The sequence below is a fragment of the Lagopus muta genome, chromosome 15 (assembly GCF_023343835.1).
Source record: "Lagopus muta isolate bLagMut1 chromosome 15, bLagMut1 primary, whole genome shotgun sequence".
Lineage (NCBI taxonomy): Eukaryota > Metazoa > Chordata > Aves > Galliformes > Phasianidae > Lagopus > Lagopus muta.
This window is the reverse complement of record NC_064447.1, coordinates 2,039,477-2,161,372: the sequence shown is the minus strand read 5'-3', so window position 1 is coordinate 2,161,372 and position 121,896 is coordinate 2,039,477. Positions and strand designations below refer to the sequence as shown.

The 121,896-nt window shown below is 53.4% G+C and overlaps 10 protein-coding genes across 23 annotated transcripts; 6 read left to right on the top strand and 4 right to left on the bottom strand.

The window, feature by feature from the left end:
- The first annotated feature begins 3,663 nt into the window (after positions 1-3,663).
- METRN (meteorin, glial cell differentiation regulator) lies at positions 3,664-6,898 on the top strand. Its single transcript, XM_048962055.1, has 4 exons — positions 3,664-3,816; positions 4,711-5,123; positions 5,233-5,292; positions 5,935-6,898. The coding sequence occupies exons 1-4, from the start codon at positions 3,731-3,733 to the stop codon at positions 6,249-6,251; spliced, it is 876 nt and encodes a 291-aa protein (XP_048818012.1). The 5' UTR covers positions 3,664-3,730; the 3' UTR covers positions 6,252-6,898.
- A 3,398-nt stretch (positions 6,899-10,296) lies between these two features.
- On the top strand, positions 10,297-12,200 carry ANTKMT (adenine nucleotide translocase lysine methyltransferase). Of its 2 annotated transcripts, XM_048962062.1 has the most exons (5): positions 10,298-10,485; positions 10,575-10,679; positions 11,072-11,212; positions 11,416-11,466; positions 11,769-12,200. In XM_048962062.1, exons 1-5 carry the CDS (start codon positions 10,324-10,326, stop codon positions 11,955-11,957), a joined length of 648 nt encoding a protein of 215 aa, XP_048818019.1. In that variant the 5' UTR covers positions 10,298-10,323; the 3' UTR covers positions 11,958-12,200. The 2 variants fall into 2 exon arrangements, with proteins under 2 accessions (XP_048818020.1, XP_048818019.1); XM_048962063.1 differs by lacking the exon at positions 10,575-10,679 and having other exon boundaries at positions 10,297-10,485.
- Positions 12,201-12,321: 121 nt separating this feature from the next.
- CCDC78 (coiled-coil domain containing 78) lies at positions 12,322-26,559 on the bottom strand. The gene is made up of 15 exons (XM_048962065.1): positions 26,434-26,559; positions 26,082-26,213; positions 25,084-25,170; positions 24,642-24,821; positions 21,197-21,352; positions 21,058-21,108; positions 20,398-20,486; positions 19,758-19,836; positions 19,186-19,311; positions 17,631-17,842; positions 16,863-17,034; positions 16,378-16,421; positions 14,666-14,732; positions 13,741-13,841; positions 12,322-13,047 (listed from the first exon to the last, which is right to left on the bottom strand). The coding sequence occupies exons 1-15, from the start codon at positions 26,509-26,511 to the stop codon at positions 12,921-12,923; spliced, it is 1,701 nt and encodes a 566-aa protein (XP_048818022.1). The 5' UTR covers positions 26,512-26,559; the 3' UTR covers positions 12,322-12,920.
- Positions 26,560-29,931: 3,372 nt separating this feature from the next.
- Positions 29,932-34,326, top strand: IGFALS (insulin like growth factor binding protein acid labile subunit). Of its 3 annotated transcripts, XM_048962028.1 has the most exons (3): positions 29,932-30,843; positions 30,958-31,472; positions 31,949-34,326. In XM_048962028.1, exons 2-3 carry the CDS (start codon positions 31,376-31,378, stop codon positions 33,763-33,765), a joined length of 1,914 nt encoding a protein of 637 aa, XP_048817985.1. In that variant the 5' UTR covers positions 29,932-30,843; positions 30,958-31,375; the 3' UTR covers positions 33,766-34,326. The 3 variants fall into 3 exon arrangements, with proteins under 3 accessions (XP_048817985.1, XP_048817987.1, XP_048817986.1); XM_048962030.1 differs by having other exon boundaries at positions 29,934-31,391; positions 31,952-34,324; XM_048962029.1 differs by having other exon boundaries at positions 29,934-31,391; positions 31,949-34,323.
- Positions 34,327-34,851: 525 nt separating this feature from the next.
- Positions 34,852-40,137, bottom strand: NUBP2 (NUBP iron-sulfur cluster assembly factor 2, cytosolic). The gene is made up of 8 exons (XM_048962060.1): positions 40,040-40,137; positions 38,842-38,960; positions 38,005-38,203; positions 37,683-37,837; positions 37,298-37,408; positions 36,892-36,961; positions 35,073-36,340; positions 34,852-34,946 (listed from the first exon to the last, which is right to left on the bottom strand). The coding sequence occupies exons 1-7, from the start codon at positions 40,056-40,058 to the stop codon at positions 36,195-36,197; spliced, it is 819 nt and encodes a 272-aa protein (XP_048818017.1). The 5' UTR covers positions 40,059-40,137; the 3' UTR covers positions 34,852-34,946; positions 35,073-36,194.
- Positions 40,138-40,408: 271 nt separating this feature from the next.
- SPSB3 (splA/ryanodine receptor domain and SOCS box containing 3) lies at positions 40,409-47,631 on the top strand. 4 transcript variants are annotated; one of them, XM_048962049.1, is made up of 7 exons: positions 40,409-40,510; positions 41,483-41,631; positions 43,721-43,898; positions 44,663-44,850; positions 45,538-45,640; positions 46,181-46,306; positions 46,595-47,627. In XM_048962049.1, exons 2-7 carry the CDS (start codon positions 41,503-41,505, stop codon positions 46,936-46,938), a joined length of 1,068 nt encoding a protein of 355 aa, XP_048818006.1. In that variant the 5' UTR covers positions 40,409-40,510; positions 41,483-41,502; the 3' UTR covers positions 46,939-47,627. The 4 variants fall into 4 exon arrangements, with proteins under 4 accessions (XP_048818006.1, XP_048818007.1, XP_048818005.1 ...); XM_048962050.1 differs by having other exon boundaries at positions 40,422-40,456; positions 46,595-47,630; XM_048962048.1 differs by having other exon boundaries at positions 40,434-40,490; positions 46,595-47,631.
- A 152-nt stretch (positions 47,632-47,783) lies between these two features.
- Positions 47,784-56,270, bottom strand: EME2 (essential meiotic structure-specific endonuclease subunit 2). 2 transcript variants are annotated; one of them, XM_048962046.1, is made up of 8 exons: positions 55,923-56,270; positions 55,561-55,697; positions 54,039-54,131; positions 53,182-53,303; positions 52,076-52,181; positions 51,262-51,377; positions 50,697-50,886; positions 47,784-50,269 (listed from the first exon to the last, which is right to left on the bottom strand). In XM_048962046.1, the coding sequence occupies exons 1-8, from the start codon at positions 56,155-56,157 to the stop codon at positions 50,099-50,101; spliced, it is 1,170 nt and encodes a 389-aa protein (XP_048818003.1). In that variant the 5' UTR covers positions 56,158-56,270; the 3' UTR covers positions 47,784-50,098. The 2 variants fall into 2 exon arrangements, with proteins under 2 accessions (XP_048818003.1, XP_048818004.1); XM_048962047.1 differs by having other exon boundaries at positions 55,907-56,035.
- A 40-nt stretch (positions 56,271-56,310) lies between these two features.
- Positions 56,311-59,898, top strand: NME3 (NME/NM23 nucleoside diphosphate kinase 3). Its single transcript, XM_048962064.1, has 5 exons — positions 56,311-56,445; positions 56,709-56,839; positions 56,934-57,035; positions 57,162-57,274; positions 58,113-59,898. Exons 1-5 carry the CDS (start codon positions 56,358-56,360, stop codon positions 58,228-58,230), a joined length of 552 nt encoding a protein of 183 aa, XP_048818021.1. The 5' UTR covers positions 56,311-56,357; the 3' UTR covers positions 58,231-59,898.
- A 1,400-nt stretch (positions 59,899-61,298) lies between these two features.
- On the top strand, positions 61,299-86,732 carry UBN1 (ubinuclein 1). Of its 6 annotated transcripts, none has more exons than XM_048962016.1 (18): positions 61,299-61,430; positions 61,777-62,214; positions 63,757-63,840; positions 64,819-64,914; positions 65,225-65,359; positions 66,040-66,143; positions 67,437-67,875; positions 70,494-70,564; positions 72,156-72,285; positions 72,505-72,623; positions 73,103-73,231; positions 74,158-74,301; positions 77,202-77,252; positions 78,397-78,439; positions 78,745-79,974; positions 81,326-81,440; positions 81,898-81,987; positions 84,204-86,732. In XM_048962016.1, exons 2-18 carry the CDS (start codon positions 61,978-61,980, stop codon positions 84,254-84,256), a joined length of 3,270 nt encoding a protein of 1,089 aa, XP_048817973.1. In that variant the 5' UTR covers positions 61,299-61,430; positions 61,777-61,977; the 3' UTR covers positions 84,257-86,732. The 6 variants fall into 6 exon arrangements, with proteins under 6 accessions (XP_048817973.1, XP_048817972.1, XP_048817970.1 ...); XM_048962012.1 differs by having other exon boundaries at positions 61,300-61,430; positions 81,326-81,578; XM_048962015.1 differs by lacking the exon at positions 73,103-73,231 and having other exon boundaries at positions 81,326-81,578.
- Positions 86,733-88,084: 1,352 nt separating this feature from the next.
- On the bottom strand, positions 88,085-108,929 carry PPL (periplakin). 2 transcript variants are annotated; one of them, XM_048962109.1, is made up of 22 exons: positions 108,733-108,929; positions 102,756-102,855; positions 102,394-102,548; positions 101,897-102,017; positions 101,223-101,348; positions 100,937-100,978; positions 100,695-100,856; positions 99,977-100,084; positions 99,661-99,756; positions 98,334-98,456; positions 97,471-97,617; positions 96,968-97,119; positions 96,598-96,695; positions 95,845-96,002; positions 94,940-95,118; positions 94,653-94,791; positions 94,177-94,370; positions 93,418-93,568; positions 93,040-93,123; positions 92,519-92,635; positions 91,751-91,843; positions 88,085-91,115 (listed from the first exon to the last, which is right to left on the bottom strand). In XM_048962109.1, exons 1-22 carry the CDS (start codon positions 108,792-108,794, stop codon positions 88,431-88,433), a joined length of 5,292 nt encoding a protein of 1,763 aa, XP_048818066.1. In that variant the 5' UTR covers positions 108,795-108,929; the 3' UTR covers positions 88,085-88,430. The 2 variants fall into 2 exon arrangements, with proteins under 2 accessions (XP_048818066.1, XP_048818067.1); XM_048962110.1 differs by having other exon boundaries at positions 88,085-91,112.
- Positions 108,930-121,896: the final 12,967 nt, after the last annotated feature.

Below are 121,896 nucleotides of genomic sequence, written 5' to 3'. Positions count from 1 at the left end.
GGAGGGAGGGATGAATGGACAGATGAAGGGATAGAAGGCTAGGTGGACAAAAGAATGGATGGATTTAGGGGTGCTTGCTCTGTCTCTCTCCCCAGCAGGACACTGGCAAAAGGCAATCCCTGTTCTGAACCCTCTTGGCTGGTAGCCTTGGTTCCACTGGCACCCCCAACACAGTGGGGATGATCCAAACCCTGGCAAGCTGCAGGAGCCTGCACTGAGGGAAGAGCAGATGCCTTCACTTCCTCACTTATTCTTGTCTTGCCCAGCTCTGCACCCACTCAGCAACTCCAACGTGGGGCCCAGCTCCCCAAACTGGAAGGAATGGGCTTAGGCACAGTGCTTAACCCCTTCCCATTACACAGTACTGTAGTGGGGTAAGCTAGACTGGCTGCCACCCGGCCAGGCCCTGGGGACGCTGATGTAACTGCCAGGATCTGGCTGCCTCCATTATTTATAAGGCAGGTCGGGTTTCTTGCTGGCAATGGGAGAGTGTTTGGGGGGAGGATGTACACACATACACACACATAATCCCACCCCACAGCTGGAAGTGTTGCGTTGTTGTGTCCCCACAGTGTGCAACTGCCTCTGCCCCATGTGTAAAGGGAGGACAGCAGCCACGGGGGTGATGGTGTGAGGAGCTGCTGGGGCTGGGGGCTGCTGGCACTCAGATGCATCCCTCGTGCAGGGACAGAGCAGCCTCTGCCACCCCCATCCCGCCCAGCAGGTGACAGCTGCAGAGGAAGGGGCCGGAAGAATCAGTGACCAGGCACATGTTGGTTTGTGGCCTTTTCCACGTCACACATCTGTCCCTCCCTCAATGACCACAGTGAAAGGCCTGGGGGTCCTTCCCCCCCGCGACGCCTTGTCCCCACAGGGACGTCCCCAACGGGAACAGCCACCCAGCAGCAGCCCCTGAATGTGTGGGTAGTGGGTGAGAACTCACTCAGCTCCCACCCCTGCTATCCACACGGGGCTCTTGGAGGCCTCTGGGTTTGGTTCCCATGCTACAGGCCAAGCATCCTCAGGCCAGCCGGACTGTGGGTACCAAAGCTGGACCGCAGTGCGCAGGGTGCCGTCACCGCGGCAACGGCGGTCGCCTAGCGATGGCTGTCTCCCGGTAACCCGTCGCCTAGCGATGGGGGATTTTTCACAGCTCTGGATGAAGAGATGAGGGTTATTTTTAGCCCGCCTGCAAATCAATAGGCAGCTCCATTCGCCGCCGGAGAGGATGCACGTGCCAGGGCAGCCTTGCCGGGTTCTGCTTTGGAGGCTGACGATGGTGGGGACAGCCTGGGGACGCCGCCCTCGGTGCAGCCCTACTGCCCCCGGTGGGGCTCAGCACACCCCTGTGGTCCCCAAATGGAGGGCAATATCTCCAGGTCTTGAAGCTGGGTGAGGGCAGAACCTAGAGGTGGGGACCCTCATCTTGCCATGGGTACAATCACCTGGTCGTGAGGACCCTCACCCAGCCAGGGGGACACTTGTCCTGCCATGGGGACCCCCCTCTGGCCACAGGGACCCTCATCCTGCTGCTGAGAGCCTCACCCACTTCTGAAATCCTCATTCTGCCATGGGAACCTTCTCTCACTTGCGGACAAAACGAGGTCCCTCACCTGGCCATGTGAACCCTCACCCACCTAATGGGGAATCTTGTCCCTACATGAGAACCCTCACTTAGCCGTGGGATCCACCACCGTGCTGCAAGGACCTTCGCTCAGGGATCCTGCCCCAACGTGGGGACCCTTAGCATGCAGTTTCCCTCCTGACATCCCTCAGGACACTGTGAGAGGACATGGATACACATAGGGCCGGGGACCAGGACCCTCAGTCTTGGGATCTTGGGATCCAGCGAGGCTGGGAGCCAATGTGAGGCCTCTCAAGCTATTTTTTGGGGATGATGTGGGTGCCTGACGCAGCTGCAGTTCCCACGGGCTCTCTTGGCTCAGTAGGAGCAGCTCCCCACGCAGCCACAGCTTCAGGAGGGGATGGGGAGCCCCAAACTCTGAGCAGCCCTTTAGGGTCAGGCCCCAGCCCCTTCCCCTCCGAGAAGCCCCTGCAGCCCCCTGCCCACCTCACAGCCCCTCTGCCCCCCCCCAGGAGGGTTTCTGCCCACCCTGCTCCACTGTGACCTATGCCGGTATATGGGAGAGCTGAGGCGGGATCAGGCCCAGACCTGCAGATCACAAATCCCTGCTGGGGGGGGGGGTGGGTCGGGGTTGGGGGGATGCAGAGCCGTGTCCGCAGTCACAAGAGGGCACTGCGAGCCCGCAGCATCCCGGCCCCGGGGCTCCGAGAAGCTCGGGGACCCCAAGCGACCCGGGAGCAGGGAGCCGGGCAGCCGACGCCACGGGGGTGACAGTGGCAGGATGTCCCCAGCATGGTGACATGTGGCCCCGCATGGTGATGATGGAGGTGGCTGCGTGGTGGCCCCTGCAGCAGGTGGGTGGCTGGGGTGGAGGGGACTGCAGCACAGTGTCATGGGGGACAGGGGGAGCACTGGAGGTGTATTGGGGTGATGGTTCATAGACACGGCCTGGGGACGCTGCCAGGGGACGTTGGCCACGGAGCCAAAACATTTCAGTTGGTGGCATCTCTGGCTGCCCCAGGGATGCTTCACCCCACTCGGGCTCACTGAGTGATGATGGCCTGGGGCTGCGCGTGCTGTGCTGCACAGGGCTTTGCATCTTCCCAGTTCAGTCCAGTATGGACCCATTTCAACTCATTTCGGCCCAGTTCAGGCCCAGTTCAACTCATTTCAGCCCGGTTCAGCCCACTTCAGGCCCGGCTCTGGGAGGTCGGTGGGCAGTGATGCTGACCCTGCTGCCTTTGTCCATCTCCCACGGCATCCACCCTCTCCCGGCCTTAATTTTCCACGGATTCCATCAGATTGACTTCTTTCAGTGTCATTTCATGGCCGGAGGGCTCTGAATCCCTCTCCCCCCTCCTCGTGCCCGGCCCCCTCCTCTTCCCCTCCTTTCTCTTTCTTTCTGCCATCCAAATTTACAATCCCTCATTTCCATTCGGCTCCACCCTCTCTCCGGGGACTTTGTTCTCCGCCTGTATCATCGCATCGCAATTGTTCCGTGTTTATTTCAAACATTTTGGCGGGCTGTCACTCGATGGAAACTTAATTAATTGCAGGGTTTGTGAGCCCGGCACAATGGTGTCTGAAGGGAAAATAAAATAAAAATGCCATAATGGGGAACAGCTCGCGGAAGAAGGGGAGAGGGAGGAGATGCAGATGCGTGGCTGGCGGCCAGATGCTGATAGCGGCTGTCCAAATTGGGGGGAAATCCTTCCAAAGGGCGATTTGGGGATGGGATTGGGGGTCCCAGGGTGGGACTAGCTTCACACGCTGCGGCCCCTTCTCGAGAAAATCCCCTCCGTGGGGAGGCAATCCCCGGCTTATGGGGGGATGTGGGGATGGGATGACCGGTGCCACCCCCCCATGCCCTGGGGTCCCCCGGAGGTGGTGAACCGATCCCCGCTCCCCGCGTGGGATGCTCGGAGTGGAGGTTTGGGGGGGGGGAAGTTGAGGGGGGGGGACAACCCCGCCCCTCCGCCCCTATTGGCTCAAAGTTTGGGGGCGCGGCGCTGATTGGCCCCCCCCGGTTCCCACCCCCCCCAAAATTCCCCAGCGCACTGCGATCCGCGGCCACGGCCGGGGCCGCCGCCGCCTCCGCCGCCCCCGGGGCCGCCGCTGCCGGGAGCCCGGAGCCCCGGAGCGGCCATGCGGGCTCTGTGGGCGCTGTGCTTAGCCGGGCTGGCCGCTGCCCTCGGCAGCTTCTCGGCGGATCAGTGCAGCTGGAGGGGGAGGTAAGCTCCGGGATGCGTGAGGCAGGGCTCAGCCCGATCCCAATCTCCACTCTGATCCCGACCTCAGTCCCCATCCCAATCCCGGTCCCGGTGGCGAAGAGAGCTCCGTGCATCTCCTAAGGCTGAGTCCTCGGATTTCTCCCTGCCTCAGTTTCCTCGCTCGAACCGAAGCCCCGAAAAGCTGCCCTCAGCCTGGGGGGGTTTCGAGCTGCCTTTCCACATCTGCCCCCCACTCACCCGTGCGTTCCTCCATCCTCCTCTCCACGCGGTGTCCCCGCTCCCTACAGCCCCACGATTGGTTGGTCGGAATGGATGCTGAGGCGCTAAAATTCTCCCCGAGACCCCAAAAACTCTCCTCGGGGCCTTTTCCCACCCCGGAAAGGCGCCGAACTCGGGAACAAAGAGCGGGGGCCCGGCAGGAGGGGCTGCGGCGGGGCCACGGGGCCGCGCAGCCGCCAGCGCCTCGGCCCCGACAAAGCGGCCGCCCCAGCTCCCCCCGACCCTAAAGGCGGCCCCGCTTCCCCCGGCTCGCTGCTTGGCCCTGGCGCCAGGAGCGGCAAAACGCTGAGCTGGGAACGTGAGAACCCGAATCCCACAAGAGCAGAGAACGAGGTGATCCCCCCTCCATCTCCCCAACCCAGAGATCCCAGCACCTGAAAGTCCGCCCAGAAAGGGCAAAAGGAATGGGGTGGATCTGGGGGCAAGGAGGGCAAAAACAGGCAGGAAACATCTCCAGATGGGGATAAATCACCGAACCGCACCCCAAAGCCGAGGCGTCAAGGTCTGGCATTTCTCTTTGGGGTTTCCACGCTCCCACATGCGGGCACCTCGGGTGGGTCAGGGATCGGGGTCTGCTCTCGGGGTCCTGCTGACCCCGTACCCGGTGCCTTGCAGTGGCTTGTCACAGGAGGTCGGCAGCGTGGAGCAGCTCACCCTGCGCTGCGCCGAGGGCTCCCTGGAGTGGCTGTACCCCACAGGGGCTCTCCGCCTCCGCCTGGCCCCTCGCCTGCCCCCCGCCACCACCTCCGATGGCCGCGACCCCCGACACGTCACCGCCTGCCTTCAGCCGGCCGGCACCTTCCGGGGTGCTCAGCTCTACCTGGAACGGGACGGGGAGCTGGAGCTGCTGCTGCCCGAGGCAGAGGTGGCCCCGCGGCCCCGTGTGAGGTGTTTCAGCTGGCCACCCCATGAGCAGGTGGCCTTGTTCCTGCAGGCCACCCCGCAGCGTGACATCAGCCGCCGCATCGCTGCCTTCCGCTATGAGCTGCGGGGGGATTGGCTCGCCCGGCCCGCTTTGCCTGCTGAAGGTGAGAACGTCTTCGGGTGCTCCAAGTGGGAAAACCACTTGAAAAGGGGGATTTCTCTCCCCTCGTGGTGTGGGCACACTGCGGTGACAACGGTGTTTGGTTATTGCAGGGCTGTGCCGGCCGTGCAACGACACCGAGCTCCTGATGGCCATTTGCACTAGTGACTTTGGTGAGTGCATCCTTGGGCTCAAGAGGAGGGAGGGAAATACAAAGTGGGATGCTGTAAGGATGGGGTGATGGGGCAGCGCTGCTTCGAGAGCCTTGTGTTGTCCTCATCCAGCCCGTGGCATGGCTGTGGTGCCCCATGCTGCTCTCATATGTCATGGCCCCATTCTGCATCCACGTGGGGCCGTGTGTTCCCCTTCACTCTGCTGCTGCACCAGCCTGCAGAGGGTCCCTGAGGCAGGTGGGGGATGGGGACGAGGATGGGAATGGGGAAAAGGAACAAGAATGGGGAACAGGAATGGGGACAGGAATAAGGGTAGTGATGGAGATGGGGATGGGTACAGGGATGAGGTCAGGAATGGGGAAGGGAATGGGGAAAAGGAATAGAAATGGGAATGGGGACAGGGATGGTGATGGGAACAGGAATGGGGAATGGGAATAAGGAATGGGGATGGAAGTGGGAATGGCGATCAGGACAGAGAAGGGGAAGAGGATAGGGATAAGAATGGGGAAGGGGATGGAGCTGGGGAAGGAAAAAAGGATGAGGATGTGAGGATGGGGATAAGAAAGAGGAAGGGCATGGAGACAGGGATGGGATGGGGATGGGGGCAGGTGCACACTCATCCCTCTCTGCCTTCCCCCTCAGTGGTCCGCGGTTCCATCCACAGCGTCTCCAACGACGCAGAGCTGCAGGAATCCGTCATCGGGGTGAGCGCCGTCCGCATCCACCGCCAGAAATTCCCCCTCTTCCAAACCGGAGGGCGGCCGGGGCGGGCGGCAGGCAGCATCCGCACCCCTCTGCGCTGCGGTGTGCGGCCGGGGCCCGGCACCTTCCTCTTCACGGGGTGGCTGCACTTTGGTGAGGCATGGCTCAGCTGCGCTCCCCGCTACAAGGACTTCCAGCGCATCTACGAGGGCGCCCGGCGCAGGAGGCAAAACCCCTGCGAGTTCCCTGTGGACTGAGCGGCTCGGGGTGGGCAGCCCCCAGCTTGGGAGCATCCCTGCTCGAGAGACACTGGAAAATGTGTTTATCTCAGCCACCTCCCGCTGCCCTGGGATGCTGGGGGCATCGCCACGAGGAAGGGGCTGCATGCTGTCTGCAGGGACAGGCACGTAGGGACGTGGGAGCACGGTGGGTGGGGACAGCCCTGTGAAAATCCTGCAGGATAGGATGGGATTTTCCCAGTGTGTGACCCTGGGGGGTTGCAGAAGGGTGCTCTGGGCTGGGGGTCCTGGGGGCTGAGGGGTCATTGCAGGTGTGGGGACACTGCAGGGCGTGAGGAGAGCGGTGGCACAGCGCAGTGGTGACAGCAGGGAGAGGAGGTGGATCGGCAGTGTTGAGGGTGGAAGGGGGACTGCGGAGATGGAGAGCCGTGCCCCGATCCTAAGGGTGACAGGGGACACGGGTGGAGGGGAGAGCAGGAGGAGCGAGGCTGAAGGAGAGAGGCTGAGGAGGGAGCAGAGGTGGCACGGAGGGTCCCCAAAAGAACCAAAGTGCTGAGTGCAGAAAGGGGATGGGAGCAGGGAGACGTGGGGCTGTGCCACCGCCTGCATGGGGACACCATGGGGCCGTGGCTCCACAGTGGCTTCCCGATGCCACCACACCTGGGCAGGGGGGGGATTTCGAAGCGTTGAGGGGGGGGGGGGGGCATCGTATGTGCACTAAAGTTATAACGATACCAAATTCGTGATTATTTTTTTTTCCTTTTTATATATATATATATATATATATAAACTAAGCTGTATTTGTCACGTTTGTGGCCTTCTTTAACCGAGTGGTGACAGATGGGCACTGAGCACTGTGGTGCACGGCCCAGCATCCCGCACCCTGCAGGGCTGCAGGCACCTCTAGGAACACATAGATGTGTGTAGATACATACTGCTATTTCCAAATTGCTCTTCCCTTGGTCGGCCCCCCCCTGTTGCTGCTGTCAGCACCGATCTCATCAGAGCCCACAGCCACAAGGCCCCATTGTGCCCGGCCCAGCCCCACAGCTCCTCTTCCCCATCCACAAACCGCTCCTGATGGATTTGGAGCTTAATTAAAATATGGGCGTGCGGATGAAACGATGGGAGAAACGAGAGCGCAGCTGCGCGGATGGCGCAGGACACGATATGGTTTTCCTCGATGATTTTATGCTGCTGTTTGGGGCCATGCAGGGATCGGGGGGTTGGGACAGAGCCCCAAAATGGGGGGCAGATTGGGAAGGAGTGGGAAATCTGGAGGAGGGAGGTAGAAAAGCAATAAAGGAGCGCACACAAAGGGCCCCGCGCTGCCCACGCAATCCCGGCTCCTGTGACCCCAGCACATTCCTGTCGCTGAAATTATTGCACGTAATGCTCCGAGCATCCGGCGGCTTTCTGTCCGGCGACCGAATCCCTTGTTTTTCTCCCTCTCTGTTTATTTGGCCAAATCAGATCGTTCCGCTGCAGCGGAAAAGGCTGCGGCTCTGCTTTCTCTCCAACACGGATTTTCGGTGGTGTTTTTGGTGCCCTCTGCCCCGGGTCGGGGCCGCCCACTCCTGCTTCCCTGCGGCGCCGGGCCGGGGCTTCCTACAGGAGGTGTCACGGTGTCACCACCATGTGGGTTGGGGATGGTGATGGTGAGTTGGGTCTTGGGGGTGGCACCGTGGTCCTGGCATCCCTGTCCTCTCAGCGTCCCCCCCCTCAAAGCCCACCTTCAGCCAAACGGCCCCTTGGCACCAAGCAGCGGGCAGAGCTGCAGTGAGCAGGCTCCATTCCGTTCGTGTTTCCTCCGCAGGGTGGAAAACAAGGTGAGAGGCGCTGTGATGGTGAGGATGGCGATGTGGCAAGGGGCTTTGTGCCAGCCGGACACAGGATGGGGGTCTGGAGGTGATTGCTGTCCCCATTGTCTCAATGGTTGTGCCAAATGGGGGGGCCTGGGGACAACCCACAAGCTGACCCCCCCTACACAACTCAGTGTTCCAGCACAGGGGACCTCACAGCCACCACAATCGAGGAGCCCCTTGGGCAAAATGCAGTGTGACAGTGTCCCCAGAGCCCCTGTCGCCATCCCCACGGCACAAAGGGAGCGGCAGTTTCGCGCCACTTTCTCCCCCCCAGCCCTTTTCTACCCTCCCGCTCTCCCCCCCCCCCCCAACCCCCCGTTCCTCCCCCCCTTCCAGACCGCCAGATAAAAGCCGGGACGCGCGAATCCCGGGGCACAAAGGAACGCACAAAGGCGGCCGGCTGTGCGCAGCCCGCCCCGAGCAGGAGGATGGACAGGGGGACGGACGGCCCATCTCGTGTCTGCTTCCCCCTTCCCTTCTGTCCCCATGTCCTCACTGCACAAAGCGCTCTGGGACCTGGGGATGCCGTGGGGCTGGGAGATGTGCCGCGGGGTTGGATGGTGTCCCCGGGGTTAGGGGATGCCCTACAGGATTGGATAACCTTGCTGGGAACAGGGATGCCCCATAGGGGCAGGATGATGACCTCAGGGTTAGGGGATGTCCTGTAGAACTGGATAATGTTCATGGGGTTATGGGTAATCCATTGGGTTAGGATGATGCCTCTGCAGTCAGGAGTGCCCCATAGGGTCAGGATGAGCCCCCCCAGAGCCAGAGGCTGCCCAGCATCAGGCAGGATGGGGCATTTTGGGTACCTATGTGCAGCACCAGTGGAGGATGCCCATCCCAAGCCCTGGGCTCTGCCTCACAGCTCCCCTCCAGCTTTAACCACACCAAATCCGACCCCTGGGACCCCCGGCGATGCTGACAGCTGGTGGGAAGGAGCTTTCCCAGCGCATAGTGACAAATTCCCAGCTCTTGGAGCTGCTTTGCAGCCGCCGTGGCTTCGGTGGGGGGAGCAACCAGGGATGAGAGGCACTGGAGCTCCAACGCTCCCCACGCATGGCCACCTGCTCAACCCTGCACCATGCCACAACCCCCAGCACCCTGTGTGTGGGAATGGCTTCGTTCATTACCCTCTCTCTGGCATCCCGGGGAGCTCAAGCTGCACCCTGAGGTTTTCCCCCCTCCTTCTGCCCTCTCTATGCTGCCCAAAGCCCCAGCCCTGAGCCCCTGGATCCTATTTCCCCGATTTTCTGCTCACTCTCAGCCTAATTGGCTCCACCTGCCAGCAAGCTGCAGAAAATTGGAGTGATCCCCATGTCCCATTTGGCTGCAGCCATGCTGGGGCTGTCTCACAGCACTGAGGGGGAGGGAAGGGCAGCTCCCACCGCCCCTCTGCCATTGAGCCCCATGCCATGCAGTGGTGCTGTGCAAGGACACGGCCGTGGGCGACTTCTTGCATATAAACAGCAAGGAGGTTTTCAAGAATGTTTATCCACGTGGCGAGAGGTGCTTCATCTATGCAAATATAAATAGATATCAATATTAAAAACGGCCTTTTGTCCCCATGGTGCGCCCTGTTCCCATCACTGCTCTGGGACATGTGCTTAACGGGGGCTGAATGACACCGAGCAGCGCCTGGGAGCACAGCAATGTGACCCCATCCCCGGGACGTGGGGCTCCCCTTAGGATTCTGGGTTGGCCTTGGGTTCTCGGGGTCAGGGTGCTGGAAACCACCCCAAAATTCCTACTATAGGCATAGGGGATACAGGGAGGAGTCTGTAAGATGTGCAGCGCGATGATGCATCAACAACTGCCAGCACAGGGCTGGGAAGCTGCCCGCCCTTTGTGCACCGCTCCCCTAATTGATGTGGTATTGTTCCTGGGTTTGGGTTTTAATTGAGGGTGGGCACGGGCCCCCCGCTGTGACCCACAGGCTGGAATTTTCCCACAGCCTCACGGGGCCAGCGGCAGCAGGGAGCGAACCGAGCTCCAAGTTTGGTCGCACATCCATGCACAAGCACGAGCTGCTGTGTGTGAGCACACAGAAGTGCATACAAGCTTGCGAAGCGCTCACAGCCACACCGGGAGCTGCCACCTTCAGCAGCCGCAGCCAGAGCCTTGGAGCCGGCAGCTGAGCAGCAGATGAAAGGCACCCAGCGGGCGCGTGGCCACGCAGGCAACGGAAGGCCCGGGTGTTGTGGGGGCCGCCCCTTCCGGCAGCAATGGACGCAGAGGCGCTGGACGAGCTGGCGGGGCAGCTGCATGGGGAGGCCCTGGGGGGCCGGGGGCTGCTGCAGCTGGTGGCCACCACCGGCCTGGCTGCCTACGCCGTGTGGGCTGCCGTGCTCATGCCTGGTTTCCGCCGGGTGCCGCTGCGCCTGCAGGTACCCCCTAAAGCCCCCCCAGGTGGGATCCCCTCTGCTCGGCGGGCTGGGTGCAGGGTGGATCTCCCCGCCCTGCCGTTTGCCTCCAGGTGCCATACGTGCCATCCAGCGCCCAGCAAGTGGCCAACGTGATGGGGCTGCTGCGAGGCCGCACGGGGAAGACGGCGGATCTGGGTTCTGGGGACGGCCGACTCGTAAGGGGGGAGAAGGGGGACCCCGGTGAGGGAGGAACCTCAAGGGCTTCCCCGGTGCAGAGATCCCTAGGGCCGCAGTGCTGCACCCAGCAAGCTCCCACTAGGGCTGGTGCTGGAAGGCTGCCCCAGGGTGCCCCCCCAGTACACGCCTATATACACCAACACACCCATATACCCCTCTGTGCCCCCTACGTGCAACCCCTGTGCACCCACACAGGGTACACAGGGAGGGGAGGCACCCACCTGCACTCCCCTCTATCCATCCATGATCCCTATATACACCCCGATACACATCTGTGTCCCCAGTGCCCAGGGCAGGAGGGAGCAGTGGGGAGGTCTCTGGGCCCCAAACCCAACAGCTTCATTTCAGCCCCTGTTCTCTCACCCCCCAGGTGGTTGAAGCTTACAAGCAAGGACTCCGGCCGGCTGTTGGCTATGAGCTCAACCCCTGGCTGCTGTGGCTTGCCAGGTACCGGGCCCGCAAGGCTGGATATGAGGGGAAGGTTTCCTTCCTGAAGCAGGATCTGTGGAAGGTAACAGCTGCATGGGACAGTGGCTGTGCAGGGCATCAGCCAGGAGCTTTGACTCAATGATCCTTAAGGTCCCTTCCAGCTTGGAATATTCAATTCCATGGCATCTTTGCTTGCCTTAAGGCTCACAGCACTCAGCAGTGCTCCCATACTTATCCTCCAAAAGCCTTTTGCTTCTTTCATTCCCCTTTTCCTTCTTTTTAAAGGTGAATCTTTCCGATTGCTACAACGTGATTGTGTTCCTGGCTCCCAGTGTGGTAAGTCTGTGTGCTGAGATGCTGCTGTCCTCAGCAAGCCTAGCAGGGAGGTTGTCCTTAGAAAAGAGAGAAGATCTGGAATATGAGCAAAGAGTCTTTACAAAATAAGGCCCAAAAGAGGAGACTGGAGGTGAAGAAAATCACAGAGCCAGCTCATCCTGTGCTATGGAAGGGCCATTGGACACTGCTGCTTTTGGGGACCACTTGGGAACCATTTTGCTATGGGACAGCAAGTGGGTCACTGCAGCACGGTGACGCTTCCCTAAGGCCACCCAGCCTCGGCTGTCTCTCTCTCTCCCCAGAAGCCCCCCCTGGCTGCCAAACTCCTGGCAGAACTCCCTGATGAGGCACGCGTGGTGGCTGGCCGCTTCCCCTTCCCCTGCTGGACCCCAAGCAGCACCATTGGGCAGGGGCTGGAACAAGCCTGGGCCTACGACATGAAGGAGGTTCGGCGCGCGGCACGGAGCCGCACAGAGGGATGTGCACTCTGACAGCAGCTCCTCCAGCCTGCTACAAAGGGTCAGCAGTGTGGCATCAGCAGCAGCTCTGCCACCAGTGCTTGAGCAGTGCTTAGCTGGGCTCTTCCGCCAGGACTTTGCCTCTGAGTGCCTTCCAAAGCGATCAGCAAGGGAGAAGGAAAATCGGATTGAGTTAGCACACAGTGTAAGGGCTACACCTCCAGTGCCTCTTTTTAGTCCATTGTTTCTGAGAATAAATGTTTGTACAGATCTTTCTCAGAGTTTTGTGCTTTGCCTTTGAGCCAGAGGGTCTGAGCAGCCCCTGCTGGCTGCCCCAGGGTTCTGCTCCAATGTTCTCTTGAGGAGGGGGCAGGAAGTCTGTCTCACCTGCTGCTGAAGAATTCAGTTTGGTCCTGCTCACATCACATAGCATTTCTTTTTCTAGTTCCAACACAGAGGAAAAAAAGTTATCTCACCATGACAGAGCAGCTCATCTTCTTTCTGTAACCTCTTAGAGGCAGAGTCCAGCTTGAACCACTCCTGCCCTTCTCTTTTAAAAACTCAGATAGGAGCAAAGGCAGGAGCAGAGCCAGCCCTTAAACCAAGAGCACCTCGCTCCAGGTCTGACCTAGGAAAAGCACTGCAGCATCCTTGAGGGCAGGAGCAGGAACTTGTCACTGCAATCACACAGCAAACAGTTGCCCAGGGGTGGCCCTGTGTCCCAGTCACAGTGTGCTCAGGGAAGGAGAACTGCCACAGCAGAGTGGTCAGAGGACAAACACAGCACCACCGTCTGTTCCATTTCAGTACAGTTAATTTGACACTGAGGACACCCATATGGTTCCCTGCATTGTGCATCCCAGCTCTTGGCCAGGGAACGATGCCTTGGCCAGGGAATGATTCTTGCCTCGGCCAGTCTCGGGACAGAAAGTCCTTTTCTTTTAAACTCTGTTTTTTCCTTACAACTGTGCTGCTTCTTGGAGTTGCAGGGCAGAGCTAGAGCTCACGGCTGATGGCCCTCCTTGATCTGGGCAGTGAGTGAGCATCAGCTGCCCCAGCACTGCGTGCACGTGGTTCCTCACCACCGGCGAGCTTCCTCACCCACAGCACCTCCTGCCTGTACCTGCAAGAGGGAGACAACAGTGATTCCCAGCACGGTCCTGGCCCTGCTGGCAGTTCACTCACAGAGGTGATCAATTGAAGTGCCTGCTTCACTGTCTTTGCTGCATGCTCAGAACAATGTGTCGTCAAGTATTGCTTGCCAGCCAGCACAGGTGCTGAGCCACGTTGGTATCTCAGCCCCAACAGACAGAAAACTCTGTCCTTTCCCTTGGGAAGAGCTGTTCATCACCTCTGCCATGTGCTAGAAGCAGCAACCAGCCCATGAGCATGAGTCAAGCTCCCAGTGACTGCTGCCTTGTGCCTGGCACAGGGGTGGACACTGCTCCAACAGATGTGCTCTAGTTGTTCTCACCCTTCCGTGCCCCAGCAGCTGTTCTGCCTGCTGCGGGGCACAGTGAGCCCATGAGGAAGGCTTTGGATTTTAGGCAACCCTCCCTTAGCCACCTCCAAAGGATGGGTTAATGCTGATGGAAGGGAGATGCATGGCAGGACAGCAGATGTGCCTTCTGATACAGAACAGGGAATGGTGCCAGCTGTCCACACAACAACATGTATGACAACAGCTGCACTGAGCAGTGCTGAGGGAACGTAGCAGTGAGGTTGGGCACTGACACAGCAGTGGGCACCACCATGTCTTAGGCAGTCACAAACCTCTGGCAGAGAACCTCTGGAAAGTGGGATCCTACTATCTCACCTTGCTAGGTGCTTCTCTATGTAATCCTGCAGCTCCAACACCTGTTCCTCTGCCACAATTGCCCGTGTCAGCAGCTGACTCCTCTCCTTCTCCAGATCCTCCTGGAGTGGCAAGGAAAGCATGGAGAAAGGAGGGAGCTCAGAGAGATGAGAATGAAGGTGCTCAGCCCCGCTCTGCCAGGTGGGACCAAACACTTTGGCTCTGGCACCACCTGGAATGAAGCTGCAGAGGCAGCCAGGAGACCAACGTGCTCAGAGAAAGAAGCCTGGTGACAGTGGCCCAGCTTTCCTCCTGGCCATCGGCCATACAGACAAGGTAACTGGGACATCCCAGTAATGCAGTACCCTGGTTCAATCACCTACAGTGTACCCACCAGAGCCTCCATTCTGTTTCCAGAGCCTTTCCCCAGTTGTCCCACAAGGCACTGTTTTGTCAGCACCCCTCTTTCTCCCCAGCAGCCCTATTGCTGCCATTGCTGCTGGACAGCAAACCCCATTTCTGCTAAGCCCTCTCACACCCCCCCAGTTTCATGGTTGCTGCAGGACAATGTTGTGGATGGAAAGAACTCCAAAGCACAACATTCCTGCCTTCAGCGCAAATGTCTTCGCACCCAGAGGGAACCAGACCAGAATAATCACACTGCAACCAGATTTCTATAACTTGAACCAAGTTTGAGAACTTGTTTCACAGCTACCTCAATATTTGATCTGAAACAAGAGATGGAGAGATACCAGCAATGTGCAGCTGTAAAGGCTGGTCTACTCCTTTCAGCAGCAAACCCTGCGTACACCACTGGTCACTGAGCACAGTCACTCAGTGCTCACAGCCAAAGCTTTGGCCAGAGGAGGGCCCACCTGGAGCACCGTGCCCTCAGCATGGGAGTCAATGCTGGACTTGTGTCAGATAGGCTGTTCCAGACCTTTACCTGGGTGGTGTGTGTGAACTCCTGGAGCTGCTTCCTGACCTCTGCCCAGCCCTCTTCATCCTGCTTCCTAGGAGAGAGAAGACTGTGATCGTGCACAGGCATTCAAACCAGCCCACATACAAGTGACACCGCTCTGTTTGGGGGCTGGATGCACTCAAGTCCATCAGAGCATAAAGCACAGAGCTTGGAACCTTTCCTATCCTGATGCCCCCAACCTCTTCAGGGCACGCAGTGCTGTCCCCATGCCCAGGCATGAGAGTCACAGCCCTTCTGCCAACCTGGGATTCCCGCTGGGATGGCTGGATTTGTTCCAAGCTCACATCAACACTCATACATCAGAGGACACCAAGCAGAAAGAGTCATTAACCTGACACTGCAAGGCTGAACTTTATGGAAATAGAGAGCTGGGTATGATCAATGCCAAATGCTGGCACTTTTCATGTCTGTGAGCATAGAGCCGCTCGCTCGGAGCGCTGAGTGCGATAGGTGAGCTGTCTGTGCAGCCCAGCCGTGGGAAAGTTCTTCCTATTCTGTCCCAGTCTGAATAAGCAAAACACAGGTCACATCTGATGCTCAGGGAATTTTGGTTGTATGAACTGAGGAATGCATTGTGTTCGAGCACTGCAGCCTGCAGAGCGGCTCCGCTGCAGCCGTGCGAGTTCCCTCTGGTGGCTGCAACTCAGGCCAGGCACATGAAAAGCATGGCTGAAGTTTCACGGGAGCAGAAGTTAAGAGAACAACAAACAGGGAACCCGCACTGATAAGGATGAGAAGCCCAGCTGTAGTCACAGCTGCAGTGCTGTGTGACACCAGGCTTCGTGTCTCTGCCGAGAGCAGCAAGGTGACCTCGAGGGTAAAAACTACAGCTACAAAAACCTTAACAAGATACATCACCATGCCCTAGCACTTCTCTGTCTTGCTCCTGCATCTAAATTAGCACATCTGTTCAAGGATTAGTATCATCTTTTCAGTGTGGAAGACACGGCAGAGTCTGTAAGGCTCAAGTTCTTCTGCAAGGCACTCCTGTGGAGCCCAATGGCTCCGGCATTGGCCAGCTCTTCTGTGCCAGAATCCAGTTAATGAAATACCTGGCACGTTCTCTAGGCCACCACATTTTAAAAAGCAAAAAAATCCCAGCTCAGATTTTTCTGATGCTTCATTCTACCTCTGCATGGCTGCAGCTGGTAGAATTTCAATAGAAGAACGGAGCAGGGGGAAGAGACTGATCAAAACGAGCCCAAAAACAGCCTGTCAGCAAGCCAGGGTAATGCCAGCACAGGGCTACCTGAGTGCTCCTGCCCAGCTTCTGTGTTGGGAGGGAGGAGAAACAAGGCCATTCCAGGCTGGTGTTGTTTCACTGGCCTTTCTCAGGTTGTGGGCCACCAACGCACTCAGCTTAACTCCAGCTTCTGAAGAGATCAGTGGGACTGAAAACATGATTAAATCAAACATGTGCTTAAGAGCTTTCTTGGATCAAAGCCCAAATGACCAACTCATTTCACCACAGGAAGTGCTGCGCTGAGACGACAGCTGGCTTTTCTTCTCACAAGAGCTCCTATCAGCTCTCCTTCTCCCTGTTTATTACTGTCTTCAAGTAATGCAAAAAAAGAAAAAAAAAAAAAAAAACAAAAAAAGCCCCAAAGTACTCCTCAATCCATACAACAAGGAGAATTCAGAATTACAGTTTATCCCAGGAAAAGACGACGACTTACTGGTCAGGAGACAGCTGAAAACCAGAGGTTTCTTTCAGTCTTTTCTGAAGGCAAAGGAAAAAGAATATTTCTGTAAGCATGAAACCGCTGCAATCTCACCACAGTCCTTCCCACTGCCTTCAAAGTGATAAAAGTATCCTAGCACCCCAGCAACTCCCAGTGCTCTGCCAAGGAAGGGATGTGCAGGAGAGTCTTAAGGAGCCTTCCATTCTGCTCATATTTAAATCAACGTATCTCACACAACTCAAGGAAGACCTCACTCTGCCCAGACAGAATCAGTGGCAGGCTGCAGAGCTAATAGTGTGCTTCTGTATGTGCTGCTCCTGCTTGGACATCCCAAACTGAGCAAGCACTGCCATTGCCCGTGCCACAGAGACACAGCAAACCCCTGGGGAGGAGAGACCAATTCCGTTGCTCTATCTATTGCTTGTGAGAGCTTCCCAACCCAGCTGCACTGCTGCAGTAAGCCAGCAGCCCAGCAATACCTTCTGCAATTCATGTAACTGCAGCTCCAGTTTGGCTTTGCTCTCCCGCAGCCGGTTCAGCTCCTGGGTTGTGTTTGTCAGCAGCTCTGGGTCTGTGATGGCAAAGTGGAGCTCAGCAGGGCCGGAATCCATCTCGCTGCTGCCCAGGGAGCGGATCTTCTCTCGCTGCACACTGTACCAACATGGCAGAGGCATTAGTCTCTGGTAGCCTTGGTGAAGTAATGCACTGAGGGTTGCTGCTGCAGCTGCAGGAGGTACCATTGGGTCCTGCTAACTTAGCCAGGCCAGCTGCAAAGGGTGAGTGGCAGAGCCCAGCAGCAGCACGTGCAGTATTCCTGGGAACGCTTCTGAGGGGAGCTCATCCTATACAGCTATTTGTGGCTTTTATGCTTCCCACAGCCCAAGCTGCTGAGAGCTTTGGAGTAGAGCTGATAGCACTTGCAGGAAGGGTTGGGAAGCAGAGGTACCACAAATAACTCCTGCATTTCCACACCATTCAACGGAGATTCAGTTTCTCACCCTAAATTTGGCACAGGAGGAACCTGTGTAACAAGCAGCTCTGGTGTGCCCAAGCACTGCGGTGTGCAGCTGCAGACATATTTCTCTTGCCTTGTCAAGAGCATGGGGACAAACACGCCCTCCACACCTCTGTGCACCTAAGAGCCCTGCTTGCCTTCCTTGCAGCAAGGGGCCTGGTGCTGTGGGGCACCTCCACTTTGTCCTCAGTGATGACCTGAAGAGACAGAGGGAGCCCAGGTTTAACCCTACCTGTATGCAATCAGCAGGTTCTCATGCTTCTTGGCCAAGTTTTTCATGCGCTTCTTGTAGCTGCGTGCTGCTCCAGCCAGCTGCTCCTCCCGAGCCTTGTAGGAAGCTCTGATGTCCTTCAGCATGTTGTCCACAAAGCGCTTCATGTCTGCATGCTCAGCTGGGGCCTTGCTAGGCCCGCTTCGGGTGCTGGGTTTGCCAACCATGTACTCCTTTAAACATACAGAAGAGAAAATGGAGAAGGCAAGTCATTCCCTAGATGCAAGTAACCCACCCCCCTAATGGAAGTTCCAGGAATATTTGTGATAACAGCACTCAGGATAGCACATACCTTCTCATTTTAAAGAGACATTAATTTGCTTAAAAGAACTTCCACCCCACCCCTTCAAGGCAGAGGTGCACTGTTCAGTGTCCCTGTATTAATGACCCATTGATGGAATGCAGTCAGCACCATCTCTGTTCTTGCATTCTTTCCACCATGCCCCACTCCCTATGAGACACCCTGATACAAGTTAAACTGTTCTCCATAGTAAACATCGCTCTGCACGGTCTCCTGATCTATCATCCCACCACATTCTTCACTGCTAACTTTCCAGGACAGCAATTACTGCTGTGATGTTATAATGTGATGGAAAGCAATAGTGGCAGAGGAGCACAGTTCTAGACTACAGCAAATGAGAACAAGCCCAAATACAGCAGCTGTGGACAAAGAAACAAAGAAAGAAAAACTGCTTAGCTTTGGAAGGCATCAGGTAGGGAGATCCCCTCACCTCTGCTGCCAACTCTTAATGAGGGCTGGGAAGAGGTGGGTCCTGGCTTCAGCCTCCTGGTTCATTGCATGCACCTGAGCTCCCCTGGGTTGGCCCTGCCTTCCCTCTAGGTGTTCAATCGCTGGCTCAGGCTGTGACTTAGCATTTCCACTACAATTGCCAACAACTATGGAGGTAAAAAAAATATTTCTTCCCATTCCCTGCTGAATGCAAGCAGGTCTCCATGCCTGAACCTGCCAGAAACGCCTGCTCTCTTCTGGGTCTCACTGTGCTCTGTGGGCCTTACTCTACCAAAGGCTCTTGTTCCCAGAGCAGGTCCCAGGCACTCGCATTACATGGCTCTGTGCCGACCACGGGGCTGGCAGAGCTTCCGCTGCGGACAGCAGCAGGGGCACCGTGGAGGCAGCAAAGCGAGGCGGCAACAAAGCAGCAGTGGCATCGCCTGGCCTGCCGAGGGGAGTTGTCAGGGCAATGGGGACTGGAAGCCAACTGGAAGGCAGCCATAGTAAATAAGAGGATCTTTCAATCCAAGTAATCTGACCAAGAAAGAAAGTCCCAGCAGAAACTTGCTGATGGTTCAATGTAGCCATACAGGAAATCTGCGCCAGGAGGGGGCTGGCACCTCCTCCCCAGGCCATGCCAAGGACTCAGCCAAGCATCCCAGCAAGGGCTGGGGAGATGTTCCAGCCTCAAGAACAGCCACCGTCTCCCTAAGCCCAGCGAGGAGGGGAACAGCAGCAGCCTGCAAGAAGGATGCAGCCTCCTTCAGGCCTGGGGGTACCCACCGCCACGTCCCTGATGTACTGCGTGAGCCGGCAGCGGTACTCCTCGCTCAGCTCCTTTAGCTTCAGCTGCAGCTGGGAGTTCTCTGCCTCCACCTCCTGGAGTTGGCTCTGAGAGGCGAGCAGCACCTAGGCACAGCAAGCACACACTGCTGCCCTCACCCTCCGCCTGGGCAAGGGGAACTACAGAGCTGGCAAAGAAATGGGGGCTTCATTCTCAGATATTCTGTTTCCCCCGAGCAGAGATGTTGGGAAGGGCTTTTTGTACAGAATATTTCTCAAAATGTTTATAGTCCATATTCCTCTGCCACCTTTTGTCGTTTGCAATCCCCCGCAAGTGACTTCAACCCTTTCAAAAATAACAGTTCCTCCCACCCCAAGCAAGCAGCACATCCCACCACATGCACTGCACACCTGAAGAAGGAAACCATGCAGGGAGAAGCACCTCAGTGCCACAAGCTCCCTGGACAGTTGGAGCACCTCGATGCAAGGCCACCCGCCACACTGCCAGCCCTCACTTCTGCTCTTTGCACCCATCTGAACCACAGGAGAGGGTGGGAGGGAGCTCGCCTTACTGCTGATTGCTCTGCCAGCTTCTGCTGGGGGTCATGGACTGCTTTCTTCGCCTTCTGCAGCTCCTTCCCCATTGCGATCCTGAGCACAGAGGAGGAAAGCACATTTTTTTGCAGACCCCAAACATCTTCTTAGGCCCAGTATTGCCAGCTTTGAGAAGGAAATCGCAGGTAATGACAGAAACCTTTCAGCAGCTGTTGCTGGACACCACCAGCTGAGTGCTGAGCAGAGGCTGCAGAGCTCTCACAACCAAAGATACATGTCCTGCCTGGCATGAGGCTTTGGTTTGGCCAGCTCCCTACTGGGACAGCCTCTGTGGGGACTCAGGGCCCGCTGCAGCCTGCTGACTGCTGGGGGGTATGGCTGAGGCTCTCCATGCTGCCACACATTGCCACATGTGTCACTGAAAGTGGATTTTCAAGGGTGCACGAGTCAGTCAGGGATCTAAACAGACTCTTAAGGAGACATTCAACCCTCTTCAGATCCTTGCAAACATCAGCTTTTGCTTCCAGCCCTCACTTCTAAGAGTGAACACACCAAAGGGAGGCTGCTTCTGCTCCTCTTTGTAGGGATCACATTCAGCTGCAATGGGCTCCATCAGTGCCCAAGAAGGGAAGGACATGTGTACTCCCAAACACTCACATTTTCTCTTCCAGCTTCTGCTGCTGTGAATCGTAGGTTTGCTTCAGTTTTTCAATCTCCTCTTTTATGTGATCCTGGTTTCCAAGCAACTGAGGGACAAGCGAATGGGAAGATGAGAAGGAGAGCTGACAGAAACAGAAGGATTCTTGAAGAGAGAAAAAGTGAGGAGAGCCTCCAGCCAGCCCAAATCCTGCTGGTAGAGAAACACAGGGAAATGGCAGGATTGGCCGGCAGTGCCCTGCAGCACCTGGTGGAATGATGTTTGGATATGCTCTCCTAAATGAGATGCCGACCCTGACAATCAGGATCCTATCAGGAGCTGCTGGTGGAGCTCAAGCTGGTGTCACTGGGCTGAGGATGGAAATGAGGCAGGAAATAGCTCTGTGCTCCATTTTTGGGTGTTTTACCACCTCCATCTTTTCAAGTATTGACAATAAGCAAGTCTTTCCTGCACCTGTTGGTTGTTAAACTCCTGCCTCTGTTCCTCAGTGGGCAGCTGCCCTCTCTCAGCTTTTGCTGCACAGGAGCTGGAGTTATTCTGGTCTCAGCTTCACAGCTTAAGGCAAATAAACTAAATCCAGGCATCAGCTCACCCACAGAACCCAAGTACCAGCCACTCGGAGTAAATCCCCCCTCTGCTTCCCAAGGACCCACACTCACATTTCTTCCCAGGTTTTGCCACTCATGTTCAGGGGCAGCCACGTCTTCTGGCTGTTTTTGGAAGAGACAGAAGCAGGTACATGTCGGACCCCTGTTCTCCAAAGAGCTCAGACTGGGAGAAAGGCAGAGAGGCCCTTACCTTCACCTTCTGAGCAGGGGGACGATGCATCGTTACTCTGCCTGGCTCAGCAGTGGGCTCGGTGGCCAAGGCACGGAAGTGGTGGTGATTGCTGTCTGTGCTCCTTGCATTGGTCAGGCTGAGCAGCTCTAGGCTGAGCTCTTCATTCTTTAAGACCTGCCGGGCCAAACAAGAAGGACAGAGCTCCTGAAATGCTGCCTCTCCAGCTCTGCACGCTGTTTGTTCAGCACACACTCACTGCTCTTGCTGTGCACACAGAGCCGGCGCTTGCATCCCCTCCTGAAAGCAAGTTTTAGTTTTAGTTCTCTCTCATACATCCAACGATATCAGTGGTTTTCTAATTCTCGTGGAAATGCAGGGCATCACCGTCAGGCAGAAGGCAAAGCCTGCAGGGTTACCCTCGTGTAACCTTACTGCCCTGCCCATCTCACTCTCAGATAGGAATCAGGCTCAGCCCTGGGCACTGCTCCTCCAGCACCTCTCCATCCCGCCCTCCAGCCTCCCTCCTCACCCCAATTCTGTACTCCCCACACAGCTTCCCAACATTTAGACGGGTCTTTTCCCAAACAATGGTTCTGAACAGTGCTGGACTACATAATGTAAGGGAGAATGGCCAAATATCCATCCATCTCGGCTGATGCCACTCAGCTAATTCCAGTTTTGTTTGAATGCATACCTCCAGAAGCAGACAGCCCACAGCACCGTGTAGGCAGTGAGATTCAAAGCAGTGCTGGTGTGAAGTGACACATTTCCAAAAGATAAAGAGTATCTGAATGAGAAAAGCTCTGTTACAGGTGATCTGGAAGGAACACTGAGGGAATTCATGTCTCACGGGAGGGTTTCTATGTAGATAACAAAGCTTTGATGGGGTTTATGACTGGGGACAAGCTTGAGTAAGAGGTCATCTGAGTCATCCATGTAGAGAATAGCTTATCAAAAGATAGCACAGGGTGGGCTGAGGGAGAGAGGAGAGGAGAAAAGAGGCTGACAAAGAGGTGAGATATACAGCTGTGAAAACTGACAGCTACGCAGAGACAGGCGGCTCGTTCCCCAACCGAAATCCATCCATCTGCAGCTGTCAGCCCCGACAGTTTGATCAGAGGGGGTCACATCAGCACACCAGAACCGTGTTTTTTTGGCCAGGAAAAGAAAAAAAGAAAAAAAAACAGGGAGGCAGTCCCAGGTTTGAGGACGGGCTTCTGTGCCTCCTATGTACCCTAAATCCTGGCCCCGCTCCAGGGAAAACCCCGCATGGAACTGGTGCACATTTGGGTTCCCTGAGCCGGCCTCGCTTTGTAGCACCGCTGCGGCCTGTGCGAGCCCCTGAACAAAAGAGGAGGAGGAAATAGGGAGTTGAGAAAAGGTCAGAGTGTTGAAAAGGAAGAATTTACAGCGCGTTAGAAAACAGGCACAAAGTGTCGGACTGGCATCTTCTGGAAGGCACTTCCCCAGGGACAGGAAAGGGCAGCGCGGCCGCTCTCCTCGGCGGGGACAGACACAGGGCGATTTGTGAATCAAGGCGTACAATGGGGGTGGCAACAATTCAGAGACTCTAACTGTTCCCTACAAGGGACCATGAATGAGCCCGCGGAGCCGCTTCTGCGCCAAGCAGCCATGACAACATATTGGCAAGGTCACAAGTAGCACTTGTAATTGGGAATGTGTAAAAGGTTCATTGTCTCCCGCGAAGGGCTCTGGGGAAGGGGAGGGGGCAGAACCGCAGGCTGCTTTTGCCATTTCCTTTGGGAAAGTCCACACTGGGAAAATAATGAGCGAGAGGCCCATGCCATGACAAGCTCCTGCCTGCCAAGTTGGAGCCTCTTTCGCTTCAGGCAGGGATATTCAACAGCCAGAGCCAAAACACCGGGGCAAAATCCTCACCCTACCGATTACAAGCCAGGGTTTCACCCACGGCTTCTGCTCCTTGCTCCACTGCTTCTTCAGGGCGCTACCCAGCCACGTCACTTAATGCATGTGCTTTTCTCCCCTTGAAACGTTCCACGTGAAAACAGTGTATGATTACTGCTAACCTGTTAAAGCCATCACTCTGAGATGTCAGCAACCTGAACATCCAATTTTTGACTAACGTTCTGCACCCCCTTGGGGACAAGAAGCCACTGAGATGGCTGAACGCTGTAGTTGTCTCAGCAGAGTGCTGACAGTCAGCTGCACACACTGCCTCGTGCTCCCCAGGACAAGGGCTGCAGGGGGGGCTCTCACCCTGAGAGCAGTCAAGTTTGCCTCCTCGTGGGAAGTTTTCACTCTTCAGCTTCTGGGAGACAAATGGCAGCACGTGTGTGTGTGTGCTGTGCATGCATCCCTGCTGCAAGGTGTTCAATTGGCTTTTCATGTTCAATTCATGTTCAATTGGCTTTTCACTTACAGGCTGGGAGCACATACCCCACTCACTGCCACGTCCATACAAACAGGGATAACTTCACAAGTCATTAAGTGATTTATTTGGAATAGGACAGTCTCGCATACCCCCCTCTACTTGAGTTCTGCAGATAGATGCTCATCATGAAGAGAGAAGGGACAGACAAGGACTAATGCTCCGGGTGGAGCTTTGTTGCTTGTAGGATGATGTTGCATTCCAGCACTGCTTAGAGCTGTGTGCAGCCAATGACCCTTGCAGGCTCCTTCCACTTCAGAATATTCTAAGATTCTATGATTCTAAACTAGCATGCCCCACATCTTCCCATCACAGGTCAGCACTAAACTAGCATGCCCCACATCTTCCCATCACAGGTCAGCACTAAACTAGCATGCCCCACATCTTCCCATCACAGGTCAGCACGAGGCCAGCACAGTAAACTAGGTCATTTGGCTGCACCAGCTGAAATATCTGCTGGGGTGGAGGCAGGAGCGTGTCAGTCATCCGACCCAATTCAAAGAGAAGAAGTGGGAGGGGGAGGGAAGAGAGGAAGGCCTATTAACGTAGCTATTCTTGCCAAAGAAATGCACAGATCCGAGATCCAAAATACTTCACTTAATCATCACTAATTTAACAGTCACCAGAAGATTCGCTGTGTTTTAAGGGAGAATCAGAAACGTGCTTGTATTTCATATTTTTATAAACTTGTCAACTTCAAAAACTTTGAGGCCCCTTCCCGCCACCAAATGAAGTGAGAGAGACTACAAATGCGTTCCCATGCAGCCTGTGCAAGCCATGCAGAAAAAAGGGAAACAAAGCGTGCTGGCAGTCCGAGGGATCTGAAACGTGCACTCAGAGCAGACCTGCAATGACCTCTTCTTTTGCATTGCTAGGGGTGGGGAGCTGGGACAGCGTGAAACAGGGAGCCTGATGGCAGAAAAGCGCAGTCACACGCAGGTCAGTGTGGGTGCAGGACTGATCCCGGCTTGGATAAACAACCCAAAGACAGCCAGGTTGTCCATAGGTCAGATCATCGTGTTATGGAGTAGAGAAAACCAAATGCCATCTCACCTCCTGGTCGAGTTCTTTGCCTAGCGCCAGGTAATTACTCTTCAGAATGATGTATTCGTCTGCCAGCTCCCTCCTGCTGGTCTCCACAGTGAGCAGGTGATCCCGTAAGGCATCACGTTCCTCACTGACTTTCTCACTGCGGAGCTCCAGTTCCAGCACACGGCTCTCCAGGGCCAGGATCTGCAGGGGAGGAAAGGGGGGGGCAAAAGAATTAGGCTGTGGCAGAGACCAGCAGTAATTACACGGTATTTATTTGGCCAGACTCGGTGTTCTAGCACCAAGGGAGATGAGTTTCACATGAATTTTGTAGTATCTGGGGAAACAGGGGAAATCCTCTGCTCTAGATAAAGAAAAGAGAATACGCCTAGCAAGCAAACATGGGTATGCAACAAATGTGCATCCTGTATAAGGATATCTGGCAGAGCTGAAATCTTTCACATACCATATTTTTCAATTCAAATTTCTCTGTTTCATACTGCTCCTTCATTTTGTTTGTCTCAATTTGGAGATCAACGAGTTCTTTGGAAATCTAGGAGAGAGAAAGGACAGTATAAAAAGTCCATGGACCATTCTGAGGCCAGTAAAGATTTTCAACTGGCTGCACCAGGGAATCAGAGCTCAGAGACAGAGGTCTTGAAAGGATCAGGTCGGGCGTTAGAAAAGATTTCTTCTGAGAAGGAAAAGAGTGGTGGGGATTGGCACAGGCTGCCCAGGGAGGTGGTAGAGTCACCATCCATGGTGGTGTTCAAGAACTGTGGGGATATGGCACTGAGGGACGTGGTCAGTGGGCATGGTGGGACAGGTTGGGGTTGGACTCGGCGACCTCAGTGGTCTTTTCCAACCTGGATGATTCTATAATTCCATGATTCTATGACCAGCAGCTGCCCCTTTTACCTGAGCAATAGTGGGAAGAGGAACCGCAATCAGCTCCCAGCTTTTTGGGCTCTGAAGCACGCTGCCCCTCAGACACACCAACAGAAAGGCAAAGACAGAACCCTCAAAGAGGAAAAGCTGAAGAGAATCAGCCTCAAGGTCTTGTCTATTCCAGAAGGAGGAGGCCATAGAATCACAGCACAGTTGGGTTGGAAGGGACCTCAAAGCCCATCTAGTTCCAACCCCTGCCATGTGCTGGCTGCCCCCCACCAGCCCAGGCAGCCCAGGGCTCCATCCATGGGGCACCTCCAGGGTTGGGGCTCCCACAGCTGTGTGCAGCAGGGCCAGCCCTACATCTCCCTCTGAAGGTGTGTGAAGCTGGTGGGATCACACTCAGTCTTAGCTTGTTCCAGCCTACACATTTACAAGGAGCAAATGGCAAAGCCTAGATTTTGGGAACACGTTGAGGGGAGGTCCCAACATTTCTCATGAGATTTTCCACTGCTGATCTTGGCTCGCAGGGCTTCACAGCTCAGTTCTCTCTGACTCTCCAGGAATCTGTTTTACCTTCAGTTTTTCCTCTTCACTGAAGACCGTTCTGGGTGACAAATCTGGTTTGGAGCCAGCCAGCCTCGTCATCCTCTCCTGCACGTCTCCAAACCCCGCATGGAGCCTCTCATTCCTATCCTGCAGCTGCACCTAGAGACACAAAGCAGCTCTGACAGCCAGTGTCAGTGAGCAGAGCTCTCCTCTCCCATTACCGTGCTGATGGAAGGGAAGAGTGGAGGATACCCAGAGAGGAAATGCAGCTTTCAGAGCTTTAACAGATTGCAGATGGGGTTTTTCCTCTTGCCATTTCCCTCGTGGGATTTGCAGAGCACTGGTTCAATGACAAGGCTGCAAACCTTCATATACTCACATTTTTGTTAGCAAGATGCTGTGCTTGCTCCGTCAGAGCATTTACATTCTCCTTATCTGCAACACTTCCAAAATCCATGTGTGTGAGGCTCAGTGCTCGCTGGCTGGGATCTTTGCACTGTACTAGAGCAACAGGGACTGAGAGTGAAGGCAGGACCAAGGGATCTCTGTGGCAGCAACTTTCCTCTCTGGGGAAACCACAAGCAGTGTTGCTATCAACTTTGGTTGCTAGAGGCTAAGCTGTCCACCTCGATTTTGAGGTGGAGCCAAGTACTGCAGCCACCTCAGGAGCTGCTGGAGGGAAAGAAATGACACTGCACAGAGCAGAAATTCCAACAAGAAGCTTAGCATACACTCCTAGTGAAGAACTGCTGCCAGTGAGGAAATGCTGTTCCAAACCCAGAACCATGCTGAAGGAACGGCCTCTGTCTCTACTGTGGGGAGCCTGACAGAATTTCAAGTCTGGATTTCAGTCTCACAGTTCAAGCCTTTAATCCGACCCTCTGCTCCGGGACAGTTATCAGCTTGCTTCCCTGCACTTTTTTCACTGATCTCTACAGTGCTTGTATCTCCTGTGCCATTTAGAAAGGACAGCAATACGGATATGAAAGGCCAGTGACCTCTCCAAAGGGATCTTTCAGCTCTGACCAAGCTACAGCCAGTAACAGGGAAGACCTTCCCAAATGTATCACTTAGCATCAGGGATGCAATGTGGAAAAATGTGAATTCTAAAGCAAAACACACACTGCAAAACACTGCTACAAAAGCCAGTTGTGTGCTGAGAATGAGACAGGGAGAAGTTCCCTATGCTGAGAGTTGCTAGCAGCTCTCCAAGCAGGAGCTGCTTCCCTCACAGCCACGGCTGAACTTTGACTTGCTGCAGCCTCAGAGGAATTTGTCCCAGCTCGTTTGTCAATGTTCACTCACAGTTAGAGGCGCACTGAACTCTGATGAGCCCGGGCAGCTAAATCTGGACTGTGCCGGCCCATGCAGCGTCACTGAATCCAACTGGCCATCTTCCAGAATGACCAGGATGGGTCCCAAGCATGCACAGGGCTACAAGTGCTTGAACAGAGCCTCTGCCATAGGAGCGAGGGCCACAGAGTGCCAAGGAGCAGAGGATAACGCTGGAAAAACTGGGTGAATAGCAGTCATGGGGTAAAACAAATGCTGGCTTTTATCTTATTTGAGACTGGTTATCTCTGCTACTTCCGTAGGGCAGGTGAGTTTAGGTAAGAATTTCTCTCTTAAGAAAAGTGTTGATGATGCAACGTTCGAAAGGACCAGAGCTCTGAGAAGCTTCGTATAGCTAAGCTCAGACTGTAACCGAGGAAGAGGGCCTGGGCTGACACAAGCGCTGTGCTGAGCACCATTCTCCAGCTCCCCACCAGCAGCATCTAGCCCAAAGGCCTGCAAGCACCTAGATGTGAAAAACAACGAACTACAGATGTGCAATCCAGCAGCAGAGCTTCTTTTGGGGCTCGGGGGAAGGAGATGCTAATGAAAGATGCAGTTACATCTTATTTTTCTGCAAAAGAACTTAATAGCCCCGAAGTGATTTTATTAAGGTAATGAAAGCGCTGAGGAGAATTCACAGTTTCTTCACACCCACAGCTGAGCAGAAAGCCAAATTCACACAACGCCCACAGCGCTGGGGTGCTTGGAAGCCTGCAGCAGGTGCTGCAGCACGGAGGGGAGAGGAGCAGAGCCACGTGTTCCTGGTGCAGATAGGTGGCCACAGCCAACGCTGGCTCCCAAGGGGCACCTGCTTCACCTGCTGGTCTTCACGATGCTCACCGTGGCAGTACAAGGCTAATGGACACACGCAGTGTTATTTATGGAACCACAGTGCCTCGAAGGCCTGGCTTGGAGCAAACCCTTCATGCAGGGTGCTGCACTGGCACCTGGCAGATGCAGCAGCTGCTGCTGCTCCCCTGGTTTGTGTATACAGAGCAAACGTCCCCGCTCACAGCACAAACAGCAAAGTGGGCAGGCAGGAATGGCTTGCTAGTTTGTCATTGCAACCAAAGAGGAAGAAAGAAAAACCACATAAACACCAAATTTATGTTTCATAAACCCCACAAAGGGCCAGCTTCGCGCCGAGCCTTCCTTTCCTCTTGCTTTTTCATGGCCAAGGCATTCAGATGACGTGGTGGCTGTCATCAGCAAGCCACCCTTTGCAAGCAGCTCCAAATGTGCAAAGAGCTCAAAGGGAACCTTGGTGAAGTCCTGGAGCCTACAGAACCGCCAGCAATGCTCACAGCTTGCAGCCCGCACCAGCACTGCCCCATGTGGCTCCAGCCAGGCTTAGTGCAGCACTGGCTTTGCTACCAGCCTGCCAGGCTTCCTGCGCAGGCAAAGGGGTTTTGGTGCTGGAGGCAAAGCCCCGCTCCTCACTCTTCCCTGGCGGAGGGTGGGAGGCATCGCGGCCATCGCCCTGCACAAACACCTGCTGCAGGGCTGAATTCATGCCTGCCGTGCAGCTGCAGGCCTAGGGAACAGAATGTAGGGCTGTGGGGCCCTCAGCCCAGTATCCCCACGCTCTGCGGGGCGCACTGGGAGGGCACCAGGCCTCCTGGGGCCAAACGGGGCCTCCTCTCGTCGGGCTAGGCCTGGTCGCCTCTCCCCGTCTCCATAGCAACGGATGCGGCAGCTTCCGGGTGGAGGTGGAGACGGCAGTCCGCCCCCTGCCGGCGGGAGGACCCGGCCCGCTCCTGTATGGCGGTGGTCGCCGTGGCTCGGACGGGGCGCTGAGCTGCCGCGGCACCTCCCGCTCCTTGCCCCGCACACAGCACAGCGTCGGGAGCATCCAGCCCCGCGTCAGCTCCTCTCCTCAGAGCTGCTGGGAACGGAGCGAGGGACGCCTCGCCCGGCTGGTGTCACACTCATTCTCTGGGAATGGGGCCGGGGTGAGGCAGGCAGGAGTCACAGGATGGCACGAGGAAGGTGACGGTCACGCTGCGCCTGCTGTGCGGCTGTGTCACCATCACGGTGCCACCGCTGCCCCCGGGAGGGATGAGCACACCCACATCCCAGCCCGGACCCCGAGCCGAGCTGAGCAGGGGAAGCCTTGTTGAGAAGCATGGGCTCCAAACGGCTTTTTTGGATGGTTTTGCTCTCTCCTTTAATATCATTACAGCCTTTTCCATAGCAACGGTGTAGACTTTGGTCCTGGCTGGGCACACTGAGAGCCACAAGGGCTGCGGTGACACTGCACTGCTCTGCTTCTGGGGTCCCAGACATCATAGAGTGCAATGGGAGACGGCAGTTTCACAGGGCCTGGAAGAAGGGCTGCTGCTTCCCCTTAGCAGCCTGCTCGCTGTTTCCACAAGAGAGGCTTTTAGCACACAGCTTTACCCACCTGCAGCTCTCTCTCTTCACATTTTTTGGCGATGGGGCCGTGCTGGTTCAGCTCTTTGCAGCTCCCCATTGATTACGCACTGTGTCAATATGTGCTTAGCGCCCGTGCTGGGTGCGCTGCTCTCCGTCGCCCATTTCTGCCTTTGGATCTATAATTTCCCAGAATAGAAGATTAAAATAGAGGGGGAGGAGAGCACTGCTCCAAGCCAAAAAGAAACTAGGAAAACATTTCTTATGGAGCTGAGCTGCAGCATTCGATTGCGTGGATCAAAGAACTGCTGGCATCCCCTCCTCGCCCTTGTTGACACTTGTTCCCATAGGCATGTGCCTGTGTTTTCTATTGATTGAAACTTCTGCCAAAATTCAAGAAGGAAGACCTGAGAATTCCCCTGCGAGTCAAGGGATTACGGGCTGTGATCCACGGAGACGGAGAGGATGTGGGGAACTGAGCCTCTCCACCAACATGGCCATGGAACATCACCATCCCCTCCTCATTCCCTGGGGACTGGGACGGGGTAAGGAAAACCCTCAGTGCTGTTGATGCCAGTTCCCAGGCTGGGCAGTTGGAATCCCAACCACAAGCATTGCCAGTCCCACCCTGGTGCATCCCCCAGGAGGAACAGGTTTGTAGAGGAGTCAGGAAGGGCGCACAGAAGCTTTTCCACTTGTTCATCTGACCCCAGAGAGCCAACGGGGCAACTCCACCTTGGGCATCAGCGACCTTTTTGCCCTTTTTTTTTCCTGGAAACTGATAAAAAAATTCTTCAGAAGCCACATCGGACACAGGGGGGTGGGGAAATGATCCGGGACACAGGATGGGGTCAAAGCTTTCCTGGGGATTTGGGGTCAGGCAGCTCTGGCCAGAGAGAGCAGCATCCATGGGATCTGCTGGGCTCTGGGCAAACTGTGCCACACAGAGCTGAGGAGTTTGAGCAGTGCGGGTGCAAACCGGGACTGTGAAAGGAAGAAAAGTTCACATCGGAGCATCTTCCATCTCTGTGGGAAAGAGAGGTTGATGGGAAGCCCCCAGCATGAAAACCCTCATGTTTAGGTGAGAGTGAGCCCTTCTGCCTGCCCCCACGCTCCTGGTATCTCACAGCAGTGCCTCAGCTGCTGGAACAGCCCAGGCTGACTGCCCCTTTTTGTTCCCATCACCCTGGCACAGCCACTGTGAGGCACAAGGAGACGAGTTTGGTACCACACTCACTCCGTATGCATCCTCAGCAGAGCACCAGGCTTGTCACCATTCAGGGACACAACCGTGGGACAATCCATCTGTCTGTCCTCACTGCTCACCCAAACCCCACTTCCAGCAGTAACATCGCCCCCAGCACCAAGTCCCAGCACATAACCTGCGCTCCACAGCTCAGCTCTCCTGCAGATTATCTCCTCGCACCCCCAAGGCTGGGAGAAAGGCTGGCACGGAGCTGGGGAAGAAGCCCGGAGCCTGTCCACGCTCAAACTGATCGCAGCCGAGCCCAGCAGCTGCAGGGTTAAGGCCGGCGGCTGGCGCTGGACGGCCGTCAAGGTGGTTGCTCCATCCCTGCGCGGGGCCGGGAGCGCGCACGGAGCCGCCCGCCACCATGAGCGCAGACAGAGGTAAGGCAGAGAGAGCCGGGCAGGGCGAGGGGCGCAGGGGGACAGCCGGCCCCCCCCCGGGACTTTGCAATGCGGCTGCCGGTCAGTTTTTTCCTCTCTTTCTGTGGCTAAGAGGTCAGTTGGGGAGCTCCTGTGCCTTCTGAGGCACTGTAATGAATAGCTCTGGGTTCTCTGCTAATTTGGGGAGGAATTAGGCAAGGGAACAAGGAATGCTGCTGCTGGCCTTTCCTGGGGAAGGAAGAAGCTACTGCTGTGGCATAAGGACAAATCTCCAAGAGGGCACAGGGGACACGGGGCACAGCAGTGCACACACACGGGCTGGGACGAGCCGGCCCCTGGGCTGGAGGACACCAGTGGCTACCGTCTCCAGTGGGAAACCAGTGGCAATGAGCATCCTTGCCCTTCAGTGCTGGGGGTGACATGCTTCAGGCCATGGTGGCACAGCTGTGTGTCCCATGATGACCAAGATGGTCACCATGTGTTGTCCTCTGGGGACGCTGTTCCAAGCTCACCTCCCCATGCCTGCTTACAGTCTTCCTTTCCTCTGTGCTCTGCAGCAGGCAGGGTCCCCCTCCTGCTCCCCCTGGTCCTGCTGTTGGCTGCTGCATCCCAACCCCAGGACGGGGACGTCCCCAAGGAGCCCCCAGCCACAGAGCCCCTGCGCTGCCCCAACCCCTGTGCCTGCAGCTTGGATGACTACAGCGAGGAGCTCAACGTCTTCTGCAGCGGCCGCAACCTGACGCAGCTCCCTGAGGACATCCCCACCAACGCCAAAGCCCTCTGGCTGGATGGCAACAACTTCACCCAGCTGCCAGCCGCAGCCTTCAGGAACCTCTCAGGGTTGGACTTCCTGGACCTGCAGAGCAGCCAGCTGGCTGCAGTGGAGCAGCACGCCTTCCATGGCCTGCGCAGCCTCTACCACCTCCACCTGGAGCGCAACCGCCTCAAGTACCTGGCACCCCACACCTTCCTGCACACCCAGAACCTCGTGTCCCTCAGCCTCAACAACAACTTCTTCAGCAAGGTGGAAGAAGGGCTGTTTGCGGGGCTCTCCAATCTGTGGTACCTGAACCTGGGCTGGAACTCGCTGGTGGTCCTGCCTGACAAGGTTTTCCATGACTTGCCCAACCTGAGGGAGCTGATCCTGGCTGGGAACAAGCTCCCCTACCTCCAGCACCAGCTCTTCTGTAGCCTTACAGAGCTGAAGGAGCTGGACCTCAGTGGGAATGCGCTCAAGGGCATCAAGATCAACATCTTCGTCAAGTTGCAGAAGCTGCAAAAGCTCTACTTGAACAACAACCAGATCAATGCCATCGCACCCCGTGCGTTCATGGGCATGAAGTCCCTCCGATGGCTGGATCTCTCCCACAACCGCCTCACCTCACTGTATGAGGACACGTTTCTGGGTCTCCTGAGCCTGCACGTCCTACGCTTGTCCACCAACTCCATCACCAACCTGAGGCCCAGGACTTTCAAAGACCTCCAGTTCCTGGAGGAGCTGCAGCTGGGACACAACAGGATCTGGAGCTTGGCAGAAAGGACTTTCGATGGGTTGGGTCAACTGGAGGTCCTCAGCCTCAACAACAACCAGCTGCAGGACATCAAGGCTGGGGCCTTCCTCGGGCTGTACAACGTGGCGGTGATGCACTTGTCCGCCAACTGCATCAAGACTCTGCCCGAATACGTGTTTGAGGGAGTCACCAAGCTGCACAGCCTCCACCTGGAGCACAGCTGCCTGAGCAGGATCAGGGCCAACACGTTCTCCAGCCTCACCAGCCTGCGGCGGCTCTTCCTGCAGCACAACGCCATCTCCATCATCGAAGACCAAAGCTTCAGAGAGCTGCACGAGCTGCTGGAGCTCGACCTGAAGCACAACAGGCTGAGCCACCTCTCACCCCAGCTCTTTGTGGGTTTGAGCAACCTGGAGTACCTCTTCCTCTCCTTCAACCAAATCCTGGACATCTCTCAGGACACCTTCAGCCCGCTCCGCAGGCTCTTCTGGCTCGACCTCTCCCATAACCAGCTGGCGACGCTGGACAACGCCATCATCACGCAGCTTGCCAACCTGCGCTACCTCAGTCTGAGGAACAACTCCCTAGAGACCTTCTCGGTGGGATTCTTGTGCCCTTCCTTCACACTGGAGCAGCTCTGGCTTGGGGGGAACAACTGGCACTGCAACTGCTCGCTGAAGGGGCTGCGGGATTTCGCCCTGCGGCACCCCAGCGTGGTCCCACGCTTTGTCCAGTCCGTCGCCGAGGGGGATGACTCCCACGTCCCTATTTACACCTACAACAACCTCACCTGCTTCCAGCCCCCCAGCCTCGTGGGCCTGGACCTCCGCGACACCAGTGAGGACAACTTTGCTCACTGCTGACACATGACTGCCACCTCCCTGTCCCCATCACTGTGGTCTGTCTAGCCTCGGCCACCTTTCCCCGTCTGGCACCGCGGGGGACAGCTTTATCCTCTTGGATGGGGACCTGGGGAAGGCAAGGGGGGACAGGAAGCATTGGCAGTATTTAACCACCAGCACGGGGACAGAATGAAGCATCTTCCTGCCACGAAGCAGGATGCTGGCTGGTTTCGCCCTGTGCCCACCCGTGGGCAGCCCCCAGCCTCTTCCAGGGCCCCAAACCTCACCCAGGGCCCCACCATCCCCATCCACCAGCAAGACCTCAAAAAAGCAATTACTAGAGCCCAGTGCGTGGCACCTGGGGTCACCTCCACCCCAGCAGGTTTAAATGGAAAAAAAACAACCAGAAAACCCGAATTTGCTGTTGAGCCCTGCTGTAGGGGCTGGGGGAGGGGACAGATACACGCTTTAATTGCTCCTTGCCACAGCCAATACAGGTTACAGAAAGCCACCCGTGTCACTTACCTGATAATTCACAGCAGACAAATAAACCTTTGGAGCTATTGCAACCCATCTTGTAAGTATGTTTTTTCGAAACCACGTGCCACACCCAGCAGGGCTCCTTATCAGAGCTCCTCAGGGTTTGTGCACGACCCCATCCCAACATTTGGGTGCCACGGGCTCCCCACATCCCCAGGCACTAAAGGAACTCGCAGCGAACTTTCTGCAAAGTGAACGGCAACGAAGGAAAGGCTGGGACCAATAAGAGGGGTGCAGCGTCCCTCAGACCGTGCACACAGCCCTGCCCAGCTGCCCAGCTCTGATCCTGCACTGCCCCCCCTCCACTCAGCGTTATCAGGGAGCGGGATTTGCACCGCAGGCTCTTCCTGCACACAGTCCCACAGGCCAGGAGAGCGTGTGGCTGCAGGAATGGCCCCACTCTCCAAATCCCAAATCAGTGAGCAAAGGTCAGATGAGATTTCCAGGAAAGCTGCAAGTGGGGAAGGCCTGGTCAGGTGTGAGTCCTAATGTGGGTGCAGTCCAAGCAGGGACAGATGCTTTTCCAGTCTCCTTCATAATGAAGGGCTTCCAACGAGGAGACAGCTTGGTCAGCAGGAATCTGTTTCTTTTGACTCTCTAGAGCAGCACTGCGAGGTGGAGGTCCGATCACAGAGAGGGCACAGAGGCAGAAGGGGCTCATGCTATAGGAGAGATGGAAATAAAGTGCAAAGACACGACCTTTAGCAGCTTTCCCAGCTTAAACCACGCTTGCAAGAAGAAAGCAGGACTCAAGGGAGCACCAGCACCGCAGAGAAATCCAAACTTACAGAAGCTGCCAAGGGAAGGAGTCCCAAGGAGACAGCACAGCCAGAGGAAGCGAGCCAGGAACCGTCAGGGAGCTGGAGGAGCCCCATGTGTGCCAGGGGTGTGGAGAAGGGCTGTGGCAAAGGATGCAAAGGACTGCAGGGGCCTGTTTTCAACTAGACCAGGCAACAGCAGGATCTAGAAGCTGGAGAAGAGCCACAGCTGAGCCCCAGCAAGGAAACACGAGGGAAGCAGGAGACATCTAGATGTATCTGAAGTGCTGTTAATACTGTTAAGACTCAGCTACGATGAGGCCCAAAGCCATGGAAAAAAACTCAACTCATAGACTTGCATTTTAAGAAAAATGTTTACTGTCTGGAACGTTAAAAAATATTCCTGAGTCACAGTAACCCCTCAGCAGATGAAAAAAGGCATTGTTTCCAGTGGGGTCGGATGCAGACTTCAAATGGATACTAGACTTGCTGAAGACACATGAAGCATATGCAGTGCCTCAGAGGCAAAATGTACCAACAACTGGAGCTTTCAGAGCGAGCTGCCTTGGCTCAGGTCCACAGCACAGCATCCAGCTTGCCAGCTGCTGAACCAAGTAATGTATTGTATCACGCAAGGAAAGCAGCAGAAGGCAGCAACACATGGAGCTACAATGCAGATGATTCGTGCCATCTGAACTTGGCGAGGGAACATCCATCCCAACTGATGATGCTTGCCAGTGTAGCTGCATTCAGTCATCGTTAGCTGCACTGCAGAGCATGAGATGCTGTGGAAACAAGATAGAGCTCCACAAATATCTGTGCAATAGCTGGTCGCAGAGGAAGGCACTGCATGAGGGGGCTAAAAACAACTGTACCATGTGGGCAGAGTGCTGCCACATTTAGAAGGCAAGAACCAGGCTGTGCGTCCTCCACGTGAGCAGAGACGCCCATATAGAGTATCTTTGGATGTGGAGAGGTAGAGCAGCACTTCCCTTTTTGAGTTGCCAAAAGAGGCACTGATGCTGTGCTCCTTCCTCCCTCCATCATCCCCCAGTGTAACAGCTCCATAGATCAACAGCTTCTGCATCCTATTCCCCACCAGCAAGGGCTGTTGGTGGTGCTGCCAGGCAAGAGTCCAGCCCAAATCACTCCTCAGGAGCTCTGCTGCAATGCACCATCCAGGATCTGCTGGGCAATACGAGTCAAGGCAGGGAAGGCAGAGCTCTTGGGAAACTCTTGGATGAAGTCTCTGCCTTCCTCCAAGCTCTGGCTGAGTTGGGGGTCCAGAGGAACGGAGCCTGAGGGAGAGGAGGAAAGAGGAGCGTGATTGCTTGTTCATCACAAGGCAAAGGCTTTGACTGAGGATCGAAGAAAAACTCCTGCCAGAGGCATCTCAAGGGGCAGCAATAGGAAAAGGCAACCACCCCTCTCACCAGCCCTCCTTCTCACCTCTCTCTGGGTCTGAAATACCACCAGACCACGGTTCTTCATGAGACTCTCCTGCTCTGCTCCCAGCCCCATCCATAGGGCAGGTTCAACCCTCAGCCCCCCTTTTCTCAGGGAATTTCAGGAGTGCCGGGTGGCTTCAGGCTTGGTTGCTTGTCACCACAATGTTAGCAGCCAGAGGAGGCTCTGCTCATCACTGCCCCTGCTCTGGCAGCACTGGATGCCCACTGTGTACAGCGTGGATGGTATAAAAGCAACTTCACCTTGCTTCTGACTAGCCTCAGGGCTCACAGGGACTAAGAGCACAGCCCACCTGCCCTATTGACAGACTGTGCCCCTCAAGCACTCCCACAGCACCACACAGGATGTCACCAAGGAGGGCTCTGCTCCAGAGTCCACTCACCTAAAAAAGGGACCCCAGCATGTTTGGCCAGCTCTTCGCCTCCCCCTTTGGAAAAGATGTTTGTGCACTCCTGAAGGAGGAAGAAAACAGCAGTGAGTCATGAACCACAGCAGAGAGATCTGAGCAACAGGGCAGGCATTGTCTGCGTACAGAAGTACCAGCTCCCATCCACCTTCCTGCCACAAAGGACTGCCTTCTCCCAGCTCTATTTTGCCCCTGCCTTCTCCCAGCTCTATTTTGGAAAGAACCACTGGCTTCTTCCAGTGTTCATGCAGCAGCTGGCAGCTTCTCATCTCCCAGGTTCACGGCACCCTTGTGGCATTTCACTGATTTTCCACCTGAGGCACAGCAGCGTGTGACACCCAGACATGAACAAGAACCCAAAATGGACCAACCAAAAGCTCACCGAGCAGTGAGGGCAAACGAAACCACTCATGTTCTCAACAATGCCAAGAACTCGCAAGCCTGTCTTCTTGCAGAACGTCAGCTCTCGCCTCACGTCTCCCACAGACACTGCCTGCAGGGAGAACAGGTAAGGTCAGAGGTGTCTGTCTGTCTAGATGTCTGTCCGGAGCAGGAATGCACAAATACATAAAACATGCAGGTGATGGGGATTAGGAGATGCTCTCTTGCTATTGCTGGCCATAGCTTCGACCAAGTCCTCCTCTTAGAGGATCTGCACACAGAACCACATCCTGGAGGATGGGTGACAGCATCATCTGGGGTGCAAAGTTCCCCACTGACTGTGCCCAGAAAGCGTGCTGCAGCTCAGCACCAGCAGGCTGCCCTACCTGAGGGGTGGTGACTAGGATTGCTCCCAAAGGCTTGTAGGGCCGCAGGGCCTCCACTGTGGAGATGTGTTCATCAGAGGTGCCTGGAGGCGTATCCACGATGAGGAAATCCAGTTCTCCCCAGGCCACATCAGCAACAAATTGCTTTATTAAAGCTGCAAAAATAAAAGGTGTGCCATCTGAATGCCCTGAACCCAATTCAGGGAAGACAGCCCTGCAGAACAAGGCTCATGCCCCAAAGAATGACTTGCCCATGGCAGGAGCCAAAATCACCTCCAATAGAGTTTGTAAGAACATTACTAACGCTGAAATACAACTGTACCGTTTTTCTTGGGTCCTCTCCACACCACAGCATCATCTGGCTTCTCCAGCAGAAAGCCAATAGACATCAGTGAGATGCTTTTCTCCTGATCCACAAAGACCGGCACCCAGCCGGCGTCACACTGGTGCACATCATTGTCCTGCACCTTGAACATGCGGGGTATGCTGGGGCCACACAGATCCACATCCAGGATCCCCACCTGCAGGGATGAAGCAGAGCCACTCAGATGGGCCTGAGCACAGTCACAGTCCTCAGCTCTGTTTCCTCCCCAGAAAAGAGGAGGCAGCGTTCTCCACTAGGCCAGGAACCAAAGCAGCAGGTTTGAAGCACAACTTCAAAGAGTTGCTTCAAGTTTACACTGCTGTCCCAACCTCCTTCCCTTCAAGGAAACATCTCCTGGGTACCTACAAGCACTCTGGGGAAACTTTTATTCTGGGGACCCATCAGAACCTCAGAGGGATTGGCTCAACAGAGCCTTTATGAAGTCCTCCTAGATACCAGCCTGCCTCATGCCCCCCCCGGTGCCCTTTTGTTCCTGAACCACCGCTGTCCTTCAGCTTGCCCACAGAGGAACACGTGTCACCATACAAACCAACAAGTCATTTCTCAGCATCCTGGTTTCAAAAATAACAGCAAAAGAAGTTTTAGATAGCATCAGTCTCTTGGATAAAGGGGAAAGGAACTGCACTGTTAGCTGTGTTGGGCTCTTCTGGATCAAGAAAGCACAGACCATCAACAAGGGATCTTTATACGGGTAGCATGGAGGACAAGGAGGATCATGCTGAGGTGATGGGGGGAAAGACCAGCTACAAATCAGCATCCCAGCCCTTCACTCACCTTCTTGCCCGAGTGCCGCAGTGACAGAGCCAGCTCTGTGCTGATGGTGCTCTTCCCCACACCGCCTTTCCCAGAGAGCACCAGCAGGATGTGCCGCACGCCACCCAGGTTGCTTCTCTCTGGGATAAGGGAGAGCAGGGACAAGCTTCAGGAAACAGCAGGACAAGGGGAAATGGTTTGAAGTTGAGGGAGGGAAGGTTTAGGTTGGGTGTCAGGGGGAAGTTCTTTACAGAGAGGGTGGTGAGGTGCTGGAACAGCTGCCCAGAGAGGCTGTGGATGCCCCGTCCATCCCTAAAGGTGTTCAAGGCCAGGTTGGATGGGGCCCTGGGCAGCCTGGGCTGGTATGAAATGGGGAGGTTGGTGGCCCTGCGTGTGGCAGGGGGTTGGAGATTCATGATTCAACCCTTTCAACCCTGACCATTCTGTGATTCTTCAGAGCCCCTTCTGAGAAGGGCAATGAAGAGGAGCAAAAAGGCACAGAGCGCTTTGGCTGCCTGAGGAGTAGAGGAAGAGCTTTGCGATGACCTCAGCTCTCGGGCAGCACAGCGATGGGTGCCCGCGGGACTCTGTCATGACCGGTGCTGAGTGGGGCGGGCCGGGAGACGGCGGTGGGCTCAGACCGTGGCGCTTCCCCGCTCCGTGCCACGCTGCTCTCTGGCCCGAGCCCCGCTTCTCACCGCACCCGTCCGCCTGGATTTCCCCAAGGTCCTGGAGCAGCTCAGACCAAGGAATTGCAACCGCCACTACCGGCCGGGCCCGCGTTCCCGGGCGCCCCGTCACCGGCGGCAGTTGAGTCACCGGCCCGCCCCGTACCGGGCTTCGCCACGGAACCGGCATCGCACCGGCACCGCGGCGGCCATGGAGCCAGCTCCCAGCACGGCCGACCTCATCCGCGCCTCCACCGAGGGTAAGGGCAGGAGGGAACTGGGAACGGGGCAGGACAGAGAGGAGACGTGGAGCGGGAAGAAGGACATGGGAAGGGTGGCAAGGAACCCCGCAGGGCGGCGGCACCGAGAGCCCCTCGCCAGGCCCACGGGCACACAGCGCTGCCCACCGGGAACCGGGCCCAGCCGCCTCAGAGCCCCACTCGGCCCCGGCGCCTCCCAGGATCGGAAATTGAAAGGCCGGAGCTGCGGGCGCACAGAGGGCACGCACGCGACCCAGAGCGCCGGACCGACCGCAACCCCGCGCCGCTCACCCGCCGCCACCTCCTCCATGCTGCTACGCAGCGCAACGCTCTTCCGCCTTTCGCCGGCTAAGCCCCGCCCCCCTCCGACTGGCAGACTCCGCCTCCAATGGCGGGCCGCGCCCTTCCCAGAGGCCCGCCCCCACGGGCCTCGCGGCCAGTCACAGCCGCTCCCCTCCCACTAGCACCAGCCAATAGACTCTGTGCTTTCTCGCCCACCTTAGCCACCCAATAGCGCTGCTCCCCTGAGATAGACAAGGGCACAGCCAATGGCGTCGAGCTCCCCGCGGGCACAGCCCACCGCTTGTCCCTCAGCTTTGAGCGACGGGACTCTCAGCCAATTGCAAGGCAGATCCGAGCAGAAGTAGCCAATAAGGCGGCTTGGAGGGCGGCGCTCTGAGCGGATTGTTTATGTCCCGGGAGGAGAAAGTAGGTCGGAACGCGGCGGCGGGGCCGGGCCGAGGTGGGCCCGGAGTGGGGCCGGTGAGCGCGACCGGGGCTGGGAGGGGGCCGAGCAAGGCTGGGGCACGTAGGACTGCGCTGCGGGGCTCTGAGCGTCGCAGCCCGGTCGTGCTTCAGCTGAGGGAGTGGAGGCCGTGAGGCAGCGCGGCCTTTGGTGCGGCCTTCGTGGGCCCGGAGCCTCTTTGGGACCCGCGCCGCGCCCGTCTGTGAGCTGCGGGCCTCGGGGAGAGCGGGGAGCTGCCCGAGCCTGAAGCTCTGCTCCTCGGGAGTACCAACAGCTCTGTGCCGCCGGCCGGGCCCGGGCCTGGCCGCTGCTCCGGCGTCAACACGGTGGAGAGGAGCTGTGCGGGTGTGGGGTGCGGCTGTGATGGGGGCTGAGGGTGGGGAGCGGGTCCGAGAGGCGGGAGGAGACCCAGCCGTGCGGGTGTTGGCTGTGAGGAGTTGATTTCTGCAAAGGAAGAATGAAAGGGAGCGTGGTGCCTCCCAACACAGAGCTGTGATGGGGCGGCTGGAGCTGGTTTGGCCTGTCGGGGTGGGAGGGAGGCTGTGGAAATCTGGTCTGCATAATATCTCTGTCTGGGGCATGCAGTTGCTGCCTGCTGTCCTCGAGGCAGGTCAGGACAGACCCGCTTTCCTGCCAGCACACAGAAAGTTGTCCGTTCCTCACCACGAATGCTGTTAGCAAAGTGTTCTCCAAGTAGGCAGCTGCTCAGAGGTGAGCGAGCGCTGTTCCCAGCAGCAGACGCACTCAACTCAGGCAGCAGAGCAGTGCAGAGAAGCTGTCTTTGGTATTCAGACCTGGGGAACAAGAGGAAAGTTTGCAGAGGCTCATAGTGGGGGAGGAACTCATCCTGCTGTCCTGCCCATCAGATCTGAGTTGTGCTGCTGTGGTGTTGGGCAGTGCGGTGCCCTGCGGAGGGCTGAGCCTGAGCAGCCTGAGGGGGGGAAGGGAGCCATACTGGCACGTGTAACCTCTTCTCCTCATCCCCACAGCCTACCTGTCCCGTGTTGCCATGGCACGACGCACACGGAGCAGCCGGGCCTGGCACTTTGTCCTGAGCGGGGTGCGGCGTGAGGCCGACAGCCGGGCGCTCGCTTTGGCCACAGGAGCACGAGGCTGGGGCTACGACTCCGATGGGCAGGTAGGCACACGGCTGGCTGTACCCAGAAGAGACTGATAGGAGGCTGTTGGATGAGATGGAAGCAGATGCTGCTTCCCCCAGGCTGTAATGTGGGGCTCATGGCATTTCTCCCCAAGGTAGGGCTAGCAAGGCTGCAGCCACTGTGCCTTTATAGAACCACAGAGTCACTCAGGTTGGAAAAGACCTCAAAGATCATTGAGTCCAACCACGATCTAACAATACTACTCCAACTCTAACAGCTCTCCCCTAAATCACGTTCCTGATTTAAACACATCCAGGGATGGTGGCTCAATCACCTCCCTGGGGAGCCCATTCCAGTGCTTAACAACCCTTGCTGTAAAAAAAGTTTTTCCTGATATCCAACCTAAACTTACCCTGGCACAACTTGAGGCCATTTCCCCTCATCCTGTCACCAATGAGAAGAGACCTGCCCCACTCTCTCTATAAGCATCTTTCAGGTATTGGAAAAGAGCAACAAGGTCTCCCCTCAGCCTCCTTTTCCCCAGGCTAACCACCCCCAGTTCCTTCAGTCTCTCCTTGTAGGACATATTCTGCAAGCCCTTCACAAGCTTTATTGCCCATGGGCCAGAGAACTGCTCTGTACATCTAAAACACACAATGTGTTTGTAGTGTGTGTGTATATATATATATATATGTATATATATATGCACACAATATTTTAAAAATATTCTTTTTAAGTATCAATCTAAAATATGCACTGAACTGAATCAGTTCTCCTGTCTGGTTTGCTGTCTTTTGGTTGTCATGCAGCTGTTAGCTGCTGTTGGAGAGATTGTGGGCTGCTCCAGTCTGTGAAATTCCGGTCTAAAAGGGAATTAGAATCCTCTTGGCCATCCTTCACCCTAGTTTTAGTGCATGAGTTCTGTTTCCCACACAGTGTGTGCAGCAGTGAGGACACAGAAGTGCTCCTGAAGCTTCAGAGCCAGGCTAAAATACTACAAGGTCTCTGCCCAAGCATGGTGCCCAAATCCAGGCACTGCTCTCTCAGAAAATATCAGCAGAGCTTTGTATTTCCACAGCCAAATTTCTAGATAGTGGCAATTAGGAAAGGCCAATGAAAGATACAAAACAAGCTTTCTAATCTGCAGTGGGAGAAGGAGGTGGTGAGAGGCAGACAAGTAAACCTGAGTCATTTTAAGTCCTGCTGTCTTGTTACGTGGCCACAGCTCTGTGAGTTTAAAGGACTTTTATCTTTAAATACTGGTGACAAAATCTGCCATAGCTGTTGCCACCTGCTATGGGGACGAATAGTGAGCAGGTATGTCTGATCAGTGTGTGACCTCAGATCTGTGCTAAGTTACATGGGGTGAGAAGGAACCTCCTGTAACACGTGGGGTCAGACAGGGCTCTTCCTCTTACAGCATCCAGTGCAGGCACGCTTTGCTCTCTGGATGTGGAGGAATAGAAAATGCAAGTTCTTGTGTTCATACATAAAAGTAAACAAAAGCCTTGAAATCTCTCACTAGGTTCCCTGCAGGCTCATGTGCAGTGCTGGCAAGAGGAACTGCAGTCTTACTGCTTAGCTGCTACTCTTTTGTTCTGCCCTCTCCCCTTCCTGGCCTCCTTTTCCTCCTCCTCTCTTTGGAGCAGTGTTTTTCAGCAGTGTGGCCTTCCCTTGGGGAAGGCACAGGGCCCTGTGGGAATGTAGAGGTTCTGTGTACAGCCATTTGCGTGCACCTGCTCTTGTTTTGTGGTGCCTTGACTGGCATCCCCAGCTGTCTGTAACCTGCATGCTGAAAGCCATCACTTTAGCACAAAGCTTTCTTAAAAATGGGTGTTAAAGAGCTGCTTGGGCTGTCATGCTACTTGCCCCCCCTCCCCATCTCTTTGATGCCTAGAAGCTGTGAAGGCACAAAGGACACACTGGGTCCCAAGACAGGGCAGTTAGAGCTCAGCCCTTCTGCATGGCAGACCAGGCTGGGACACAGTGCAGCAGTGCTGCCACTGGCTCTGGCACGAGCCTGGGGATGTCCCCATGCATCTCTGCAGAGCAACCTGACTGCTAGGAGAGCCCAGCTCTGCAACCTGGGGACGCTTGGCAGTAATGTTCCTCTGCTCTCTGCTGCAGCACAGCGACTCGGATTCGGAGCCGGAGTTTTCCACCCTCTCGCCCTCCATCCCGAGCGCCATCCCTGTGACTGGAGAGTCCTACTGCAACTGTGAGAACCAGAGTGAAGCTCCCTACTGCTCCAGCCTGCACGCCCTCCACCGTGTCAAGGACTGCCAGTGCGGCGAGGAAGATGAGTGTAAGGAAAGGGCTCCTTTCAGAGGCCTTTGGGGTGTGAGGTGGGAGCAGTCCTGGCTTGGAGGCACAGCCTGCAGCTCTGCATGGATCACTGCTGTTCCACAGGGCCCTTATCTCTGTCCCAGTGCCTGACACTGCCTTTGTTTACATCTCAAGGCCACGTAGCCTTTAGGAAGATTATAAGCATGTGTCTTCTGTTGTGCTCCCAGGGCTGAGTGCTGAACTTGTTAATGCGTCAGGGTTCACCTCTGGAGACCTGAGTTCAGATCCAGTTGAGGCTGCTAGAAAAGTCAGCTGCTGTGGCCACAACCCTATTAATGCTGATCCCCAGTGCAGCTGGCAGGGCACTTGGGTGTGCAGCAGGGTTTCCTCAGAGTAGACAGGAAAGGCAGGTAAAGAGCAGGTTTGGGCTGACTGAGAAAGCCCCAGAGCACAGCAGAATTGTTGTAGCACTTGTGTTTTGACTTCAGTCCCTTGAACGGACAAGAAATGATTGTGTTTCCCTCAGAAAAAAGAAAAGGAGGTCTGAGGAGCCTTGTCAGAACTGACAGCAACAGGAAGGAGAGAGCGCTGGACCATCCCCTGTGGGAAGATGCAGAATAGCTCAAGCCTCAAATATGTCCACAGCTTAGGATTTAACCTGATTTAAAAAAGAAAAATAAAGTCTTGATGGGCCTTTATAACAATTGTCCATCTGTGTTTCACTTGGGAATAGCTCCCTGAGGGCCTATGTCCATCCTTGTCTCCTGTGTCCTTCCTGACCAGATTTTGACTGGGTATGGGATGACCTGAATAAGTCGACGGCCACCCTGCTGACCTGTGACAACCGCAAGGTGAACTTCCACATGGAGTACAGCTGTGGCACCGCAGCCATCCGGGGCAACAAGGAGCTGGCAGATGGGCAGCATTTCTGGGAGATCAAGATGACCTCTCCAGTGTATGGCACAGATATGGTATGTAGAACCAGGTTGCTTCCAGGCACTTAGAAATGCCCTGTGCTCTGTGAACGGGATAGCAAACTTCCTTCTGTGTTTCACCTTGGCATCCTCACTTAGCAGTAAGAAAACTGAAGCTGGAAGGATAAGCGGTTTTAGGCCAACACCAAAGGAATTGTGACTAGAACCTGATTTTCCTGCTTCCCTGGAGTTCACCAGCAATAAACTTAACAAGGACTCTGGTCAGGCTGTGCTGGTGCTCGTCCTCAGCCTGGGGAAGCATCCAGGCAGGCTGTGGTTGGCAGTTGTGCTGGGGTGTGTGCTGCTCAGCTCGGTCACTTCCTACCCTTGAAGCATCACCCCTGCAGGGCTGTGTACAGCTGTGGCGCCACTCTGTGGCTTGTGGCCACAGCTCAGCCTCACTTTCCACAGTTAACATGAGCCACAGCCTTGTTAGCTCCCTTGGCTCTGCTAAGGCTGCACCTCGTGGTCTGGTTCCTGGGCTCTGTTAATGCAGTGCTGGCCAAACCTTTTGACAGAGAACTGAAACCTTCAGCTTAGCTTCAGCAGAACCTCTTACTTGTTGGGCTGTGCTGAGCGAAGGAAGGGAGACCTGGAGTCTCACTTGTGTTTTGTTGCTTTAGAAGCATTCTGTGCTCCTGCAGATGCTAAGCTTGTGTTCTTCTTCTCGACTTTGCCTACCAGATGGTGGGAATTGGGACATCAGATGTGAATCTGGACAAATACCGCCACACCTTCTGCAGCCTGCTGGGCAAGGATGAGGACAGCTGGGGGCTCTCCTACACAGGTAATGCAGGCAGGTCAGTGTTAGGGGGAGGACAGCTGAAGTGTTAGCAACAGGTGCTCGGGTTTAAGAATTACATGGGATCACAGCCAAAAAGGCCACAAGGCCTGTGAATCCCTTGGTTAACTACAATGGGAGCTGCTGCCTGTTCAGTTCACCTGCGCACCTGCAGGGCTTGCCTAAGCATCATACTGCATAGGACAGGCTGCTGCTTGCTTTCAGCTCTTGGAGCCTTACCTGCATTTTGCAAACCCTATACAACCAGCATGTGAATTTTCAGGGCCTCTGGACTGCAGGTTGCATGCCAGTGATTCAGGATCTCAGTGCAGCTGCTTGGGCTCTGGTATTCCAAAACCTCAGCTTCCCTCTTTTCATCATATGCTTTGGGTGGGGGGGCATTGAGGGAACAATGAGCAGACGGGGCATTTTGTAGGTGCTGACCAAGGCTGTACCAGTGGGAGCTTGCAGGGAAGCGTCTGAGAGTTGGGGGTGAATTTGTGGAGCACAGACTTTTTTGCTGAATGCAAGGTGTGTTGTTTTCAGGACTACTGCATCACAAGGGTGACAAGACAAACTTCTCCTCGAGGTTTGGCCAGGGCTCCATCATCGGGGTGCATTTGGACACGTGGCACGGAACACTGACGTTCTTCAAAAACCGCAAGTGCATTGGTAAGAGCGAGGGCAGCTGCAGCAGCCTTCAGGCACAGAGGCAGAAATGGGGGAGCACTGCAGCTTTAGCTGAACTGTGGCGGCGGCTGGGCTGCAGGAGAAAATAGTAGCAAATAAAAGATGGAGATGAAGCGAGTGGGGCAAAGGTTGTGTTTGTTTACCAGATTTGGAATACAGCCTTTTGAAATCCAAGCATTTTGTGACAGCTTTGTGGAGCTCGGGCTGGGGTGGGAGGAGCGAGATCACCTGGTCAGAACTAACGTGAATCCTCCATGCTGTCCCCTGCAGGGGTTGCAGCTACAAAGCTGCAGAACAAGAAGTTCTACCCCATGGTGTGCTCGACAGCAGCCAAGAGCAGCATGAAGGTGATCCGTTCCTGTGCCAGCTGCACGTCCCTGCAGTACCTGTGCTGCTACCGCCTGCGCCAGCTCCTGCCTGACTATGTGGACACGTTGGAGGTGCTGCCGTTGCCACCGGGACTCAAGCAAGTGCTACACAACAAACTGGGGTGGGTCTTGAGCATGAACTATAGCACGTCGAAGCCTTCCTCCTCGTCATCAGGAAGCGACTCAGATAGCTCCTGTGGCTCAGATGCAGAGGCCTGCCAAAGGAAGAGGTGCAGGAGGACATGATGTCTCTTCAGACGAACTGCTTTGGGGAAGTCGGGTGAGGTTTTGTTGTGCTGTCTGTGAGGGCAGCCCCAGGCCTGATGCACCTATTTCTTCACGGGGACATCTATTTCTACCTGTTTATGAAGATTTCTCTTGTGCTGGTTGGAATCTTTAGCCTGAGCATTCATCACTTGCATTGAAAATACCTGCTGACCCAAAGAGGTATCAGCTCTGAAATGCATAAACTGCAGCCAAATACCTGACGTTAATCTCCCGATGATCTGAAAGCCATCGCCTCTTTCTGAAGAATCTCTCTTTGCTGTAGACTGGCAGTGGAGGTGAGATTTCAGGTGGCTTCTCTATCTCAAAGCACACTTCTTGCAAACTTGATTCATCAAAAGACAAAATGAAAGACCAGCCCCCTCTCCACCCCCACCCCCCCTCCTAACTGTTGTGCATTGGTTTGGTATCTGCAATGAATTCATCGTGCTGTGGGGCATGACTGAACTGCAGCACTGAGGGAAATGGGCTCTGAGAGATGCACCCGTGCCACTTGTGAAAGAGCAGTTACTTAAGAGAGTCAAACTGTTAGTGATCTTTCTTGAGCACCCCCTCCATGACTTTAATTGCTTTGCATGTTGGCTACTGCTGCTTCTCCTGTATCAAAGACTGTATTAAACTGTAATAATAAAAGTATAAGCTATCTTTCATTCCTCCTAGGACCTTTAAAGGCAAGAAGCTGAACGTGCTTGTCAAAAATAAGTACACTATTTACAGCTAACATCCTGGAGATGATATTTGAAGTGCAGCATTTGTTTGTCAGGTCTAGATGGGGTTACCTTGCCTCTGCCACATGGAGGGCTCTTGTGCTGCGCACTGGAACATCGGAGCCAGGCCTGGATGGAGCTCCAGCAGCGCCATGCTGATGCTTGTGGCTGCAAACAGGAAGGAAAGACTGTGGTGTTTTATTAATGTGTGTGTTCTGACAATTTGCATTCAAACAGCCCTAAATACCCACCCCAGAGACAGAAAGTCAGAGCAGTTTGTGTGCAGGACAGCCACTAACTGAGACTTGTGTGCTGCCTGCAGCTGGTCCCTTCTTGTATGTGCTGAGAAGCAGTGCTGGACTGGAGCCTGGAACAGTGAATAATCCAGCAGTGGCCTGGCACCACTGCCAGCAAAAGGCACGCAGGACAGCCTTCCTGCTTTCTCACATTTGAGCTGCCCTAATATTTCAGACAGGAAAGAGGAAGAAAAAGCACCTTAGCTGCTCCTTGTGGATTAGGCCACAAGCACTGGCTGGGCTCAAATTGTGCTGAGGGATCGAGGGATGAGTGGTTCTTCTTGCCAGGTTCCACTGTGCTGTCAGGACAGGCTGGCTCACAGGACTCAGCCCAGCGCTGATGCAGCTGGAAGCCCTTGAAATGGCCACATTTGGCAGTTCAGCTTCCCCTCTTTCTGCCCCTCAGTGCTGAAGGAGCTGCTAGGAGACCAAGTGGGCAGGCACAGCCAGGGGAGGGAGGAGCACAGCCCCCTGTTGCAATCCCCTGCAGTCGGTCTGTCCTGCAGTTCTGCATGCCAGCATAATTGAGTCCTTAGATGAACACAGCACTGCTTTTCAGGATGTTTTTCTGCAGCCTTTAAACTCTCTTCCGGTGAGTGCTGCATTTACAGATGATTTAAGCTGGTGCCATCAGCCAAGTGCAAAGGTTATTGCAAACTGGGGGGTGTTGAAATAGATGAGATGGGAAATGCCTTTCAGCTTGTGCTCTTCACAGGCTCCCTCCTAGCATTGCAACTGGGAACGCAGGCAGCCACCTGCTGTCTTTTCTCCCGGTCATTACAGACCTGCAAAGGCTTCATGCGAAGCTTTTTGCTCCCCATGACTGTTTCTTTCCTTCTCACGTTGTGAATCTTCAAGCAAAGATGGCTCTTGCCTCTCTGTTTATGGCTCTGAATGAGAACCTTAATTAAACAGGACAGGCTCTCTGTCAACCCATCTGTAGCAGTGCTCCCGCCAGAAAAAACAGCCCTGCTGGATTTCTCCTCCCAGGAACTAATTCAAGCATTAGCAGATGGAAGCAGGAGAATCACTGGCAAGGAGGAGCTTTATTCTGAGGGTGCCCTCCCACCTTCACAGCACTGGTTGGTGTCACTTGGAGCTTGCAAGTTGTATTTAATGAGAAGAAGCTCAAGGGGTTTCTGTGTCACTGTGAAATGCCACAATTAGCAATACCAAATCCTCAGAGTTTAGAGCTCCTGATCCCTACTGTCCCCATTGCAACTATTTCCAAATAAGAAGCTCAACATTTGCTTTGGCAGAAGAATCCCATTTTAGCCCATCATTTCACATGGAGTTTCTGCAGCTTATCATGTGTGTCCTTATGTTGGGAGCTTAGCCAACAGCCTCTCCTGCCTTGAGCTCCCTGTACCCCAGGCTGTGGTTTCTCTCTGGCCAGCTGGCTTTGACAGTTGATGAACGTTTTTCTCCATCATGGCTCCTTCTGTTCTCCTGGTAGAGCTCACAACGTTGTTATACTGAGTCCTTCATATATTGTTCTGTAACTTGGAGCTTGGAAGTGGGAAGCTGAACTGGAGCAGATCAAAAGTATATTTACTATCCTGACTCAGGATGTCCATTAGCACATGCCTGGAAAAGCACAGAAAAGTAGGCTGTTCTTGAAGTTTTGCACTTTCAGCCTCAGATTCATGCATTGCAAGTTGGTCCAAGTCCAGCAGGACCCACAATCCTGAAGAAATCACAAGCAGGACTGACAGTAGCAGGACCAAAGAGTGAGCAGGCAGCAGGACACTAAAAGTCAGGACGTTGCACAAAGTATTTATCTCATTCAGTAACACAGCTGACAGGCAGCACACTTACCACGGTTATGTCAGCAGAGGAACCAAGCTACTAAGACTTGGAGCTCCTGCTCCAAACATGCCTTAATGCTTCAGGGAGACAGCCAGAGGGATATAAAGCTGCTAAAAGAGCAAAGGAGAGCCAAGAGGCTGAAGAAAGCATCTATAACAAGAGATTTATTGATGTGCGAGTCTATTCTGAAACAGAACCAGCTGCTTCCACAGGCTGGGCTCCCAGCAGCACTGCCATGCCAGAAGCAGCTCAGCAACTGTTGAGTTTAGCAGAAAATGCTGAGGCTGACTGAGGTGGTCCCTGGTCCCACTATACAGTCAGGTCCAGGATGAGGTCAGGGTTGGTGGAAACCATGAAGAGATAGATGCGGCGGGACAAGTCTGGCCCAACACGGTGCTCCTTCCCACTGATGTCTGATTTCACAGGGATGTTACTCAGCAGCAGCAGCCTCTCACCTTCTGTGCTGCACTCTTCATAGGCCTTCAAGCACACACAAGAATGAAGCAGTTAACACGCGTGCTCTAAGAGAAGACCTTACTCTCCACTGAGAGGCTCAACCCCACTACTGCAGAGAGGATCCCTGACCAAGCAAGCATTCCCCCAAACACGCAGGCATCAGAGGATAAAACTCAGAAGAATCAAGATCCACAACTTGTAAGCAGGCTCCACACATTCTGATTTGTGTGTTGCCCCTTCAGTATACAAGGAGATAGCTTTTCTTCTGAAGAGGGTATGCTAGGAACAGAGATCAAAGCTCTAGGAGAAGAAAAGTAGAAGAGAATATTTGACTGTGCAAGACTTACACAGAAAAAAAGAAGGAAAACAGTTCTGTCAGTTTCTGATCTAATGGAAACAGCTTAAGTGATTCGTGCTCACCCCAAATGGAAACAAGCACTTGTTGACTTACCTGTACCAGGAGGCCAGGGGAAGGATATGCTTCTGCTATTGCTGCTGCTGTTGCAGGGCTGACTCTGTTAAACTGCTGGATTTGGCTCTTCCACACCTGCCATAGCCCTGTGCCATCCTTCTCTACTCGCAACCCCTTGCCCGAGACCCCAGCAGTGCAGAAAGACAACTCCTGCATCTCCAGCTGACTCCTACAGAAAGACAGACTGCTGAGAGCAAGACCAGGAGACAGCATGTGGGCACTGGGCTTCCTTCTAAAGCCTCTCTCTTCAGGACTAATTTTTTTTCCTCAACGTTTTCTTTCCTTCCCTGGAAAGCTTCAGAACATCTTGGTGCAAAGGTTTCCCTAGGGTTCTCATCCTCTCTCCCTTCTTCATGCTCAATCACAACTGCATTCACTGTGAGATTAGTTGATTTCCAGCAGCACAGAGGACTGAAAATGGTCTAGTCCAAGCCCTAACATCAACCAAAACAGACTGGCACTCACTGATAAGTGTTCCTGTAGCTTCTATGAGGTTTTCCAAAGCTCTGGGCTTTGAACTTGTCCAATCCAGCAATAAACTCACTTGTATGGGCGCCTTGCTATTGCCTTAGTCAGCACAGAGATGTGCTCACCAAATTCCTGCCACGTGTCTAGGAGCTGTACATCAATGTTACCCCACAGCTGGAGCACCACCTGCGCCTGGAAGAGAAATGACAGTGGTGAAACATGTAAGACACCAACCAATGGGACAGAAATAGGGTCAGGAGGGCCAGGACAACCTGAGGCCCTCATCCTCCTTCATAAGCATGCTCCAGCTTCAGCCAGCAGTGCTGCTGTCAGCCCTGACCACCAAAAGCGCTCGGAAATAGGAGCAAGGAGAACACAGGGGCACACCACATCTTTCAGCAGGGTGCAGATGGGCTGGGAGGGGAGGGAGGCTGGGCTGACTGCATGAGCTCTGTTCACAAAGAAGAGTAGTAAAGCCTGCTCATCCTTCTTAGCTCCCAGTAAGCTGGTGGGTCATCATCCCCCTCTGGGACATACCCAGGCAGGGCAGGAATTTAGTTTGAGGGATATCAAGTAAGGGTTTATATCCTGTTTGACCTAGTTTGTGACAGCTGTGGTATCACAAGGAGCTCTTCCACTCTGCTGTGGGACACAGGCTTTGCAAGGCAGAGAACCAACAGCAATTTTCACAGCTAACTGGGCAGCTTTTGTTGGGGCTGGGGAGGGGAGGCATGATCAGATCCAAACAAAAGGCTCAAACCCGTGCTCACGGTCAGTTAGGGTGAGGGAGCATGCATGTGGACACAACCTGACTCCAAGCAAGCCATCACCTTCCTTGTCAAACATTCATTATGCAGAAGGGCACATGAGAGGGGCATGAGAAATTCTACCTCCAGTATTTCCTGCTGAGTCATGAACAGCTCTGGGCCAGGCTGGCATTTGGAACTCTGCTTTCCAGGGCTCAGTGCCTGCCACCCATTCTGCTCCTGGTTACACCTGTAAGCAAGACACACAGCTCACACTTGTGCACTGCATATTCACACCTCAGGCTGTGTGATAAAAAGGAAAAGGTCACTTAATCCACCCACTTTTGCTACCTCCCAGTCAGACTTGATGGTGGAGACAAAGCTCCCTGGTGAGGCAGCACTGCTACAGCTGGCACACTGCTGCAGTTCTGCATGCCACATGGAGCCCTTCTGTGTCAAGAACTGCAGATCTACACGTGAGCTGGAGGGAAGTGGCTGCAGAAGAGAAGACAAGACCCAAAACTAAGGTAAATGCTGCTTGACTCCCTTAGTGGCAGAACTCAACAGGCCACGGCTGATTATTTTAAAATGCAACACACTTGGTAAAATTATCCTCACAGGCTTCAGTGAGAAAGAGCCCAGGAAGTGGTGAAACAAGAGCTCTCCCTTGGGAAACATTTCAGAAAGGACAGGACAGGACAGACCTAGCTACTGCAGCTGAGTTGATGTGGGACAATCTGGACAATCACACTGTCACCGTGAAGAGGAAATTCCTCTGCTGTGCATGCACACAGGCAGGAAGCACTCAGGCACTGGGAGCAGCACATGAATAATACATTCCAGGAACAAGAAAGGGGCTTCAGGCACCAAACATCTCTCCCTGCTTCACGAGCTGCACACTTTGCTGAGAACAGACAGGCACTGCAGCCCTGCTTGGTGCACAGGGCAGTGCAGCAAGAGCTGTATCACTGCATCCCTCTGCCTAGTCCTGAGCGTAGTCTCACCTGCAAACAGGTAAAAAGGATTTTGCTAACTACAAAATCCTTAGTCTGCTCTAAATCCATCTGCAAAATATATCCACAAGATGGTAAAACTCAAGTCCTCTCGAGCACAGACCTTGTGATTTACAGCCCATGTTGACACCACGCTCAGCAGCTCACCCCAGACACCTCCCTGCTGCACAGATGCTTCTCTCCACCCATGGCAAACTTCCCAGCCCCGCTGCTCCCCACGCCCCCAGCACATCCCACCTGTAGGCATCCAGCCCCACGACAGCCAGGCTGTAGGTTTTAGTGGAAGAGCCCTCCAGGCTGGCCAAAGGTAACACTTGGTTCAGGTCAGGCTGACTCCCTGACGAGGCATCAACAAAAGTCTGAAGCAAGACAAATCACACCCAAGTCTGTAGCAGTTTTCCTCTCTGAAACAAACCCTCCCTATCTCTGGCTGGACAGCAGGGGGCTTCCAGAACAACTTTCATCACTGGAAGCTGGCAGCAGCCAGACTGCAGCTGAGAGTGCTGCCTTTGGGCAGGCACAGCATGCCACCTCTGCCAATACTCAGCTTTTTTTCTGGCTCACCTTTCTCCCTGGAGCGTTAGCACTGACCTTCTCACAGGCACTGGCTATTCTAGCCTCTCCTTCTCTACTCTCAGACTGCGCTGGATGGCCTCTGAACTTCTCAGGGCAGAAGCACAGGCTGCCTAGATAGGTATAAATAAAACATGGCATGACTGCAGGCACATGAACTAACCATTAAATTCTCTGCTTCCAAATGCAAGCATTTCTAAGGACTGCTTGCTTTGATTGTTTCTTTCAAGCATTTTTTTTATAAGCACAATGAAAAGGAAAAAGCTAAACACAAGGAAAGGCAATCCTCCCAAGGCAATCCTGCCCAATCCTCCTCTGAAGGAAAGCAGCATCCTGTAGTGGGTTTAAAGGCAAATGCCTGCACGTTTCCCCTATCACTGCACTCTCACACGGGTTCTCTGCTGCACTCTGTAACGCAGCTTTGTTTCAAGGTGGAGCAGTGGCAGTTATGAATGAACCCTCCCTTGCCTCCCATGTTCACCTGGCACTCTGCATGGCTCTGGCTCAGAGATCTACATTACCTGGGTTAGGGAATAGAGGCGCTTTAGAAAATCTGCTGGCTCCAACAACACCAACACCTCCTTTTCCTCTTCAGTTTTCACCATGCAGTCATCCTAAAGGAGAAGAAATAATTTCCAACACATGCAGAACCCAGCATGTCTCCACCTATGCAGTGCCTATGCTTTTAGGGGTTCTGAAACTCACAAGGCCATGTTAGATTCAGCTGGGACAGTCATTTTAATTCATAGTATCTGATACGATGCCATGTTTTGGTTTTAGAAGAACAATGCTGATAATACATCAATGTCTCTAGTTTTGTATAGAGGATATAAGGACATTTTAGTATTGCTTTAGTATTCTCAGCTTCTCCTATTGTCCTGCCAGTGAGAGGGACAGGGAAGCAGGAGGAGCTGGAGGAGACAGAATAAGGACAGCTGACCTGAACTGGCCAAAGGGAAATTCCATACCACATCACATCATGTGGAAGGAAAGCCTGAAAAAGGGAGGAGTTCAATGGGTGGCCTGCTGCTGCTCGGGGACTGGCTGGCAGGTGGCTGAGTGATTGTTTGTGAATCACCTGTTAGACATATATAATTATTATAACTGTTATTCTTTTTCTCCTCTTTCTATTCTCTAACTCAACTCACGAGTTCAACTTTTCTTTTTCCCCCAGATTCTCTCCCCCGAGTCCACTGGGAAGGGAAGAAGCGAGCTTAGCCACCTGCTGGGTTAAACCACAACAGTACTATGCTGATCAAAGCCCACTGCTGAGCTGAAAGAACTTTCCCACACAAGCAGATCACCGAAGGTGCAATAAATGACCTGGTGAGGAAAGCAGTGACAACTGCAGAAATTGCCATCTAAGCCAAAAAGACAAAAAACATCTCTGTCTGCACCTCAAAGTCATCATATGACCACAAGAACCAAACTACAGTTCTGCCTCTATCTGAAATTCTTATAGTGGGGGTGAGGACAAGAACAGCCTAGCTTTGTGGCTACAAAAATACAGTTTTACACAGCACCTACCATGGCCAAACCGAAACAGGCACAGTATTTGGTACCAGAAGGAACCTGCCCTCTTTAAGGTTCCTAGAAGCAAAATTCAGGAAGCAGTTGGTAGACTTTCAAAGCTGGGGGCCCTGCAGCAAACTTGCCCAGCCTTTTCCAACCATGCAGATGCTGCCTGTGACAGCAGGCCATACACAACATCTGCTCTGGAAAAGCTGCTGCCAACCTAACTAATATCTCTGTATGAATAACTTGTGGTCATTTCAGTCTTGCTTACTACAAACTCCCCAGACTATTACTGGATGCACACATGCCTAAACCAAACATGTGTAGATACTTAGAAAACACCATCTTTAGAATAATCTGAATGAGGACCACTTCCAGCTCTCCTCCTGAGCTACCTGTGGCCATTGGTAACCAGCACACCTGAGGCTGCTGCTGTCAGCACCCAGCACAGAAAGCCAAGTCAAAGCTTTCTCCCCACAGAACATCTGATGTCAAATTACATTTACAACAGAGAAGATGACGACTCACTGGGGAAGATGGAATGGTTGGCATATTTCTCCTCCAGGTTATGCTGCAGGGAATTGCCTGAGGCTTAAAGGAATGTTTACAGTCCAGGGAACTCAAAGCCTTGATCCAAATATCTGAGCCGGGATCTTCAAGGAAACCTGTGGAGAAATAACGATCAGCCCTGACATAAGAAAAAGAGCTGCTTTATCTGTGCTAATACTAACGGCACTGCTGCTTCACCAGAGCCCAGCACGATGCAAACCCACCAGCAGCCGAGTGAGGGGTGCTGGCCCGGCCGAGAGCCGCTCAGCAGGCAGCAGCAGCACGGGGCTGCCCTCGGCTCTGCCCGCCAGGCCCCGCAGCCCACCTGGATCCACTCACACCTCCAGGAGCCGCAGGCAGCGCTCGGGCCTCAGCAGCCGCCAAGCCGCTGCCGCCTCCCGCTTCTCCAGCGCCTCCCGCTCCTTCCGCCGCTGCCGCTCCCGCCTCCGGGCCTCGGCCTCCCCGGCCGCCCTCCGCCGCTTCGGCCGTACGGCGGCTGCCGCCGGAGGAGAGACTTCCGGAGCCGCACTGGAGCCGTGGGGCTCGGGCTCCGGTTCTGACTCGGACACCTCCCATGTCGCCCGGGCCCGGCGGCACCGCTCGCTGCCCGCCATGGCCGAACCCTGCAGACTCTGGGAGGCTCCAGGCCCCACTAGGCCGCGCCCGTTGCCATGGCAGCAGCGGAGCGCCCCTCCCTCTAAAGCCTCCGGCGCCACCCCTCGGCCGCAGCACAAATGTTCCGGTGTGGGTGAGGGGGTACTCTTTCAGGCGGACACATGAGCGGAGGGCGCGGTTCCTTTAAGAGTGCCGCCGCCGCCATGATCTGCTTGGTGCTGGCGGTCTTCGCCAGCGTCTTCCATAGCGGTAAGTCCGGCGTCCTTCCTTTTTCTCCCGTTCTCCTTTTTTCCCCCCTCCCCTTCCTCCTTTTTTATCCTTTCCCTTCAACCCCCCACCCCTTTCCCCTTTTTTCTCCTCCCTCCTTTCTACCCTTTCCCCCGTCCTCCACCCCCCTTTTTTTTCCCCTCTCCCTGCCCCCTTTTTCTTCTTCCTCCCCTTCTCCTTTTTCTGCCCCCTTTTTCCCTTTCCCCCCTCCTTCCCCTCCACCTGACACCCATGCCCTCTCGCAGCTCGCTCCGGTATCTCCGAGCGCACCTTCATCGCCATCAAACCGGACGGCGTCCAGCGGCACCTGGTGGGTGAGATCGTGCGGCGCTTCGAGAGGAAGGGCTTCAAGCTGGTGGGGTTGAAGCTGCTGCAGGTGCGAGGGTCGGGCGGGGCTCTCGGTGTGCCCCGGCACGCGGGACGGGTTCCATGCCTTGTCAGGAGGCTGCAGGGCCGTGTGTTGTGTGCAGGCTTCGGAGGAGCTGCTGAAGGAGCACTACATCGACCTGCGGGACCGGCCCTTCTATGGCCGCCTGGTGAAGTATATGAGCTCGGGGCCAGTGGTGGCCATGGTGAGTGCTGGGGGGAATGGGTGAGGAGGGCTCCATCTGAGGGCCTCTGGGAGCTGTGCTGGTATAGAGGATGCAGTTTGATTTCAGGGTGAGTCATTGGAGCTGATTCTGTTTGCTGTTGTGTAGGTGTGGCAGGGTCTGGATGTGGTGAGGATGGCACGCACGATGATTGGAGAGACCAACCCGGCTGAGTCCAAGCCTGGCACCATCCGAGGAGACTTCTGCATTGAAGTTGGCAAGTGAGTCTGGCTTCTTGTGCCCTGAGTGTTGCTGTGCATTCCTGTCCTTGCATTCCTGCCCAAGCCCTGCAAGGCTGCATCAGCAGAGCAAAGTTCAGATCACTCAGGTATTGACACTGGACACGGTGACCTGGGTTGGTTTTGCCAGAAGGGAGCAGCCTGGGTTTAGGTCTCTCATGCTTCCTGAGGCCTCTTCTCCCTTGGGCCAAGGGGTTTGCTTGACAGGGAATCAGGACTGTCAGGCTGTGAAGAGGCACGGAGGAGCCCTGAGCCCTCTCCTGGAGGCTGCTCAGCTCTGCCAGGCATCCGTGTATGAAACAAAAGCCAAGCTGCAGTTCTGCAATCATAAGGGCTTCTCACCACTGCGTATTGTCCAGTGGTGACCTCTGGTGGCTGCAGCTGAACCTGGCTTGTGGTAGTTGCTCTTGCTAACCTTTCTGGCTTAGGTTTTCATTCCTTCGTGTCTGACACCGAGCCTGCTTTATAGGACCTGATTTCACTGAAAGAAGTGAGAAACCTGGAGGCAAATCAGTGGTAAACCTTTAAAACAAACAAAAAAAACTCCTCAGATAAACAGCCACTTGCAGCTCCTTCGTAGCACATAAATAACTTCTTACAGGAGGGAGGGCTGCTGGAAATTGACAGCTCCTACACATCCTAAGCCACGTTCTCCTGAGCAAGAAGGAGGAGAGCTGTGTGATGGGAAAGAATACTGTACAATGTGACTGCCTTGGCAGGCTTAATTAAATCAGTTGGAGTGAAACTTTCCCGGTTGCAGCTTCCCTCCTCAGCCTTTCTCTGCTTACTGCAAGCCTGATCTCTTTCTTGTTCCCCACAGGAATGTGATTCATGGCAGTGACTCGGTTGAGAGTGCCCAGAAGGAGATCTCCCTCTGGTTCCGCCCAGAGGAGCTGATGTGCTGGGAGGATGCAGCTGAACGATGGATCTACGAGTGATGACACAGCCTGAGGGAAGTACATCTTCCTGACCTGGGCATGGGGCATTTTCATTAGTTCCATTTTGGCCCCTCAGGCTGGCTGTGGATTCTGTTGTGGTATCACATGCTGAGAGTTTCTCTTTTGTGTGTCTGTGGAGGGGCCCTGGGAGCTGGTCTTTGTTTGTAATTCAGCAGTTCAGCTCCCTGCAATAGTAGCTTTTTTTTTTTTTTTTTTTTTTTTTCCCCTCCATCTCCTGTAGTAAGTAGTTAAAGTTGCTGCTCAGTTTGCTGCAGCATCCCAAAGTCTTTAAGTGGTTCAAGGTGATTTATAAAGGAGAGTGAAAGCTGGGCTCTGTGCCTGTCACTGTGCTGGCAGACCTACCAGGCACAGAGGGACACGTGCTCCTAGCCCTGGGGAGGTGCACTGCTCACTGCAGGGTACAGGCACTGTCATCCACTTGCATTTTGGTGCAGTCCCTCACCAGAGGCTTTTAAAGAAGTGAGCTGCTGAGGTATAAAGTGGAAAGGGCAGAGGCTGGTGACTAGGGCTGACCCAGCCTGGTGACACTCATCACTTCAATGTGTCCCTTGTGTGCAGGGCAGAAGTAGCCTCTGGAGGAGGAGGCTCACTAGTCGGGCTCCTGCTGTGAGTTTTCACTTCTGGAGGCTTCCTGACTTTCAGTGACAGCAAGGCCTGTCACTGGAGAGGCTCAGAGCCACTTGTTTGAATATGTTCCTGCGTCCCGTTTTTGCCTGCTGTCCCTCTTTATTTTCACACCGCCGTCCATTTCATTCAGCTGTTCCTGAGCCCTCTGCACAGCCTGCCAAAATATAAAGGCAGCGACTGTAGCACTGCATTCTGCTGGTGGAGCAGGGGTCTGGTGAAACCTGAGGGAAAAAGGGTTTTGTTGCATGTAGACTGAGATACTTTGCTCGTGTTCTGCAAGCTCATCTCCCTCTTGAGCTAGAAAGATTTGTATCTTATGGGGCATGAGTGCAGTTCCCCAGCTCCCACTTCTACCTGAAGGCTGGCCTGGGGTGGTGGGACTGAGCAGAGAAATACCAGAAGTAATGGAGAGAAGGGACTTGGGACTTCTGTGATTAACTGTGGCTTTCCTTTGCAGTCCAGTGGCAACACACAGCATTTCTGATAGCCAGAGCACCTCATGCCTTCAGGGCCTTATCCAAATGGTTGGCTACAGCTCTAATCATCTAAAGAGATCATTTGTTCCCACAAATCATCCGTGTGTTTTTATTTATAATAAACTCTGGAGAGTTCCATCTCTTCTGATTGTTGCTGGGCGAGTGGGAGGTGGCTCTAGGTGAGCACTCACGGGATTGTGAGCTAGTGCCAGTTGCTCTGATGGAACTGTGCTGCTAGTGGTAGCTTTCTTTTGTTTTTTTTTATTGCCCCAGAGATGCACAAGCAAGGCAACTAATGGGGAAGGAGCCACAGTTTGTCAAGATATTAAAATAACTCAGGAAGGCAATTATAAGGGAACTTGTATTCAGATGCATTGTATTCTGTGTGTTCAGATTAATGACCAACAACTGGTAACTAGCAAAGGCAATCTGCAGTCTTATTCCTAATTTTCACTAGTTTCCTATTCTGTTGCCCCATCTATTGTCACGTGCATTTCTGAAGTTATTTGACAAAATAAACCTGAGCTTGTTTGAACACCTGGGACCTGAAAGAACAGTTGTTCTCGTATCTGCTCTGATGCAGAGCCTGTGATGATGGCTGTGGTTGGGCAGTGGCTGAAGGAGTCCCTCTTTTACATTTTATTTCTGGTTCTGGAGGAAGCAATGGGCTTCCATATAAAGTCCAATGGGCTTCCAAATACTGTCCTCAGGAGCATGTGGCCGTGGGACCAAACTGTCCTGGTTGGACTCCTCAAGGACTTGAAGGAGTGGCATAAAACTGTGCTGGGGAGGGTTAGGAAAAGGTTCTGCACCAGAGGGTGGTGGGCACAGCCCTGAGCTGCTGGAGCTCACAGAGTATTTGGACACCACTCTCAGATGTAGGGTTTGGGTAGTCCTATGCAGAGCCAGAGGTTGGACCCAATGATCCTTGGAGGTCCCCTCCATTCAGGAGATGAGGAAACGTTGAGGGAACTGGGCTTGTGTAGCTTGGAGAAGAGAAGGCTCTGGGGAAACCTCACTGTGGCCTTCCAGTACTTGAAAGGAGCATTTAAACAGAGAGGGGAACAGCTGTTTACAAGGGTGGATAGCAATAGGACAATGGGGAATAGTTTTAAACTGAGATGGGGGAGGTTTAGGTTGAATATTAGGAGGAGGTTTTTCACACACAGGGTGGTGAGGCACTGGCACAGGTTGCCCAAGGAGGCTGTGGATGCCCCATCCCTGCAGGCATTCAAGGCCAGGTTGGATGTGGCTCTGGGCAGCCTGGGCTGGTGATAGGCGACCTGCACACAGCAGGGGTTGGGACTGGATGAGCACTGTGCTCCTTTGCAACCCAGGCCATTCTATGACTGTGTGTTAATAGATTACTAGAAGGTTGAGACTCGAGCTAACTGCCTTTCCAACAGCCCGCTGTCAAACGGACAATCTCCAGAGTACTTACAGCAACAGAAGGCACCAGCAGCTGATGTTATGCCATTTATTAGCTACGGACCCAGCACGGCTCAGTGACGGAGCACGGAAAGCCCTCACACGGCAGCGGACTGACCCAGAGCGCTGTCTGAAGACGACACACCGAACTCCGCAGCGCTTACAAACCTTTTGCAGCACGCAGCATCGTTTCCGTAAATGGCAGCAGGGAGGCGGGCTGCAGCCTGGTATCCCGGCAGCTGCTGCCCTTTGATCTCGTACATCTCTCGGAGGTATAACGCACAGCACAGCAGAGCTCGGTGGTCGAGGCCGCGGACGGACAGGTAACACATCGGCCTGACGGTACAGCCCGACGCCCAGCACAGCCCCGCGCGCCGCCGCCATCTTACCTCCCCTCAGCGCAGGGGCTGCCGGGATGGGGCCAGTCCAACAGCGATTGGTCTTCTCTCATCACGTGACGCCCGCGCTCACTTCCTACCCGTCGTCCCTTTTGGGCGTGACGACAGACGACGCGCCGATTGGCCGCGGCGGCGCGCGGCTTTGTGACGCCACTCGGCTACAGCGTGAGGGCAGCGCCCCTGTTGTGTGACGTCAGAGCGGGGCTCGGTACGGCCGGGAGCCCCGCGGCGGTTCGGGCCTGCGGCTGCGGTGAGTGCGGGCGGGCGGCGATCCCGGCCCCGGCCTCCTCTGCACCGCGAGCCGACCTCGGGGCCTCCCTTCGGCTTCCCCTCGATGCTGGGGCCCGCTCGGTGCCGGCTCCCCATCAGCGCCGCCGTCTCCGGTGGGGAGCGGGAGCTGTCCGTTAGCGGCGGGTCGCGCCCGTGCAACGACCGTTTGGGGGCTGCGGGGCCGTCCGGCTGCGGGTTGAGGGGCCGCGGTGCTCGGCTGCCGCCGTGCCCGAGGTGTCGCGGCTAAGCGGTGTCGCGGAGGGGCTGCCGCGTTCAGGAGGGTTCACTTCTCCGTTTTGTTTTCCCCTTCTTCTTTCTTTCTCAAGCGTTTGCAGTGCGTGCCGATAACGCGAGGTCGTGTCGTTCGCTGCGAAAACTTCAAGATCGGGAGGACCCGTTCGATTTCCAGCATCCTCCCGTGCCTTCGGCTGGCCGCCGAGACCCTCATGTGCGTGTGCAGCTGGGGCAGAGACGCGCCGATGCCGTGGGAGCTGTGCCATGAGCGCTGGTGAGCTGTGGCCGTCGCCATGACGGAGCCCCACCGGGTTCTGTTCACCACCCTGCACGGCCCGTTGAGCAGCAGTTTCCTGAAGAAGCCTCGCAAGGACGATGCCGAGCAGTCCCCAGAGGCGGAGCAGCCTGGGGAGACCGTGCGGCTGTCGCTCACTCTCTTCGAGCCGGATCACAAGCGCTGTCCGGAGTTCTACTACCCAGATCTTCTGAAGAACAGCCAAGTGAAAAGAAAAGGGTCTTCAGGAGACAAAGTGAGCATCCTCGTGGTCGGTTTATCTGAAGGTTTCCAAAAGTTTTGCGTTGTTGCTCTCTTAATGCTGAAGGGAGAGGTGGGAGAGCATTACCTGCGAGGTGCTGAGAGGGGAGCTGATGGGTCAGACACTGTGCAGGCTCAGAGCTGGGAGCCATGTGTTCCTGTTGTTGGGACACTCTTCTTGTTCCACTCTGTTACTCCTTCATCTTTGTTGCTATTGCACATCAAAAGGGTGATGTGCAGCATGTTTGGCTCATTGTGTTGTGCTGCTTGTTATTTAATAGTGCCCATTTAGAGAAAGTATCAAAAAGAGTGATCCTCTGTAACAGAGTGCTGTATCTTTTTTTGGGGACTTTGCTTCATCTTATATGACTCAACTGACACAGGCGAGGTTTAGGTTAGATATTAGGAAGTTTTTCACCCAGAGGGTGGTGAGGCACTGGAACAGGTTGCCCAAGGAGGCTGTGGATGCCCCATCCCTGCAGGCATTCAAGGCCAGGCTGGATGTGGCTCTGGGCAGCCTGGGCTGCTGGTTGGCGACCTGCACACAGCAGGGGGTTGGAACTGAGTGAGCACTGTAGTCCTTTTCAACCCAGGCCATTTTATGATTCTATGACTCTTTCCACTAGATCCCTGTTTAATGGCCCTGATGCTTTCAGGTGTTCCCTGACAACTCTGCTTTCTTCTTGAAGGCCATTTTTTGGGATACAGTCGTATGCTAACTTTTGTGGCATTTGAGCTTTGTGTTATGGACATCTTTCTGTCAGAAAGTAGTTATTGAAAGGAACTTTTTCACACTGTGATGTGAAGGAGTTCTGGTCTCCCAAGTCTTTCAGCACCATTCCTGCTGCTTCTGACATCAGTGCTGGCGATGCCTGAGAAAGTTGATTGGATTCCATTTGCTTTTGCTGCTGATTTTCAATTCTATTTGGTACTCAGTTGATGAGGGTTCATACTGTTTTCTGGGGAATCAGGAGAAGCAGAAACAGCTATAGGATTGCCTGAGGGTGCACACAAAACCCAGAGACTGCAGCAAAGCAATAAATGCTTGTCCTCCAGTAAGGATCAGTGTAAGGACAGGTTCCTCTTATGTCTGCCTGCTGAAGCTCGTTCACATGAACTCAAGGGTGGCTGGAGAAGGGAGATGCCCCTGGATCTGATTGTTGAACAGCAATGATACAAAAGAAGAGGGATTTACATAGAATCTGGAGATCTGTGGTAGGGTACCATCTCACCACCCTCTTGTTACTTTTCTGGGAGAGAGTTGAGAGAGGAAACCATTCATTCAATTTCCTTGGTTTATCACTGTCTCTTACCTAGTAGAGTTCTGGTTACGTTTCCAATCCTTCTGCATGCTTGTTTCTAGGTGTCTTATTCCAAGAATAATAGCACTCTGGGAATACTGCATTAAAGGTTGATTTGGCTGAGCTTCTGCCTGGAAGCTCATGCTGGTCATGATAGGTTTAATGCACACGTAACGGGGCTTTGGTGGCAGGGTGACAGGATTGGTTCTGATGGTTTTTGTCTCTCTCTTCTGCAGAGGAAAGAACCTGCTGATCCCTTTGATGATGAAAAGGAGAGACATAAAGCGGAGGCTCTTGCTAGGAAGTTTGAAGAAAAATATGTATGTTTGTCTTCTTTGTATTGTGTTATCCCTTAGAATGGGTAATGCTGCTCAGCTCTCACCCCAAATTGTTTTAACAGAAGTTAGCAGTTGTTAGCTGTATGTCCCTATCTTCATGTTAGCTTCACGTCCCTACCAAGTCTGTTACCTTGGTCCAAGGATACTGTGGATACTTTTTTTTCTGTTTCAAGGCTGTGATTTACTAAAACAGTTCTGCTACGTTCCTAAAAGCGATGACAGCCTGATTATAGTGAATAATATTTTCCCTTGTGGCAGATTTCCATCCTTAATTTATAAGATGTATCCTATTTTTAAGCAAAAAGAAGTGTTTTCTAAGCCTTGCAGTCACGACGTGTTGTAGCCTCTCATGTGTCTAAGAACAGCTCTGAGTTTGCTATCAGCACTGATGAGTTCAGTGGAAGGGAAGCTGATCCGCGTTGCCCATTTCCTTGTTGTTCTTCCTCTCACTTTGCTCCTGTAGATGACAATAAAGCAATGTTACGTTTTATAGCCGGTGCTTTTGGTTATGTGAGTTGCTTTATTGTCTTGTGATACGAATTGGACCTGTTGGTCATCTTAATGCATTGTGTGCGTGGTTGGTGCCCGTAGTGTGGGGTTTGTACTGGCTCTGTGACAGTTATGGAAGAACAACCATTCTGCACTGGCAGAACTGCTCAAGGGATGCAGACCCAGTTCAAAATCAAGCCTACTGGCACAAAGCCGACCTGTCTGTTGAGACAGCATTTTATTGCATATGAGTGCACTGTTCTTGATTCTGTATGACGAAGCATAAAACTGGATTTATTGTGCCCTTAGATTAGCATGTGATGTGGGTCAGTGATGGTTCCGTCCTCCTGCTGCTCCTAGGAGGCAGAAAGCTTTCCTGTACTGGAGAGAATGTTAGAGTCCTACGTCAGGGCTATCCCTGTGGTCATTAGAAAAGAAAGATGAGCATACCATCAATCTTTTATTGTTTAGGGTGGCAAGAGACGTAGAAAGGACCGTTTTCAGGACTTGATTGATATGGGGTATGGATACGACGAATCTGACTCCTTCATTGATAATTCTGAAGCAGTGAGTACTTGGGCAGGTGTGAGGGTGGTTAAATTCAGCTGCCTGGGGGGGGCTGAGCTGGCATCTGGGGAGAACATGAATGTAGTGCCAGCAGGGAGCGTGCCAGGGCTGGGTAACGAGAGCTCCTGCAGCAGCTGCCTGACAGGAGAGGCCAGTTAGCACAAGTGTCCACTGCCCTGCCTGTTCCCTGGGGGAGCACGAGTCCCACTCCATCCTCCAAGCAGCTCAAAGTGCAGAATAAAATAAATTCTCTGATGATTCTTTGAATATAAATTTACAGTGCTAATAGATTGTTCTCTCTTATTTCTAGTACGATGAGCTCGTTCCGGCTTCTCTTACTACAAAGTATGGAGGGTTTTACATCAACACAGGAACGCTTCAGTTTCGGCAGGCATCTGATTCTGAAGATGAATATGTTAAAGAGAAGAAGAAGAAATCTCCCAAGGTCAGCAAGCCAGCTTTCTAGGAGTATTCCCTCTGTTAGAGCTCGGTGGGTTTGCCACATGAAAAGAGTGTTGAAATTGGAAATAGAGACTTGTGAATTGATACGGACAGAACAGGGAGGGAGATGTACTGTCTCATAACTGAGCACTTCATAATCCCATTCTGTCCTCATGTTTGATGGTAAAAGGAGGATTGTTTGGTGTTTGTTAGACTGCGGGGGGAGTCGCCTGGTAGAAACGTTGGTGAGCACTGTCACTCTGAAGAGTTGCTTATTGCTGTGGGGGTGACACGTCACATTAGAGGACTCTTCTCTTTCTCATCTGAGATGTTAGAGGCTTCCCTAGGCCAGTGATTTTGTTCTGTGGCAATATCTTCTGGAGATGGCTGCATTTTCACAATACCAAAGTGGCATGGCTAAAAGAGGAGATGGTAGGGGCAGTTCCTTCCCCTTTGTTGACAGAATCTTTTCTAGTGTAAAAACTGGGTGCGCAGTAAAATGTTCAAGATGGTTCATGCCAGAACTGTGGTGATAGCCCTGTGTTGTTTGTGTTAATATGTCTGGTGGGGAAGGAGCTGTTCTCACACTACTGGCAGAGGGTCCAAAGTGGCTCTTGTGGCTGCAGCTCCAGTTCCATGTACAGGTAGCACTTTTGATTCTGACTCGGTTTTACTCCTTTCCAGAAGCGGAAGCTGAAAGATGGAGGTGAAAAAATGAAGAAGAAGAAGAAAGATGATTCTTATGACAAGGAGAAAAAATCCAAAAAGTCCAAGTTCCCAAAAGCTGGGTAAGGAGGAATAAAGGGTGCTTGCTACCTGATGCCTCTGTGGCGTTTGTTATGCTGCATTAGTACACGTTATGCTGGGGGGTGGCTTGGAGGCATGCTGCATAGACAGCAGTGGGTAAACTGCCACTGGGGAATGGGGAAAGGGAAGCTTCTGGTTGGGAAGCATAGCTCCACAACAAGAGTACCAGGGCAAAGAGGGGCACAGCTACCTGGAAATGCTGTTGTGTCTTGGAGTTTAGTTTAGGCACTAATGGTCAGAACAAAGATGGACAGTATTGGGGAAAATGAATATTGGGACAAAGTTGGGAAAGGAAGGGCAGGAAGGAGGGACGTGAACTCAGTGTGGTGTGAGCCTTGGGCCAGCAAAGAGAAAGAGGTTAAAGGCCACGGGTGGTAGGGCTGGAAAGGAAAATTGTGTTGCCATTATTGCTGGCCAGCAGTTTCTATTCCTGCCCAAAGCATTTCTTGGATGGATGATCAGCTTTTCTGTAGTTTCTCTCTTTTGGGGCTGTTAACCTGAGTGGCTATTCCAGTCTGAAGGGCTGCTGTTAAACTTGTCTATACTTGCACTCTGGTTGACCTGATCTCTTAGTTTCAATTTCTGTATTTGCTGTCTTTTGCCACATTTCATCCTAGTTTTTCCCTTCTTCCTGTAACTGTTTGGTTGGATTTGCTTTTTCCTGCATGGATTTGCTTTCTGACGTGGTGCAGTCAGTGTACGAATCTGTAGTAGTAAACAAGGCAGGGGAATTTGCCCCAGTTGAAACAGAGACTAAAAGCTTCACATGGCTGTCACACTCCTGCTTTGGTTCCTCTGCACTGGTTGCTTGTGCATTTCCTATTCATCCTGGCTAGAGCAATGCACATTGTCTTTCTGTTCTCTAAGTACTGTTCCATGGGCAATAGTCAGTCTGACAAAGGAGTTGTGGGACAGGTGCATCAGAAAGCCTAGCAGATGATGGGAAAGGAACTGAAACTTAAGTGTGGTGAAATTGGATAAGTGAGCAGCTGATAGCTAAATGGGTGAAAAAGAATGACAACATGAACTGAATGGACGTGCTCTGTGTCACACGGTGCGTGTGAGTTTTCAGCCCTCCTGTCTCACCTTAACTCTTAGCTATGGCCTTAGTAGGACTTAGTTTTTCTGCTGTAATTGCATAAGGGGATAAGATTTAACGAAGCACTGGTGCCTGTGGCTGGAGTGAACTCAGGTGTAGATATCATTGTCTCTTTCCCTTGCTCTTATTTTATTTCTCTCTCAATTCCCTCTCTTCTTCCCTTCTTTGTTTGCAGCTTTACGGCATTAAATGCGAGTAAAGAGAAGAAGAAGAAGAAATACTCCGGAGCTCTCAGTGTCAAGGAGATGCTGAGGAAGTTTCAGAAGGAGAAGGAAGCTCAGAAGAAAAAAGATGAAGAGCAGAAAGTGGTGACTCCTTCACCAGCAGAGCCTCAAGCCCCAAGGGAGGCAGAGACGATGCCCGACCCGTTGTTATCACTCTTTGGTCATGCCAGTGACAGCGACCTGCTGCAGGCAGCTACGGCTATGGACACATTAACTGACCTAGACTTGGAGAGACTCTTCAACGAATCCCCAGAAGGGAGCCCCCTTCACGACGTGGAGGATGGGAGCAATCCTGCTGGGGCAGGCTTAGAACAGGACTTCAAGCAGCTGCCATCCCTCCCGGAGGGGCTGCCGGCCCCTTTGGAGAAGCGTATCAAAGAACTGGCTCAGGTGGGTGGGTCGTTGCAGGCAGCAGGGCTGTGTGCTTGTTGGGGGCTGCCCTGCTGGGTTCTTCACCCAGGTGGGGAAATTTCACAGTGCCAAGCAGGAGCACAGCTTTCTGGCACTCGGTTTGCTTCTGTGCCAAGGCACTTCCTTGAATACCTGTGTGTCAGACAGTGGCAAAGCACTGGTCCTCAGCCTTGTTATCTGCTGAATTTCCCATTTCAGCTGTCAGTATGGGTTTTTGGCCTCTCTTGGCAAAGTAGGCACCTGATGCAATAGGTAGTTTCTCAAGTCAATTTAACACAAGTGGTCTTAAAATGTGAACTAATGGGGCCAAAGGACAGATTCCACCATAATAGTTTTAATGTGCTATGATGATCAGGGCAGTGTTTATGAAGAGGCACATGGAGTTGTGTATGTAAAACAGATGGGTGCAGCTGCAAAGCATCACTATTGCTGTTCTGCAGCATGAGAAGAGCCCTGTAGATGGGGCTTGAAGATTTGTTAGAGCTGTTCCCTCTGTCATATGCAAATGGATGCCTTCAGTGAGGCAAATACACAATTTGGCAGCTCGCAGGCTGGAGGCACATTGCTGACAATTTGATTTTTGTTCACTATCTTTAATATCTCAGTGCTGCTTAGGAAGTGGAATATATTAACTTATAGAAGGGTGATGTCAGATTTTGCTACCTGTAGCTCCTCTTGCAGCTGGACTTCTGTGTGACTTGTCCATCTCCTCCAGAACCCTGTGATTCACCTTAGGATCTGCTCTTCTGCAGGGGAAGAGTTGGGTGCTGGCCAGGGATCCCTCTGCTGGCATGCCAGAGAAGTATGATTTCAGCCTGTAGACTCCTCTGATGTGTGAGGGCTGTCACCATCAGCCTGTCAGCAGATGTGAGATGTTTGGTTCCTGCTATTAGGCTTGTCTTTAAATATTGATTTTAAGTCATAAGCGGTACTGAGACCACTGTAGTGCTGCAATTCTTTCTTCTGGAGATTGAGAGTGCCCATTACTTAAGCATCTCTTGCTTAATAACTCCTGTTACTGAGGACTAGCTTCTGCTAAAGATAACATTTCTCAGTAGAACGCAGTGAAGTGTGCACGTGGTGGTGAGCAAACAGAAGCAGAAACTGAAGAAAGTAGCAGCTGATGAAAAGAGTGGGCTCCTTCGTGGCTGTTGCTGTTTGCTATTCATGCTGTGAACAGAAAACACTGAAGCACCTCCTTCTGAATTATATTTGACCTAAAGAACAATATTGCCGAATCTCCCGCAATACTAAGTTAATCATTATGCTGCTGCAAGGTGGTGTAATAGCAGGCTACCCCCAGATTTTCCTGCTGCAGTGTCTCATGTTGATGGACTCTGTACGTTAAGATAAGAAGTTAAACATGAAATGCAAGATTTAATGAATTGAAGCCTATGGGTCAGTTAGGACTTGAGCTCTTTTGTGGGTTGGAGTGGAGGGCTGCCTCTCTGTGCCATGACAACCTTCTGTCCCAGCAGGTGGGAGTCACTCATGGGTTAAATGGACTCTCCAGGCATTTCATCTCTTGCTTGAACTTATTTGATTGTAACCCTTTTCTTCCTAAAAGACTTCTCATGTTGAGGGTTCCCATCAGCACTGACCTTTCTCCTTTGACATCACCAGCCTTCTGCTGGTGACCTGCTGCTGATGGAGATTGCTTCAGGAATGTGCACACCTTCTGGGAATAGCTTACCAGCCTGAATCTCAGTATGTTAAATCAGGAGATGTCAAAATCCTTCTCCTTTGGTCCCCTTCCCCCTGCAAGGAATCACTGACCTGACGTGGTGCATTGTGGCAAATCCCACTTCTGTTTACATCAGTTCTGCTGCACACAGCAGACTGTGAACTCTGTGGCACTTTTCTGCTATGTTGCTCATCTCTTGGAATTATTTTTCTGTTGGCCATACTTTTCATGGGTGTGATTTCTTTGGGCAATGCTTTGCAAGCTGCTCTCATATCCCATTCAGGAAGCTTCCTGAGCTATTTTAATTGCGTTTGGTGTTGACAGGAAATAACAGATCCCCTGTGGCTACGATTCTTTCTGTTTGTTTCTTAAGTCAGTGTCCAGATTGGCCTGGAAAACATGCTGATAAGTATCCCTGCCTCTCATTAAATGTGACTGGGCTGATCTTTCCTGTTCCAGGGACAAGCTCTATGTTCCTACTGCTCAATCTAACACTTCTTCTTGGAAGTGAAGACCATGTCCTTAATCTGTCCCTTCTTCCCATGAGAATAATGCCAAGGAAGCCAGTTGCCTCTGAGCCATCTCCTTTCCCATATTAAGCAGAGGAATCTTGACTGTGCTGTTACAGCTCCACTGTACACAACAGCAGCACACCCAGAACTCAGAATGGGAAGTTGTGTGGACATGACATGGCCATACCAGCCCAGGTGGTAGAGCTGGACTCAAAGTGAGGATGCCTAAGAGGTGTCTCTTGCTTTTGGCAGCTTTTAGTCCACTTACAAGCAGGTTGTTGGTGGAGAACTTGGTGAAGTAACTCTGCTTTGTTTTGCAGTAAAGGTTTTAAAAATAAGCTTTTGATTCCTTGTGCCCATCTATATTGGTGTATGAAATAATGTTGACTTCTATTTTTCAGGCTGCTAGAGCTGCAGAGGGAGAAGGCAAGCAGAAATTCTTCACTCAGGATATCAACAATATCATACTGGAGTAAGTGCTGTGTGGGTTGAAGATTGGGGCTAATGCAGGGAAAGGAGAACACTGGGGAGAGCATTGCTTTTTGGTAAATTCAGGAGCAGGTTTAGCAGGAAGTGTGGGCCTTCCACACACAACACACCTGGGATATCATGAACGTCTCCTAGAAACAGCTCTCTGTTGCAATGTGTGTACATGAGGTAGGAGAAAACCGGAGGAGTTGTATCTAAGCCTCCTGTTTTCAAGCCAGTGCTTCGTATTCATGTGCTTAATTTTTTCAGCTTGACACAAGAACAGTAAATCTCTTCCTGCTGGAGATGTCAGGCACTTTCTTTGCTATTTATGTGCTATATGGAATATTTTTTTTAAGTGGAACAACGCTGCTGTGTTCAACTGGTATTCTGTAAAGGTGGGAGGAACTCCATTACTGCTCTGTATCTTTGGGTCCGCCAATTGTAGAAAGCCACTGCAGTTTCAAGGAGCTGCTCACAGTAGCTTTATTCTTCTTCAAGTGTCTGGAGAAGGCTGTTGAATGCATACAGCTTTGTGAACATCTCAGTGTAATACTTCAGCCTTAAGGAAATTAATGCCTCTGTTTATCAAGGCGCTTGGAGGGAGCTGCTGACAGGAAGTTTGGGAGTCTGCTTACCTCTCCTTTCAAGTGGTGATTGCTGCCTTTTTGCATCCCAGTGCTGACTGCACAGGCACTTCTAATAGGTTTTAAAAGTAATCATTTAAATCCCCTGTGGAAAAGGTTAAAATTAATTTATATGGCTTGGCAGTAGAATCAGCTGTGATGCTTAGAAGTGTATTTAAAAGCTAATCCCTGAGGTTATACGTACCTGTGTAGATCAGTTGGATGTGCACTGACCTCTCTAGCCTGGTCCCCGGGGAGTAAGTTCAAGCCTGAGGGATAAAGATAAAGAAATCCAAGCCACAGGTGGAACTGAACTTGGCAAGGGATGTGAAAAATAACTGTAAGAGATAATACAGGTACATTGGTCAGAAGAGAGAGGCTAAGGAGTGTGTTGTACTTCCTTCTGGAGTACTGCATCCAAACCTGGGGCCCCCAGAGCAAGAAGGAGAACAACTGTGGGTTTGGAGGATGGCCACAAAGATGCTCAGAGAGCTGGAGCTCCTCTGCCATGAAGGGAGGTGGGCTCATGCTGTCTGGAGAAGGCACCTGAGAGACCACATTGCAGCCTTCCAGTACTTAAAGAGAGCTAATAAAAAGTCAGTCTCCTTCCTGTTTACACAGGCAGATAGTGATAGGACAAAGAGTAATCATTTTAAACTAAAGAAGGGAGATTTAAATTGGTATTAGAAGGAAATTCTTTACTCAGAAGTGTGAGGTGCTGGCACTGCTGCCCAGAGCTGGAGGTGCCCCATCCCTGGAGGTGCCTGAGGCCATGGATGGATCCCTGCAGGGGCGAGTCTGTAACACAGAATGGCTTGGGTTGGAAGAGATGATTTTGTGATGATTCTATGAATTCACCTACTTTTTCCCTCTGCCTTCAGCTCCCCAGGTTGCATCAAAGTTGCCTTTCTGTTGTTTAAGGAACCCATGCTGGATCTCCGCTCAGTGTTTGTTTGTCTTGTTTTTCAGCATAGAACTGCAGACCCGGGAGCTGAACAGCCAGATTCGGTCAGGGGTGTACACCCACCTGGCTGCATTCTTGCCTTGCAGTAAGGACACCCTGGTCAAGCGTGCCCGTAAGCTTTATCTGTATGAGCAGGTGAGTGATGTTGGTAGCACAGCCTTGTCTCCCATGCATGTTACCCTCCAGAGCACAGTTACTGTCTGCATGATGTGCTGCTGTCCTCCGCTCAAGCATGCTTTGGTCGCCTCATCTGGTGGCGTGGGTTCAGAATTGGCAAAGCCTCATCCTGCTGAATTTGGGTATCTTGTCTGGAGTGCAGTTTGGAGCCTCGGTCTGTTCTGTGATGTTCTCTAGGGTGGACGACTGAAGGAGCCTCTGCAGAAGCTGAAGGAAGCCATTGGTAGAGCCATGCCAGAGCAGATGGCGAAGTACCAGGAGGAATGCCAAGCCCACACTCAGGCCAAATTTGTCAAGTAAGCTCATAGTTTGCTTGTTATGCATCTGTAGCTCTTCTCAGCAAGTTCCCTGTAACCTGTAAACTGCTCTCATGAAGTTTGTCACCTATTTTTTTTTCCTGCATTCAAGAATTGCTGACAGCCATTAATCGCCCTAATTAAGCAGTGTGTGTTCTTTGTACTATCTGTACTGATGCCACCTACAGCAGCATTGATAGGACCAGAATTTGGCTGAAGTGTTTCACTTCTGCCCAGACATGTTTTTGGAAACGTGTCAGTCTGAAAGCAGACAGGCTGGATCTCTGCAGTCTCTATTACATAGTATTGGGAAGTTCATCAACACTGAGTGCTGAGCTCAGCTTCCACCATAAGCAGCAGGTTTTGAGGGTTTATTATCACTGATTTGTGAGACTTCTGAACAGTGTTGTTGGGAGATTTATCCTGGTTTTGGATTAGCCAGGACGATGACTTCCGCACTGTCTTCATCTCTATTTTAGAATGCTGGAAGAGGAAAAGGACAAAGAGCAGCAAGATCGAGTTTGCTCTGATGATGATGAGGATGATGAAAAGGGAGGGAAACGCGTCACGGGACCACGAAAGAAATTTCAATGGAATGATGAAATAAGGTTCGCATAATTTAGATATTAAGTGAACCTGTGACTTGCTTCACTTCCAACTGCGTAGAATAAGACACTTTAATATTTGTACCTTGGTTTCGGAGCAGTAATAGTCAAATTGGAAGCTTGCAGTTAGTAAATCTCAACTTGAAATACATTGCAGAACTAACCCAATTTCAGGTGCAAGCCAGCTCTGAGAGAAGTGCTAAGAAGCCTCTATGTGGAGGTCAAGAGAGAGGGGACAGATCTTTAGGAGAAGAAGGAACAGGACGGAATGCTGAAATCCCACCAGCTAGGACTCTTAACAAGATCAGATTTCTGGTTGTGAAAACAGTTTTAAACTCTTGGGAGTTGCTGCCCTTGTGCCCAAGGGTCTGACAGAGTGCTGGTGAAAGGGAGAATGACGCAGGGTCAAACGAGAATCAGTCATGCTGTCTTTTTCATCTTATTCTAACAAACTGGGATGCTGCTCCATAGATGGCCGATACATTTAGAACAAAGAGGGCTTCACTTCCTGCCTTCCCATTGCTCTCAGCACAAACTCCTGCAAAGGAGTTCAGGTCTGCAGCTGCTCGTGACGCCTGTAATTCTGGCACTGGTTTCACCACCTCTGCTGTTTCAGGATATTACGGTGGGACGGAGCATAAGGCCTTTCTCCTCTGGCTCACTTGTGTGCATGCATATGCATACAGAGAAATGTGCCTTTCCCTGCCTCTTTCTTACAGAGGCAGTGCAGGGTTGACTTTTTTTGTTAGAAAGGTGTTTGGAATGCCTGGACTCGAATCCTGCACTTGGTTGGCTACAGTCTGATCCAGAGTACTTATGCACAGCCAGGCATGTCTTGGCATATTCATCCAGCCCTGGATAAGTGGAATGACCTCCATCTGGGGAAAATGAATCCAAGTAACTGTATTTGAAATCTTCCTGTTCTTCAGGGAGCTGCTTTGCCACTTGGTGAAGATTAAATTGGATGGTTATGAGTATGACAAGAATAAGGCTCAGTCTCTGGAGGATTATGTGAAGACCTTCCTAGATGGAGAGGTGAAGCCCCTATGGCCAAAAGGCTGGATGCAGGCCAGGTGAGCAAGAATAATGTTGTACTCCAGGGATTCCATATCATAAGGGACTTCTGAAGGTCGTTAGTCCTACCCCTGTTCAAAGAACAGCTAGGTTCAAAGTTAGGTCAGATTGTTCAGGGCTGTGTCCTTCTGAGTTTGGAAAGTCTCTGCGGATGGAGGTTGCGACAGCATCTCTGGGCCACTGTTCTGATACAGAGTCACTTTTCATAAGTCTTTTCTCTGTATTTTCAATCAGAATTGCCTTTGCTGCACTGAAATGACTTTCATCTTTGTTTTTTTTTTACTGTGTGCCTTTGAGAAAGGTGCCTCTATCTTCTTTGTGACTCCCTGTACCCAGAACTCTTTGGCTAGTGGAAGACTGCTGTTAGATCCCTCCTTAGTCTTAAGGTTTTCCAGGCTAAGCAAGCTCAGATCCTCCAGCCTCTCCTATGTCGTGTGTCCCTATCCTCAGTGGCTCTGGACTGTCTCCAGTTTGTCAGCATCTCTCTCGTATTGTGTGGGCCCTGAAACTGGACACTGTACAGATGTGATTTCACAAGTACTAAACAGAGGAGAATAAGCACTCGTACTGTTAGCTGTGCACTAACTACCAGAGTTTAGCTATCTTCCAGCAGTATGCCCTTCAAGCAGTGAGTTCAGCTTGTCCTTAAGGACCTCAGGTTCTTTTTTGCTGGCCTGCTTCATTGCCAGTTGGCCCTGAGCCTGTGTGTCTGCATGGGGTTATTCCGTGCCAGCTGCAGGACTTGTGTTTGTCTTTGTTGAACTTCTCAAGGTTTTATTGTCCCTTTTCTCCTGTCAAGGTCCCTGTGAGTGGCAACCCTGCCCTCTGACACTTCCCACCCCATTTTCACCCTCAAACTTACTCAGAGTCCAGTCTGTCTGTCATCCAGGTTGTTAGTGACAACGTTGAGTGGTCTTGGCCCTGGCATTGGCCTCTGATGGATGCTGCTGGGTGTGACAAGTTATGAATTTTGAACAAATGATGAACTGGCACTGAGCTGAGGCCTGTAGTTTCCTGAATCTGTATCACCAAAGACCTTCTCACTTGGGGAAATCTTTCCTAGTCCATAGAATATTCCCAAGAGAAAGCAAGGTGGAAGGCTTTAGCAACTCTGGGACTTGCACAGGCACATCAGAGGCAGCAAAATAAGTAGGAATTGGGAAGGAGTAAAGACAATCACATTCATGTCTTGATTGCTGTTTCCTGCTCTTACACGCCGTCTATCATCCTTGCCTGATGATTGCAGAGAGCCACACAAGTTGCAGAGTGTCATTCTGTTGAGAATGTCATCAGTTTCTGGCCTGCCTTGTTTTGCTCACTAGATTTAAAACAATGACAAATGTGCAGCCCTGCTGCTGGCACGTCTGTCTCTTTGCACTTACAGAGCTCGATAGCACTGTAATCTTTTCTCTGCTGAGCTTATTTTTTTGATTTAATGGGTACCAGCTCTTAAGAGCAGTAAATGTGAGAAGCAAATTACAAATCCATCTGGAAAACTACCATGGCAGTTTACTGCAGTTGCACGTGTACCTGAAGTGCAGTACTGTGCATGTTTGTAGTGTGCTGCTCAGAGTGGGAGCTAAATGATGGCACTAGGAAAAGTGGGCGCAGACTCCTCCTTAATAAAGACGTTACCAGTTTGGGGGTGGTCTTAGCTCACCAACTTTATGACCTCTTTGAATACAAGAAAATGAAAATCTTGTCCCTGAATTTGTAGGTAAAACTGTTCTTAAGCATACAGGTATTCTTCCAAGTCTTGGTTGCAGGAGAATCTTCCAATGAAGCTGACTGCAGAAATGATGGAAGAAAAGTGGATTCCCTGACTGCTTCTCAGGGGCTAAGGGACAACGGTTTTTCTTTTGGGGCTTTTTGTTTTAAGGACAGAGGCTAGCTTGCCAGCCAGGCAGAAGTGGAGGGGAGGTTTTGGCAACACTACAGGAGAGCTGTAAAAACTTTTGTGGGCAAATCAGCTTGATTCGCCTTCAGTGTGAGCACAGAAGTTCATCTTTAAAAGGAGCCTCAAGGTGAACAGAGTATCAGCTTTGTGTTTGAATTCAGAGAGGCTCTGCCATGATTCTGTTTCCTTGGTTAGTACTAAAAGGCAATCAACATAAGACTGTAAGGTTAAAATATGTGGGCTTTTTAAAAGAAGATGGATGGCAAAAGTCACTGCCTTAAAAACTGAGTATGTTAATAGCAGAAGGAAAGCATGTTCCTTATGCCAATATTGGTGGTATGTTTATAAGCTTCTCACCTTGATGTCTTAGAAACCAGCAGAGTGCCAGCTGTTGTAGGTGAAACAGTGCTTGCATAAGATTCTGGTTTACTTAGCCTCAGAAATAATGGCTTTTGGCTGAAGTTCTGCTTATTGGTTGTGTCTAGACAATTGAAGAAACGGTTGTGCTGATTTGCAAAGGCACTTCTGTTTTTTGGGATGCAAAGGCAGCAGCAGTGCAGGGTATGAAGGCTTCTCATCCATATTGCTGTATGTAAACCAGGGAAAGGAAACCTCTCCCCCTTAAACGTGCTGAAGAGTTCCTGGATGATCTGCCAGCTCTTGATGACCTCTGGCAGCAGCAACACTCAGCCTTAACGACTGTGCTGTCTCTCCAATTGACTGTCAGCTCTTTGGGCTGGCTGAGCTCATTTCTTAGCTACTGTCCAACCCACACTGCCTTAATGGCCCTTTCAGCGCCTACAAGCGTAGCTCCCCAGAGAGGGGATGGAGTGAGGGAGTTCAAGAGGATTTTCCTTGAAAATGGATGAATATTTATTTGCTCCCCGTGGTTTTAATCTCACTCAGTCCCCTGCTGTACTGTGCAGCTCTGTCTCCAGTGATCCCAGCTGCTCTACTGGGTCTTGCTGGATATCACTTCTCATTGCTCTCTTCCCTTCTTAGGACACTGTTTAAGGAGAGCAGGCGTGTACACGGACACCTCACATCAGTCCTGTGAGTATCGTGCAGCGTTCCTTTAGAGTGATAACTGGTGAACTGCCTTACCTGGGGCCTGGGTGGATTGAGCAGGAACACCTGAGCTTGTTTGCCTCCCATCAGTTTGGCGCTGCTTCGTTTGGAAGGTCTAGGGAGAGAGGTGCTGTGTGACATCTCCCAGCAACAGCCTTCCTGAGGAGCCTGGGCCTTACAGCGGGCTCAGGGAATGATCTTTGATGCCAGGTTGCCTCCTGGCCTTGTTCAACAGGCTGGAGTCAAGCTTCTGTGCGAGGCCCTGGGAGATAGTTAAGTAAAATGGACTGTGATGCCAGCACTGTGGTTATTGCCACCCATTCAGTTAATCCTTACTGGATTCTGGATTCCCTCTTCCTTGTTGCCAGGTTAAAGCAGAGGTACGATGAGCTCAAGGCACTGAGAATGGGAGAAACAGAATTGTGGGTGACAAACCAAGGGATCTATTGGAATCCAGCTGGGCAGGTGCCTTAATGCCTAAGGGTCTCATGAATCTTGCTGGCAGCACATAACAGACGATGATACAGATTTAGGCTGATATCTGTTAGACAGATGGTCCTGTTCTTGGCATCGGATGAATGAGGGGAAGTGGAGAAAGGGTATGAAATAGAACGTAGAGTCATCCTTTCCTCAGCCATACCACTCCAGCAGCTCAGGGATGTCTTGTACCAGAGATTGCATCTGACCAGACCAAGTGATCTATTCTCCATGAATGTGGCAGATGCTTTTGCATCCTTGACTTCTTCTGGGAATCTAAAAGAAGCGTGTAGTTTTTCTCCAAAAGAGTCTGTGTATCTGTTTCTCTCTGGGTATTGCTATAATTAGGTTAGCAGTGGGCTCCTGTAGCTCCTGGCCCTGCAGCTGGTGCAGGATGTGTCTGTTGAGTGCTTTCACTGCTCTGCTACCATTTCAGAATCTCTGCTCTGCTTCCTAAATCATTCCCTTGTGTGGGAGCTGGGACTTCCTAGGGCAGCAACAAATGTCATACGATTTTGAATCCTAGCAACCTGAGATGCTGCCTCTTTTCTTTGCAAAAGCCTCAGTGGATCATCATTAACAGGGCACCTGGTTGGATGCTTCCCTACAGGCATTCAGTGAACCCATGTTTTCTTTGTCTCCCTTAAAACAGGGCGAAGAAGAAGGTTGTTGCTCCTACTAAGGTAAAGGGGAAGGTGAGTCTGTTTTTTGCTACACACATTTGATACATCCCAGTGGCTGAGAGTCTGCCATCTTAGGTCCTGTAGCTTTATGTCTATGCATAGATGTAAGGAAGTTGTATTCTTAAACAGCAGCAGTCTGCACTGTGCTTGAGGAGAAAAGAACAGCAGCTAGATTTGATGGCAGCAGGAATACCAGTCTGGAAGGAGGGTACGTGTCATTGGACAGGCATCACACCTTCCATCTCAAAATCCTTCCCTTCTCAGCATTAGATTCTGCCTCTGTTTTGACTTTGCTTTCTGCTGTCGTTTTGTTCCAGGAACTCTCCTCCAAACCTGATAAAAAGGTGGCTGTTTCTGTCCCATCAGTGCATTCAGGCAACACCGTAGCTCTGTCATCGGAGTCCCAGGCAGGAGGTCTTAACATCAGTGCCCAGACCAGAGAACTCCTGTCCCTTGGGACAGCACAAGCAGCCAACAGCACTGCTACTCCTGCTGCCTTCATGGACAACTCCTTGGACGAAGATTTAATTCATAATCCTACTTCCTCCCTTGAAGCAGTCTCTAAGGAACTGGCTGTGTTGAACAGCAGAGCGGGAGGGAGCCCCGACTTTCCTCTTCCTGGAGCTCCAAAAGCTCCGCCTGAGAAGATTCCAACTCTTGCATCCTCAGAAGAGAAGAGAACATTTCCAAAGGCCCACCCTGCCCCTACGACGTCCTCTGCTGGTTCCCTCCAGTCTCCTCTAAATTTCCTGGCTGAACAGGCCCTTGCATTGGGCCAATCTTCTCAAGACAAAAAGACAGAGAACTCTAATTATAAAGAGCTCTCCTGCCAAGCCTCTCCCAGCAAAATCCTTCCTGATATGCATCAGGCTAAACAGAAGCACCACAGCCTGGTCCGACCAAGCCATGGGCCTCAGACCTCCACCTCAGTGCCAGGTACTCAGGTGAAGGTTTTCCACTCGAGCAACCAGCCACAGAAGACTTTCACCTCTCCTGCTCCATTTGCCAAACTGCAGAACCCCAAGTCCTCCTCCCCGTTGCCCCAGCGCTCCCTCCTCCAGCAGGTCAAGTCATCAACCAAAGCCCAGAGCTTCCATTCCTCTGCCACCTCAGGCAGCACCCAAAACTCCAGCAGTTCCCACAAAAGCCCAGGCTCATCTTCATCATCTCTAAACTACACAGGAAAGCACTCAAGCAGCTCTAGCACTTCAGGACAATCCTACAAGTCACCCTTTGTTTCTGGATCACTCTCCAAGCACGGGGCTTCTTCCAGCAGCTCCTCATCGGGAGCGTCTGCAAACCAGGGCTGCTCCTCTGGGAACCTGCTGCCCAGCATGCAGACCCCTTCCTCCAGCCAGGCATCCAGCCGGCCGGCCCTGGGCTCTGCAGTGAAGAAGACTCCTGTCTCACAGAAGCTGACTTTGGTGGCACCTCCTGGAGGATCAAATGGAGATTCTAGTGGGGGCACTCAAGGGGTGGCCAAATTGCTGACCTCCTCCCTAAAGCCAGCTGTCGCCAGCAGCGCCGCATCTTCTACCTCTGTGCCGGTAAGCAGGAGCGTGCTGACCTAGCCTGATGCTAGGAGAGCACAAGGCATGGTGTCAGGCAGTCTCCTGACTTGTTGGGACCTGCTGTCAAGTGGTGACTTTGAAAGAAGTTCCTGAAATTCTTGAATGGCTGTCTGGACTTTGGCTGCTTAGGTTAGGAGGACTTGGCCTTTGCCATGGGTTTGCACTCCAGAGTTCAAGCTTTCGTTTTCAGCTCAAAGTAACAATCAAAATACTCTGGTGCCTTCCAGACAGCAATTTTTGGGCAGGCTGTGTAGTGTTCTTGACCTGACGTTGTGAGTTACAGAGACAGTAATGCTGCCACCTAAGGCAGGAGGAAGCGTGGTAAGGCAGGTAGCCATGAGAGCTAAAGCCATTGCATAAACTAAGATTATAACTGTCCATTTCTTTAAAATTAGGTCTGCATCTTGACCTTCTTACGTTATAAGTAATTTTAGTATTACTGGCACTTTGTTTCACTGCTGCTCTGCAGAGTAAACAATCTGTGATACTGGGCTTTAAACTCAAAATGCCAGCCCGTCTACTTCTGTCCACATTCTGTTGCTCCCCAGCCACTCCCATAGGTAGTGAAGTGGTATTTGGAACTCAGCTCATTGGCAAGCTGTGAAACACAAGGTCTGACAGATCAGTGAGATATAATGCCCTGTGCAGAACTGCCGGGATACCTATAGAAATCTGTATTATCCAGGCATTGTATTTAATGATTTTCATCCATAGACATTTCTAATGCAGCTGTATTAGGTTCTCAGCTGCTCAAATTGGCACTCTTTTGTGGCACACAAAAAGAGCAGGGCAATAAAAATGAGTCTGTTTAAATGGGCCTGAAAACCACATACTGTTCAGCTTGTGCACCCTGCCTGTTACCAAGATAAAGAGCTGAAGAGCACTTCCCAGTGGAGCAGAGTTCTGTGGGAGTGATCTCCAATAGCATTCTTGGGTAAAGAGGTACGTCAGGCCTTGGTGCCCTGATTTGACAGCAATTATGTGCTGTTGAAAGATAATAAGAAGCTTCCTTCCTCAAACTCGTAGGCAATAGTTCAGCTTTTCCTCTGCCTGTTGGAGGCATAGTTCCAGAGTAGAATAACAGGCTCAGATCCAGTATGGTCACATTAGAAGACCACAGCATCTAGGAGCTGGGTTGTTAGTGTCCTGGGCTCCTCTAGGTGGCCTCAAGAGTTCTTTGAGGCCTTGGCAGTTCTTGGGCACAGCTGGGAGGGTGCTTCTTGCAAGGAGGAATTCTAGAGTACTTTTTGGTTTGGAGTTCTTCAAGTGTAAATGTTGACATGCCTTGCTTTTCCACTCCTGACTGACCTTTTCTGTTGCTTTTCAGAAAGGAACTAGTGGAGCTGTGCTGCTAACCAGTTCTTCCTCCTTAAGTGTACTGTCTCCATCCTACAAGTCCAGCAATCCAAAGTTGCCAGCTGCCCTGAGCTCCACCCCTTTAGGTATTATCTCTCCTATTCATACCTTCCCTCTTCATGTCATCTCCTTCACTTCAGACTCCTCCCCGAAAGCAGGAGTTTCAAAGGATGCAATAGTTACAGGACCTGCTCCAGGAACTTTCCACCATGGCCTTGGCCACAGTGAGTGCACTCCTGCTCATGCATGTGTCTTTGTGCCTGTGCTGTTAAATAGCAGAGCATTGGCATTCTTGTTGTGTTAACCCATTGCAGACAAACTCATCTCTCTCACTGTTGCTTTGTGCCGTAGTTCATGCGCTTATACCTCTAGCAGTTGCATTTGGAGAACCTTGGGCAGATCCCTGTAGCTAGCCCAGAAGTCCCAACAGCTGGAAACCAAGCTATAGGCTTAAACGGCTGCAGCTCCTCTTATCATTTCTGTCTTCAATGTGTATTTGTTCTTTTTTTTTTCCCTCTCTCCTTTCTTTGTTTTTCTCTCTAGGTCTTCTGGCTGGCTTGCACTCCAGCCCCCACCATGCTGCGCCACTCCCACATTCTGCCCTGTCCACTCATTTACCGCAAAGTCTGCCAGGTAACTTGTCAGACACTCTTGTTTGTCTTCTGCGTCGTGAGTCACCCTCTATCTCAGCAGGGTGACTTTTAGGGGTGAAAGCAAAATTCCTGTCCTTGCTGTCTGACCAGTGCTGTCTGAAACCTGCGGCCTCCCCAAGGTTCAAAGCTAGGCGTAGCCCTCTGTGTCCTTTGCTGTTTTGTTAGCCAGCACAAACGTGTGCTTCTGAAATGAGGAGCACTCACTGCTTGGAGTGAGCACCTGGAGGCACTTAACGTTGCTGCTTGCGTCGTGGTAGAGGCTTGTTCTGTTAGGATGAAAGCCGTGCCTCTTTATGCACAGTCTGCCAGGGCTGCCCGAAATTGAATATGCTGTCTGTGTGGAGTTTTGTCACTGGTGACCTACATAAAGTGTGTCAGACCAGAATGTCTTGCATCCGTGTGCTGAGCTAATTGCCCACATCTCCTTTACAGTGAGGGATGCAGGCTGTTTTCCTTGGTGCTGACGATGTGATGATTTTGCAGTTAAGCCTGCTCCTCCCCGTTTGATGCCTGCAGAACTGATGCATAAAACAAGAGATGTCCAGAGAACATCTCTGCTGATAATTGGAGCTCTGCCTGCTGTGGCGCAGTGGGTTGCAAGTGTTTGTAAGAACTGCAGAGGAAGGAGAGGAGAGAGGAATCCATTCAGCATGCAGGAAATGGAAATGAAGGGACACCAGATTGGGCATGTCTGCTTTGGTAATTGTGCCATTGGTAATTGCTGCAGCTGTTTCTGATCAAGAGTCCCTTGGGTCCTCAGCGTGGTTCAGCACGGCTGTCTTAGATTCTTACCTGGGCAGTGAGTCTGATGTGGCAGTGACTGTGCTGGCTTCATACTGTGGCACTGAAGCCATTAGTAGATGCGTGGGCACACTGCTGGAGGTGATGTGGTCTCCTGGAGCAGTCCATGCGAAATGCCCTTGGCTGCTGAGTGTTTGTTGGAGAAAGAAGAGACCGCTGGTGAAAATGGGAAGAATTCCTCTCCTTTGCTTGTTTTAGTGGAGTTTGTGTGGGGTGAGTTGTTGGGTCCTTCCAGGTGGCAGAGCAGAAGCAGCCCCATGCAGCAGTTGCTGTGTGACAGACCTTTCCTTCCTGTTCCTAAACTTCCACTTGCTGGAGAGTGAGGAGATTGATTTCGGTTTGAACATGTGAAATGTATCCTGTGTCACTGGGGAGGAGTTCTTTTTCTCATCTGAAGGAATTTAGAGCCCTCACTTGGTGTTTTCACGCAGACATTGAAGACTGAGCACAGTGCAGTCTTCTCTGACAGTATTACCAATTTGTGGTGCTTTGTTGAAGAACAAAATGGCTTTTTTTTTTGGCCACCGTGGTCTTAAAAGATCTCCTGTTTCTTTGGTGGAGGGAACTGTAGCTGGCTGTACAAGCAGATAGCCACAGCTGCACTGCTCTGCCTGAAAGCTGCCAGCTGGCATTTGGGAGGTTGCTACAAATGCAAGGAACTGTTGATGCCTTATGTGCAGGTGCTCATGGCAGCATTCATCAAAAAGCATTTGAGCAAGGAGCATCCGGTGTGTACTTGCTTGTTGCTGCTGCATTTGCTGACGGGTGTTCCTGCGTGCTGTGGCCGATGTTGTTGCAACTGCTTGCTTTAGAAGTACTGTGTGCTGGGACTGCAGCCTTGCATGGAATGAACTGTCCTTGTCCTGGAGAAGGAGCTGTTGCTGCCCTGCTTGGTGCCACTGCTGCTTGATTGCACGTCTCGGTACATGCATTTGTTCACTGTGATCTGGTGGTAGTTTTAATTGTTCCTGGAGAATTCTGATATGTTAAACTACCTTACTCTTTCTCTATTCACTGCATTTACTCTTTTTCCTTCGTGTCCTCTCCTTTTTCTTACTCCAGTGGTTAGATTCCTATGACTCCTGTTGCTATCAGTGGGACTTCATTACCACAGCAGAGGTCTGCTGAGTGATACTCAAATCAACTGCAGATGCTAGGCAGCAAGCACCATGAGTTTCTAGTTTCCTAGGTGGGGAGACACCACAGCCTGGCTTTTAGAGGACAGAGATTGCCAAGCTAGCTAGTCAACCAGCCATCCGAACCCATGCTGTGGTGCTTTTGTTGAGAGGCCACGGGAGACCCTCGGTGCTTCCTGTGACTGCAGCTCAGCTGCTGCACGCAGCTCGGCGGAGCTGATGCTGAAACCCTTCCCCATTTGCTTCTGTTTTCTTTCAGACGCCTCTCAGCTTCACGGCAAAGGGTCCAACACACAGCAGCGGAAGTTGTGACGTCTGCCAGGAGGGGAGCTAGAGCACACATAGGATAAACCCGGAGGAGCTGTTAGTTCATGAATACCGACCGTGTCTTCTACTCAACGACAACTGGAGAGACTGAACTTCAACGAGGGCTTTGTTGGTGCGTTTGCTCAGAGGTTTTCAGAGTAAAGCCCCACACCGAGGGCCGCCTCGAGCCACGTCCCGATGAGAGAAGTGTTTGTAGCACTCTTGTATTGCTGCTGCCCTTCACGCATTCCCTGGCACTGGCACGAGCTGGAACTCACACGAAGACTCGGGTGGCCTGGCTTTCCTGCAGGAAGCCTGGGGCTGCTGGATTCCCACTCACCCGCGTCTGCGTCTGCCAAGTACCTCCAAGCCCAGTTATACCTCCTTGGTCTCCCTGTGGAGGGTATGAAAGGTGCTTCTTTCTTTTGCTTTGGATTTACTTGGACAATTCTAGCACTGCCAGTGCTTTCTGAAGACATTTCACTGAGATTTTTTTTTTCAATTGTACTATTAAGCTGTGCTACACTTAATAGGAGGACTTAACATTTCCTGTGCGGTGAATCTAACGAACCATCTGATGTTCCCCTCTGGAGGAGAAAGAAGACTCTTTAGAGAGACACTTCTAGATGCACTCATGGACGTTGAGAATTCTACATCTTTTGGTTTTTGCAGTTATTTTTTTTTTCCTCCAAAGGGATGCTTTTTTCCTGCTCAGTTTTATCCTCATTACTGTTGAATGCATTGGATTGAATGGGACACTTCTCAGCATGTCACGTGTATAGGAAGACATAATTCCAGTGCCTTTTATGGTGGAGCAAGAATGGACTAGTGACACACATTTCAGCCCTATTTTATGTGCTCCTCAACCCTTTTTAAATCATTCTGTATTTAAGATGTATTCTGTTTATTTAATAGAGCTTTTTATGGTTGCACATCAAAAAAGCTGCACTGTCTGGACTTAAATGGTGTCTTGGTGACTGCGAACACAGTACCAAATCCAGCAAGAGCACCAGTTCTTATCAGAGTTTGTGCAAGCGGGTTCCAGACCCTCCCCTAAAGCCATTCTTTCCTAGGGTTGTCAGTAACGATCTCTTTAGTGGGCAGAGGGAATGATCTAGATTAACCAAGGTCACTTATATTCAAATGAATTCCAGAGAAGAGTATTGCTCTCCTTGATGATTTCTGCACTAGAATCATGCGCTTGTCCCAGCTGCAGGAATGGGGACCATCTGGAGTTGGGGGTGCGTCATTTTGATTTCCTAAGATGATTTTTTAACTCTTAGCCCTAAATAATTCTCCCCTGAGCACACCCTTATGAACTGTGTATAGCTAAAGGCAGGCTGTGGTTCCAACTGAGCTTTGTGGGTTTTATTTTTCTGCTCTCCCCAGTCTCTTTTTCTCAGGCTCCTGGAGCCCACATTTGAATCGTGCCACGGTGGCACTCATCTGCATAGATTTAACTGGTAGTTCAAGGGAAAGTCTGCAGCCTTCCTCCTAGAGCTTTCAGGTAGGATGCTGGCGCTGTTTATACCAGCAAATATCTGCTTTTGTTTTCCCTACTTTTTTGTAAGCTCCGAGACTGACTGTTCTCAGTTTGAGCTACTATGTAATTTTCCAAGATCACTGCATTCTTTATATATATATATATATATGTATAAAAATGCAGCTCAGAATTAAAAATCTGTTTACAGAAAATATCTAGGTTGTAGCAAAAGAGCCAAAGACAAGAACTTGTGTGACTAAAACGAAGCACAGCAGTCATCGTTGGTCTCTGATCAGTGGATGTCGCATGGTTCCCGTTGGAGGCCTCATCCTGAGAGGTGCTTTGCACCTTCAACTTCCCATGGTTGCTGAAACAACAACAAACAGTTCAGCAAACACCTGGCAGGACAGGGACTCGCAGCGAGTGACCCAGGGTGCTGGTTCTACTCCCTCTCTTTGCTTTCACTTGAATGCTTCTGCTGGGAGGCACCTGTGTGCATGGCCAGAGCAGAACGCCCTCGTTCTAGGAATATAGCGAAGCCTCTTGCCTCAGGGAAATGTTTATTTGGTGGAAATTCTGTGGGATATATTTTTTTTTTTCCTCTTTTCTTTACATGCTATAATGAATGAGTGAATGGTACGGAGCAGAGCTGCAGCAAGGCAGAACCACGCGGAGGCCTGACAGCTGATGGGGAGCCAGGGCTCTGGCCTCTGCCTCGACGAGGCAACGTGCAGCACTTCCGTGACAGCGTGGGGCAGTGAGGCTCCCATAGCACTTACTTTTTAGGGCAGTTCCTTTTGGATGTAAGAGCTGCGGTTTACTATTATATTTTTTTGTGTGTGATGGGACTGTCTTGCTGAAGATGATGGGGGTGGTATGAAAACTGTTAATCTTGTACAGAATAACTGAATAAATTGTTTCAACGTTTCCAAAATGCTTTTTTTCCATCTTCTTCCCTCTAGTTTTCACCATTTCGCTTTCATGAATTTGTTTTAGCTTGGTGATCATCTCCTGACCATCTATTTCTCGAGTGACTAATTAATTAATTGCCTTCTAACTAATATCTCTTACTTTGTAAGTGCACTATGGCTCCGAAGCCATTGTGATGGTGGAATTGTTTATGCTTCCCTATTCAATGCTTTTGAATCATGGAATGGTTTGGGTTGGAAGGACCAGGTATCTGCTGGAGCAATGGCATGATCCTGTGTGATCCAGTCATTTACAAAGGTAAAATAATTGCACTGATCTCCAAAGCCAAGATGGATGGTCAGTGAATGCTCACTGCTGCTTCTGTTGGTGGCGGAGTTTGCTGGGGCTCAGGTATTGAGCTTACTGGAAGGAGAGGCATCGCATGAAGAATGCAGGCTGATTGGGGCAGAGCTGGATGTGAGTATGGTTAAAAGGCAGCTCTGCTCTGCTGGAGCTTTTGCTGTGTCAGGTGGTGACATAATGTGAAAAAGATCCTGGGGTTTAAATTTTGATTGTCTGCGTGCCTAGAATCTGGTAGGGAGAGAGAGAGGGGAGAGGCTCCTTGCCCTGGCAAAGCAGAAATTGGGGTAAAGGAAATGATTTGTTGTGCTCTACAAGTCTCCGGTACCATCCCAGCATAAATCCCTCTTCCTGTAGCTGCAGTCTCACTTGGTGGTGCAGTTCCCTCCCATCTAATGCTAATGCTGGGCCTGCTCAAAGGAACAGTCCTATTTATTGATTTATTTTTAACATTGACTCTGAACTGGCATCTTCCTGTAAATCCAAGGATCAAGAGACCACCGTCGGCAATAAAGGAAAACAAGCACCTGATTGGAACCACTGCATGTTTTTATTTCATACTATAAATAGAATTCCCCTCTACTTCCCGTTCCCGTACACAAGTAAGTGAGACGTTTAGCTGCTGTAACTCTATTCCATAAGATACCAGCACGAATGGCTCTCAGCCACGAGGTGAGCTAAGTGTGTTTTGAAGGCACTCTGCGTTTGGTTACGGTTGCATGCTTTGCACCAGCATCTTGTGTTCGGCACTGCTGCCGGCTCTTCACCTGCTTCTTAGTGAACTCTGGTATAGGAATGCTCCTCCTGAATCCAGGGCTGACACCATCAAATTGCTGTGCTTCATTTCGCTCTTGCCCAGCAGCATCAGCACGCCGGTGAGCAAAAAGGTCTCGGTGTTGATGTGATGATACCAAAGCGAGGTGTGCATCACGCCTTTTGCTTACAGAGCCGTTTATTTCCGAGGATAACCCCATCATTTGGTTGTCCACAGTCAAACTGCGTGCCTTACCAACGTGGAGCTGACGCACCCAGCTCTCGCTGGTCACCCCAGAATCATTTTGACCTTCAGTCTCTCTAACATCTGTGCTTTGCTTTTTTTTTTTCCTGCCTTTGTGGCTGTGTGTTGAAGAAACTGCAGGTTTGGCTGAGTCTTTTGGACTTCAGGTACTTCACTTGTCATCTTGTTTGTCGAGTGGTTGGGTAGGGCTGCAGAGAGGGAGAGAAGGTTTAGTTGTAGCCTTGACAAACGTGTTTTCCACTACTGGCGGTGCTTTTCCGCAGCGTATGACAGCAAGCAGTGCGGCTTCATAGCGCGGCTGGGCAGAGGCTGTAGCATTTCGGAAGACGCAAAGGAGGGCGAGGATTTGCAGTGATCTGGTAGTCATAACGAGTGGTGCAGCTCTGACTCGCTGCCTTTAAGGGAAGGTTCTAAAGTGGAGCGAGCACTGGGTAATCGCTTCCAGACACCAGGACTGCCAGCTCCTGAATTGACATCTGCTTGTTGAGGTAACTGTTGTACTGGGCCGTGCTCAGTCTGCCGCTCTTCAGGGCATCTTCGATTGAGAACTCTCTGCCTGACTTCCTGTCGAGGATCACAGATGATTCCCCGTTCGGCCCCTTGATCGAGATCTCTTCCCAGTCGCATTCCTGACTCTTCAGCTTGACGAAGAGGCTCCATTCGATGAGGCCGAGCACGTGAGCTTCCTCTGGAGACATCTCCTTGCCCGTGTCCGGATCGATGACCACAATGGAGCGCCTCAGGTGGTTCTCTCTTTGCTCCCTCTTGATTGCCACTGTCTTGAGGCGGTTCTGGAGCTGCTCGATCTCTGCATCTTTTTCTCTTGATAACTGCTTCAGATCATCTAACTCTCTTTCCAGAGCTTGGAATCTGGAGTCTAGGTTTGGTCCACTGTCCATGTGGGTCATGTTTCTCAAATCCCGAGCTTCTGTTGCTGTGAGTTCAATCTCTGATTGCAGCCTCCTTGTTTCCATCAGCAGGTTTTGCTTTTCAAGGTGCAATTTGTGGTTTTCCTCTCTTAGTAAGTCTAGTTCCTTCGATGACTTAGAGTTGTTGAATTCCACCTCGGACAGCCTGGTTTCGAGCCTATTGATATCTGCATCTAGCTCCCTCTTACGCCTGCTCTCCTCCTCCAGGTTGCTCTTCAGCTTCTGAATCTCATACTCCGTGTCTCCTTTGTCCACTTGGACACTTTCTGAAAAGACAACTTTCTCTTTGACCTCCATTTTCTCCAACGAAAGAAGCTTCTTTCTCAAGGCTTCCAGTTCAGTTTGCAAGACTTGTCTCCGGTGTTTTTCTTCTTCTAGCTCCAGCCTGAGGAGGGAGTGCTCCTTCTCTTGCTGGGGATCTTGCTGAAGGATCACTTTCTGTTTCACTGTTACTCGTTCCGTCGTTTCCCTCTCTTGCTCTTCTAGCTCATTCAGCCTAATCCTCAGCCTCTGCACTTCCAGTTCCGCCTCTCTGCGGGCCTGTCTCTCCTTCTCCAGTTCTTCCAGTTGTCGCTCCAGCTCAGACCGCCTCCTCTGCAGCTTGCGCAGTTCTTCACGGAGGGAATCGATTTGTTTCAGCTCACTCTCGATGCTCTGTGAGAAGGAGTTCACTTCAGCTTTCAAGGCAGGATCTTGCTCGTACTTCACTACTTCCTGCTGGACCACTTTCTCCTTCACCTGGGAAAGTTCCTCCTCTTTCTGTCTTACTTTGTCTTCTTGGAGGAGCCGTTCTCTCTCCAGGTCAACGTGCTTCATTTGTTCCTCGGCCAGCTGCACTCTCAGAGATTCCACCTCCTCTCTTGTCTTAGGGTCTTCCCGGAACTGTAGAATTTCTTGAACAACTTCTTTTGTGTGCACTTGAGGTTTGGTGTCTTTCAAAGCTTGTATCTCTTGTTTCAGCTGGTAGATCTCAAGGTCAGCTCTTTCAATGGCTCCCGTCCTCTCTATGATTTCCTCACGGAGCCGCTGTAGCTCCTTTTCAGTTTCTGGATCATTCTTGTACTTAATGACCTCCTTAATGACTTCTTTGACTTCTACCAGCGGCTCTCTATTCCTCAGAGCAGCCAGTTCATTCTGACAGCTCTTCAGCTGTTCGTCACCACCCCGGTATCTCCTCTCCTGCTCTACCAGCTCCAACCGAAGGTTGGCAACTTCATTTTCAGCCTTAGGATCCGGCCGCACGATCTCCCTCACCTTCTCCTGGACAACCACCTTGGCATTCTCTTCCTCCAGCAGCTGGATCTTCCTGAGCAGCTCGGCCTTCTCCCTCTCGTTGGAACGCCCCTTGGATTTCTCATCCTCGTACTGGCGCCGGAGCTCATTCACCTCCCTCTCGATGGCCACGTCTTTCTCCACCTTCAGTACCTCCTTGACAGTAATCTTGCCCTCAGCGATGGCCCGTTCCTTCTCGAGGCGTTTGAGTTTCTCCTGGAGGAAGCTGAGCTCTTCCTCGTGTTTCTGCCTCAGGGCACTCTCCCTCTGCTTGTTCTCTTGCAACATCCGGAATTCCATCTCCAGCTGGGGATCGTTCTGCAGCTTCAGCACCTCCTTCTCTGTTACCTTCTCCTGCTCTTTGTTCTTCTCGCTGGACAGCACAGCGATTTGTTGGCGTAAAAGATTGACCTCGTTTTCCCTTGTTCCTTCCTGCCTCCTGAGCTCTTCCAGTTCTTCTTTGAGCCTCAAGATTTCTTCAGCTTGAGCCTTATCTTGCTCAATACGCAACACCTCTTTCACTATATACTCCTGCCCTCCTTCCTTCTTCTCATGCTCCAAAACACGCAGCCTGATTTTAAGGGCCTCCAGCTCATCCTGCAGCACCTGGTTCTTGCGCTGCTCTTCTGCCAGGCTTTGCTGCAGTTTGTGGAAGCTCTCCTCCAGCTGCGGGTCCGGCACTTTCTTCACCAATTCCTTCTTAACTACGGTTTCTTGGGGCTTCTGGTTTTGCAGGTGGATAATGTTGTTCTGGATGGCTTGGATCTCAGCTTCTAGCTGTTGCCGACGCTGAGTCTCATCCTCAAGCTCTTTCTTCAACTTCCAGACTTCTTCCACAGGCCTTACGGATTTTTTGGTCTGGATGAAGTCTTGCGTCACCTGAACCTCTGGCTGCTGTGGTTGAAAAAGAGTGTGTAGTTAAGCACCAAGTAAGTTCATTCGGTTATTTGATTTTCCATTCACTCCTGTGGCAGTACTACAGGAGGATGCTGATCTCGGTTAATGGAGGCTGCCTATTGCAAAGGCTCAACAGGGCCAATTTGCAGATGGGCTTTTCTTGAACTGCTCTGTGGATTTCTGGCCTGGAAATCGCTCTCAGTGATACCTGTTGCTGACCTGACAAAGCTTTAAGCTGAGAGAGATGCAATTCTGGTATGGGCAAGGCATAAAGAAAGCGTTAAAAATGAAACAGCGCTTCCAAGGATGAATGGAAAACATGGAGAGCCTGTGCCTGATCCCAGGCAGAACTCTTCATTGAGGTGTCTGCTGACTGATGGGTTCAGGGGTATGAAATGCTGAAATGCTAGCTAGATTTGTTTCCAGTTCAGCTTGTAATAGCAAAGGCACGTGTGTGTGTGTGTGTGATTCTCATATTCTCTCAGAATCACACTGCCCCAGCCTGTTGCAGCTGTGTCAAGCTGCCCACCTGCAGCATGCAGAGATCTAAGCCAAGACCTTGAGCTTGCAGTGAGCTGACCCTCAGGAGCCACAGCCAAGCCCTGAGCCTCTGTGTGTGGGGGATGACTTACCTGCCGCAGGAGGTTCTGAGCAAATTCCAGGTTCTGCAGCCTCTGCCTATTCACAGCATTCACTTCGGTGAACTTGGCTGCCAGAATGGCTTCCTAGGAGACAAGAAGTGTTCAGCAAAGGTGGTGGGACCAGCGATCATCCCTGGTCTTGACCAGGGTCAAGTCTTGCTTAACAGAAGCAATGCCCTCGAGAGCTAACCCTGGGTGCTTTTCTTAAACCTTCCTATAAGAGCAAGCAGACTGGCTTCAAGGCAGGGAGAGTGGGTTTGGGGCATGTGTAATCTCACCTCTTTAAACTGGGTTTTTCCTAATCAAGACTTGCAAAAAGAGATACAACTGAGGCAGAGCCACGTGGGCACTTTGCCTGCCTCGATATGCAGGATGAGTTTGAGGATGGAAGCAAACAGATCCTGTGCAAACAAGTGGCTGGTGGCCTGCTCTCTCCATAAGCACTTGTATCAGGGATGCTGTCTGTGGCAGTGAAATGACTCCAAGAGAAGAAATGTTTTCAAGATCTTCACTTGTATTTTCTTTCCCTTTTCCTCTTTGACAAAGAAGTGGTAATTCCAGTGTTTTCTCTTTCTGGCCATCTGAGCCCCAAGAATGGGTGGCTTCAGAATGATGGCCATCCTTCCTTGTTCTTCTGCCCTCCCTTGCAGCCCACTCCGGGGTTGAGGCTGCTGACCATGAAATGCTTGTTTGCATAATCCCCGTTGGCCCCACAGGCTGTGAGCTGCCTTAGCTCTCTGTAGGGCACTGCTTGCTTACCTCCTCTTTCACTTTTGCAGCTGGAGATTGCAGCCTGGGTTTCTTGCTCATGTACCCATTGCGTCCGTTCTCGAGGTCGAGGATGGACCGCAGCTTCTCAGCTTCCAGCTCGTAGTCCTGTGGGAAGAAGTTCCCAGGAGGAAGGGGTGAGATTCCTGGTCACCCTCCCAGGCTCCATCTCTCTTGACTTCTTCCCTTGGCCACGTTTTGGGCAAGCTGGTGAGATCTGTGGGTCACCCTGCAGGCTCTTGAGCAGGTTCTGGCATTCCTATAGCCTGGTGACCACAGCAGTATGTCCAAACTTGCCAGTCACCTCACCAATACTGGCCATGGAGTGGAAACCTCCTTTCCCAAGCAGGAAATCCTGGCTAATGGCCACATGATGTCCATGCTGGAGCAGACATCACCTGGGTTCAGCTCCTCAACTGTTTGAGCATGGGCAGTAGGCTTCCTAAGCCTTCAATAGGCAGCTCTCAGTAGGATGTAAAGAGTCCTCCTGCTGGCAGAATTGCAGCCCTTACCTTTACTGCCTGCTGGTACTGCTGAGCTGTGGCAGAGACTTTTTGTACCTCCTGTTCTTTGCTTGCGATGTCACCAAGGAGCGCCTGGGACAAAGAAAGATGCAGTCAAAGGGAATGCAGTAGCCCAAAGACTTCGTTTACCTTTTGGGAGGGTTGCCACTGGAGTTACAACACCGAGAATTGCAACCTCCTAGCACTGCCCTGTTATTTACAAACATGTCACAAGTAAGAGTGTGGGACCTCGTAGTGTAAAAGTAAAGCTGCTTAAGCCTGTGTGTTTTCCCATTTTATGTGCAGGACCTGTTTGACTCCATTCACGATCTCTCAGTGGTCCTTTTCCCCTCCCCCCAAGCAGCCCAGGCTCTCAGAAAGAATTACCGCTTGGTTCTTCAGCTTCACTTCCACTTGCTGGATGTTGTCCGTCTCCTGCGGCTCGTAGTTGGGGATGTTGCAAAGGAACTGGTTGATTTTGTCATAGTTTGTGCGGTAGTTGGAATAGGCACTCTTTGCTTTCTGCAGGGTCTGTGTTCTGTAGGGGAAATGGACTCAATGTCAGCACATTCTCCATTGTCATCTTCTGCGAACACCTCTTCATCGGTCCCTGCTTCCCCTTCCCTGCTCCCCAGACATGGAATTGAGCTGGAGCTGTTCTCCACCCCCCTCCTTGCAGGTTCTCTTCTGCAGGAATCAGTGCCACCTGGTTGGTATGAAAGCAAGTAGAAACTGCAGGAGAAATGAGTCACAGGGAAACTGCAGGGAAAATGTGGAGGATGCTGAATGCTGGGTGTAAGCCTGTAGGGGGATAAGAAAGCACAAGATGTGCTGTGATCCAGGCAGAGGCAGATGTGGGTGGATGACAGCTCATGCTCTTATCTCCCCTACTGCCGGTGCAGGCAAGTCTTGCCAAGGTCCCCATCTCTGTAGCAAGAACACTTAATCCCAGAGGCTGCCCAGACCTACCCAGCCAGCACGTGCCAGGAACATCTATTGCTTCTTCCTTGGCACTGCCTGGAAGCCAATCTGCAACTGCCCGTTCCTAGACAGCATTATGCTTCTTCTGATTTTAGAATGGCTCCTCCCTATCGTAAATATCCCAGGCTGGTCCAGTTCCAGCTAGGTGCTCTCCTAGGGCCTCACCTGTGGTCAATTTGCTTGCTGAGGTTGTTGAAGCGCTGGTTGAGCTTGTAGAGCTCGGCTTCCTGCCGCTCAATGTCAGGGCAGTGCTCCTGGAACTTGCTGGCCAGGGTGTTGGAGCAGGTCTTTGTCCTCAGCAAGTTCTGCTCTGCCTCATTGAGCAAGAACCTTTTGGATTGGAGCTCAGAGCCCATGGCCTGTGGAAAAAGGAGAGAGAGGTTCTTCAGGGCTGCACACGTGCCAGGCTTTTGTCACTGGTCCCCATCTACTGTGCTGGTGTCACTGAGGACAGGCTGGAGAAAAGCAAGTTGGAGCTGAACTGAAAGCAGGCACAGTTAATGGGTCCCCGCTGGGGCAGTCATCCCTTTGCCACCAATTCAAGTTTGGGGCTTGGGCAGCAGCTGCCACAGCTTTTGGGAAGCAGTTCTGTATGTGAAGCACGTCAATAGGGTAGAAAACTGGCTGCAGGAAACACTCACCAGCAGCTCTTCTTTCTTACGGTCTATCACCCGCAGGTCCTCTGGTACGGTGTCGTCTGTCACCAGTTTGTTCTCGTATGTGGACAGCAGGTCTCGGCCTTGCTGGAGACTCTTCTCGAGGTGCGTGGCCACCTCAACTCTGTATGGACGCGAGGGGAAAGGTGTTGAATCATAGAACCATTAAGGTTAGAAAAGGTCTCAAAGATCATCAAGTCCAACCATCAACCCATCACCGCCAAGCCAGTCTGCTGGACCTGACTTTCTGCTGGGCTTGAGCCATGACTTACTTCTCCTGGGCAGCACTGAGCAGCTGAACCACACGGTCATACTTCTTGTTGGTGTTCTCCACCTTGTTCTTCACCAACGTAGCGCTCCCAGTGTTGGGCACGGACTCAATGAAGGCCTCGCAGTCCTGGACCTTCCTCATTTTCTCTGGTTCGATGCGACGGACTTCATTGGTTATGTTCTGTGGTAGGGAAAAATCTTTGTAGCAACTGAACCTTGTGGCTATGGGAAAAAACAGCTGACCTGTGTCTGTCTGGTGCAAGAGGGGAGGGCAGGGCTGAGGTGTGTGCTTGGTGGCAGATGCCTTTCAGCCCTAGAGGGAACATGAGGATATTTTCTCCATCCAGGCTCGTATCCAGCTCTGTCAGAGCAGGCTAGATAGCCCTCAGCAAGGAAGCTCTGGCTGGGGAGGGACTGGTTCACAGCAGCTCTAGCTCTGTTGGAAACGTGCTGAGCTCATCTGGACCACTGGGTTCTGCAGCCTGAAGGCTGACTTCTTGCCTGGACATCAAAGTGCTGCAGACAGCCGGAGCAATTTGCTTTCACTTGTGGTGGCACTTGGATTTTGACACAGCCAGGAGGTGGATTGCCTCCTGGAACGAGGGAGGTTTGTGGCATGGAGCCTGAATTAATTAGGGGTCAGAAGGAGGGGAAGGGAGTGGAGTGTTGCCTAGCGGAGCAGATGCTGAGCTGTGCACAAGGAGAAGCTGTGCCCTGGACTGCAAGTGTTGGTATTTTTGTTTGGTCACTAGCCGGTGGTAGCGCTGCTCCATGCCTTCATGGAGTTCTGGGAGCACCAACAGCATGCAGCACACCAAGAACCACCCTGAAGACCCCTTGGAAGGACCCCAGCCTCTGGAGCAGGGTCCCTGCGTGGCACAATGTGCCTGCTCCTACGGCCTTGTACCTTCAGGTCCTTGGAGCGCTCGGTGCTGTCCTGCACAGCCCGACTCTGCTCCAGCGGTGGACGGAGGTTTGCTGTTATTGCTTTCTCCAACTTGTCCAGGTCACTGTGCACTTTCTCCAGCCCTGCCAGAAGCTGGCGGCCCTGAACTGATGCAGCATCTGGGGAAGGAAAAGGGAGCAGGTTAGAGAACAGCTCGATCCCACCACTGAGCATGAAACTACATCCTCCTCCACTCTCTGCCTGCTGTAGCCACAACGTGCTTGCTCCAGCCCCATGCATGTCCCAGCACTGCACCTGGGACCCTGAGGAGAGGAGAAGCTGTCAGTGATGTCCTCTCACTGCAGCAAAGCAGCAGTCCAACACTTTGGCCACCAGCAAGAGTCAAAGGCAGCGTGGCTCAGGCACTGGTGTGTGCCCAGGGTGTCCCCATCACCAGTGGTGGTGTCCCCATCCATGCAGTTGTTTGAGATGTATGGATGTGGCACTAAGGGATGTGGCTCGGTGATGGGACTTTGTAGGTCGCGCTGATGGTTGGACTTGGTGACCTCAAAAACCTTAACCAGCCTGGACCATTCCATGATTTTATGATTCCGAGTGGTGTTTGTGCTCTATGTTCCACCATTACCTCCTGAGTAAGAGGACAGGAGTGGTGCAGGATTGCATGGTTGTTCTTTGAGGAGACAAAGCAGAGAGCCACCCCTGAACTCAAGGCAGTGTAGGAACAGTGAAAGGGCTGCCCTGGCAGAGCCATACCTCCAATGCTGTCAGCCTTCAGCCCCTCGTAGCGCTGCTGGAGGATGTTCCTGCAGTTGGAGGTCTTCTCCTTTACAGCTACATAGCTATCAGCAATCCTGCGGAAGGGACAGCATGGGGACAATGTAAGAGCTGCCCTGCCAGCATTCATCTGGGTCATGAAAGTGGGGAGAAACCCAGCTGGGGGGTTTTCTGCACCCTCATCCATGTTCATAAGTGGGCAGAGCAGAGTCTTCCCTTGCAGGAGAGGTGCTTCATCCTGAGTGCTTCCCAGCAGGATGGGAGCACTCCCCACACTCCTCCCTAGAGTTGGAGAACCTGGCTGGAGGGGTGGTGTTGGGAGGGTCTGGTGCTGTGGTACTGCACTTACTGGTCCGCCAGTGCTATTGCCTCTGCATCTGGAGGGGGGATCATGAAGCAGACACCTGGGGCACTGATGGCACCTCCTGCACCGTCCATCACTTCCCAGATGTCTCCACTGTTCTTTTGCAGGGTGTAATGGGCTCCTCGGGTTATCTGGCCCTGGGGATGGGAACAAGCAGCAGCAGCAGGTCAGGCTGTGCCCCTTGCACTCGTCGACTCGCTCCCCACAGCCCCCAGCCATCTCTCTGCAGCCAGTCACTGCAGCAGGGGCAGGGAGGAGGTGGCATTTCCTGAACCTGCTGCGGGTCCCTCGGTGGAAGGACCTGCTCCTGGGTGGCACTTGGTGTGGCTGTCACCTTGCTACCCCCAGCTCAGCGTAGCATCACAGAGGGTGTGCAACAAGCACCGCGCGGCTGCAGGGCTATTGGAGGCTGTGCTTTACCCATCCCCCTCAGCCTGTCCCCGGTGCTGGTGTCACCTCTGTCCCCTGCATTCACCCTGGGCCATTACCTGCTCGCCCTCATACTCGCACAGAGCCTCCACAGGGATGGGCTGCGGCGGTGGCAGCCGGCGGTACCGCAGGGGCAGGACGTGCTGGCTGCGCTCCTGCAGCGACTGCACCACAGCATCGTACTTCTCCAGGGCCTTCTCTTGGTCCTAGCATGGGGGAATGAGCAAAGAAACGTGGGAAGGAGGGAGAGGGGATGTGTTCCTGTGCCCCCAAAGCTGGGAAGAGCTTATATTGACTGACAGAGCCCTCAGCTTCCTTCGTTTGCGCCACAGGGAATGGCTTTTGGGTCCTGCTCTGCAGCCACTGGGATCCTGCACTGAATGCTCCCACGTCCTCCTGCTGCTCCTACAGCCAGACTGAGAAAGGAATCTCTGTGCCTGGTGCATGGTCTACAGAGTGTGGTGCTGGGATAAGCCTGTTCCCAGCAATTAGCTCTAATGAGTACCTTGCAAAGCTCTGCATAGGTTGCTCTCTTAGTGTCTGGGCAGGTGGGCGTCCTGCAATGGCCATTGGGGTGGGAGGAGAGGGGTACCCAGGGCAGAGTCATTGCTGCACCAAGCAGTGCTGCATCATGCTCAGGACACAGCCAGACCCCAGCACAGCTTGTTCCACCGCCTCCTCCGGCAGCAGGTCTAATTATGCTCCTACCCTTTATGAGCACCAGCTCAATGGGTGAACAAATGAAAACCAGCCCGGTGAGCAATTACGTTGCTGTGGGAGAGGCAATCCCTAGCTCAAGGCAGAGGAAGAGCCAGGTGAAGGGAGGCAGCAGCATGGCCAGCGAGCAGGACTGGGTGCCCATCCCCACAGGGACTGCACCGTGGTGCCATGGAGATGCTCTGGATCCCTTGTCAGTACTCACATCCAGCTCCCTGAGGAGCGACTCCAGCTGGTATCTGTCCTTGAACTCTGGGCTGTATTTTTGGTCCAGGTCCGTATCGACTTTCTTCAAGAGCTGCTGGGCGTCCTTTGCGTCCTTCTGAAACTGCAGAAAGGCAGAAACTCTCACTAGGGGGACCCTTGCAGCAGGGACAGTCCCTGCAAGGTGCCACGGATGAGACACATAGAGGAGGATGAGGAATTGCTATTTGCAAGAGCAGAGCCAGGGAAAGCCAGCTGGGGGAGAAAGAACGAGGCAGCTCATCGCGTGCTTTTCTCCTGCAGGTTGTTCAATCCACGTTTCCCAGCCCTTCCCACCTTTAATTGGGGTTTCACGTGGGCAGCATCACGCCACGCGCTCCTCCCTGCTGCCAACAAGGAGGAGCGGGCAGAGCTCGGCTCTTCCCCACACAAGCCACCCCACGGCGCAGTTATTTGGGCAGGTACCACAGGAGGCACTGAGGGGCTGGGCACCCCGCTTCCCCCTTGGCAGAAGCCTCATCACGTCCTCAACACGCCCAGGCTGTGGGAGAGGAATCCGGCCCGACCTGCTCCCTTGCACAGCCTCCCAGGCTGCCAGATGCAATTTATCAGGCAGACATCTGTCTGCAGCGCTCAGCTAGGCTGTGCAGCTCCATGCAGGCTCCCTGCAGCCAGCACAGCACTGCAGGTGAGGTTTTTCCCCACTCACAGCTATGCTGCTTTGGTGGGAAGCTTCAATTGCGTGATGTGAGGCTTCTCTGGGGGATGAGGTGGTAAATAGGTGGCAGAGAAGTGGCAGGAGCCTCTGTGAGTCCCAGCAGAGCAGGGTCCTCTGCTGCGTGTGAGGGTGCTGACAGCGAGAAGTGGTGCTGGTGCATGGAGCAGGTGATTTTTTGGGACACAAAAATGATCTGAGGGATGGAACCCCTCTCCATTGGGACAGGCTGAGAGCTGTGGCTGTGCAGTGCAGAGAGGAGAAGGCTGCAGGGAGAGCTGAGTTCGGTCCTTTGGTACTTAAAGGGGGACTCGAGGAAAGAGGGGGACAGAATCTTCAGCAGGGACTGCTGTGACAGGACAAGGGGAAATGGTTTCAAACGAAAAGAGGGGAGCTTAGATTAGAAGTTTGTTACAATATAGACAGTAAGGCACTGCACAGGCTGCCCAGAGAGGCAGTGGTGCGCCGTCCCTGCAGACCCTCAAGCTCAGGCTGGGAGGGATCTGAGCACTGATGGAGCTGTGGGTGTCCCTGTTCATTGCAGGGTTGGGAACAAGTGGCCTTTAAGGGTGCCAGCCTCAGTTCCTAAGGCCTAGTCCCAGCAGTCTGGTACCTTGTGGAAGTCCTCCATGAACTTGAGGTGGCTCTCCTCGCAGATCAGGAAGTTGAGATACTCCTTCCAGTCGGCGTGGACTGCCTCGATGTGTGCCTGTAATGCAGTGCTGTGTCAACACCTGGGGCGGGGGCAGCCCGGTGGGGTGAGCCTGAGCTGGCCCCAACCTGCAGCACCCATCTTGAGCAGTGCCCCAAACAGGGCTGGGAGATGGGGAAGGGCCGTGGGTTTGGTCCTGAGCAGAGGAGGCTGAGGGGCAGCCTCGTGGTGGCTGCAGCTCCCCATGGTGAGGGATGAGCACGGTACCAGTGCTCACCTCAATGGCGTTCTTCCCAGGATGGTTCTGGGCCAGCAGTTGGTCTCCATCTGCATGCAGCTTGTTAATGGCCTCCTCCTTCTCCTCCAGCTTCCGGTGGATGAAGTTCTAGATGGAGAGAAGAGAGCTGCTGACCTCCACGCAAACAGAAGGGGACACCCAAAGTGCTCTGTTTCCCCACTGTGGTTTTTGTTTTTCCTTTCCTTGCAAATGTTGCTGAAGATGGGATTCTTGCCAAGCTAATGCTGAGATAAGGGCGAGGAAAGCCAGCAACCTGCCAGCTTTCCTCTTGGCTTTATTTCTGGCGGGAGGCAAGGTTGTTCAGCCTGGAGAAGGCTCCAGGAGACCTTAGAGAAGCCTTCCAGTGCTTGAGGGAGCTGCAGGAAAGCTGGGGAGGGACTCTCTACCAGCAAGCGTAGTAACAGCAAGGGGGAACAGTTTTAAACTAAAAGATTTAATTAATTAGGAGGAAGTTCTTCACTTATAGGGTGGCAGTGCTGCCCAGAGAGCCGTGGGTGCCCCATCCCTGGAGGTGCCCTGCTCTGTGAGAGGTGTCCCTGCCCACAGCAGGACAGAACCATCGGACCGTAAGTTCCCTTCCAACCTCAAACCATTCTGTGGTCCTGAGATTAGTGTTTCCATCCTATCACCTGTCGACCTCCAAGTGCTTAATGATGGGAAGCTGAGGCAGAAGGGACAGGTGTGAGCGTGCTCCCACCTCGTACTGGCGGCGCCGGCTGGGGTAGTCCAGGTTGTGGTCGCTCCAGTCGTAGTGCGTGCGGTCCTTTGCCTGCTGATCCAGCCAGTAGAGCTTGTTGGTGCAGCGCTGCATGTAGTCCTGCAGTGAGTTCAGGTCCTGCTGCCGCTGCTGCGAGCTGGCCTGGCAGGGAGAAAGGGAGAGCTCAGCCCCAAGCTCCTCTCCCTGCCCCACCCCAGCCCTGCGTCCCACAGGTCTCCTACCAGCAGCTTCTGGTACTTGGCTTGGAGGTCACTCGTGTATCCCTGGGAATGGGAGAAGAAAGGCGGTTGGGGGGTGCTTGCAGAGAGGGGAAGTTTGAAAGGGGCTGAATAGGGCTTTTGTGGGGTCAGCTTCCTCATGAAGCCGGAGGTGATGTAGGATGTTCAGCTCCAAGACTAGCAGTGGGTTCTGGGCACCCACCCAGCTCAGGCCAGGCTTGGGAGCTGCCTGCATTCCCTCAGGGCACGACGTCCCTATTCCAGTGGGATATGGGGCAGGAGAGCTGACCTTGTTGCCTTCCTTGGTGATGTGTGGGCCGATGGCCATGACCTCATTGTGGAAGATGTTGTGCTCTTCTACTTGGCTGTTGACCAGCGGCAGATCAGTCCCAAAGCCTTTGCCACACAACGCATCCTACAGCACATGAGATATGGGGTCAGTGGCAGGAGAATGGGATGCAGCAGCCAGGACCTGAATGGCTTTTCTTGGCCACTGGAGCCGGATGTGGAGCTGGGCTGGGGCAGGCTCTGGGGTATTGCTGGGGGACATGGAGGCTCTCACGGACTGTGAAGCACCACGATAAAGGGGATTTGGGAACTTGGGAAGTGAAGCTGATGCAGCAGGGATCCCCTATGCATCATGGATCAACGCATGCAGAGAATGGGGGTGGTGAGGCTGGGCACTTCCCATAACTGCAAGGCTGTTACTAAGAACCCAGCGGCAGATAGCGGGAAGATGAGAACTGAGGGGCACACACTGGAGCAGAACTGGCAGCTGGGTGTCAGGGGAAGCTTTTGCACTGTTAGGGCAGCACTTAGAGAGTGGAGAGAGCGTAGTCTCCATCCTTGGATGCAGAGCAGCAGAGGTTTGCCCAAGCTCACCCAGGAGCCTCTCTTCTCTCAGCCCAGGTGTCCCCAGTGGGGCACAGTCCCCAGGCAGCAGCACTGCTGTCCCCTCAGTACCTGTTTCTCCTCGATCACTGTGCACCAGTTGACCTGGGGCTCGATGTGCTGCAGGGGGAAGTTGTAGATCTGGTCATGTTTCACACGTAGATTTGCCACTCGTTCCTTCAGCTGCCGGATGCTGCGGGAAGGGAAGGATGAGGTGGGATGCAGGATGTTGGTACAGAGCAGCCCAGCCATTAAGCAATAGCTGCACTTGTCCCCTCCCAGCCCCCTTGTGATGCTCAGACTGCCCTCAGGAACCTCAGCCATGCCACGGGGGCAGGGGGCTGCACTGAGCAATGAGCTGGGCAGCAGAGGGCAGGGGCTGCCATGCATCAAGGCTGCTCTGCACATTCTCTAGCTCAGGGTGGGGGGCAGCTATTGCCCCACAGTGCTTTGCAGGGCTTTACATGGGGCTGTTGGTGGGTGACATGCTCAACATACGCCTGCGGGTTGTGCACAGGGGGCTATGAGCTGAACCTATGGAGATGGCCATCCCCTCCCATTGTACTCACTCCTCAGTGATCATGTCCCCTTGGGGGTGCTTCATGTGCCTGGCAACGGCTGCATCCCCATCCAGTACATAGAGCAGCTTGTCCGACTCCGTCAGCTTCTGAGCTGTCAGCTCCTTGTACTGTGCTAGCTGGCATGCCTTGATCTTGTGCAAATCCTGGGCGGGTAGAGAGCGGGGAGAAATGATCACAGAGGGCAAAGAAACAGCATCCATGCTCACATGCCTTGGGGTGGGAGCCAGATGAGGTCCTCCCTCTGCACTGCTCCCATGCAGCAGTGATGGGCAGGCTGGCCAGAGGGCAACGTGGTCCCCTTCCCACCTCTGGGGAGCACTGGCACGCACAGGGCCACAGCTCATACTCACATTCTGCATTCGGGAGTCAGTCTCCACGATGTTCTTCTCCACTTGGTCGGCATTTTTCTGCAGGCGCTCGATGAGCTCGGTCAGCTCTTTGCTGGAGATGCTGGGGAAGGAGAAAAGGGAGAGGAGCTCACCACGCTGCAGGTGCCCATGCAGAGGGGCCACATCCCAGGGGGCTCCTTTCAGCACGCCGTGGCCCCACCGCATGGCTGGGGGCCAGCCGAGCTCGCCAGGCCTTGCAGCTGTGTGTGACTCACTGCTGCCTTTCTAACACTTTCCAAAACACGCAGCCGTGCTGCCAGCATGGGGGTGGTGGCCGGGGCTTCTCGATGGGAGCAATGCCATGGCTGAAGCCAGGGCGCAGGGCAGGAGTGCTGCTCACACCCTGACACAGAGCACCCTGCCTCCCTCTGCAGATAGCAGCTCTGCAGGGAGGTGTGCACCGTTTAGAGCAAATAAAAGGCAATGGGATGGCGCCCGCTGCATCTGGGCATGTGCACTCCGGCTCCTGCCAGGCAGGATTCCTTCTTCCCTTCTCTATGTGCTCAGGATGCAAGCCTCTCTGGTGGCTGTGCGCAGGGCCCGTCGTCTGCTTTGCTTTGCATCAGCAAGGAATTGTGTGGGGTTAGCCAAATGTTCCCAGCAGGGACAGCTGAGCTGGAGCCAACACTTCTATTAATGTCCAGAACACCCTGTGCCACAGCTTCTGCATCGCCATGCTTACTTTAAACATTTCATCACTTTGGCTGCAGTGTGCTGATGGGATGTGAGGCTCTGGCCAGCCTGTGGGCAGAGCTCAGGGCTGCATCCCCCCAGCACCAACACCACCACACTCCCACGTGCTTCATGCTCCCAAACAGTCGCAGAGCCCAGAGCTGGTCCTGCTATAAGGGCTGAAACTTGGCTCACTCTAATCCCAATCATTTACCGAGTGGAGATAACAAGCCTTAATGATCTCATCACGTGGAAGCAGAATTAATTGTTATACGGCGTGTGGAAAGGCTGATCTCCGTTAGAGCTGCTGCTCGGTGTGCCCTTGTGTCTCCTGCACAAGCTGTGGACCACAGCCCAGGTGGGAGCAGCACTATAAGGTGAGTTGCAGCTTCCTGGCTGCAATGGGAAAATGACAGCAGTCCCCTACTGGGGATGTGGGCATCCTGGTGACGGGATGCAGAGAGTGGGAATAGCAGCTGGTCCCACTGGGAGCAATGCAGGGTCACAGAATCACAGAATGGCCCAGGTTGGAAGGGGCCTCAAGGATCATGAAGCTCCAATCCTCCTGCCACAGGGCCACCAACCTCCACATTTAATACCAGAGCAGGCTGCCCAAGGCCCCATCCAACCTGGCCTTCAACACCTCCAGTGTCCTTGGGGTGAGGCTGCTCGTGGCTTGCTGCCTTCCCAGTGCAGTGCTGGGGAAGAGGAGCTCAGCCTGCTGGGTCTGGCCGAGCTCCTGGCATTGATGCTGAGTTTTGGGACAGGTCCCCATCTGCCACACGTGTCATCTCTTTCAATAGGACAAAAAGCTCTGGGCTCATTGCTCCTCACCTCAAGCCCTGCCCCACACACTGACAGCAGGTCCCACTTCCCCTGAGAGATTCCAGCACAGCAGGGCAGGCTTTGCACTGGCTTTTCTTTATACAGATGCTGTGTCATCAGCAGGGCGCAGAGCAGGGCGGTGGCTGCATCCATCAGTGCTCTGCAGGGCTGAGCATCTTGCTGCCCTGCATGCCTGCCCCGTGATGGAAGTGGGATCCCAGGGATGAATCTTTAAGGATCTGTAGCACGGATGGAAAAGCCAGCCCGAAAGACAGAATTATGGAGTTTTCTGAGTTCCAGTTTTGATTGTGATGTAGAAATGTCCAGATTGCACAAGGGAAATAAAATTCAGCTTGGGATCCACAGTGATTGGAGTTTTCCAAGCTGGTCTCTTGGCTTGCTTGAGGGAATCTGCACCAGCAAAGCCCATCTCTCTGTGGCATCAGCACCCAGAGAGAAGGAGGTGCTACCAGCCCCTGCCAGGAGCATCCCTGCATGCAGAATGCAACAGGGGCACTGGCACTGCCCGTTCTCCTGTGCCAGAGGTTTGCCCAATCCTCCAGAAATTGCCACTCGAACACACAGGGGCAGCATTTGAACCAGACTGGGAGGGAGGAGGAAAGGCAGAGGGGCTCCAGAGCACTCACTGGGATGGGACACAGAGCCAACTGCTGCAGGAGGACCCAAGTGCTCGGGGCATGGCCACAGCAAGGAGCCTGCAGAGGGAAGGGAGAGGCAAAGCCCAGATAGAGAGGGCTTTGTTTGAAAACGGGAGAAAAAAAGAAAAAGAAAAAAAAATCCCTGGAAAAACAGGCTTTGCCATTGCTGAAGAACTCAAACATTTCCAAAGAGTTTTCTGATTGTGAAGGAAAAAATGATAAAGTTCGTGACAGGCTGTGTTTGACAATGGCTCTGTTTCTGTTCTGGAGTGGAGGGCCAGGCCGATTCCAGCACATGGGGAGGGTTTGCTCTGGGTTTTCCCAGCTGGGGAGCAGGGAGGAGGCAGCTGCTCCGTGCCTGACCGGCTGTTGCTCAAAGCTTTGGAGCCGCTCTCTGCTCTTCAGGGAGAGGAGATGCTTTTGCCCTGGCTCACCGTGCTTGGGAGAGCTCCAGCTTTGCTGAGAGCTGGCAGCAGCCACTCGGGCGTTCCCCAAAAGAGCCCCGAGATGCTGCAGGGTACGCGAGCATCCACAGCAGGAGGGAACCCCCTCTTCCCAGCTTTTCGGGCCGACGTGGTGATGCTGAAGAGATGGTGCCAAACAGAACTGAGCTCCAAACCAACCTTCTGCCTGGATCTCCCCTGCCAGGCCAGCACCTCCAGCCCGGCAAACCCCCCCACTCCTCCTGCTTTGCCCTGAGCAAAGATTGTGCGCCCGCTCAGCTCTCTGCCTTGTGCCATAATTTGCACCTTGCAGTGATGTGGCCCCTCTGTTTCCTTCTCTCCTCCTATCAGTCCATGCCTTTGCTGATAACACTCCCTGCAGCAAACACCCCACACAGGTGTGGGTGTGTGGGATGAGGGCAGGACTGCAGCGGCGCACTGGGATTTCTCCAAATGTTCTCTTTTTCAAACAAGGAGGAGATTTCACCCACACCCCTAAAACGAGGGAGTGCTCACACAGAGCAGAGCACACGACCCCTGAGAATGGGACCCACAGCCAGGTGCCACCCTGCACCCTGCTCTCATGGGAAGCTGCAACCACCCTATGCACAGCACTCCCTCCGCAGTGCCTCTGTGCCATATAACGGCGCTGCTGGTGTGGGATGGGGGCAGAGCAGAGGGCCGGGCTACAGCCAGCATACCTTCCATTTGGGGGAGGCCAAAACCTGGCTCCAAAGTCACAGCACACATTAGGGCCAGCAGGCAGCCAGGCTCAGCCCGCCTTGTTTCGGTTGTGTTTATCTTCCCCTGTATTAATGGTGATATGTTATTGTAATGTGCATGGAAATTAAAGCAAAAATAGGGCAGGCGATGGCGAGGCTCGCTGTGCTATAAATACAGAGCAGCGCCCTGACTCACCGGTTGTCTATTCAGTCCTGCTGACTCCAACCCTGCAAAACAGCCTCTGGAAATGGGTGCCAGCCCCACAGCCAGGTCCCCCCCACCCCTGAGCCTCCAGTTCCAATGTCAGAGGCTGGGCCAGGCAGGGGGTGTGGGGTCTCTCCGGAGTGGGGACCCCCTTTGGGGACATGCCTGAGCCTCCAGAGCCACCCTCCCCACGGGTGATCTCCCACAGTCGCTCCTCCAGGACCAGACTGATCTGCGTTGTTCGCCTCCTGAGCTCCTTTCGTAAAGCACCTCCTGGTTTTGGGGTGTGGGAAAGGGAGCAGGGGAGGATCTGGGATGTTCTCCCATATGACATGGCTACTCTGCCTTCTCGGGATGTGGGACCTCTGGCACCTGTGCGTGGTTGGCGCTGGGCTCTTCTTAAAAATAAATCTAATAAGATAAACATACACATGCCGCACCTCCAGCAATGCCTCTCCTGGCACACCCAGCCCTGGCAGCCGGACTGGAGCTTTCTGAAGGCTCCCGCAGCTGTGCCCTTCTTCCTGCTCTCTTTTTGGAGGGATAGAAAGGGGATGAGGACATTCCTACAAAACAGGCCCCATACATTTGCGCAGCAGGAAGACAAAACCACGGAGCACTGCCTGCAAATGGAAGTGCCAGAGGATGGGCACCCAGAGCTGGGTGGCAGGGATGTTCTGCAGGAGCAACCGGGCGCTGCTGAGGCTGGCACATCAAGGTCCTGCCATGCCGTGTGCACCCCACATCCTCCCCAGGATTAAACACAGGGACAGGGGGAGAGGCTCCTGGCGGGGCTGTGACCCACCGCAGGATGTGACCTGCTGCTCCACAGGCGGCCTGGGCAGCGATCTCCTCCTTCCACAACACTGCTGGGCACAGCTCCAGCACAACCTTGCACTCGCCAAACCATTACCGGCTTGGTGCCATGCCACTGTGCTGCTGCCAAGCCTCGGTCACCGCGGCACCCTGGCACCGAGCACCCTCAGCACGGCATCGCCGCCTCTCCAAAGCGCTGCACAAAGGTTGGAGGAACTCCCACCGTGTTGAGACCCCCATTCCTGCCTACAGCCCGCTGCTGGGCTGATGTTAGCAGTGCTGCTCAGTACCTCCCGTGCTGGCTGGGAGCCTGGCACTGCCCGGAGCGCAGGACGGGGCGGCTGCCTGCTGTCTTCCACTGCCTTCTCCCATGAGTGGTTCAACCGGTCGGGCGCCGGCGTCCCCATCCCGATGGTGAGGAAGTTTCCCCACAGTGGGAGTGTTCCCTGCCTGCGCAGCTGTTTGTAAACTCCAACGCAGGATTGAACAAATTGGGGCTAATGGGCACAGCCCCCTCTTGGCTGCGTCCAAAGCAAGAAGGGGTGCAGGGGGGAGGTGGGATGGGGGGGGGGGGGGGAGCAGCACTGTGGCCCCAGCACAATCCAGCCTAAAAATAAGGGACCAGCCTGGCTTGCAGCCTTCAGAGTGCCGCAGCCCCACAGCAGGGTGTTGGCACCTTTCTTTGGCAATGGGACCGCTTGAATGGGGCTGTGGGGGGGCTCAGGGCCACCCCATCTCCTCCTGTCAGCCCTCCCCAGGGTGAGAGGTGCCTGGCCCCAAACAGGGAGAGCCCAGCAGCACCTGAGTGCTCACCACACTCCCAGACTGAGGCAGCAGCATCCTCCCCTTGGGGGCTCCTCCTAAACGCAGAGACCAACAAGGATGAGCCCTGCTAAACCGATCCCAGCACTGAGCACGTTGGGGATACATCCCGTCTGCCCACGGCACGCAGTGAATGCTGCAGCCCAGAGCACAGCCGTGCCTCCTCGGAGGGGAATTCCCCATTGATTTCCATTTTAACTGCATCTGTCTGATGGTTGGTTTTATAACCAAGACAACTGAAGCACGCTCTCACACCAATAGAGTTGAGAAGGAAAAAAAAAAAAAAAAACCCAAAAAGAAAACAAAACCCAGAGAGAATAGAGGGAATAATTGATCCTTAGAAAACGCTAACGAAGGCTGAAGACTTTTTACCCCATGTTCCGCTCTGGGATCTCACCTGGCACACACTGGGATGGTGAAGGCACCTGCCCACAGTGCTGTGGAGGGGACGGTCACATCCAGCCAAGGAATGCCATCCCATACTCTGGGGACGGCACCGGAGGGTGCTCACACCTGGGGGGTCCAAACCGCGGGCTGCCCTCCCCCGGGGGTAACCTGCACTTTGGGACGCCCAAACCTTGCGCTGAGGGGCTCTGCAGACGGGGACACCCCAACCTGGGGGTGCTTATGCCGCGGGGTGCCCACATCCTGGGGTGCTCGCAGCTGGGGGTGCTCGGGGCTGCCCCACAAACCGCAGCACCGGGTGGGATGGGAGCACCCGGCAGAAGCCAACCTGGGGCTGGGGGCTCTCGGTACCGCTGCGGGGACTCTCACCTCTTCTTCTGCACCGACGGGCTGTACTTCCCTTTGTTGCGCTTCCTGAACAGCGAGTGCATCGCGTCCCCGGCCGCCGCCCGCTCTCCGCCTGCTCTTCCCCCGCTGCCGACGGGAGCCCTCTGAGAGCCGGGAACGGCGGCGGCGGGGCCGGGCCCAGGGAGGGAGGCGGGGACGGGGCTGCGGCTGCCTCTGCCCTCCCGGGGAGCGGAGCCGGGACTGGGAGTGGAAGGGAGGAGCCCGGAGGGGGTTCCTGTGTGCTCCTGTGCTCCTGTGCTGCTCGGGGGGGGGGAGGAAGGGGGGTGAAGGGAGGGGAATCGCAGCCCACCTTGTGCAGTAGGCACGGGTACCTGGGGCACAAAGCCCCGTCCGTGGCCGTGGACACCTGCAGGGATGGGAACCCCCAGCTCTGCTCAGCAGTGCCAGCGCCTCGCAGCCCTGTGGGTGAAGAATTTCCTCCTCACGTCCAACCTAAAGTTCCCTTCTCTTAGTTTAAAACCGTTCCCCCTTGTCCTATCGCTGCACCCCCCTGACACGGAGTCCCTTCCCATTTTACTGTACCTGTAGGCACTGGGCATTGCTGCAGCCCCCCCAACCCTGGAGCCTTGCCTCCCCCAGGCTCAATGCCTGCAGCCCTCGGCTATTCCTATAGCAGAGATTGTCCCTCCCTGTTCTGCTCTCAGGAGCCCCCACCTGCAGTGCTGCATCCATGCCTGTGGCCCAGCACAGCAAGGTTGGGACCAGGGGCCAGAGGAGGACACAGGGATGCTCGGAGGTTGGAGCACTTCTGCTATGGAGACAGGCTGAGGAGCCAAGAGTGTGCAGCATGGAGAGAGCTCCGTGCAGACCTCAATGTGGCCATTCAGTACTAAAAGGAGATTATGAACAGGAAGGGAACAACTTTTTACATGGTCTCATACTGATAGGACAAGGAGGAATGGCTTTAAACTAAAAGAGGGGGAAATTTAGGTCAGATGTTAGGGGGAAATTCTTCACCCGGAGGGCAGTGAGGCTCTGGCACTGCTGTTCAGAGCTGGGGGTGCCCATCCCTGGAGGTGCCAATGGCTACAAATGGAGCCCTGGGTAGCCTCAGCTACCTCAGCCTGATCTATCAGTCAGTAACCCTGCTGACTGCAGGGGATTGGAACTGGGTGATCCCAGGTTCCTTCCTACCAGTGCCACTGTACAGTTCTTTGATCCTTGTGGCCTCCTCCAACCCTCCTCCAACAGCCCCATGTCCCTGTTCTGCATGCACAGATGGGGGCTCGGGGAGCGGAGCAGAGGGAACCATCCCCTTCCTGCCCTGCTGGCCATGCTGCTTTGGGTGAGCCAGGTCTCCACACTGCCTGCTTATACCTCCAACCAAGTCCTTCTACTACAGGGCTGCTCATCACCCAGTTCGTGTCTGTGCTTTGGGTTGTTCATCCCACGTGTTCCCTTGCACTTGGCCATGTTGAATCCTATGAAGTTCCTACATGCTCAACACTCCACCCCATCCAGGTCCCTTTGGAAACATCCCTTCCCTCCTACGTGTTACTGTACCGTGCAGCCTGCTACAAACCCACTGATTGGGAAGTCCCCCAAGAGCTGCAACCCAGGCAGAGTAGGGAGCAGCCAAAGTGCCTCTGCTTCCCTCCCCAGGGCACAGCACCACCCACGTGCTGCTTTTTTTAGGGATGCTGACCCCAGGGTGCCCACTGGCCTGGGTGTATCCTTCCCATCTTGACACCAGGCTGTGCCCACACAGCAGGCAGGAAGGCAGCAGGGTGTCTGTCCTCGGCCCACTGTCACCTAAGAGGTTTTGTTCACCCACCCGCCGGCGCACAGCAGTCAGCAATTAGGAGCGGCTCTGGCATTTTTATCCCAGGATTTTGTGCCCATATGGGATTAAAGGCCTGAATACGTGATTGTAGCCTCCCCACCAGCCCCAAATCCTCTGCTGATTTTCTTTCTGGGGGCACGTCAGTGCACGCTGTGACCTATTGATCCTGATCCCCCGCTTGCGTCGCACCGCTCTGTGGGGCCACTCAGTCCCTGCAGTGGGGACGGCTCAGAGCCTCCATCCGTCCTCTGGAGCACAACAGGACCCAGGTGAGGCCAGCATCACCCAGCTGGGCAGCGGGTGCCAGCAGAGGCAGCACAAGGTAAGTGTATGTGTGAGGGAATGGGGTGCAATTTGGGGACGGGCAGGTGCTCCCCAAAACCGTGGGACGTGGCTTTGTTGGGCTGCAGGGCTTTGTGATCAGTGTGTGGGATCCCTATGGGCAGCCACAGTGGGGACACTGCTGGCTTCACGGCTTTTGTGTCCTTTCTCCTCCTCAGTATTCACCCGGTACTGCCCAGTGCCCCACAGCTCATCCGAAGGCTTGGTCCATCTCTATGCGTGCCATCCCCCATCCCCTGCCCTGCTCCATTCCAAGCTGGGGATGGGGGACAGGGGGGGGGGGAAGAGGAGGGCAAGACCTAGCTGAGATCCTTGTGTGTAACCACGTGAAGCTCTGCATGCTTCTGTTTGCTCTAGGAGCTCTTGTGCTTTCATACTCCTGCTATCTTGCAGCAGCACATTCCTGGGCACGCAGGGAGTGGTCTCTCCCAGCTCTGCCAGCCACAAACCCCTCTAAGCTCAGCACAGCGAGGGGTTTCCGAGCGGCTGCCTTTGCCCACTGAAGGGTTTTCACAGGGCAGATCCTTGCAGCTCCGCAGCCTTAATCCCCCTAATCTCCCCGCATCTCTCCCGTGGCTCATTTTGGTGCACGGATGCCTTTGAAAGCCACAAAAACTGCAGCTGCTCCCTGAAATGTGGAGCGGTGAGACGCCCCGCTGGAGTGGGAAGCTGCGGTTTGTGCCGACTGCCCAGGTGTTCAGCCTGTTTGTTGGCTTAGGATCAGAGCACAGCTTTGGGTTATGCTGTGCCATGGGGACAGGCTCCCAGCCCCACTCTGTGCCTGCACTGCTGAGCTGCACATGAGAGCTGTGGTCTGGGGGTGACAGCAGCCTTAGCAGCCTTAGTTTTCGGTCCCTTTGACCAAGTTCTGCCCATGGGGATGCACAGAGCATAATGCCTCAGGCCTGGAATGCCCCTGTGCCCACTGATTGCCGGGTCCAGGTTGCCTCCAAGCTGTGCTTGAAGCAGCAAGGGATGCCCACAGCACAGCACATCCCACATTGTGGTTTCCTCCCTGCAAGCTGTGCTTGCCCATCACAATGGGGCTTTTATTTTCCAAATGATCACTTCTGCAGCTTTGCCCATGCAGCAGCTCCCATTGCCTGCCCAGCTCAGCAACAGGCGGGACAAAATTGGAGCTGATGTCAAATCTGGGCACAGGGGATCTGTGCCAATGCTCAGGTGCTGATCTGCTCCTGTGGGTCATAAAGCAGAAAGAGGAAAACCCACCGAAATCCCAGCACTGTGAAGCTCATGCTGGGGTTGGAGCTCCGTCCTTGTGGTGCTGGAGCACCCCTGGAGCCCCTCCATGGAGGCAGCACTCCAGTGGAGGCAGCGATGTGGCAATATTGACTTAACCAGGGTGAGCAGCTCTTGAGCCACCGCTGCGGGAGGGGAGCAGAGCACGTTTTATGCAACGTGATTGCATTTTCTTGGCAAGCCCTTCTCTGGAGCTGCTCCCACACCCAACCGAGCCCTCACTGCTCCACCCTGCACCGTGCCCAGCACAGGCAGCCCAGCGCTGGCCCCCCAGAATAGGGTTTGGTGATGACATGGGGACAGAGGGCTCCTGGGTGCTGTTGTCTGGTCCCCTGCTGGCACCTTAGTGCCACAGAGTCCCACTGCATCCCATTATGTGCCGAAGTATCCCACTGCATCCCATCCCATCCCACTGCATCCCATCCCATCCCACTGCATCCCACTGCATCCCATCCCATCCCATCCCATCCCACTCCATCCCATCCCACCCCATCCATCCCACCTCATCCTACCCCACCCCATCCCACTCAATTTCAACACATCTTACCCCACCCCACTTTTCCATGCAACCACATCCTGGGGTAATTCGGGAAGGTTTTGGGTCTCAGTGGTTCAGGTTAATAGGAAAACATTGTGGCAATGCTTTTCCCCATGCACCTTTTGGATCAGCATGGCCCCAGCACATCCCACAGCATTTGGGCATTTCTGGGACCCACTCTCCCCATGGAGATGTTCAGCCCCAGCGGTGTTTCCCCACGCAGAGTTTTCTCTGAGGCTGAAGGGTTTCTTTCTGACTGGGAAGGTGTGGGCCAAAAAATTTGGAAGTATCTTCCAAAAGCTGAGACACGCAGTGGAACAAAACAAACAAATCTGTCCAGCCCAAACCTCGCTGATTTTCAGGGTGGAAACGTTGACAGCTGTGCTCGAAGCCACTCATGTGGGTTTGGGGCTGCAGGGAGTTTCTGTGCAGGGTTGCAGGGCACGGGGACATCTCGGCATTGCTGCTTCCTCCTGCAGCCCCCACCCGGGCAGGAATGCAGCCCAGCCCGTTCCCAGCTGGCCCCGAAACCTCATCCCCATTGGAGGTGGTTTTTGCTCTGGAATCACCCCATGACCCATCTGCTCCATCCTCCATGGGGCTCAAGGCTGCGGTGCTGGAGAACTGAGTGCAGGGATTTGTCCACCTGCAGGAAGCAAAGGAAACACAGCAAGTGAGCTGCTCTGGAGCCAAGCCACGCTCCTGTCCCAGCAGCGTGGGGTGTGGGGGGGTGGGGAGTGGCCTTCCTGCTGCCTGGTTTGAGTCAAAGTGTCACTATGAGAGTTAAATATTGAACAAACATGGATCAAAAGTGAGTGCTATCAGCCAAGAAAAACAAAGCAGCGTGTGCGGCTGTGGCTCTGACTCATTTGGCTTGGAAATGAAGCAGGGAGTAAATTAAATTCGGCTCTTCCTCACTCTCTCAGTACGGAGCAGGGGATACACGTTGTCACCTGGGGTGGTGGCAGTTACACCCAGAGCAGCCACTGAGGAGGGCTCAGGGGAGTCCGTGCTGGGCTTGGCATGGGGAGACCAGGGCGATGGTGAGTCCTGGTGGATGGTGGCGTCCCCTCTGCATGGGGCCATAGCTCTGGATGTGGGGCCAAGCGCTTAGGAGATGCTGAAAGGTCACACAGCTCCCGGCCTGCGATGTAAAGGCTGCGAATTTCCGGGGTGTCATGTTCACATCTGCATAAATATGTGCACAGGGTGCACCCAGAGCAGCTGCCTCCGATGGGCGAGGGAGATAATGCACAGCTTCCGCCACCGAGGATGGGGCAGGGCAGGCAGCACCCAGCAGCTCCCCGGAACCGTTTGGGGGTCCGTGCGTGGAATGCACCCCTGGGGCACCCCTTGGGAGGAAGGAGGTGGAAGTGCTGCATAAGGAACGCTGGATGCCTTGTGATCCAGAGCAGAACCTCGCTGTCCTCAAAGTCCCCACTCAGTGTCACCCGTTCCAGGGTGGTGACACCGCCCTTAGCAATCCCAATGGGTGAGTCGGGGAGAGCAGCCCAGCCCCGAGTGGCCACGGCACCCCGACACCATGAGTGCTTTTGGCAAACTGTGCCATCACCCCTCCCAGCTGTAGGAACTCATGCTGGGGAGCACACCCAGCACTGCCCGGCCCCGAATTGCGCCAGCCCTGGGAGCGGCTGCTGCACCGGCCTGGGGAGGTTGGGGACCTTGGGGTGCCCCGGTGGTGATGTGACTGTCATCACCAATGTGTGTGTGGCTGGATGTGATGTGTGATGGCTGGAGTGTGCCAGGTGCCCCCTGTGCTGCTCTGTCAGTTTGATGCCCATCTGCTTGCCCTCTGCATGCCATGCTGTGCTAGGCTCAGATCAAAGCCCAGCGTGGCTGTATGGCAGCGCAGGGACTGTCCCCAGGATGTCCATGCCAGCACTAGGGGACTGTCCCTGCCGTGTCCCTGCCAGCACAAGGGGACCATGCCCAGGATTTCCCTGCTGGCACAACTGGAGATGCATTGCAGAGAGATGCCCTTGGGCAGAAAAATCCTAGAGCTGCCAGGTTGGCTTGGCAGTGAGCAGCCCAGAAGAGGACAGAAGAGGACAATTTGCACTTATTGGGGATTTTTGTTCACCAAGACCTTCTCCTTCCACCTCCTGCCTGTCAGCCTAAGGAGCAGAGGGAGTGGGGCAGCACAGCCAAGCACCAGGAGACACCGTGGCACTTTGGGGATGCAGCACCAGGCACATTTTGGTGCCAGGTGTGATGCCTTTTACCCAAAACCTTTGGAGACACTTTGTCCATGGGCATAAAGCAGAGCACCCCACAGATATCCAGGCCATGGGGGTGCATGGTGACAGAACCCCCGCAGCGACAGCTGTGCAGGCAGAGGTTGTGCCTCTCCAGGACACTGTCATCGAGCCAGGAGCTGTCAAGCAGAAGACTTTTGGCTCAGGCATATCCTGCACAGTCACTCCAAAGCAATGCTGAGCGTGCCAAGCCTTTAATTCTCAATCTTTTTCCGGGGCTGCCTCGATAGTGCCCGAGAGCTGTGCCCGTGGGCTGTCCCTGAGGGTGTGGGTGCATCCACGAGACCGACAGATGCATTTCCCAACTACAGGACTCACCCAGATCCCCAGCCCTGGGCCGTGCCATCCCTGCTGCAGGGAGAGGAATAGGATTCCTACCCGCCTACCGGGAGGCGGTGAGGTTCAGCTGGGGGGAAAAACCACACAACAGTTGTGCCCCAAATAATGTAGATGTGTTTACTTTTCTTTTTTGGCAGTGGTTGGGGAGGAGGTGATGGGTGCACGCGTCTGCAGCCCGGCCCTAATGCAGCTCGGCGACGCCTACAATCGGCTTTAAATAGTTTGATGTGCTGAACACCGTGTGAAAGCCCGTGTGCTGGAGGTGTAATTATAATAATTGTGAGCAGCCAGGTGTGCAGCAAGGCAGGAACTGAGCTCCGGGATGGGGTGCTGGGGGTCCTGGCTCCCCACCCTGCACTCCTGCTGCACACAGCATGGTCACTGGTCTGTGCCACGCTGTGCCACACCAAACAGTGCTGTGCCATGCCAAGCCATGCCAAATCATGACATGCTATGCCAAACCGTGTCACACCATGCCATACTGTAGTGTGCTATGCTGTACTGTGCCATGCCATGCTGTGCCATCCCATGTTGGTCCATGCTGTGCCACACCATGCTGTGCCATGGCTTTCTGTACTATGCCACGCTGTTCTCATGCCATGCTGTGCCATGTTGTGCCATGCCAGGCCGGTACATGTTGTACTATGATCTGTTGTGCCATTCTGTGCCATGCCATGCTATGCCATGTCATATTGGTCCATGCTGTCCATGCCATGCTGTGCCATGTTGCTCCATGCTGTGCCACACCATGCTGTGATGTGCTGTGCCATGTTGGTTCATGCTGTGCCATACCATGCTGTGCCATGCCAAGTTGGTGCATGCTGTGCCATACCATGCTGTTCTCATGCCATGTTGTGCCATGCCATGCTACGCTGTGTGACCTCATGCCGTGCTGTACCACCCCGTTTCTTTACGTGGCTATTCCATGCCACGCCATGCAGTGTCATTGAACAGTGAGTATTTAGCAGGGGGGAGCCGGCAGAGGGGCGATCACATGTTCGCCCGTCTGGGATTAGATGTGGCCGGTGGCGGCTGGGAGCCGAGCCCAGCGCCTGGCTGCGGGCGCTACGAGCCCATGGCCCCGGGCAGCCAGGTACAGCAGCTGTAGGGCCCCGGATGATGTCCTACCTGCAGCCCCCTGGCCGGGATCCGGAGCACTTCGATGGGCTTTCCCTCATTTATTGGTAAGCGGGATGGGATGCTGCCGCTTTGGGAACAGGGCTGAACTCAGAGGCTCGCATTGCATCTTAGGAAGCGGCGTTAAACCTATGGAGGGATGTGATGAGCTCATTGACCTCGCGGCTTTTAAGGGTTTAATTCCATCGACTATGGAAGCGGGAGCCCCTCTCCAGAGGGCAGAGGGTGTCAGGAGAATGTTGCAGCCACGGGGAAGGTCTGGAGCCCCTGCACGCAGGGGCGCACACTGTGGAGGGCAGTGTGTGGGGAGGGCAGAGAGGGGATTGATTTATTTTGCAGACGGCAGCTGGGGGAGCATCCATGCTGCTTGCAGAGGCTGCAAGTGCTCCTATTGCAGCCCCAGTCTTGGGATTTCCCATCCGGATGCTTCCTCTCAGCACCAGGGTTGGAAGGAGAGCTTCCATCCCATGCAGATCTGTTGGGCACCACTGGCACGGGCAAGGCACCACGAATTGCAGAGAATGCCCTGAGCCATGGGGTGACCTGAAGGCAGCTGCGGTGCCCCCATCCCAAAATACAGACCCGGGTTTCTCTGTTCAGCCTGTGGGCTCGGTGCAGATGTCTATGTAGGGCAGCCAGGAGCCGGCAGGCGTGCGGCTGCAGTCAGAGCCAGGGTTCAGAGCATGCGGCTTTAGCCGATTAACTGGAGGTCAGTGGGCCGGATCCGCACCGGCACGGACTCCACAGGCTCTTGGGGCCGCCCTGAGCTCCAGTGCTGGCCAAGCCCCAGCATCCCAACTGGGAATGAGGACCCTGCAGGCAGCTGGGACCATGGACGTTTGTGGAATGCAGCTGGAGTAGTCACTGAGGTGAGGGGTACGGGATGCTGAGGTGAGTGCATGGAGTGGCAGCACCCCATGAGGGGCACAGAGAGGGTGGCACTTTGGGGGGACAGCTGCATCTCACCAGGGGGCTGCACTGGTCCTTCCCCTCTGCTTTTGGGTGCAGGAAAGGCAGAATTTGCTGTTGGTCGGAAGACGGTGGTGTGGGACAGGCTCACTGACCTTGTGGGTTGCATCCTGCCACCAGCTCGGTGCCAACTGTGGGTGCTGTGGTGGCTGAGGGTCATCATCAGGGTGGCACAACACCTCAATCCCACAGCATCCCCACATCCCTGAGCATCTCCAGCTCTGTGGGGCTGCGTGCTCCCCAGCTCTGCTTCCCCATGTTACGGGGCGATGTTTCTCAAAAGCTATTTTCTATGTGAGAAATCTGTTCTTGTACTGGGGTGTTGGGCCCAAACCTTCCCCAGCTTTGTGCCCCACAGCCAAGGGGAGCCCCTCGCTGTGCCAGGGCCGGACCCTGCGTGTGATGGGCACCAGATGCACGGGGACAACTGTCTGGTTTTGCTGCGAGCAGATGGTGGGGAGATAACACCTCCCCAGCATGCTGATAAATATGGCCGCTGATTAAAAGATTAATTTTACAGAGTTTGCCATAGGGATTTGATAAACATGGTGTGGCAGTGGGACGTCACCCAGCGCAGCGGTGGCCGCGGTGCTCTGAGCTGCAGACCCTGATCTGACCCTGAGGGCTTTGCCACATGGATCTGGTCCTCCTGAGCTTTGCCAAAGGGCTTGGTGATGGATCCTTAACACACAGGGATGCTCACAGCTCGAGGATGGGGCCAAGCTCTTTCCAAGCTGCTGTTTGAGGTGTGGAGCTTCATTTCACCAGCATCTGCTGCGCTCCACGCTGGGTGAGACATGCTGTGCAAGGGCGATCCTTCCCCAAAGCCTTCATTTCCCCATCTCTCTGCACCCTTCTTGTTTCTCTCTTTCCCTGAGGGCATGCTGGGGGCCACCTGGGCTGGTTTCCTGCCACCACTGCGGTGCCCTCCCCAATTAATTCCCCACTCTGCACCACTGTGGGGGTGATGACGACGCTCCCTCCTGCCGCCCGTTCAGCCACCAGCATTCTTCCCTGCTAATAAGTTTATAACCCGTCCAATCCTATGACCGAGGGGATTTAGTGATGCAGGGAGGCTCATAATCCCGTTAACCCTTCGTGGGTCCCATCCCACTGCTGAAGAGGTCCATGCAGAGGCCCATGCAGCTCCCACTCTGCGCCAGAGCCATCGGTGTTTCTCCAGCAGTGGCTTTGGCACTGTGCTGTTCCCTCTTCTGTTCAGGCTTGTCTGTAACACCCCTGATTTGAGTTCACTCGAAACAGCTCCAGGGGCAGTGTTTATGAACGCAGTATGGGTGATGCTGTGGACAGTCTGCTGTTGCTTCTCAGCTTCACAGCAGCTGATTATCTCTTTTTGTTTGACTTATTATCAACACTTCGTTGCCGATCTTCTAAGCAGCGTTTTCTCATCAGACACAACCGCCTTTTCAGCCTACGCTGATGTTTTGTCATGAAACAAACGTGGGATCTTCATTAAGCATGAGCGCAACGTCACCTCTGGGGATCTCCTGAGCATCCCTCGCTCCCACGGTGGGGACATGGGGGCACAGAAGGGACTGCAGTGCCACGTCCCGCTGAGGCCACCCCTCCCACCTCCGACCTTCTTACAGCTGCCTTCTGCAGCCTCAGAGTCGCTGCTGTTGAAGGACGGCTTTCTGCCTCTCCTTTAATTCCCACCCACACAAACCCTCCCAGACCCCATTCCTCTGCTAAGCCTCGATGCGAGGCTCCCGGTGGGAGCGGTGACACTGCCAACTCCGTGACCTGTCCCCAGGTCTGGCACCTGGCAGTAGGAGGAGTTGGCCGTGTTTGTGGGTGCCATCATCCTGTCCTGCTCCCTCCCACCCCTCCTGCCACCTCTCACCTCCTCCTGAAGCTCACCCAACAAGCAGGGCGGGTAGGAGGCAGCAGGAAGAAATGTGGAAGAGGCTGAAGCACAGTGTGATGCTTTCCCGGAAGGTTCCTCTCCAAAATATAGAGGAAAGGTGGAGAAAGTCACAGCAGGGGATTGCACCCACTCACAGTTTTCCACTGCATAGAAAGGGAATTCTCACCAGTGCTGTTGCATTGCTACAGGTTGCAGAAGACCTCTCAGACCACCCAACCCACCCCATCATGCCCACTGACCACGTTCCTCAGTGCCACATCCCCACAGTCCTTGAGCACCTCCAGGGACGGTGACTGCACCACCTCCCTGGGCAGCCTGTGCCTCTGCTGGCACAACCTGAGGCCATCACCTCTCATCCTATCTCTGTTTGCCAGGAGCAGAGGCTGACCCCCACCTGCTCACAGTGTCCTTTCAGTACTTGTAGACAGCGATAATGTCTTCTCTGAGCCTTCTCTTCTCCAGTTTGAACATCCCCAACTCCCTCAGCTGCTCCCAATCAGACTTGTCCTCCAGACCCATCATAGCTCCATTGCCCCTCTCTAAACACATTCCAGGGTCTTGATGTCTTTGTTCTGAATGTGGGCACCTTCCATTCACTAACTCGTTAAAAAATGTGTATTCTTGTCAGTGGGTTCTTGGGATGTGGAACCTGGGCTGTTCTGGGTGACTGAGCTGGGTTCCAAGTGAGGGAAGAGCTTGAGTGTGGGGTACGTCCCCTTTGCCTTCAGCAGTGACACAGAAGGGTCAGGCCCCTTTGGCACACTGCACGTGCTTTATATATCTCTCCTGAACATGAGCCCAGTTCTTACCAGAAACAGAAATACTTCTGGAACTATTTTGATCTCCCTGGTTGGATTTCAGCTTATTTCACCACTCAGCAGACAAATGTATGTGTTACTGCACCCACTGCAGCCAGTTGGAAGGGATCAGCATATGGGAAGAACAAGGGGAGCTCTGGGTGGCCTCAGTGCTGGGCAGTCTGGTGACAGCTGCTGTAGGATTTGCCTTTGAATATACTGAATGTCCAAGCCTCAAACACACACACTTAACACTGAGGGCATTGCTTCCAGCATTTGTGGCGTCCCTTTCATAGAACCACAGAGTCATTCAGGTTGGAAAAGACCTCTCACATCCCAAGGTCCAAGCCCACCGTGCCCACTGACCACGTCTCCTGGTGCCTCATCCCCACGGTTCTTGAGTACCTTCAAGGACAGTGACCTCCCACCCCCCTGGGCAGCAGTACCAATGCCCCGCTGCTCTTTCTGAGAAGAAATGTTTCCTAATACCCAACCTGAACCTCCTCTGCTGCTGCACTGATTTATTCGAGAGAAATCTGCAGCTTGTGAGTCAAAAGGTTAATTCTGCGAATTAATCCATGAGGAGTCCCAGAGGACTTCCTAAAATTGTACAAAACAATGTAGGTTAAATACAGCGGAGGGTTGGAAGCACTCTCTTGCTGTGAGCAGGAGGGCCATCGATGCTGACCATCATGTAGCCTCAGGAGGGTAGCGGGTCAGGCACCAGATCAGCTGCCAAAATGTCCTGCACAAGGCAGACACTATGCTGGGGTGCTCCTGGTCCCCAAGAGACATGGAAGTCACAAAACCCCCTGTCTGTTCTTGACCAATTCGCTCAGGGTCAGAACTGGGACCACCAAGGGCTGGGTGCGGAGGTGCAGGGTGGGAGGACACTCTTTGTGGAGCCTGCCTTTGGGTGCTCTGTGTCCTGGAGCATAGCTGGGGGAATGACTGGGGAGGGCATTGCTAACAAGGCTCCCAGCCATAGGGCACAGTGAGACATGGCACTGCGCAGACCCTCATGCTGCAGCTACTTTGCTCCTGGTCCCAGTGATTCATGCAGTGTGCAGTGGAAATGTGAAGTCATGGCCTGAAGCAGTGACTGAGCTCCTGGTGGGAAGGCAGGGCCAACCCAGGGGAGCTCAGGTGCACGTAACGCAGCTGAGTGACCAGAAGGTGTGAAGCCAGGATCCACCCCTTCCCACACCTCATTTAAGGGTTGGCAGTGGAGGTGGGGGTTTTTCAGCTGGAGATCCCTGCCTACCAGATAGCCTTGCAGGCCTTCTGAAGGTAAGCAGCTTCTTTCCCTTATTTCTGAGCCTACTGCTGTGGTATCTGAGGTGTTCCTCATTTGCTGCAGCCTTGGACCTTGTTGTTCTGCTATCTTGATGCACTTTTCATTGCACGGCCCTGTGGAAGTTATGTGCTGAGTGCCTTGCATTGGCGTATCACTAGGTGCACCTGCTTTTGGTGTCCAGTTGGCATTCTTCCTATGAGCGATCAGAAAATGGATAAATGAGTTATGTGTCAGGAGAGCTTTGCCTACCCAAAGGCTTGCTGTGGGCTTTTAGTATTTCACCTGCACTCACCTGGACAAAAGCTGCCTGAAAACATCCCACATTGGAAACAAAGGAGATCTTTTATGCTTTTTGCTGTTCTACAAGTAGCTTCACATTGTCCATTAAGGTGGCACATGGACATTGGGGAACTCTCCCATTCACTTCTCATCCATGGGAGTAGCATCCAGAAGCATTGGGTCCAAGTAAATACTTGACAGAGTGTTTAAAGTGGAAGGC

Bases quoted from the DNA above. Each gene is read 5' to 3' on its own strand.
- METRN (XM_048962055.1), top strand. From the start codon at position 3,731: ATGCGGGCTCTGTGGGCGCTGTGCTTAGCCGGGCTGGCCGCTGCCCTC. The intron at 3,817-4,710 runs GTAAGCTCCGGG...GGTGCCTTGCAG, and splicing joins CAGTGCAGCTGGAGGGGGAG to TGGCTTGTCACAGGAGGTCG. The intron at 5,293-5,934 runs GTGAGTGCATCC...CTTCCCCCTCAG, and splicing joins CATTTGCACTAGTGACTTTG to TGGTCCGCGGTTCCATCCAC.
- ANTKMT (XM_048962062.1), top strand. From the start codon at position 10,324: ATGGACGCAGAGGCGCTGGACGAGCTGGCGGGGCAGCTGCATGGGGAG. The intron at 10,680-11,071 runs GTAAGGGGGGAG...CTCACCCCCCAG, and splicing joins GTTCTGGGGACGGCCGACTC to GTGGTTGAAGCTTACAAGCA. The intron at 11,213-11,415 runs GTAACAGCTGCA...TTCTTTTTAAAG, and splicing joins TGAAGCAGGATCTGTGGAAG to GTGAATCTTTCCGATTGCTA.
- CCDC78 (XM_048962065.1), bottom strand. From the start codon at position 26,511: ATGGATTTTGGAAGTGTTGCAGATAAGGAGAATGTAAATGCTCTGACG. The intron at 19,837-20,397 runs GTGAGTGTTTGG...CTCTGTGCTCAG, and splicing joins CAGAAGCTGGAAGAGAAAAT to GATCGCAATGGGGAAGGAGC. The intron at 16,422-16,862 runs GTATTGCTGGGC...CTTTGCCTTCAG, and splicing joins AGTTACATGAATTGCAGAAG to AAAAGACTGAAAGAAACCTC.
- IGFALS (XM_048962028.1), top strand. From the start codon at position 31,376: ATGAGCGCAGACAGAGGTAAGGCAGAGAGAGCCGGGCAGGGCGAGGGG. The intron at 31,473-31,948 runs GTCAGTTTTTTC...TGTGCTCTGCAG, and splicing joins ACTTTGCAATGCGGCTGCCG to CAGGCAGGGTCCCCCTCCTG.
- NUBP2 (XM_048962060.1), bottom strand. The intron at 37,838-38,004 runs GTACAGTTGTAT...TTATTTTTGCAG, and splicing joins GAGAGGACCCAAGAAAAACG to CTTTAATAAAGCAATTTGTT. The intron at 37,409-37,682 runs GTAGGGCAGCCT...TTCTCCCTGCAG, and splicing joins TCCTAGTCACCACCCCTCAG to GCAGTGTCTGTGGGAGACGT.
- SPSB3 (XM_048962048.1), top strand. From the start codon at position 40,439: ATGTCCCGGGAGGAGAAAGTAGGTCGGAACGCGGCGGCGGGGCCGGGC. The intron at 41,632-43,720 runs GTAGGCACACGG...TCTCTGCTGCAG, and splicing joins GCTACGACTCCGATGGGCAG to CACAGCGACTCGGATTCGGA. The intron at 44,851-45,537 runs GTATGTAGAACC...TTTGCCTACCAG, and splicing joins CAGTGTATGGCACAGATATG to ATGGTGGGAATTGGGACATC.
- EME2 (XM_048962046.1), bottom strand. From the start codon at position 56,157: ATGGGAGGTGTCCGAGTCAGAACCGGAGCCCGAGCCCCACGGCTCCAG. The intron at 52,182-53,181 runs GTGGGATGTGCT...TCTTGCTTACAG, and splicing joins GTGGGGCTGGATGCCTACAG to GTGTAACCAGGAGCAGAATG. The intron at 50,887-51,261 runs GTGAGTTTATTG...GTCTTTCTGTAG, and splicing joins ATAGCAAGGCGCCCATACAA to GAGTCAGCTGGAGATGCAGG.
- NME3 (XM_048962064.1), top strand. From the start codon at position 56,358: ATGAGCGGAGGGCGCGGTTCCTTTAAGAGTGCCGCCGCCGCCATGATC. The intron at 56,446-56,708 runs GTAAGTCCGGCG...GCCCTCTCGCAG, and splicing joins CGCCAGCGTCTTCCATAGCG to CTCGCTCCGGTATCTCCGAG. The intron at 57,036-57,161 runs GTGAGTGCTGGG...GCTGTTGTGTAG, and splicing joins CGGGGCCAGTGGTGGCCATG to GTGTGGCAGGGTCTGGATGT.
- UBN1 (XM_048962012.1), top strand. From the start codon at position 61,978: ATGACGGAGCCCCACCGGGTTCTGTTCACCACCCTGCACGGCCCGTTG. The intron at 67,876-70,493 runs GTGGGTGGGTCG...TCTATTTTTCAG, and splicing joins GTATCAAAGAACTGGCTCAG to GCTGCTAGAGCTGCAGAGGG. The intron at 74,302-77,201 runs GTGAGCAAGAAT...TTCCCTTCTTAG, and splicing joins AAAGGCTGGATGCAGGCCAG to GACACTGTTTAAGGAGAGCA.
- PPL (XM_048962109.1), bottom strand. From the start codon at position 108,794: ATGCACTCGCTGTTCAGGAAGCGCAACAAAGGGAAGTACAGCCCGTCG. The intron at 99,757-99,976 runs GTGAGCACTGGT...ACTGCATTACAG, and splicing joins CTGGGAAGAACGCCATTGAG to GCACACATCGAGGCAGTCCA. The intron at 94,792-94,939 runs GTAAGTCATGGC...GCGTCCATACAG, and splicing joins CTCAGTGCTGCCCAGGAGAA to AGTTGAGGTGGCCACGCACC.